This window comes from Nicotiana tabacum, chromosome 3, assembly GCF_000715075.1.
Source record: "Nicotiana tabacum cultivar K326 chromosome 3, ASM71507v2, whole genome shotgun sequence".
In the NCBI taxonomy this organism is placed as follows: domain Eukaryota; kingdom Viridiplantae; phylum Streptophyta; class Magnoliopsida; order Solanales; family Solanaceae; genus Nicotiana; species Nicotiana tabacum.
In genome coordinates this window covers 102,286,650-102,430,828 of record NC_134082.1, presented here as the reverse complement: position 1 = coordinate 102,430,828, position 144,179 = coordinate 102,286,650, and the positions used below count along the sequence as shown (strand labels likewise).

At 38.0% G+C, this 144,179-nt stretch overlaps 6 protein-coding genes, 1 long non-coding RNA gene and 1 other non-coding gene across 43 annotated transcripts; 3 read left to right on the top strand and 5 right to left on the bottom strand.

The window, feature by feature from the left end:
- Positions 1 to 11,685: 11,685 nt before the first annotated feature.
- Positions 11,686 to 13,341, bottom strand: LOC142176779 (uncharacterized). The gene is made up of 4 exons (XM_075245115.1): positions 12,942 to 13,341; positions 12,635 to 12,777; positions 12,242 to 12,577; positions 11,686 to 12,033 (listed from the first exon to the last, which is right to left on the bottom strand). Exons 1-4 carry the CDS (start codon positions 13,339 to 13,341, stop codon positions 11,686 to 11,688), a joined length of 1,227 nt encoding a protein of 408 aa, XP_075101216.1.
- A 38,055-nt stretch (positions 13,342 to 51,396) lies between these two features.
- Positions 51,397 to 57,143, top strand: LOC107792070 (serine/threonine-protein kinase SRK2I-like). Its single transcript, XM_016614247.2, has 9 exons — positions 51,397 to 51,977; positions 53,555 to 53,629; positions 53,709 to 53,810; positions 53,891 to 53,944; positions 54,050 to 54,142; positions 54,273 to 54,365; positions 55,679 to 55,783; positions 55,870 to 55,968; positions 56,456 to 57,143. The coding sequence occupies exons 1-9, from the start codon at positions 51,804 to 51,806 to the stop codon at positions 56,723 to 56,725; spliced, it is 1,065 nt and encodes a 354-aa protein (XP_016469733.1). The 5' UTR covers positions 51,397 to 51,803; the 3' UTR covers positions 56,726 to 57,143.
- A 720-nt stretch (positions 57,144 to 57,863) lies between these two features.
- Positions 57,864 to 62,588, bottom strand: LOC107792069 (putative disease resistance protein At5g66900). Its single transcript, XM_016614246.2, has 5 exons — positions 61,677 to 62,588; positions 60,603 to 60,994; positions 59,964 to 60,346; positions 59,296 to 59,507; positions 57,864 to 59,181 (listed from the first exon to the last, which is right to left on the bottom strand). Exons 1-5 carry the CDS (start codon positions 62,398 to 62,400, stop codon positions 58,340 to 58,342), a joined length of 2,553 nt encoding a protein of 850 aa, XP_016469732.1. The 5' UTR covers positions 62,401 to 62,588; the 3' UTR covers positions 57,864 to 58,339.
- Positions 62,589 to 62,972: 384 nt separating this feature from the next.
- On the bottom strand, positions 62,973 to 63,044 carry TRNAW-CCA (transfer RNA tryptophan (anticodon CCA)). The gene has a single exon. It is a non-coding gene; the product is annotated as a tRNA-Trp (tRNA).
- An 84-nt stretch (positions 63,045 to 63,128) lies between these two features.
- On the bottom strand, positions 63,129 to 64,547 carry LOC107792068 (reticulon-like protein B13). Its single transcript, XM_075241333.1, has 5 exons — positions 64,351 to 64,547; positions 64,189 to 64,263; positions 63,893 to 64,079; positions 63,590 to 63,801; positions 63,129 to 63,467 (listed from the first exon to the last, which is right to left on the bottom strand). Exons 1-5 carry the CDS (start codon positions 64,409 to 64,411, stop codon positions 63,274 to 63,276), a joined length of 729 nt encoding a protein of 242 aa, XP_075097434.1. The 5' UTR covers positions 64,412 to 64,547; the 3' UTR covers positions 63,129 to 63,273.
- A 15,154-nt stretch (positions 64,548 to 79,701) lies between these two features.
- Positions 79,702 to 96,017, top strand: LOC107792071 (ATP-dependent DNA helicase PIF1). Of its 36 annotated transcripts, none has more exons than XR_012707680.1 (19): positions 79,708 to 79,875; positions 81,115 to 81,418; positions 81,577 to 81,662; positions 81,746 to 81,805; positions 86,178 to 86,310; positions 86,413 to 86,524; positions 87,651 to 87,704; positions 88,644 to 88,735; positions 89,588 to 89,687; positions 90,211 to 90,354; positions 92,113 to 92,274; positions 92,364 to 92,638; positions 92,754 to 92,844; positions 93,133 to 93,211; positions 93,306 to 93,434; positions 93,994 to 94,033; positions 94,738 to 94,857; positions 94,953 to 95,263; positions 95,741 to 96,017. XR_012707680.1 is itself a non-coding variant. In XM_016614250.2 (6 exons), the coding sequence occupies exon 6, from the start codon at positions 84,371 to 84,373 to the stop codon at positions 85,685 to 85,687; it is 1,317 nt and encodes a 438-aa protein (XP_016469736.1). In that variant the 5' UTR covers positions 79,702 to 79,875; positions 79,993 to 80,035; positions 81,115 to 81,418; positions 81,577 to 81,662; positions 81,746 to 81,805; positions 84,144 to 84,370; the 3' UTR covers positions 85,688 to 86,102. The 36 variants fall into 36 exon arrangements, 12 of the variants coding, with proteins under 12 accessions (XP_016469736.1, XP_016469735.1, XP_016469734.1 ...); XR_012707678.1 differs by having other exon boundaries at positions 90,207 to 90,354; XR_001649439.2 differs by having other exon boundaries at positions 90,207 to 90,354; positions 94,702 to 94,857.
- Positions 96,018 to 137,404: 41,387 nt separating this feature from the next.
- On the bottom strand, positions 137,405 to 139,203 carry LOC107808749 (uncharacterized). The gene is made up of 3 exons (XR_001653242.2): positions 139,067 to 139,203; positions 138,893 to 138,972; positions 137,405 to 137,863 (listed from the first exon to the last, which is right to left on the bottom strand). It is a non-coding gene; the product is annotated as an uncharacterized LOC107808749 (long non-coding RNA).
- A 580-nt stretch (positions 139,204 to 139,783) lies between these two features.
- Positions 139,784 to 143,709, top strand: LOC107808750 (L-ascorbate oxidase homolog). The gene is made up of 9 exons (XM_075249699.1): positions 139,784 to 140,030; positions 140,119 to 140,304; positions 140,396 to 140,505; positions 141,261 to 141,531; positions 141,639 to 141,735; positions 141,837 to 142,182; positions 142,469 to 142,834; positions 142,924 to 143,002; positions 143,343 to 143,709. Exons 2-9 carry the CDS (start codon positions 140,161 to 140,163, stop codon positions 143,544 to 143,546), a joined length of 1,617 nt encoding a protein of 538 aa, XP_075105800.1. The 5' UTR covers positions 139,784 to 140,030; positions 140,119 to 140,160; the 3' UTR covers positions 143,547 to 143,709.
- The last annotated feature ends 470 nt before the right edge of the window (positions 143,710 to 144,179 follow it).

Sequence of the window (144,179 nt, the reverse complement as noted above, 5' to 3'; positions counted from 1 at the left end):
GGTAGATGATTTCTAACTATTTACGGATGGCGGACCTTGCTGAATCTTCTTCAAAATTTTGAGAATCCTTCTTAAAATTGTGCCCCAGTTCTTGACTGATGACTGACTTCCTAGCATGTGATGGCACTGGCTGGACTTGCTCCGGAATTTTGAGGACCCTCCTCAAAATTCTGCCCTAGTTTCTGATTTTGGGGGAAATGAAAATTTTATTATGATATGACCGAACCCATAAGGATGCCTACATATCCCCTCTTAAACGGGAATCAGGTCAAGCGTAATTCAATTACATCAGAAAAAGAAATGTGAAATAATCTAGGCATAGTATCTCTTGACTGCGTCTGAATTGATTGGTTTTGGCCAGATCTCTCCATCCATATCTTCAAGTATGAGTGCTCCTCCTGTTAGTACTCTATGAACCATATACGGACCTTGCCAGTTGGGAGAGAATTTCCCTTTGCCTTCATCTTGGTGTGGGAAAATCTTCTTCAATACCAGCTGCCCTGGTGCGAACTATCTTGGTTTGACCCTTTTGTTTAAGGCTCTGGTCATTCTGTTATGATAAAGTTGGTCGTGACATACTGCGTCCATTCTCTTTCCATCGATAAGATCCAGTTGTTCATAGCGGCTCCTTATCCATTCTGTATCGCTGAGTTCAGCTTCCTATATGATTCTTAGAGAAGGAATCTCTACCTCAGCTGGGATGACAGCCTTAGTACCATAAACCAACATGTAGGGGGTTGCCCCGGTTGACGTGCAACTATGGTGTGGTACCCTAACAGAGCAAAGGGTAACTTCTCATGCCACTATTTGTGATTCTCTACCATTTTCTTTAGTATCTTCTTAATGTTCTTCAACTTCCACGGCTCCATTCATCTGAGGTCTGTAGGCGGTGGAATTCTTGTGCTTGATTTTGAAGATTTCACATATAGCTTTCATCAGATCACTATTGAGGGTGGCAGTGTTGTCAGTAATAATGGACTCAGGAACTCTGAATCGACAGACAATACGATCCTTAACAAAACCTGCGACGACTCTCTTGGTTATAGCTTTGCAAAAGGCAGCTTCTACCTATTTTGTTAAGTAATCAATAGCTACCAGAATAAATCGGTGTCCGTTTGAAGCTGTGGGCTCAATCGGATCAATAACATCCATTCCCCAGCCGGCGAATGACCAAGGTAAGCTTGTTGCATTGAGCTCATTTGGTGGCACTTTTATGATGTCGGCATGTACTTGACATTGAAAGCACTTGCGGACATACTGAATACAATCAGTCTCCATGGTCATCCATAAGTAACCTGCCCTGAGTAATTTCTTGGCCAGAGCGAAGCCATTCGTGTGTGGCTTGCAGGTCCCAGCATGCACGTCCTCAAGTAGCTTAGAAGCTTCCTTTACATCGACACACCTTAGTAAGCCCAAATCCGGAGTTCTCCTATACAAGTTCCCTCCGCTATGGAAGAAATGATTTGACAATCTCCGGAGCGTGCGTTTCTGAGTGTGATTTGCATGCTTGTGGTATTCTCCTTTTGATAAGTACTCCTTAATGTCATGTAACCAAGGCTTTCCATCTGCTCTTCCTCGACATGAACACAATATGCCGTCTGATTATGGATCCTCACCTGAATGGGAATAATATAGTTCTTATCTGGATGTTGTATCATTGATGACAAAGTGGCTAATGCGTCGGCGAACTCATTCTGAATTCTGGGCACATGTCGGAATTCTATCTTCGTGAACCTCTTTTTCAATTCCTACACATGGTGCAAATATGGCAATATCTTGGAATTCTTGGTAGCCCATTCTCCTTGCACCTGGTGCACAAACAAATCTGAATCGCTGATCACCACCAACTCCTAAATGTTCATGTAGACTGCTATGTTGAGCCCTAGTATGCAGGCTTCATATTCTGCCATGTTATTGGTGCAGGGAAATCTGAGTTTAGCAGATACTGGATAATGCTGACCCATTTCTGATACCAAAACTGCTCCAATGCCTACTCCTTTGAAATTTGCGGCTCCGTTAAAGAACATCCTCCAACCGTCATATGATTCTGTAATGTCTTCTCCCACAAATGATACTTCTTCATCAGGAAAATACGTTTTCAAGGGTTCGTATTCTCCTCCCACCGGATTTTCAGCGAGGTGATATGCAAATGCTTGTCCCTTGACTGCCTTTTGAGTAACATAGACGATGTCGAACTCACTCAGCAGTATCTGCCATTTAGCTAACTTCCTCATAGGCATGGGTTTCTAAAATATGTACTTTAGAGTATCCATCCTAGATATGAGGTATGTATTGTAGGCATAAAAACAATGCCTCAATTTCTGGGCTGTCCAGGTCAAAGCACAGCAAGTGCGTTCGAGCAGAGAATACCGTGCTTCATAAGGTGTGAATTTCTTACTCAGGTAGTATAGGGCTTGCTCCTTTCTTCTTGTCTCAACATGTTGTCCCAAAACACATCCGAAGGCTCCATCTAACATGGATAGATAAAGTAGCAAAGGTCGTCCTGGTTCTGGCGGGACCAAAACTGGCGGTGTGCACAAGTATTCCTTGATCTTGTCTAAAGCTTTCTGACAATCCTCGGTCTAACTTGTCTTGGCATCTTTCCTCGGCATCTTGAAGATGGGTTCACATATTAATGTGGACTGTGCTATGAATCGGCTAATGTAGTTGAGCCGCCCCAGGAAGCTCATCACGTCCTTTTTGCTTTTAGGTGGCGGTAACTTCTGAATAGCTTTGACTTTAGTCAGATCTAGTTCGATCCCTTGGCAACTGACAATGAATCCCAGTAACTTTCCTGCGGGGACCCCGAACGCACACTTTGCAATGTTTAACTTCAAATTGTACCTCCTGAGCCTATCGAAGAATTTCCTCAAGTCTGATATGTGATCTACGACCCTCTTGGATTTGATAATGATGTCGTCCACATACACCTTTATTTCCTTTTGTATCATATAATGGAAGATGGTTGGCATAGCCCTCATGTAAGTGGCTCCAGCATTCTTTAGTCCGAACGGTATCATCTTGTAACAGTATACACCCCAAGGCGTAATAAAAGTTGTCTTCTCTGCATCTTCTTCATCCATCCAAATCTGGTGATAACCCGCAAAGCAATCCATGCTTGGCGTAGTTATCAATCAGGATATGTATATTTGGCAGTGAAAAATTGTCTTTGGGACTTGCTCTGTTCAAATCCCGATAGTCAACACATACTCTGACCTTCCTGTCTTTCTTCGAAACTAGCACAATGTTAGCTAACCAGGTTGGATATTCAACCACCCTAAGAACCTTGACTTTGATCTGCTTGATAACTTCCTCTTGATTTTCAGACTCATGTCTGGTTTGAATTTTCTAAGTTTCTACTTGACTGGCGGGAACATGGGATTGGTAGGAAACTTATGAGCTACTATAGATTTGCTCAAACCGGTCATATCGTCATACGACCATGCGAAGATGTCCTCGTATTTCTTTAGAAAAAGGATGTACTCTTCCTTTTCTATTGGTGACAAGTGAATACTGATGCAGGTCTCTTTGACGGTCTCGGCGTCTTCTAAATTTACTACTTCTGTTTCGTCCAAGTTGGATTTAGGCTTGTTCTCAAAATTCTCAACTTCTCTGATAATTTTCTTGGGTATCTCATCTTCTTCTTCTGAGTCACTATTCTCATGTTGCGTTGCCTCATTACATGTCACAGTCACTGGTTCATCAGGAAAAGTAAATACTGTAGAAGGGAAAAAGTATAAAAATAGTTATGAATACTGATAAAGTATAAATGCATTTGATTAAAACTGAGAAAATTGTTCAAATAAAGCTTGGCTCGGTGGATCGAGCATTTATTTTAAAAAGAAATTGCTGAAAAATTTAAATGCCTAGAACAGCTATAAATTCTGCCAAGCTACCTAGGGACTCGGCGGGCTCGGGATGGTGTGGCAGTCCAATTTCTAAGAACAGCTCCCTTTGCTACAGTCTGAATGGAGAGACCTTCTTCCTCCTCCTCCTAAATTATGGCACTGCAGTCCATATCCTCATCTTCTAAGAATGGGTCCTTCAGCCCAGCTAGTGCTTCTTCTTCAACAGTTCCTCATATTATGTCCGCCTGATGGAAAGCTTGTTCCAAATGGAGTACCGGTTGCTCAAGAGGATAATACGGTCCACGCCATGGAGGTTCTGCATTCTCAATGTTTTCCTTTCGGATTCCACTTAAGTCGTCCATCTTTGATTTCCCTTTGCTTTTTGTGTTGCTTGGAGGAGGTAGAGGGCCTCTGGATTTGGTATGATATGTTGATGAGGCCGGTATGGATGAACCAACCTATGGTGATAGGAATAATAATAAAAAATAAACAAAATAAAAGGTAACAAGTTAGTGGGGATTCTGAAATGTTTGCAGTAATTAAACACATATTGCGAAATGTAAACTCGTATCCTAATTTGGGAGCCTTGTTGTGCCCGAGGTAGGCCTAGCGACAAATAAATTTGGAGAACTTCAAATGCCAATAAATGCTTCATTTCACAATATAAAAGTAGTCGAATCCCAAAACAACACTAAGACAATAAAAAAATAAGTCATTACTGGCAATTGGCCTTATTACATTTGAAAAGCGAGTAAACCTATTCTATTTAGTCTCAAAAGGGCCTTCCTCAGGTTGAATGCTCTCATTGATCAAATCCTCTAGTTCGCGTAGGTTCACCAGTAAAAATGCCTTTGCCAAATGTTCTCCTTCATTTCCCCAACGTTCTGGCAATTGGTGACTCTCTTGCTCACTTTTCCTTCCAATTCCAACATGTTGTATTCCAGATATTCTAGCTTCTCGTTGGATTTGGCGGCCCTCTCTTTCCATTCATTGATTTGGTCATTTGATGGAAGATTCATCCACCAGTCCAGCAAGAGTGAGGGTGTCCTAACCATACCGAAGCCGGGGACCTCGTTCCTCATTTCTACAAAACAAAAGGGTTAGACTTTACCCCTACTAGACTCGACTATTAATACATTTATAATCAACGTATCGGCATTTAGTTATCCAAATTAATGCACAAACGTGGTTGCGTCCGTTGGGATTATGGAAAGCCCGATGGACTTTGGATTAGGCTGATCTTAAAGGATCATTATGTGGACAACATAACTGATCCAACTAGGTTTGACCATGATGCATGCACAATTTTAACCAGAGTAAGGTTTCTATGTGGTTTTAGACAGGTATCCTCTAGCGGACAACTTGAGGGGGAAGGCACGAAACCGTCGACTGCACCACTGATCGACTGACCGCAAATAAGCATTTCCGAATTTAAAGGTAATAAATAGGAAGAGTACAACCACTCATTAAAGCGTTGCTATAGGATTTGAGACGCACGAGTGGAATATGATGTGGAGCATGATTTATGCAGCAGTTAATAACATGTAGGCAAGTATTTTCATGTAGGAAAAATAAATACAACATTTAAATAATTGAAAAGACAGTTACAGAAAAAGGAAAACAAGGAGACAATTCAGTTTTCAGAGTAATAAAGGAATCATAAATGCTTAAAAATAGATAGTTAAATTTAGATAAGGGAGCAGGGAACGGGATAATCATGCTTGGACTAATTTGTAAAAGACAAGTTTGTTATGGTAAGAGCCTAAAAATATCCCCAGCAGAGTCGCCATGTTGTCGCGCCCCCTTTTTCCCTCCCTTTTTTATGGGGAAAGAGGTCCGGGTTTCGACATTCATAGGGTGTAATGACTCATTTCCTTTTGAGAATTGGGTATTTGAAAAGTCGCCACCTAACGGGTTATGGTGCGTTAGGGCACCTAGAGCGATGAACTCTGAGTTGGTTTGCATTACCAGAGATTAGGGTAAGGGCTCGAAGTGACCTCGAGGGAAAGGTGTTACGCACCCTCTTGGTCCACAACTGTGGGTCCCAGCCGAACTTATATTTACAAATTAGTCCATATAAACAGTTGAATCAAATAAGTTGCAAGTAAAGCACGTTAGATAACTCAAGAGGCAAGATAAAGGTTTGAACAAGTTTAATTAAAGAAAAGATTTAGTAAATAGGGGTCATAGGTTGGTTATCCTATAGGATCACCCCACGCAATGTCCGGTAAACACTCCTCAATGAGGGGCTACACGTGACATTAACGCGTAGTCATCATATCCCATGTCTACCCTTCCCATCCCCTTATTGGTCATGCAAAGCGAGTGTTTCGTCATTGATTCCTATTGCGTGCTGCTACTCGTCCCTTCTTAATAGTCCCGGAGGGAGTTGGGACCTCTACCTATATGTAGTTCTGGACATACCCCTAAGGTTTAAAAAGGCGAAAACTCTAAAGTGAAAGTCAAAACATTTAAGACTTTCACACATAATGGGAGCCAATAAGAGGCTCACAGTTTCCTCCTCAAGTAAACATACAAGCAGCATGACTCAAACACAATTAAGGTCTTTATTAATTAATGTCCTAATGCAGGATATCTAAGTGAATATGCAGAAACAAACAAAAACTTTTATACCCGAAAGTTATAGCCTAGCAGTTGCCTAAGGACTCCCTTTTAAAAGCCTGTTTGAATCAGAAACGCTAAGCGACAGAGACAGCTTCAGGAAAATGCAATTTTGAAAATGCCCTAAGGCTTGCCTATATGCAGTTTACTGGCATCTATGTTAATGTAGAAACAAATAGGTTTTTCGAAATAGACTCCTTTAATACCTATAGGCATGATATCTAATGAGATTAAAGCAATTTAGAAAGAACTTGTTTCAGGAAATGTTTGACACTTAATAAGATCAGTTTTGAAAATGAACTAGGCGTAATGAAGTTGATTTATTAGGCTAATTAAATTATCAAACAGAATTGCGAGTAGAGATCCCTATAGGCATGATATCTAGATGTATTACTAATTTTAGTCGATTTGCAGCAACCTACATAAAGACTTATTAGAAACGAATCAGAGTTGAGCCCTATAGGCATGGCATCTACTGATTTAAGACATAATGGTTTGGAACCTATAAACATGGTTTCTAATATGACAGAATGCAGAACCTTATGAATATGATTATCGTGAAAATAAAATTAGAAGTGAGATCCTATAAACATGATTTTTATTAGGCAAATCAAACATATTAAGAAAAAAAGCAAACCTATGAGCATGTTTTCTACTTATGCAAGCAGTGAGACTTTTAAAACTAATGTCCTAAGTGCAGGATTTCTACCCTTATTACCCTTTAAAGTATGCATCTACCCACCATTTTACTAAATACCCCAAATATCTGTTTAAAACTTATTACAGGCCAATGAATGAATTACATAAGTAGAAATAGAAAATCAAGAAGCTATTCTATAGGGAGCCTGCAATTAGGCTCAAGTTTCCCAAAGTCTCCAATGGTCTCACAAGCCTCAATTCCATAGACAAATCAGAGTCTAGGTGCATCAAAGTTCCCTAAGGGTCTCAAGGACCCTGGGCAAGGCTTAAACCTAGACTTAGCAAACAAGCATTGAATCAGTGCAGTGTGGAAAGGCCAACCTCAATATGCTAGAGTTCAGAGGGCTCTCAAGAGGATCCCAAGGCAGTACACATACTAGAGGGGACAGAACTTATTGACTAAGAGTGAAGTGAAAGTGCAGGACACAAGTTGAATGAGGTTTATTAAAGACTGGATTAGAAAGTCTGTTTTGAAAGTACTTAGTAAAGCAATAGAGATTGTTTGAAAAAGAGGCTGCAGTAGTAAACAAAGCTTAAACACCTTAAGATAGGATCACACACAACTAGTTTACAGAATCCAAATGAATTCAGTAGTTACACATGGGTCAAGGGGTTTGGGATACACAGACATTTGACTGCAAACACATAACCCAATAAGGGTCTTAAGACTGGTTTGGACATGCTCAGAAATAGTTGACACTGGCATAATCACAAATCAGTCAGGAAGGACACACACACATAGAGGGGGATAGGGATTTGGGATTCATAAGATGGTAAGTACATAGTAAGTAAAAGACAATTGACAAGGCATGCTTTGAAACACACATAAGGGAATACATTAAACTAAAGGGAAGGGGAGACATAATAACATGTTGATAATGTAACTTAACTACAAGTTTCACAATAAAACCACAAGTAAAAGCAGACTAGAAATAAGAGAAACTGAAACAATAAGAGAAACATGTTGTTGTTGAGGCTTTAAATTAAAACTAGGACATACCAGTGAAGAGAGAAGTAAGCAGAATGAAAGAACAAGAGAGCACAGATGATTAGCATTGGCTTGCAGCCGGCTAATAGCAGCAAATAGCACAAGAGAGAGGGGAGAGCAGAGATTTTTAGTAAGAGAGGTAGTTTTTGACAACCAAAATGTTCGTGTTTGTTAATGAAAAACTTAGGGTATTTATAGTTTTTAAAATATGCAGAAAATAAGGTAACAAGTAAAGGTTTAGCACAATTATAGAGGTAATCATAATTATAATCCAATTAATAGAAGTACTCCCCTTTAATCAAGGAATCACAGCTTAAACGGATACCAACAGGGATAATCAAGGAAAGAAAATCAGTTGAGAAAGACTGATTTTTATCATATAAGGGATAGTAAAAGTATAGAGCATATGATTGAGTCTAAGTACATAATGTACCAATTAAGGAAAGGATTCAGTAAGAATGAAGTATCACATCAAATAAGGAAATGAAATCAGTCAATTTAAACAGACGAGTAGAACTTTAGCGTTTTGAAAGAAAATCTTGCAATCAAACCATCAATTAAGGAAATCAGAATCAAATCATGAGAGGGTCATGATTCTATATTGCAACATATAAATAGAGAAGAATGAACAGACGTAGCAAACAGGCAAAGTCAGCCATATCGACAGAAGAAAGCAAGAGATAAACAAATCAAGATGAATAACAATCACACGGATGTGATACAAATAAGCTAAAAACTCAGTAGAAAAACACATTCAAAGCATAGTAGCCAGCAGAAACTTTAACAAGATCAAGTAATCATGCTAACACGCAGAACAAAACAAAGAAGGTTTTAAAAAATTAGGGTTTTTTAACAGAGTCGAGTTAAAAATCAGTAGGAACATAAGATCAGTCAAAACTAGCAAGGAAAGAGGTTTAATCATAAAGAAAATTGGTTAAAACAAGTGTAGAAGAAACTCTGAGGAACCCTAATTTTTTTAAAGAAAGTAAAATGGTTTGAAATTGAGGATCTTCCAGAAGACGTTCGAGAATAGTGCAAAACATTGGAAGAAACATAATTAGAGCATAAAAATAGCACAGATCTGAGAGATTCAGATGAGAGTTAGGGTTTCATAGGAAACCCAAATAGAAATCAAAAGAACCTGTTGTAAACTTCACCGATCGTAACATATAAAGTGTGACTTTGCCCAAAATCACATCGGATAAGCCATGAGTAACAGAAACAGAAACCCTAGATCCAAATCGGCATGGCCCAGTACCCTTGAAGGCCTTAGAGATGATGAGCAAGGTGATGGAGTGACCATTGGAGGCTTGGGATTGAAAGGTAGTCACCAGAGATCACCAGAGAAGAAAGCGGTGGCTGAAGAACGATTAGGGATAGGTTGAGAGAGAAGAGAGACGAGAGCATCTGAAGGCGGCGAGAGTTTAGAAATTAGTAGGGGTAGGGGGCGTTTAGGAATTAAAAAGGAAAGGGTGTATGCAGACCGTTGATATGGGAGATCAACGGTCAAGATTCAACCGGGTAGGTGGGTTTCGGGTTTGGATAAGGTTTTATAGGGTCTGGGTCGGGTTATTTAATAGGAAATTGTGCTGGGGAGGGGTCCGATTTGGGCTACAATTGAAAGCCAAATCTGGCTATTATTTAAATAGTCAATTTTCCCTATTTTAATTTTAATAAATAATAAGTAACCTTTGGAAAAATTTAAAGTTCTAAAATTATTTAAAATACATAATTAATATTTTTAAAAATATAGGGACCGATTTTATGCATATAAAATATAATTATATCTTAAAATGGGCTAACATTGCAATTATATGCAATTTAGCTTAAAAAATACAAAATGTAATTATAAAAATGCATGAAAATTATATTAGCCATATTTTGGCATAAATATAAAAATAAAATAAATAAATTATCATAACAATAATTTTGGAAATAATTATTCGGGATTTTATGAATAAAAGGGGAGAAAATAAATCAACTTAAACCCTTAAAATTATGGGGAAAATGATAAAAACCTTGTGCATGTTTATATATGCATATATATGCTATTTTGAAGGTATTTATGCATATTTAAAATACATAGGGAAAAAATGGGTATCAACAAGGCATACATTGAGAAAGTTGTTACCGACCCTCTTAACATTCAGTGGATCGTCGGAGAGATACCACAGCAAAAAGAAGGATCACTGTAACAAAAATCTTCTTTCTTTCTATACATTTAACCCTTTTTTCTAATCGTTTGGTAAATATTGATATTATTTTATCTTTGCAGCGATTGTGGTGTATTTGTTGCTGCCTTTGCAGAGTATGTTAGTCTTGGAGAGTTATCAATTCCGGTAGAAGACCTTTCTGATATTGAACAACATCGTAGACGCTATGGAGCGCTACTTTAGGACTATGCTAGAAAGAAGCAGGATCATGGGGCAATTAGTGAAAGTGAGGTGACAGGCAAATTGGCAAGGAGAAAAGGTGCACCAGCTTTAAATGAGAAAACACGAGTCTAGAGGAAGAAGAAGTAGTTGTAATTTTTTGTATGGAATATGTAGTACAATTGTTTAGTTGATGATAGTTTAGAAGAAAGATGGTAGACAAGTTTTTGAACAACATTATTGTGTTTTAATTGTAGCAGACTTGCGCTACAATTATAGTAGCCTTTGTTTTTTTTTCTTATCCAGTATAGTAGTTCAAATGGAAATATTCTGTTGGTTTTATATTCACGTATTGAATGTTTACAGTACTTGATCTTCATTATTTTAGCATATAAATCCTTTCCAACTGAATTTTTATACAGTTATTCTGTCAACGCAAAAATATGTAGTTATTTTATTGTTTTTCTATAGATAAAGCGTAAAAATCAGTAACTAAATATTTTGTTGCTTTTACATTCAATTTGTTGAATATAAACAGTACCTGATCTACATTATTTTTAGCATATAGCTTCTTTCTAGCTGAATTATAATCTAGTTATTATGTTAGCTCCAGCAATTGTAGTTTTTTTGTAGTTGAATTTGTAGATAATTTGTAGAAAATATTTAACAATGTGTTTTGTTAATTTTATATTCATTTGTTGAATGTTAACAGTACTTGATATACAATATTTTAGTATATAACTCCTTTCCTACTGATTTATAATGTAGTTATTTTGTCAATTCCAGTTAATGTAATTTTTTTGTAGTTTTATTGTAGATAAATTGAAAAAAAAATATTAACAACTATGTAAAGGATGCTAGAGATAGTAAAAAAGTGGTAGATTATATATATATAAACCATTCTTAAATAAATCACTATATGAAAGTATTATCTTAATACAAAAAAATCATAACTAACTACATTATGATCTTAAAAAACCACAACAATTACACATCAAATTCTGTTATCCTGAACTCACCAACAATTTTTATGAAATATTTTGTTACCTACATAAAATTTTATTTCTTTTTGGGTGCATTCTTGCAAGATCTTTTGTGATGCTCTTCTCTTCCGCATTTTCCACATGAAACCTTGTACTTCTTTGAATTTATTTTATCATATGTTTTGTATCTTTATTTTTGAGGTCTTCATGGCTGCCTTTTTTCCTCCTGTAGGTAGATTTACTACTTCTTCAGATATATGTTGTGGCACATTCCATTTGCTTTCATCAGGCAGGGGATTTATTGGTATTTCATAAGTACACAATAGGCTCTCCCTTGTGTAAAATGGTGAGCAATAGTTTTCATAAGACTCACTCATGTGCCTTAAAGCAGCCAAAGCATGCGCACAAGGAAGTTCATCAAGCTGGAATTGCCCAAAGCTACATCTCTTGTTTTCAAGACACGCAATGTACCGCTTCACACCATCTATCACAATATGGGTATGATCTGTTGAAGCCCTCACCTACAATTACATTACAAACAGAAAATAAAATATATACAATCAGAATACAATACAAATTATCTACAAAATATCTACAAACTAGGTACATTGAATTTTAATATTTTATTTTTATGGACCAAATAAACAGATCTTATCCTAAGCTTCTACGACAATGTTCTGTTGTTCTCCAATTCTTTGTTGTATTTTGACCCAAGGTATGTGAAGGTACCTTTGCTTTCAATAACTTTTCATTAGTCCACCGTTCAAGAAGAGTCCTCATATACTCTAATAGTTCTACTATCGGTAGCTCTCTTGCATCTTTTGTTACAACATTCAACGACTCTGCAATGTTTGATATCATAGTCCAAGTTCTGTTCATCGTTGCATGTACTCGTGACCATCTGTGATAGCCAATATCATATAAGTGGGATTTAACACACAGATCTATCTCTTCAATCTTTGACATCCTTTCATTAAATTCATCAAGAGTGTATGATCGTGCCGTTGCAAAGTACAATTCGCTTAACTTTAGATGACCCTTCTTGAACTTTGCCCTTATATTTGTCTAAATATGCCACATGCAAGAATAATGTGGCATGCCGGGATAAATAATAGATGTTGCCTTCAAGATACTCTCATTGCGATCTGAAACAACACACATATTTGTTTTTTGACCATATGCATGTTTGAATTGCTCAAAAAACCACTTCCACGATGCGTCATTTTCTGAATCAACAACAACATATGCCAATGGTAATATTGTACCTACATTAGGTTTCAAAAAATAATTAACTTGCAGTCTTGAAAATACAGAGTGAGACATATACATACAAATTACAATATATCTACAAAATAGCTACAACTTATCTACATAATATAAATAATCTACAAAAATCTACAATATATCTACAAAATATCTACATTTTTACCTGCTGCATCCAGTGTACTAGCTGTTAGCATTATTCCTCTGTATGCTGACTTTAAGAAGGTCCCATCAACTACTACTACTGGACTACAATGTTCCCAACCATTGATTGACGTACAAATCGCAAGAAATACATATAAAAAGCATTCATCTGCGGTCTTCTTCAATTTAACTATAGATCCCGGATGAGTCTTCTCAAGAATATAAAAATAACTTGGTAATTTGTTGTAGGAGTCAGCAGGATGACCTCTCAAAAAATATATAGCCTTTTCCATTGCTCTACAAGCTTGCATGTAGGTTAGATTCACGTCATGTTCAGACAACATGTCAGTTTGTATGTCTTTTGGAGTGCAAATTATCTTAGGATCAGAATATTTTGGAATAACCATGCTACCAACTACCATGTCAGTAGGTTTGTGTTGTATGAATGTATTGTCCATTAAAGAGCATGTGTGCTGGCTGTTGAAATTTCTGACCTTGAACATTGCAGAATCATTTAAGCTAGTTGCCTTGAAGTGCAATGTACAGTTTTCACCAACACATAACAGTCAGTAGCTACAAAATAAATACAATTTAAACACTGGTTTCAAATGTAGTTTTAAAAAAAGATTTTTTTAGCTTAAACGATCATATTATACAATTTATATACAACATAACTACAATTCATCTACAATACTGATAAACATTATCACAAGAAAAAACTAAAGAAGTAAAAAATTACAAATAAACTACAAAATTAAAAAAAAAATAAGGATCTTTGACCATTTATATGTTCATACCTTCTAGCACTAGATCTTTTAACCCTGAATTGGAACTTCTGCATGACAGAATAGGGGTTCATTGCAGTTGTAATTATTTGCTTGTTTTGGTATACTTGTCCTACTTCAATAAAACTTGGTGTACTATCTGTTATTATTATACTTTCATATTCCTCTATAACGGGAGATGTTGGCATATCAAGTAACTTTAGTATTCCAGACGAACCTGCATGAAAATAAAGATAAATACTGTTATGAATAGTTTGTAGATAATTTGTAGAAATATTGAAATTCGGCATTTCATATTAATTTTTCAAATGATACGTAGTTTTATTGTAGAATAAATGTAGAAATTTTATAGATATTGTGAAAATTCATACTGATATATATATATTTACTCTAACATGTAGTTTATTTGTAGATAAAACATAGATGAAGTGTAGAACATTGATATACAACCAGAATTTGATAGAAAATGTAACAGCACAAACCTGCAACTGTGTTCTCATTGGTGATATTCAATTCCATATTGAAATCGCGAACAGTTATACATAGCAGATATGATCCTAAGTTTTTCTTTTTCTTTTTCGTCTCCATGTATACACGAACACTCATATCGTTCCTAATTTTCATTGGAGGACAATGCTCGTTGACAATGTATTTGATTTCTATACTTTTTCGGATGTATCGATCATTAATCGTTGTGCTATTATAAAATAAATAGACTATAACTCGCATCCTCATCGACTACAATGCCATCGACCTAAAATTTTCTAAATCTCCCATAGCTATCCTAATTCTCATTCAGTTGTAGCATAATTGGGATTTTGGATATAATTGCGTTTGTTGTAGAAGAATTGAAGAAGATCTAGGCGTTTTTGAGTTGTGAAATCAGAAAAAATATTGAAACATAATGTATCACAAAAACAGAGTCGCTAAATTTTGAATCGAAACAACCGATAATTATTAATGCGTGATTTGCGTTGTAAAATATCCGGAAGAATATTTAATTCTCCAATATTAACGCGCCTAAATAAGGAAGCCTACAACTACAATGATTCCTTATTTAATGAATTATCTATATTTTATAGAAATACTATTAGTATGGCGGATAATATGCAAACTATAAATATATTTGGTAATATAGTTTCCTATATGGCATAGGAAAGAAAATTTCCCTATTGGATATTTATAAAGGTCCAACTCACTTGACCTTGCAGTATAAGGCCTGCATTAATTATCTTTAACAAAATTCTTTCTTTTTGGTAGAACTTTAGAAGGAAACAATGAGATGGACTAAATGTTGACCAGATATTTTGTTGATTCATTTCACTACTTATGTCGGTTACAATTGATCATTGCAACTAAGTTGTTTTTAAAAGTTCAAATACATTTTATTTATTTTTTGATTGAACAAGAGTACAAGACTTTTTATTTATTTTTTGATGGAACAGACTTTAAATTTTCCTTGTCATGAAACTAGAAGGAAATTCTAATATAGGTCTAGCTACAATTGCCTAAGTATGAATATTGAAGAGATGGATGTTTAGCGTGGTTACAACACTTCAACACATAGGGGAGGGAGGGTGAGTAAAAAGAAAAAGATACAACAAACAATGAATGATTGTGGATAGTTTTGCAAAGTTAGCCGTCCAAGAAGAAATATTAATAAGTAATTTATTAATGGAGTGATGTTAAGTAATTTATTAATGGAGTGATGTTGGCTACCAACATAATATAAAGGCGAAATACATAAATCTTCCTTTTAAGTTGTTCTCAACGATCAGATAAGTATCTCAACGGACCCTTTTATCATTTTAACACTTATAGTCCATAAAAAATAAGCCTCATGAGCACCCGAGTTCAACAGACCATATGCGTGAGTTATACTCGCCAATGACTTGTCAAATTAACCAATCAGAAAATGACACCTATAAATTGTAATAAAAATCTGATAAATGTAATTAACAAAATATAAACACATTTAAAGCAAAAAAGAAAAAAGAAAAAATTTCCTATTAACCTAACATGAGACTGCCCCTCCATTCATCTTCTTCCCCCCCCCCCCCCCGCCATATTACACTACTTCCAATTTCTGACTTCCCCTTTCTTTCATCCCAATTTTTTCTTATTGTACAACTAACCAATTAAAGACCCCAATTACCTCTCGTCCCAACATGACCTCTTCTCACACCTCGTCGGAAAAGGTCATTTTTGGCAACCTCCTTTTTCTCTTTTCATCTCCTTGTTCTACATTTGAGAGCTCATCCACGTCAATATTGACGAAGCTTGGCAGCTCTGGCGACCTCTATCTCTCTATTTCTCTATCTTTTCGTCTTCAGTCTTCTCTCTTATTTCATTGATTCAGAACTTGGGTTTTCAATAATTATTCTTTGTAAAGTATTCTAAATTTGGATAATTTTTTCATGAATTGGTGTCTAGTTGATTTTTTGATTCAAGAAATCGGGTTTCAATTGTTTCTAAAATGGATGGATGAAGTAATTCTGCTGAGATTTCATTCATGAATTATGAGTTTAATAATATTTTGGTTAATGATTGGTTTTAATCTGATGAAAATTTTTGTTTTGCTAATGCGGGTTTGACAGCCACGGCGGTGGTGAAGGCGGCGATAATGGCCAACTGATTCTGTAATGGTTGGAAGAAGATGTTGGAATTTTGGGGCCCACTTCAAATTAATTCTAAAAACAAAAAAATTACTTGGTAGGCAACGTGCGTTTCAGACTGTGTGTCACATGCGAGATGGGCTGACTAGGTCGGGTATTGTCACGACCCGAAATTCCCTCCTTCAAGATCGTGATGGAGCCTAACATTTCACTTGCTAGGCAAGCCAACGTTAGAGGATCCATTAAGCCAACTTTAGTCAATTTCAATAACAAAATTAATTAAGCCAAACAAAAACTAGAACTGAGTGCGGTACCTTTGATAACAACATCAGATGACTCAGCCTCGGGACTGGCTGGAAAAGCATAGCATCGAGGTTGGGGCTCACCACTCTAAATTACATCTCTAGGACGACCCCTAGCTGGCTGGCCTCTACCTCTAGCGGTCTGGCCTCCGCCTCTAATGGCCTGACCTCCACCTCTAGCTGTCTGACCCCAACCTCTAGCTGGCTGAGCGTACGGTGAAGCACCCGGTGTCGGGACCATGGCACGAGAACCATGATGCGATGAGCTGCTAGATGCCCGAGGGCAAAATCTAGCAATGTGCCTACGATCACCACAAGTATAACAAGATCTCGACTGCTGGAACTGGTGACTCTAAAACTAACCCTGTCAACCTGAGCAACCACCCTAAAAGATCTGGAGCAGAGGTGAACTAATTGGAGTTGGTGGTGCACTGTAGGCTAGCTGGTCGGAATAAGGCATATGAGGGCCACGACCACCTGAAGCACCATGGGATGCCTGGAGTGCTGAATGAAACAGCTTGGGAGGATGGCCTCTACCAAAAGTACCCCTGCCTCCAGACGAGGCACCACTAAACCCATCGGAATGACGAGGCCTCTTGTCAGACCCCTGACCTCCCCCTTGTGCAAGAACCATCTTGACTCACCTGACGACATTGGCAGTCGTATGAAAAAAATCTCACTCCCGCTCTCCTTGGCGATCTGCAACTTGATAGGCTGATCAAGTCCCTGAATAAGCCTCCTCACCCTCTCTCTTTCTTTCTCTCTCTCTCTCTCTCTCTCTCTCTCGCTCTCTCTCTCTCTCTCTCGGTAAGAAGCAGAAGAATAACATGATGGGTCAGATCCACAAAACAGGTCTCATACTGGGTGACTGACCTACTGCCCTGCTGGAGACGCTCAAACTGCCTGCGATAATCATCTCTCAGTGTGACAGGAAGGAACTTCTCAAGAAATATCTGAGATAACAAGTTCCAAGTAAGAGCAGGCAACCCAGCTGGTCTGGTCAATACAAAATCCTTCCACCATCTCCTGGTAAACCCATCATCGAAACACAACAAAATCAACCCAATTGGTCTTAACTATCTCCATGTTCCGTAGCACCTCATGGTAGCGGTCAAGATAATCCTATGGGTCCTCAGAAAGTGTACCACTGAAATGAACTGGAAAGAGCTTGGTAAACTTGTCCAATCTCAATAAGCTCTCAAAAGACATGGTCGGTCCATCACCGGCCTGTGCTGCAACAACCGGCTGAACTACCCTAACTGGATGGGCTGCTAGAGTCTGATATTGCGGAGCCATCTTCTCCGGGTTATGAGTAGCGGAGTCTATGCTCCTCTCCCAACCTGAGAGACGACTGGTGCCATAGGTAATGTACCGGCCTGGACCACACTCTCCATAAGGCCCACTAAATGGACCAAAGCATCCTGAAGCACTGGGGTGGCGATGAACCTCTCCGGGACCTAAGCTGGTCCAGCAGGCATAGTCTGGGTTGGAACCTCCTCATCAAACTCCACTTGAGGCTCCACTGATGGTGTTGTTGCTCGAGCTTTAGGCTGAGCTTTGCCCCTGCCTCGGCCTCTGGCACGACCTCAGCCCCGACCTCTACCTCTTGTAGGAGTTACCACTGGGGCTCTAGATGCTGCTCAGCTAAAGATGCAATACGTGTTCTCGCCATCTGCGAGAGAGAAAAAGTAGAAGAGTTCAATTAACAATGAGAGAACAAAATCACACGACAGAGAAGAATAGAAGTGAAATTTGTTCCTAAACTTCATAGCCTCTAGAAGATAAGTATAGACGTCTCTGTATTGATCCTCCAGACTCTACTAAGCTTGCTCGTGAATGAGACCTAGGCGGTAGTGCTTTAATACCAACTTGTCACGACCCAAAAATCCTACTTTCAGGACCGTGATGACGCCTAACATTTCACTTGCTAGGTAAGCCAACGTTAGAGGATTCATTAAGCCAACTTTAGACAATTTCAATAACAGAATCAACTAAGCTAAACAGAAAGTAAAACTGAGTGCGGAATAACATAAAGCCCATAATATCTAATACAATCTGGATCTGAAGTCACAACTCACGAGCTTCTAAGATTTTCTATAAACAAAATCTGAAAGAAATACAACTGTTTTGAATGAAAAGAAATAGTAAAATATGGAAAATAGATGGGGACTCTAAGGTCTGCGGATGCCAGCAGATCTACCTAGAGTCTCCAATAAGGAAGTCCAAGATGCTACGCCTCACGAACAACTAGCGCCGGTACCAAAATCTGTACAAGAAGTGCAGAGAGTAGTATGAGTACAATCGACCCCATGTACTTGTAAGTGTCGAGCCTAACCTCGACAAAGTAATGATTAGGCTATGACAAGATGCTACATAGCAAACCTGTGAAGATAACAGTATACATACAAAATAACAACAAATAAAAGCTAAACATGTGCTATTACGAGGGGGACATACTAAAGGGGATACAAGATACGAGAAATACAGCAGGAATAATAACCAGAACAACCAATATGCCTTTAACCAATATAAATAATTAAGCACAATGAAGAAAATTGCACGGCATCACCCTTCATGCTTTAACTCTCACTTTCAGCCATGAAACAATGACACTACACGATATCATCCTTCGTGTTTTTACTCTCACTCTCAGTATAAATCAATAGATACAGCACGACATCACCCTTTGTGCATTAACTCTCATAACATGGCACGACATCACCCTTCGTACATTAACACTCACAATATGGCATGACATCACCCTTCGTGTATTAATACTCTCCCTTACCACATAACAATGAACAAGTAACAACAGGGAAATAGGATCAACAAGAACAAGCCTTACTTCAACAATGGGTCCACAATACCAATCTCAACTTTGGAATCAATACTCAATTACGGAAGCCCATAAACACAATAGAGACGATCAGTTTAATAAATAACTAGTCTAAGCATGGATAACATGATCAAAGAAAGCAATAATTGTAAAGAACAAGTCTCACTTGCATGTTATAACCTGACAACAATGCATAAGTATTCGTCCCCTCACATATACGTTGTACCCAACATCTAAACATGTAGCAAGTAGACAAACAAGTCCTAATCCCTCAAGTCAAGGTTAACCACAATACTTACCTCGCTCCAAAGGTCCATTCAACGCTCAACCACAGCTTTGCATTCCAAACAAGCCTACGAGCCAATAGAATCTAGCAACTTACCAACCAAACGATTCAAGTTAAGCCTTAGGAACTACCCATGATTCCAAAGGATTCAATTTAGGTCATAATTGAAAAATTCAACAAAAATTAACCCCTGATCCCGCTTGGTCCAAACCCGAAATTCGGACCAAAACCCGATTACCCATTCACCCCCGAGCTCGTTATATAATTTGTTTTGGAATCCGACCTCAATTTGAGGTCTATATCCCCATTTTACAAAAATCTCTAATTCTACCCAAAACCCCCAATTTCCACCATTAAAATACAAGATTTTAGGTTGAAATCTTAGGAAATGTAGTGAATGATTGAAAAAAATGGATTAGAATCACTTAACAATGATTTGGGGAAGAAGAGTTCTTTGAGAAATAGCCTCTAGGGTTTTCTTGTTTTGAAAATTTGAAGAATGAACAAAATTCCTGTCTAACTCCCATTTTGATCAGTTGCAAATGTCGCATTTGCGACCTGGGTTTGCAAATGCGAACCCCGCAAATGCGAAGAAACAATGCAAATATGAAGTCCTCCCATCTCTGCTTTCATCGCATTTGCGATGACTTGTTCGCAAATGCGAACATTGATCATCCACATTTGCGACCAGATTGATCGCAAATACGAGCAAGCCTGCCCCAGCCCCACTTCGCAAATGCGAAGTATTGTTCGCCAATGCGAACTATGGCCTCTCCGTAATTGCGACGTCTTGATAGCAAATGCAATCTCATGCTGACCTAGGTACTCTTCGCAAATGAGGAGAATTTGCTCACAAATGTGAGCCTGTCAGGGTTGGGGAATGTTTGCAAATGCGAACATTGATCTTGCAATTGCGAGATCAGACACTGATTACCAGAAATTGCAGAACCAGCTGAGTTTTCTAAGTCCAAGCCACTTCGTAGCCTATCTGAAACTCATCCGAGCCCTCTGGGCTCTAAACCAAATATGCACACAAGTCCAAAAATATTACGAATTTGCTCGCGTGATCAAATCGCCAAAATAACACCTAGAACTATGAATCAGACACCAAAATCAAATGAAATTTTCAAGAAACTTTAGACTTGCTATATTTACAACCGGGCGTCCGAATCACATCAAACCAACTCCATTTCTTACCAAATTTGACAAACAAGTCACAAAATATAGTATTGGACCTATATCGGGTTCCGAAACCAAAAATACGGACTCGATATCCAAAAAGTCAAATATTGGTCAAACATTTCGAAGTCATTAAGCTTTTAACTTTCAAATTTCAACAAAGTGCGATAACTCGGGCTATGGACTTCCGAATTCGATTCCGGGCATACGCCTAAGTCCCAAATCATGATATAGACCCACCGGGATTTTCAAAACACAAATCCGGATCCATTTTCTCACAACGTTGATCGAAGTCAACTCAAATGTGTTTTAAGGCAAAATTTTCATATTTTCGCAGTTTTTATCATAAAAGCTTTCCAAAAAAATATCTGGACTGCACATGCAAATCGAGGAGGGCTAAGATGAGATATTTAAGGCTTTAAAGCACAAATTTAGGTTCTAAAACATAAGATGACCTATCAGGTCATAACAGGTATTTACTTGATACATTTGATAGCTACTTGAAGTGTTAAAATGATAAAAGAGTCAATTGAAGTACTTGTCTGATTGTTAAGGACAACTTAATGGGGGCGGTTTATGTATTTCGCCTAATATAAAAGTTCAACTTTCCATTTTTTGCTTTTTTCCCTCTTTCTCCTACTGCTAGTATATAAGCTAAGAGTGTTTGTTACATTTATAATGTTTCTTATTCGCACCCAGTGTTTTAAAAGATATGGGCGTAAGGCGAGGTATTTTACATATACCTCAGCAAGGCGTAAGCCCCCAGGCATAGGGCATAAGCCCCATAGGTATTAGGTAATTAATTTTTAATATTTTATAAAATAATATAATTACAATTACAGTAAATATTTATAAACATGTAAAATAATTTATTATACGCTACTTATAAGCACATGTAATTTGAGTCTAAAAGAATAAAGTTTTCTACATGGAGGAACAAAAAAGATGACTAACTTGCAATTTGAACTTTGAACTTGCTACTATGAAGGAGAATGGAGTTCTCTTTGTATTTGTAAAAAAATTAAATATTCGTTGCTTTTGGGAGATATTAGAAGACTGGCGACAAGAAAAGAATTGGGAAAGACTATGAATTAGGGCTTCAATCAATAAAAAAGGTATTGACTTTTAAATTTAATACAATTCAGGTCCTTTTTAAAACTTTGAGTAATTACCAAGTTGACTTTTGAGAATTTGGGTATTATATGAAAGACTTATTCAACAAATTTTATTTTAATTTGAAAAAATATTTGGGGCTTACTGTGATGACCCGCCACATCATCATGCCATATAGGCACATTTGGCATATATTAATGCCGTGTGGAAACTTACATAAGAAGAAGGCTAGAATTTGTGAGAAAATTCTAGAGAAATATGGACATTTCCTTAGGAAGAACCTAGATCCTTATGGATTTGCTAAGAAAGTCCTTGAAATCTTCTACGATTGTAGAGAATTCTAGAGAAAGCCCTTATCTTGTAAATATCAAGGACTTATGTAATAATTAATATTTATACACTAGCCCCAAGGTGACTAGTATATAAAGGGGGCTATTCATTTGTAATTCACCAAGCAAACAATTCAAGTTCTCTCTAATACAAAGCTTCCTTTAGCAATTCTTTTATGTTCTTTCTAGCATTTCCTTAGCGATCTTGAGTGTAGTAAGGCTGACTTGGTATAGCAAGAACGTGAGCAAGTTGTACAAGATCGTGAGCAAGTTGTCGAGTGCCACGCATGTACTTAGTTAATTACTAAGGACGTGACAACGTGGTATCAGAGCGAAGGTTTCAACTAAGGGAATGGCAACGACGGAGAAATTAATGCTGCCAACACCCAAGCCAACGTCATCCAGAATGCTGCTGGCTAGAGCGGCCGTAGCAAAAAAGGAATGCCACCAACAAGAGCAGGAGGTGCCACCTGAGGTTGTGTCAAACGAAGAGCTTACATCCCAAGAACCATCTGCCACTGAGGCGATCGAGGATGAAGTGGAGGTCCTTCCAGAGGACGTCTCGCTCGGTAAAGAGTGGGTGATAAAGATGAACGCGGGGATGGATGCCGTGGAGATCTTTGGCCAATGCTTGGGGAAGGTGAAAGTCACCCTTAGTGTTCTTAAGGGGCACACTCTTGAAAAGATTGAGAGTATCCAAAATGACTTGGAGGGACGACGAGGCCAAGAATAACACTGCGGTATTGTACCTCTCAGAGACTGCCATGCTATGGTGGAGAAGGAAGATGGTCTATGTGGATAAAGTTTTATGGACTATTAGCACATGGGATCAGTTCAAAGCGGAGTTCAAGCGATAGTTCTTTCCAAACAATGTCTTGTATGAGGCAAGGCGCAAGATTAGGGAATTGAAGGAAACAAGGAGCATACGTAACTATGTCACGGAGTTCACTACCCTTATGCTTCAAATCCCCAACCTGACCAATAATGACTTGTTGTTCCACTTCATGGACGAGATGCAAAATTGGGCTAAGCAGGAGTTGCAATGCAGACAAGTCACTGATATATACCAAGCCATAGTGGAGGCCGAATCATTGATGGATTTTAGGCATGACAAGCACGACAAAGGCAATGGCAAGGAGTCAAAGTTAACAATGTCAAAGGTGGGGGAGACCGTGGAAAAGGCAAGGAGATACAACATCAATACTCCAAGACTCAAGATTCTAAAAGTTGAGTGGCCATCAAGGCTACGCCGAGAAGAAGGCGCAGGCCGAGAAGAAGGGATGCTACATATGCGGAGGGCTGTATAACTTCAGGAATTGTCCCAACCTAAAGAGCCTCAGTGCCATGGTCCGTGAACGAAAGGAGCAATCGCAAGGAGAAAGTTTGGGAATCGCATTGTTGGATATGATCGGATTATGTGGTGCTGTCACGAAGCAAGCTATCCAACCTACTGAGAATGGCAATCAATACATGGATCTCACCATCAATAACAAGCTCGCTCGTGCAATGGTGGATACTGGAGCAACTCATAATTTCGTGACTGAGGCTGCCGCAAAGAGACTAGAATTGAAGCTTGCTCCAAACAACTCTCGCGTCAAGACCGTGAATACCGAGGTACAAAATGCTCATGGGGTAGCTAATGGAGTTGGTGTCAAATTGGGAACTTGGAAAGCTTTGACAAACTTTACCGTAACCGCTATAGATATCTTTGACATCATACTGGGGCAAGAGTTCTTTAGACATTATCATACTTTGATCGACCACTACCTCCAACGTCTCTTGGTTATGGAGAGAGAAGGAGCTTACATGGTACCAATAGTGACTATGCCACATGGACAGATCCAAGCACAACTCTCAGCTATGTAGGTTGTCAAGGGGATCAAGAAGGGGGAGCCGACGTTTGTGGCAACCATTGCAAGTCTAGAGGAAAATAAGAATTTTCAAGAGATAGTGCCGCCTTGCATAGAGAATTTGCTTGAGGAAAACAAAGATGGCATGCCCAAGGAGTTGCCTAAGCACTTGCCGCCTAGGCGAGAGGTGGATCACAAGATTGAGTTGGATCCAGGGGATAAGCCACCCGTATTTGCCCCATATCATTTGGCACCGCCCGAGCTAGAGGAGCTCAGGAAACAATTGAAAGAGAAATTAGATGTTGGTCACATTCTCCCATCAAAAGCACCTTTTGGCGTACCAGTATTGTTCCAGAAGAAGAAGGATGGATCGTTGCGTTTGTGCATAGACTACCGAGCACTTAATAAGGTCACAATGAAGAATAAGTACCCGATCCTGCTCATTGCCGACTTGTTCGATAAACTTGGGCAAGCCAAGTACTTTAGCAAGGTAGATCTTCGAAAGGGCTACTACCAGGTTCGCATTGCGAAAGGGGATGAGCCAAAAACAGCATGTGTGATGAGATATGGAGCCTTTGAGTGGTTGGTGATGCCCTTCGGCTTAACCAATGCACCAGCCACATTTTGCACCCTTATGAACAAGATTTTCCATCCCTACCTTGATCAATTTGTGGTAGTCTACCTAGACGACATAGTCATCTATAGCAACACCTTGGAGGAGCACGTGGAGCACTTAAGGAAGGTTTTCCAAATCTTGTGGGAGAATGAGCTATACATCAAGAGGGAGAAATGTGAGTTTGCACAATCAAAGGTGCACTTCTTGGGCTATGTCATTAGCAATGGAAAGCTACGCATGGACGAGGCTAAGGTATGTGCTATCCAGGAGTGAGAGGCACCTACAAAGGTAACTGAGTTAAGATCCTTCCTTGGCCTTGTTAACTACTATTGTCGGTTCATTAGTGGCTACTCAGCCAAGGACGAACCATTGACTGAGTTGCTAAAGAAGAACAAGCCATGGGGTTGGACGGAGCATTATCAAAACGTATTTGAAGGACTTAAGGCAACTGTAATAGAGGAGCCAGTCTTGGCATTACCTGACTTTGCCAAGACATTTGAGGTGCACACAGATGCCTCAACTTTGCCATTGGAGGTGTCCTGATGCAGGATAAGCATCTCATAGCATTTGAGAGCCGCCAGTTAAATGAGACGAAGCGGCGTTACACTATGCAAAAGAAGGAAATGACTGCTATTGTGCACTGCCTTCGTACATGGCGACATTATCTGCTCGGGTCGAGGTTCGTGGTCAAGACCGACAATGTGGCTACTAGCTACTTTCAGACGCAAAAAAAGATCGCACCAAAAACAGGCTAGGTGGCAAGATTTCTTAGCCGAGTTTGATTATGTGTTGGAGTACAAGTCGAGCAAAGGTAACGTTGTAGCAGATGCCCTGAGGTGGAAAACCGAGCTTGTTGCAATCACTTCAACAAGATGGGACATTCGTTAGGCTATAAAAGAATGCATGCAGCATGATCCAGCAGTCAAACAGCTTATCGAGTTAGCCAACCAGGGAAATACGAGACGTTTTTGGGTCGAAGACGGCCTATTGCTTACCATAGGTTGGCGGGTCTACGTGCCTAAGTTTGGAGACATTAGATGGCGGATCATAAGGGAGAGTCATGACACAATGTGGGTTGGTCATCCAGGCCAACGTCGCACTAGGGCCTTGGTTGAATTAGTCTAATATTGGCCACGTATGCGAGATGACATAGAGTGATATGTGCAGACTTGTCTTGCCTGTCAACAGGACAAGGTTGAGCAACAACAACTCGGAGGACTTTTGGAGCCACTACCAGTTGCAGAGCGTCCATGGGGGAGCGTGACTATGAACTTTATCACTTGCCTACCAAAGTTCGACGGTTATGGTACTATTATGGTGGTCGTGGATAGATTTTCCAAATATGTCACCTTCATGCCCGCCTCACCAGGTTGCACTACCAAGGAATCTGCCAAGCTATTCTTTAAGAACGTGGTGAAGTATTGGGGCTACCAAGGCATACTATTGTCACACCTCCTTTTTCCGTACCCCGCGAGGGGACAAGGGAGTTTTTTCCAATTAAAGGACAATCGAAGCGGGATTTATTTATTTATTTCAGAGTCGCCACTTGGGAGATTTAGGGTGTCCCAAGTCACCAATTTTAATCCCGAATCGAGGAAAAGAATGACTCTATATTATAGTCTGCGTACCAGAAATCCGGATAAGGAATTCTGTTAACCCGGGAGAAGGTGGTAGGCATTCCCGAGTTCCGTGGTTCTAGCACGGTCTCTCAACTGTCATATTTGGCTTATTTATCTGATTTTGTACAAATGTGAACTTATGTGCAAATTTTATCTTTTAACCGCTTTCATAATTATTATTATTAAGAATGTGAACATCGCTTAAAAACATGTCTTTGGACTGCGTCACATGAAATGCAACCACAATCCGGAACATATTTTATTCGACGTTTTGGGATTTTGGATTTGGGTCGCATGAAATCCACACCTGAGTTTAAGAAGATAGATTATTAAAGGCGCGCCTAAAACAACTAGCGTCTTGTTATTTTGGGGAAGGCCGTAAAATTTGCTAAACGGCACGTCCCGAATTCTAAATATTTTAATATATACATACATTTAGAGGGCCCCGCAGCTTTGTACATTTTTGTTTGTCGAGGCTCGTCTCATTCTTATTTTTAAAAGGAATTTGCAACGTCATGGACACGCATCTCGAACCACGTCACAATCAATGTACCCGTGAATAGAAACACATTTCGATTCCGTTGAGATTTGGATTTGGGTCACATAAATATGCACCCGAGTTTAAGAAGGTAAGATTATTAAATACGCGTTTAAAGAGACTATCGCGTTATTATTCCGGGAGGGTCGTGAGATTTGCTAAACGACCCGCCATGGAAACTGAATGCTTCGATATATACATTCAACGAGGGCCCCGCAGCTTGTGCATTTTTATCTGTCGAGGCTCATCTCGTCCTTATTTTAAAAGGATATCCTATAACAACTACGTTTCTTATCGCATTTGTCTCTACTAATTGAAAACAGAGATAGTCCTAGTTAATTACATGCTTGCAGATTATTTATAGCAGGATTCAAAATGCTTTTACACGATCAGAATCACGGCCGCCTACACAGGCTGCATCCCGAATATTATGGGCCCAAACCCAGCCCATACAGTATCGGCTGGGCCTGGGCCACTGCCTTTCTGATGAAAGCCTGCCGAGTTCGTTCGATTCGGGCTCGACCCTCGTGAGGTCGAGAAGTGCAGGCTTGCACTGTTTGCTTTTAAAGCAATGGTTTGCCAATCATAAGGAGGCAATTTATCAAAAGGAGCTGAAATCAACTAACATAGATAGTTTGATGCAGTTAAGGATATGCTGAACATAATTAGATGAAGTCTAAGCTACAACCTACTGCATTGGGAATACTTTTATTTATCAGCCTACTTATACAAACAAACATTCAACTACTCTACATTGATATTTACTAGGCATGCAAGCTACTTCCAGTATCCAAACAGGGAAGAAAACTATTAGACATTACATGATATCCAATATAACAGTCTATGTATATAAAAAAAACATCTTCAGATCTTCTCTTTTGTATTCATGCTCAACTTTCAAATTACATTGACAGTGTATTAGTCATGTACCTGGTATAGAAAAGCAAAAGAAGAAAGAGAGTGATCAGCTGAGTAGTATGCAACAAACAACAGCAACAACAGACAAACAGCAACAACACAGCACCAACACAGCAACAATGCAGTAATAGTCCACAGGCAAACAACAGCAGTTTCCACCACAAGGAAAAACCCAATAGTTGGTCGAGCAACAGTCAAACAATCCCAGAAAAACAGAATGGTGACCCCGCAGAAACACAGAGTATTTAATGTAACAACACCAGCAGTTCACCAATCACAAGCAGCTCAACAGATAACCAACAGCAATTGGCAAAGACAGCTTGACCAGTTTAAATTCTTAGACAGTTTTCAGACAATAGTTGGTTCAATATCCTGAAATTTCTTCTGTTATTCTTCTTTCAGTTTTTTCTCACTCACAGAATCTCTCTGAAGACTAAAAAATGTCCAGCCCCTTTTTAAGTTCTAAAACAACTCTATTTATAAGCTGAATGCAAGACCTTAGGGGCTGCCTAAAACTTCACAGCCTCAGTGACTGCCCATCCCCTTCATTTCCCATGCCTAAACATCTTCTTGATGCAAGCCATTTTGTTCCCCACGCCTGGCTTATTCCTCTTGTTCAAGAGTCATGGGTTCATTTAAGTATTCATTTTAATTCTCATGCTCTTATGTCTTGTTCCCCATTGGCATTAATTTAATCCTAATTAAGTACCCTATTTGTCAGCTCACTTAAACTAAGCTTTTCTGTTCTTTTCAAACCCCAGACTACCCCTGTTAATCCTTGGTTATTACTGTACTAACCCTCTGCAACAACGGGGCATTTTGAACTTCTGAAAGTTTAAAATCGAAGCTGCCCTAGACTGAATCTTTCAGTTGTTTTGAAATGCAGTTATAGGCTAAATTCAGGCAATGTCGAGCATCCAATTAACAATCAACAGGTTCGTTCACTTACGTGAAGTTGTATGAATTAGAAAATTTGAACATTCAGTCGTAGGAAACTAATCGACGATGTTTATCGAGTCGACTATACTAAATATGACAGGTAATAATCAGTCGTTCATATAAACAACACGTACAGGGTCCCGAATGGCTTTAGACAACTTTTGTTTAATTACTGGGAACCTATATGAATTAACTATTTGACGACTAATCTAATTGACGAGCATGTATATCACCAGATGTATTCACATATACAGAAGAACAAACGACCAAATAAAAGGTCTTTGACAGAGATAGAAGAAATTAGAATGAAAATCCCAGAAATACCAAATAATCACAACAGAACATGCTAACAAACTCAATCAGTATTCAAATAAAACAGAAAGAAAAAAAAAGAAAACTTACTGAAAATGTTCAAACAAAGCCGACCAAGTCCAACTTAGCTTTGACCATTTGAGGCCGAACAAACTTTAATCGGGGTATTCTCAAACGAGAACACCTCGATTAAGGTCTATTAGACCTCAAACCCCTATTAAGACTGGCCGGATTCCCCAGGTTCCGGTGTTCTAAGGTTTGGATTCTCAGATTTGAGATTCTAGGAGTTATGGGTAGATTCGGACCAAACCAAGCTTGGTCTGGTCACGAGGGAGGTCAGGGGAGTGTTTGGTACGAATATGGTGTGGTTTGGTGTATATCGAGTTTTGTCTCGAATCTTCAAATCAAGATTCGAGATGATTGAAGGTGATTCGAGGCTAGGGGTAACAGATTTGGGTTTGGGGTGGTGAGGTGCATCAGGGGTGTTAAAGGGGTGGTCACCGGCGTCCTTGCCGCCAGGTTCTGGTGAAAGGGAAGCCATGGCGGCTGCTAGGGTTTCGTGGGTTTGGGATCCCTTCTGAGAGAGACGAAGGAACGGGGGTGGGTGTTTGGATAGGGGGCGGGGTAAAAGGGTTAGGTTTATATATGCCTTGGAGGTTTAGATCCTGGCCGTTGGATCAAATGAGATCTATGGCCAGGATCTATTCACTTAGGAAAGACTGTGTCGTTTGAGTGTGATGGTGGGTGAGACCGGGTAAGGCTGGATCGGGTCAAAATTTGACGGGTTTAGGGGAAGGCCTGGGTCCGTTGGATCAAAGGGGTTGGACGGCTCAGATCATCTTGCCTGAAATGGCGTCGTTGAGATGAAATGAGCAACCTGATCAGGACCGTTCGTTTGAATCAGATCAACGGCTCCAATAGGGATGCTGATACGGCGTCGTTTGAGTCCGTGCTTGGGCAGGCCCAACTTGGACTGGATCTGTGCTTTGGTCATGGGCCTCGTTTCGGGGCCCAATCAGATTTTCCCCACTTTTTTCTTTTTGATTAACAAAATTTAAAAATAAAATTCCTAAATAAATTGTAAAAAATTAAAATTAAATTAAAAACAAAATTACACACATATTGGTTAACACTTATAACAACTAACACACATTTTAACATTAAATACAAATCACTTAATGAAAAGACATATATTTTTTGTTGATTTTCTTTTCTTTTTGGAGTAACTTTCGTGAAGCAAAAATCACGTGCTTACAGCTGCCCCTCTTTGCCCAAAGACACGAAGGGTTTTCGCGCAAAGATAAAGCGGGTGATTTTTGCTCGTCCGAGTTCTCCGTGTAAAGCATTTTTTGAAAAAGATTTGACTGAACCTTTGCTTCAGAGGTTTCCTACATATCCTGGGCTGAACAGGAATCAGGCCAATGTAGTTCGGGAAGTTTTGGTAGCTGGGACTACCGTATGACTGTAGTGTTCGCTGCTGTTGTGTGCTGTTGCATGCTGCTGTGGGATGCTACCGCTCACCGATCTCCTTGTTACATTGTTCTAAAAGGAAAAACAAGAAGCTAAGCTAGACTATGAATCATGAGATCTCATCTATATTCAATTTGTTCTTGTCGCCTTGCTTTTTGTCGGCTTGCACTTTTCCTCCGATGCTTTTATTTTGTGAACTTGGGGGATGACACTGGTCTTTTGCCCCCTTTTTTTTTGAATGCCAGTTTTCATCACTTTGTTTGATCTGCTGGGAACATGACCCTCTTCTTTAAGCCTTTCAATAGTTTCTTCAGTGGTGTGGCTTTCTTCATCAAAATTGTTATGTTGGGCATGCTATAACGTTCCCAGGCTGCTTCATTCAAGACGCGTCCCTTCTTCCTTTTGAATCGCGCGCTTGCCTTTGCAGCCTTCTACTTCTTGGTGCTGGGGATTTTATTGTTTCCTTCCTGGGGATCTCTGTTGTAACCTTTCGCCTTCTGGTGGGGTTGCTGATTCCAGAATCTGTAATATAAGACCAAAAAGTTGTTTAAATGCAAAATTATGAAATGTATTCCCGCATTTTACTGGTGGGTGACCTAGAACAGAGAATTATTCCCGCATTTTACTGGTAGGCGACCTAGAACTGAAAAGTATTCCCGCATTATACAGGTGGGCGACCTAGAACAGAAAAGTATTCCCGCATTTTACTGGTGGGCGACCTAGAGCTGAAAAGTATTCCCGCATTTTACTGGTGGGCGACCTAGAGCTGAAAAGTATTCCTGCATTTTACTGGTGGGCGACCTAGAGCTGAAAAGTATTCCCGCATTTTACTGGTGGGTGACCTAGAATAGAGAATTATTCCCGCATTTTACTGGTGGGCGACCTAGAGCTGAAAAGTATTCCCGCATTTTACTGGTGGACGACCTAGAGCTGAAAAGTATTCCTGCATTTTACTGGTGGGTGACCTAGAACAGAGAATTATTCCCGCATTTTACTGGTGGGCAACCTAGAGCTGAAAAGTATTCCCGCATTATACTGGTGGGAGACCTAGAACAGAAAAGTATTCCCGCATTTTACTGGTGGGCGACCTAGAGCTGAAAAATATTAAATTTGTTTCCTCGTTCTTCCGAGAAAATTTGACAACGGCAGAAAATTTTCTGCCCTAGTTTTGGCGACTTCCCTAACATCGCGTCTTGCTGCCATCATCGATGTTTATTTTCCTGCAGCAGACAAAAAGTTTTAGTTAGTTTCACTCATGGTGGGAAGAGGTGTCTTTCCGGTGGATGATTTTCCCTCTATTTCCCTTTTCTTGCTCTGTGCCCCCACAACTGGTTAGTGGACAAAGCTGCTTGCTGGGGGTTTCCGACCTGCTGGGGATTGGTTTTCAATTTATCCTCTTTTCTGCTTTCTCTTTACAGTACATGCTATGGGAGTGTGCTTTTACTCCCGAAACCACTCCCTTTAGGAGTTTACTTCCTCCAAAACTGCAGGGCACAACATTGCATTGCCTGGGGCTAGTCTTTAGGACGGTTGGGGTTATCTCGCATCGGATGAACTCCCTTTGGTCTCTGGTAGCAAACTTTGAAAAATCCTTTTCAAAACAAATATTTAGAAAGAAAAATAAAAAAGATGAAAAAGGAGAAAAATCTTTCTGAACCAATACTTGGTGGAAAAAGGAATTCAGAAGAGTTTATCTGGATGACCTGACTGGTCCCTGTGATCATGACGTGCACCATAGATTCCCGACCCAGTCTATTTGTATCAATCGACTTTCCCGATGGTTTTACTTGCTGGGGATAAATGAGTGTCCATTTCTTTGCGAGCGCGGACCCTTTTGCTGATCTGCCTTGTCGCCTCATAGTGCCCTTCGAGGGGTTTTCACTAATGAGACTCTCTCTTTTCTCTCAGCTCCGGGCGCCTTATGGTGCATGTGAAGGTTTTCACCGATAAGATTATCTCATTTTATATCTCTCATCTTACGTCGCCTTTCGGTGCCTGTGAAGGTTTTCACCGATAAGACTCTCTCATTTTATATCTCTCATCTTACGTCGCCTTTCGGTGCCTGTGAAGGTTTTCACCGATAAGACTCTCTCATTTTATTTCTTCATCGAGGAATCGGGGTGTTGTCGATACGACCCTCTCTTCTGGAGATTCCTTTTGACCATCAATTCATTCCCAGTCTTATGATCCTCTTCTTTGCTGGGGATCGGTGTATTATTCTCGGCTTTATTTGCCTGACTTGGCATCTCTTGGATATTGATCGGGAGGTCTTTTGGACGTCGATGTTGGTTTTGGTGTGGGGCTAGAAGAAAGGCCATCAAAAAATGAAATAACTTTGATGGGTGATCCGCTACAACTTTTGGAATCAAACCTTGGTTGGAATTTTAAAACATAACCTCAGCCCCAATTTTCTTGCTTGGGGGATTTTATTTTTTACTCTATGTTGATCCGTGTGCGTTACGCACACTGTGCCTATTATGTACACTGTGCACACTATGACCGAGCCGTGAGGCGCCTACGTATCCTCTTTGAGGAATCAGGTCAAACGTAGTTCCCACCGGTTTGTGATTTTTATCTTCTTCTTCTTTCTTTCTCTTTTTTTTCTTTTTTTTTCATTTTCTCTTAAAAAATTTCTCTTCTTCTTCTTTCTCTTTTCGTATCTTTTCCGTTAGTGATTCCAAAAGAGGGGTATGAAAGAATAACTTAAGGCTCAAAAGGGGAAACAAGGGTAAAAAGTGTTTGGATAGAAGAAAGAATTGCCTCCGTCATTTCATTATCCAATAAATACCAAATACAAACAAACGAACCAATAATTGCCATAATTAAAGAAATTATGCATAATATCTCTTGACTACATCAGAATTGATAGCCATGTCGACACATCTCCCCTCGACATCTGTCAAACAAAAAGCACCGTTGGACAACACTCTGGTCACAATATAAGGCCCTTGCCAATTTGGGGCGAACTTGCCTTTTGCCTCGACCTGATGTGGGAGGATCTTCTTTAATACTTGCTGCCCCACTTCAAACTTCCTGGGGCGTACCTTCTTATTATATGTTCTCGCCATTCTCTTCTGATACAGCTGACCATGACATACTGCTGCCAATCTTTTCTCGTCTATCAAGCTCAACTGTTCCAATCGAGCTTTGACCCATTCATCATCATCAATCTCGGCTTCAGCGACAATCCGGAGGGACAGGATTTCAACCTCCGCGGGTATTACGGCCTCAGTTCCGTACACCAACGAATAAGGAGTTGCACCTATGGAAGTCCGGACGGTAGTGCGATAACCCAACAAAGCAAAGGGTAGTCTCTCGTGCCATTGTCTGGACCCTTCTACCATCTTTCACAGTATCTTCTTGATGTTCTTATTGGCTGCTTCAACCGCTCCATTCTCCTTGGGACGGTATGGGGTGGAATTGCGGTGTGTAATCTTGAATTGTTGGCATACCTCTCTCATCAGGATATTGTTAAGATTCGCACCGTTATCCATGATGATCACTTTTGGGATCCCAAATCTGCAGATGATATGGGAGTGCACAAAATCCACCACTGCCTTTTTAGTTACCGACTTGAAGGTTTTAGCCTCAACCCATTTGGTAAAGTAGTCAATGGTTACTAGAATGAACCTATGACCGTTGGATGCTGCTGGCTCGATAGGTCCAATGACGTCCATGCCCCATGCCACAAACGGCCAGGGTGCTGACATCGTATGTAACTCTGTTGGTAGAGAATGAATCAGATCTCCATGTATCTGACACTGATGGCATTTCCTCACGAAAGTGATACAGTCATGTTCCATGGTGAGCCAATAATACCCTGCCCGAAGGATCTTCCTTGCCAATACATATCCACTCATATGTGACCTGCAAACTCCAGCATGTACCTCTGCCATAACCGTCATGGCTTGACCAGCATCTATACATCTCAACAATCCCAAATCCGGGGTTCTTTTGTATAGCACTCCTGCGCTGAGGAAAAAACCATTTGACAAACGCCGAAGGGCTCTTTTTTGGTCTCCAGTGGCCTGTTCCGGATATATCCCCATTCTGAGGTATTCTTTGATATCATAAAACCAGGGCTCGCCATCTCCTTCCTCTTCTACGGCGTTGCAATAAGCGTGCTGATCACGGACCTGGATGTGCAGAGGATCAACATACATTTTGTCAGGGTGGTGCAACATTGATGCTAAGGTGGCCAATGCATCCGCAACCTCGTTATGAACTCTCGAGATATGTTTGAACTTTACTGATCGAAATCGTTTGCTCAGGTCGTGCAAGCATTGTCGATATGGTATGAGTTTTAGATCCCGTATTTCCCATTCACCCTGAATCTGATGTACCAAGAGGTCCGAGTCTCCCAAGACCAAGACGTCTTGGACATCCATGTCTGCGGCCAATCGCAGACCTAAAATGCAAGCTTCATACTCGGCCATATTGTTGGTGCAATAGAAGCGTAGTTGAGCCGTAACAGGGCTATGGCGTCCTATTTCAGAAATGAGTACTGCTCCTATTCCAACCCCTTTTGCGTTTGCAGCTCCATCGAAGAAAAGCTTCCAACCTGGTTCCTCGGGTAACTCCAGCTCATTTCTATGCATTACCTCTTCGTCGGGAAAATACGTTCTTAAAGGCTCGTATTTTTCATCAACTGGATTCTCTGCCAAATGGTCGGCCAGCGCCTGGGCTTTCATGGCTGTCCTCGTCACATAGACGATATCGAACTCTGTGAGCAGAATTTGCCATTTTGCCAACCTCCCTGTGGGCATAGGTTTCTGACAGATATACTTCAATGGGTCCAAATGGGATATGAGATAAGTAGTATACGAGGACAGGTAGTGTTTCAACTTCTGAGCTACCCAAGTTAGGGCGCAACATGTTTTCTCGAGTTGAGTGTACTTGACTTCATATACTGTGAATTTCTTGCTAAGATAGTAGATGGCCTGCTCCTTCCTTCCTGTGTCATCATGTTGCCCCAGTACACAACCAAATGAATTTTCCAGGACCGTCAGATAAAGAATTAAGGGCTTTCCTGGCTTAGGCGGAACCAATACGGGTGGATTAGACAGATACCCTTTGATTTGGTCGAAAGCCTCTTGACACTCTGCCGTCCAACTTACCGCAGCATCCTTTCTCAGCAGCCGAAATATGGGCTCACAAGTTGCTGTGAGTTGAGCGATGAACCTGCTGATGTAATTGAGTCTACCCAGCAAACTCATTACCTCTGTTTTGTTCTTTGGCGGTGGCAAATCTCGGATGGATTCAATTTTGGATGGGTCTAACTCAATCCCCCGTCGACTGACGATGAATCCTAGCAGCTTTCCTGATGGAACCCCGAATGCGCATTTGGCCAGGTTAAGCTTGATATCGTACCTTCAGAGTCTTTGGAAGAATCTCCTTAGGTCTGCTACATGGTTTTCCTGACGCCAAGACTTTATGATCACATCATCTACGTACACCTCAATTTCTTTGTGTATCATGTCGTGAAACACAGCAGTCATTGCTCGCATGTACGTTGCCCCGGCATTCTTTAGTCCGAACGGCATTACCCGATAGCAGTAAGTTCCCCATGGCATAATGAAAGCTGTCTTTTCCGCATCTTCCTCATCCATTAGGACCTGATGATATCCCGCATAGCAATCCACAAAGGATCTGATCTCGCGTCCAGCGCAATTATCGATCAGGATATGGATGTTGGGTAATGAAAAATTGTCTGGGACTTGCTTTGTTGAGATTGCGGTAGTCGACGCACACCCTGATTTTTCCATCCTTCTTTGGAACTGGTGCCACATTGGCTAACCACTCGGGATATCGAGTGACCCGAATGACCTTCGCCTGCAATTGTTTAATCACTTCTTCTTTGATCTTTACACTCATTTCTGTTTTAAATTTCCTTAGCTTTTGCTTGACCGGAGGGTATGCCGGGTCGGTGGGCAATTTGTGAACCACTAAATTGGTGCTTAATCCCGGAATATCATCATATGACCAAGCAAAAACATCTTTGAATTCCACGAGGGTTTTGATCAATTCTTCCCTGACATTCGGCTCAATATGGATGCTGATTTTGGTTTCTCGGACATTATCAGCGTCTCCTAGATTCACAGCCTCAGTGTCATTTAGGTTAGGTTTGGGTTTTTCTTCAAATTGGCACAGTTCTCGGTTTATCTCTTCGAAGGCTTTATCTTCGTCATATTCATATTCATCGTCACAAACGACCTCTTGCATCATTGAGTCGGATTCAGATTGATTTATTAGACTAGGTCGAAGATCCACTGTGCATGCCATGTCATTAGAACCAGTAAAAAGAGAATTGTTCAGAAAGAAAAAGAACAAAACAAAATTAAAATGGGACAAAAGAAGAGAACTTTATTAAATTTGCGGGATAAAAGGGTTCACACTTTTACAAAACAAAAGTAAAATTTGGATTACACCCTGGAATAATCCGAACAAAACAAAACAAACAAAACATAAATCAAAGCCTACTACCAAGACTCCCCTCGGACAGGAAGAGGAGTAACCGTCCAATTGTTGGTTTTGGCCTCAGGCCCCACAAACTGTATCTCTGCTCTGCTGGAACCTTCTCCAGCTTCTACCATACTGACATCAGCGAATAGCCTCTCGAAACTCTGATTCAGGTCCCCATCCATACCAATCAATGGTCCTAGGATCTTCGGGACTGGCGACCCCTTGGCACTGGCTCTGACAAAGGACCTTGAGAGACGTGGCACCGGTTTGGGCAGAAACCAGACCCTCTTCTTCATTTTTCGCGCTTGCTTCCTATCTGCTGCGATCGGTTTGAACCCCAATCCGAAAGTTTCCAGATTTTTAGGCAGGGTGACAGGTTGGACAATCCCCTGAAGTTCGACTCCCAGGCCCTTTCCCGGTACAAATCCATTACCCAGCATTTCCGAGACCATCATGACTGTTGCGGCAGCTACCCTAGGGTGCGGGATGATTTCTCCTTCAGAAATTTTGTTTGCCGACACTGTATCGAAAATCTGGTAGACCCAAGGACCTTTGTCATCATCGGTCTCTATGAAAGGTACAATGGTGCCGCCCATGGTGCACGCCGTGTCCTCGCCGTGTAGCACGACCTCTTGTCTTTCCCACTCGAACTTCACCATCTGATGTAGGGTGGAGGGCACTGCTTTGGCTGCATGAATCCATGGTCGTCCTAATAGAAGGTTATAAGATACTGTGGCATCTAACACCTGGAACTCCATGGTGAACAGGACTAGACCGATGGTCAATTCAAGTACAACATCCCCTACAGTGGCTGTTCCATTTCCGTCAAATCCTCGGACACAGATGCTATTCTTGTGGATTCTTCCGTGGTCGATCTTTAACTGGTCCAGAGTGGATAATGGGCAGATATTGGCACTTGAACCATTATCCATCAATACCCGAGTAACTACCGAGTTTTCATATTTGACAGTTAGGTAGAGAGCTTTATTATGCTCTGTACCTTCCATCGGCAGGTCATCATCTGAGAATGTTACCCTGTTCACCTCGAAAATCTTGTTGGCAATGGTTTCCAAGTGGTTTACAGAAATCTCGTTGGGCACATGAGCTTCGTTCAATATCTTCATCACGGCCCGGCGATGCTCCTCAGAATGGATCAGTAATGACAGCAGCGAGATCTGGGCCGGTATTTTCCTCAGCTGTTCGACCACAGCGTAGTCCTGCACTTTCATCTTTCTCAGGAACTCCTCAGCCTCTTCTTCGGACACAGGTTTCTTGGTTGCAGCCGGGTTGGTTCTTCTTAGCTCCACCGGAGCAAAATACCGACCTGATCGAGTCAGCCCTTGCGCTTCATAACTAACTTCCTCCACATGTTTTCCTTTGTACATCACCACTGCCTTCTCGTATTTCCAAGGCACGGCCTTGCTATCAATCATCGCCAGCTAGACTACAGGCTTTATAGTGACCAGTTCCATGTACACCCCTTTCAACACAACTGCAGGCGTGGGTGGGGTCCCTGATATTACCAACTTATTTGGCTCGAGTTTGCTTGTTATGGCGGACGGGCTCTTTCCCAATATCACTATTGGCTTGACGCCTTCTTTATGCGACTGTACCCCGGTTCCTCCACTGGTCGATCCTTCTTTCGGAGCGGCCTGGATCATCATAACTGTCTGTGAAGGTTTTCTCAACTCTCCTCCTTCATACACCAACTCAATCATGTGAGCCTCGTGATGCGCTGGCAGCGGGTTCTGGTTGGTGTTAGGAGCCTCCGGTGTCTGGACCTCGATCTTATTGGTGTTAATAAGATCCTGTATGGCATGCCTCAATTTCCAACACTTTTTGGTATCATGCCCCAGCATCCCTGAGCAGTATTCACAACTTATTGATCGATCCAAATTCTGGGATGGGGGATTTGGTTCTCGAGTCTGGACAGGACTAACCAAACCCAACTGCCTCAATTTGTGGAACAAAGCGGTGTAGGTTTCTCCCAACTCCGTGAAAGTTCTGTGTTTCCGCAGCCTGTCATTCCTAGCATCTGGATTTCCCCGAAAGCCTGCCCCTGGCGGGTTTCTATACGCCCTCGGTGGAGGATAGGTGTTTGGTGGTGGTGCATATATGTTCTGGGGAGCCGGCGCGCGCCATTGCGGGCGAACCGGAGGCTGAGTGTATGCCTGGGCCTGGTGTACGGAGCAATGTGGTTCTCGAGGCGGATAGAAATGTTGTGGTGGGTTGTACGAGTAGTTTGGCCTGTGAGGTCTGGGTTGGTTGTAGTGTGGCTTGCCAGCCCTGGACCAACTGCCTGCCTCGATCGTGGTAATTTCTTCTTTCTTTCTTCTTCCCAACGCACCTCCGGTGCCGCTCTGAATAGCTTGGGTCGTGGCCTTGAGTTCCGAATAATTCAAGATTTTGTCAGACCTCAGACCTTCTTCTATCATGACCCCTATCTTGACCACCTCGTTGAAGGATTTTCCAACCGTTGTCACCAAGTGACCAAAGTAGGTTGGATGCAATGTTTGTAAGAAATAGTCCACCATCTCTCCCTCTCTCATGGGAGGATCGACTCTGGCCGCTTGCTCTCTCCAGCGGAAGTCGAATTCGCGAAAACTTTCCCCGGGTTTCTTCCCAGTTCTCAATAATGTGAGACGATCAGGGACTATCTCGAGATTGTACTGGAAATGACCTGTGAAAGCCTGCGCCAGATCATCCCAAGTGTACCACCTACTGGAATCCTGCCTGGTATACCATTCCAGTGCCGATCCGCTCAGACTTTGGCCGAAATAAGCTATCAGCAGCTCATCTTTGCCGCCTGCCCCTCTCATTTTGCTACAGAATCCCCGCAAATGTGCCATGGGATCGCCGTGCCCTTCATATAAATCAAACTTAGGCATCTTAAACCCAGCCGGGAGTTGGACGTCCGGGAAAGGGCATAGATCTTTGTAAGCTACGCTAACTTGGTTGCCCAAACCGTGCAGGTTCCTGAAGGACTGCTCCAGGCTTTTGAACTTTCTCAATACCTCATCCTGTTCAGGGGCTTTAACCGGCTTTTCAATCTCTGTCGGTACCTCCAAGTGCGGATTGTAGGCCTGTGGTTCGGGGGCATGGAATGTAGGCTCAGGGGGATAGTATTGCGTATCCTGAGCCTGAAACAATGTCTCACTAGTCGTTCTTTGCAGGGTGGCTGATGTGGGTCCCACAAAAGTGGGAATATTTGGTGTTGGGAGAGGTTGGTGTGGTGGTGGAGCTTGGGAATCATGTGGGCTTCTTTCCTGATGATAACGGGGATTCGGAAGGCTTGTTGAAGGGCCGGAATGAGGGTATTCCGGCATGTGCCCCAGTGGCTCAGGGCTCTTTTGTGCTTTGGCTAGAGCTAGCTGCATTGCATTCATCTCTAGTCCCATCCTTTCAATCTTTTCCATCGCTTCTTTTAACAACTGGCTCATCGGCCTTTCTTCCTCATTACTATTCTCTGAAGTAGTCATGCTTGTTGCTACCGGTCCTTTGGATCTGGTTTGGTAAGAATGTGTTGCTAGAATTCTTTAACAACTAACTGTCTGGATTCATACAACAACAAACTTTGTTACCGTTAGAGCTTAACAGATTTGATCATAACACATAGAGGATGCAGTGCTCCTAGGCAGTTAACCGTTTCTACATGCTTTGCTTCAAACAACATGCGTCATCTCGGCTTGCTCATTTGTCCTTTTTTAAAGTACTTTGGGAAACCCTGTGTTTTATTTTATTGTATTTTATTTTCTTTCTTTATTAAAAGCGGTCGAATCTTATGGGGATTGCCTACGTATCACGTCCCCGCGCGAATCAGACCAGGCGTAGTTCTGCCTTAAAGTAAAAACACATAAAAATTCTTCTGGAGTCACTTAATTTCATTATCAAAATTTTGCTATTACACAGTACTTCAAACAAGGAACAGTAATAGTACAGACTCCACAGGTCTTAACCTATTTTGACTAAAAGAAAAGAAAACAACATATGGGAAAGCAACAAAGCCACATAAACAGGACTCGACCAAAGATTAATTCTCCAACTTAGGGGCCCGCGAAGCATCATTCGGCCTTTCCGCGGCCCTTGGCGTGAGGTCCCTCTGCAAGCTCTTCAGCTCATTCATAATCTTGTGGACGCAGCCCATGATAGAAACAAGGAGGGTCTTTCAAGGTATTCGCTCACATGCTAGGCATTTCATGTAGATGTAATGCCCAATCTCGTCAATCCTTCCTCGAACGTTGTCCCTTTCAATGAACAATTGCCTGATTTGTCGGTTCTTCAATCCCAATGCCTGAGCATTGTCGGCAAGTTGATCCTGGAACAACTCCATTTGTCTTTCCATGCAGGCCATCGCGTCGTAGCAATGTCTTCTGTCGGCCTGGGCGTCTCGTGCTTGTTTGATGATCCGATCATGTAAAGTGGAGTTCGTTTCCCTTAATATCCCGATGCTCATTTCACAATCTCTCATGACTTGTTGCAGATGCTGCCTATTGTGAATCTTGCCCATCTGACCTTCATCCTTGCTACGCGAGCTTCTGATTGTTCTAATTCTTCTTGCCTTTGGACGACCTGATTTTTCAAACTTGCAATCAACCTTTCATCGGAGCGATGTTTCTATCGGTCAATGTTGCTTTTGCTGGCTTGGCGTAAGCGGGCCTTTAGTGTCTGGTTCTCTTGGGCTAGCTTGTTCTTTTCGCCCTGCTCCGAGGCGACTTGCACGTTGTTCTCAAATATAAGCCTCTCGACTTGTTGCTTTAACTTTCCGATTTCAGCTCGGTAGCCTTCTTCTCTTTTTAACCAGCCCCACTCTGCCTGTGAGGATTCGTCAAAGCCTTGGATGTAAGCTCTATTAGTTGGTCTCTGATGTTCAAGCTCTCTTCTGTACCACGGGAGGTATTTCGGAGACACTTCGCCCTTAGCCCGATCTCGTACACATGTATTTACCTTCAAAGTTTGGCATTCATTCCAGATCCTCCGAACGAATGCTTCAGGGAACTGCCCACCAGGTCCGATTTCAATCACCTGGCTACTGAGATCTTCTTCCTTCGGGATTATTTGGTATCGTCCCAACTGCCTCAACACCCTACATGGTGCGTAGGGCTGGATACTTTGGAGACCCATCAACAACAAATAAGATTCGGTGGCTGACATGTGTATAACCTCATCTAGGGGTAGCCACTCGAATGCCCACTCTATCTGGTTTGCTGAAACAGAGCGCAATAGTATGACCCATTCGGCGACCCCTTCCGGCAATCTGAACCCGCTGATCCTGGCGGGGAACTCTTCTATACAAGTTTTTTGCGATGACCCATATTTCAGAATTTGAGGGCAACGGCATAGATGATCTATCACCCACATTTGCAGTAGTACATTGCATCCCTCAAAGAAACTTCCTCCGGCCTTGCAGATGGTGAGTGCGCGGAAAATTTCTGCATTTATCATTGGTGCCAGAGTGCTTTTTTCTTGTCTGATCAGCGTATTGACTACCCCAGCGATTTGTATGTTAATTTTTCCATCTTTTCTAGGGAACACCAAAAAACCCAGGAAAGCTATCATAAAAGCAATACATCTATGTTTTTCCCATTCTAACCGGCTCTCCCCACTGCAGATCTTACTCTCGGGATTGTTGAACCCTCCCAGGTGACCGTATCTGTCGTACAGAAATGCCAAACTACAAAACCCTTTTGATAACTCCGGATTATGTACCGTTCTGCGGATCTTTACGATATCCAGGAACCTGTGTATAGTTACGGTCCTTGGTGCAATGAGGTACTGTTCTTTCATAGGGACATTAGGTCGTCCAATATACCCTGCCAATTCCTCCAGTGTTGGGGTGAGCTCGAAGTCTGAGAGGTGAAACACATTGTGTGCCGGGTCCCAGAACGAAATTAGAGCCCTGATAACGTCTCATCGTGGCTCGATGTCCAGTAATCCAACCAAGTTTCCCAAGTATACTTTGACCGTATCTTGCCGTGATCCTCCCAAGTTGTTCCACCATGTGCGCAAGCCCAGAGGAACTTTGTTTATAATGGCCTCAGACGAACTCCTACTTGTGCTCATTCTGCACATTTATTAAGGTGATTTATTAAGGTGAAAGAAATAACATATGTATATACATACATGGGCGTATATATATAATATTTTGGTAAAACAAAATCGGGGAGTTGGACCCGATAAGGGTTGCCTATGTATCCCACATCCGGTGGGAATCAAACCGACGTAGTTCGGGTAATTTAAATGAACAAGCATCTCTTTTTTCATTTTTTATTGCAAGAGGAACCATTTTTGGAAACAAGGTAAAATAACTCTTTATTTTTCAAAAAGATAAAATAACCTATTTTTAAAAAGACTCATTTTTTCATTTTCTTTTCCACAAACGATTTTCCAAAATAAATATAAAATAACCTATTTTTCAAACTAAAATAAAATAACTCATTTTTTCCTTTTTTTCTATTTTTCCTTTTCTAAAAATAATCAATTAGCACCTTAACTGTTATGTCTCTTTTTGTTTCCTTTTTCCCTCTTTTTCTCAACATTCCCAAGGTTCAGAAACTAGTCAACATGCAGGTTTGAAACAAATATGTGTACGCAGCAAGTAAGATGCATCAGGATGGTCTTTTCTGTTTCAGGTTACTATTCCTAGACGGACCCAACCCTTGTGTTGAGTCCCCTAAGTTAAAATGCACATGATGCAGACAAGCGTTCCTACTAGGGATCCGGCATGAAGTCTCGTTATTCTATGTTCAAAACCTGGGTCAGTGTTCTAGACAGTGTACCCGAGCAGACAACTCGAGTCAAGGAGGGGGCTACGTACCGGGGACCCGCGGGGTCGTCCGACTTTGTAACTTGTCCGGCCTCTTTCTTATTTCAAGGTATGACACTAACAGAATAGGGAGTCTCGGCCAGCGAGCTTCTCCCCGGAGGTAAGAAGAGAAGGGTTTTGGCACAGTTTATATACAGTTCAAATAATATCAAAGCGGTAAAAGCATCATTTAGCACATTGAGTTAAAACATGTAATAAAATCAGATAATAAATAAAGCCAAACAATAACAATTATTCTGAGCTCGAATTCTTAACCCTGAACCAGTGGTTCTGGGTAAGTAAATAGTCCCCAGCGGAGTTGCCAGAGCTGTCACACCTCCTTTTTCCGTACCCCACGAGAGGACAAGGGAGTTTTTTCCAATTAAAGGACAATCGAAGCGGGATTTATTTATTTATTTCAGAGTCGCCACTTGGGAGATTTAGGGTGTCCCAAGTCACCAATTTTAATCCCAAATCGAGGAAAAGAATGACTCTATATTATAGTCTGCGTACCAGAAATCCGGATAAGGAATTCTGTTAACCCGGGAGAAGGTGTTAGGCATTCCCGAGTTCCGTGGTTCTAGCATGGTCGCTCAACTATCATATTTGGCTTATTTATCTGATTTTGTACAAATGTGAACTTATGTGCAAATTTTATCTTTTAACCGCTTTCATAATTATTATTATTAAGAATGTGAACATCGCTTAAAAACATGTCTTTGGACTGCGTCACATGAAATGCACCCACAATCCGAAACATATTTTATTCGACGTTTTGGGATTTTGGATTTGGGTCGCATGATATGCACACCTGAGTTTAAGAAGATAGATTATTAAAGGCGCGCCTAAAACAACTAGCGTCTTGTTATTTTGGGGAAGGCCGTAAAATTCGCTAAACGGCACGTCCCGAATTCTAAATATTTTAATATATATATACATTTAGAGGGCCCCACAGCTTTGTACATTTTTGTTTGTCGAGGCTCGTCTCATTCTTATTTTTAAAAGGAATTTGCAACGTCATGGACACGCATCTCGAACCACGTCACAATCAATGTACCCGTGATTAGAAATACATTTCGACTCCGTTGAGATTTGGATTTGGGTCACATAAATGTGCACCCGTGTTTAAGAAGGTAAGATTATTAAATACGCGTTTAAAGAGACTATCGCGTTATTATTCCGGGAGGGTCATGAGATTTGCTAAACGACCCGCCTTGGAAACTGAATGCTTCGATATATACATTCAACGAGGGCCCCGCAGCTTGTGCGTTTTTATCTGTCGAGGCTCATCCCGTCCTTATTTTAAAAGGATATCCTATAGCAACTACGTTTCTTGTCGTGTTTGTCTCTACTAATTGAAAACAGAGATAGTCCTAGTTAATTACATGCTTGCAGATTATTTATAGCAGGATTCAAAATGCTTTTACACGATCAAAATCACGGCCGCCTACACAGGCTGCATCCAGAATATTATGGGCCCAAACCCAGCCCACACAGTATCGGCTGGGCCTGGGCCACTGCCTTTCTGATGAAAGCCTGCCGAGTTCGTTCGATTCGGGCTCGACCCTCGTGAGGTCGAGAAGTGCAGGCTTGCACTGTTTGCTTTTAAAGCAATGGTTTGCCAATCATAAGGAGGCAATTTATCAAAAGGAGCTGAAATCAACTAACATAGATAGTTTGATGCAGTTAAGGATATGCTGAACATAATTAGATGAAGTCTAAGCTACAACCTACTGCATTGGGAATACTTTTATTTATCAGCCTACTTATACAAACTAACATTCAACTACTCTACATTGATATTTACTAGGCATGCAAGCTACTTCCAGTATCCAAACAGGGATGAAAACTATTAGACATTACATGATATCCAATATAACAGTCTATGTATATAAAAAAACATCTTCAGATCTTCTCTTTTGTATTCATGCTCAACTTTCAAATTACATTGACAGTGTATTAGTCGTGTACCTGGTATAGAAAAGCAAAAGAAGAAAGAGAGTGATCAGCTGAGTAGTATGCAACAAACAACAGCAACAACAGACAAACAGCAACAACATAGCACCAACACAGCAACAATGCAGTAATAGTCCACAGGCAAACAACAGCAGTTTCCACCATAAGGAAAAACCCAATAGTTGGTCGAGCAACAGTCAAACAATCCCAGAAAAACAGAATGGTGACCCCGCAGAAACACAGAGTATTTAATGTAACAACACCAGCAGTTCACCAATCACAAGCAGCTCAACAGATAACCAACAACAATTGGCAAAGACAGCTTGACCAGTTTAAATTCTTAGACAGTTTTCAGACAATAGTTGGTTCAATATCCTGAAATTTCTTCTGTTATTCTTCTTTTAGTTTTTTCTCACTCACAGAATCTCTCTGAAGACTAAAAAATGTCCAGCCCCTTTTTAAGTTCTAAAACAACTCTATTTATAAGCTGAATGCAAGACCCTAGGGGCTGCCTAAAACTTCACAGCCTCAGTGACTGCCCATCCCCTTCATTTCCCATGCCTAAACATCTTCTTGATGCAAGCCATTTTGTTCCCCACGCCTGGCTTATTCCTCTTGTTCAAGAGTCATGGGTTCATTTAAGTATTCATTTTAATTCCCATGCTCTTATGTCTTGTTCCCCATTGGCATTAATTTAATCCTAATTCAGTACCCTATTTGTTAGCTCACTTAAACTAAGCTTTTTTGTTATTTTCAAACCCCAGACTACCCCTGTTAATCCTTGGTTATTACTGTACTAACCCTCTGCAACAACGGGGCATTTTGAACTTCTGAAAGTTTAAAATCGAAGCTGCCCTAGACTGAATCTTTTAGTTGTTTTGTAATGCAGTTATAGGCTAAATTCAGGCAATGTCGAGCATCCAATTAACAATCAACAGGTTCGTAAACTTACGTGAAGTTGTATGAATTAGAAAATTTGAACATTCAGTCGTAGGAAACTAATCGACGACGTTTATCGAGTCGACTATACTAAATATAACAGGTAATAATCAGTCGTTCATATAAACAACACGTACAGGGTCCCGAATGGCTTTAGACAACTTTTGTTTAATTACTGGGAACCTATATGAATTAACTATTTGACGACTAATCTAATTGACGAGCATGTATATCACCAGATGTATTCACATATACAGAAGAACAAACGACCAAATAAAAGGTCTTTGACAGAGATGGAAGAAATTAGAATGAAAATCCCAGAAATACCAAATAATCACAACAGAACATGCTAACAAACTCAATCAGTATTCAAATAAAACGGAAAGGAAAAAAAAGAAAACTTACTGAAAATGTTCAAACAAAGCCGACCCAAGTCCGACTTAGCTTTGACCATTTGAGGTCGAACAAACTTTAATCGGGGTATTCTCAAACGAGAACACCTCGATTAAGGTCTATTAGACCTCAAACCCCTATTAAGACTGGCCGGATTCCCCAGGTTCCGGTGTTCTAAGGTTTGGATTCTCAGATTTGAGATTCTAGGAGTTATGGGTAGATTCGGACCAAACCAAGCTTGGTCTGGTCACGAGGGAGGTCAGGGGAGTGTCTGGTACGAATATGGTGTGGTTTGGTGTAGATCGAGTTTTGTCTCGAATCTTCAAATCAAGATTCGAGATGATGGAAGGTGATTCGAGGCTAGGGGGTAACAGATTTGGGTTTGGGGTGGTGAGGTGCATCAGGGGTGTTAAGGGGGTGGTCACCGGCGTCCTTGCCGCCGGGTTCTGGTGAAAGGGAAGCCATGGCGGCTGCTAGGGTTTCGGGGGTTTGGGATCCCTTCCGAGAGAGACGAAGGAATGGGGGTGGGTGTTTGGATAGGGGGCGGGGTAAAAGGGTTAGGTTTATATATGCCTTGGAGGTTTAGATCCTGGCCGTTGGATCAAATGAGATCTATGGCCAGGATCTATTCACTTAGGAAAGACGGTGTCGTTTGAGCGTGATGGTGGGTGAGACCGGGTAAGGATGGATCGGGTCAAAATTTGACGGGTTTAGGGGAAGGCCTGGGTCCGTTGGATCAAAGGGGTTGGACGGCTCAGATCATCTTGCTTGAAACGGCGTCGTTGAGATGAAATGAGCAACCTGATCAGGACTGTTCGTTTGAGTCAGATCAACGGCTCCAATAGGGACGCTGATACGGCGTCGTTTGAGTCCGTGCTTGGGCAGGCCCAACTTGGACTGGATCTATGCTTTGGTCATGGGCCTCGTTTCGGGGCCCAATCAGATATTCCCCACTTTTTTCTTTTTGATTAACAAAATTTTAAAATAAAATTCCTAAATAAATTGTAAAAAATTAAAATTAAATTAAAAACAAAATTACACACATATTGGTTAACACTTATAACAACTAACACACATTTTAACATTAAATACAAATCACTTAATGACAAGACATATATTTTTTGTTGATTTTCTTTTCTTTTTGGAGTAACTTTCGTGAAGCAAAAATCACGTGCTTACAACTATCAGTGATCGAGACCCCCGTTTTACAGGAAACTTTTGGAGAGAGTTATTCGACCTACTTGGCAAGAACTGCATTTTTTCACTAGTTTTCACCCACAGACAGATGGACAAATGGAACGGGTCAATGCCTTACTAGAATGCTACTTGAGGCATTATGTAAGCGCGCATCAGAAAGATTGGGCAAAGCTCCTAGACATCGCCCAATTCTCTTATAACTTGCAGCGGAGTGAGTCTACGGGGCGGACACCATTTGAGCTAGCCACAGGCCAACAACCACAAACTCCACATTCATTACCAGCCGAATTCGAGGGAAAGAGTTTGGGGGCTTATCATATGGCCAAAGGATGGGAGGAGCAGCTTGACACTACTAAGTCCTACTTGGATAAGGCAGCTAAGAAGATTGTTAGTTTGTATGAGTCCACCAAATATTAGAGTACCTGGTCCTCTATGAGGTTGTACTTAGAATGCTAATAAAACAGTAAGTAAATAAGACACAGGATTTTTACGTGAAAAAATCCCAACTCAAGGGGACAAAAACCACGACCTACACCTGTAGACTTTCAACTTCACTAACTTGTAAACACCTATCACAAGCCACTTTGTAATGACTCCATTACAAAGAATTCAACTCAACTAACTTGTGATATTCTTACCACAAGCCACTTTGTCACTCTCTAGTTATAAAGACTTTAACTTATGACTAAACTTAGTCACAACATAAACTCAGAGAGTTTATGGATTTTACAAGAGGGTTCCTAATCAATGCTTCTTGCTAAGCAACTTAGGAGATACAATAAGAACAATCACAAAGCTACAACACAACTAAGGACAACAAAATACTAACTTTAGGAACTGGTCCGTAGTAGCGTTTAACTTTGTTCTTCAAGCTCGTGAGAATTAATTTCTCTGTTTTGCAAAAGGCTTGAATGAGAAACTGAAGTGTTCAAGTGATGTTTTAATATAATTCATTGTTGATACACCTTGATGACATCACTTAAAATGATGTAAGCACTTTAGTGGGTCAAGGAATAAGTGGCCACTAGAAATAGTGTAGTGCAGGCAAAAATAGTGCAGGCGGTCACGTCGCTTCCAGCTGTGTCCAATTGACTTTGTACTGCTATAAGGGAACCACAAGGGTATCGGGTCCTTGTTTTGTTCTCTATCCCCTGAAGCTATAGCAGTTCACATTTAGTTGGAATCCATTGACTTGCAGTGTAGCCCAAGTGTGTCAGGTTCCTTATCTGGTTCTTGATAATTTGTTAGCTCATCAAAACATAAGTTCAAAGACATTGAAAACCTATCAATTTCCCCCTTTTTGATGATGACAAACTTAAACATTCCTACTTGGATAGGGCAGCTAAGAAGATGAAGAAGTTTATGGGCCGTAAGCAGCGTCCCACGGACTATAGAGTTGGGGACATGGTCATGGTGAAGTTTAACCCAAGACAGTTCAAGGCACTACGGGGCATGCATCAGAATCTGATTCGCAAGTATGAGGGGCCATTTAAGATCGTCGCCAAGGTAGGCAAGATCTCATACAAGCTTGACATGCCATCGTATCTTAAGATCTACCATGTCTTCCATGCCAGCATGCTTAAGCCATATCATGAAGATAAGGATGATCCGAGTAGGGGCCAATCAAGTCGAGCAACTATGACTATCACCGCCTCGCACGATCGGGAGATTGAGGCTATTGTGAATTACCAGGCTAGGCGAAAACAAAGGCAATAAGCCACCGCTATGTTCCTCATCCATTGGAAGGGGCAATCACATGAAGAGGCCACATGGGAACGATATGAAGACTTATGGCAATTCAAAGGTAAGATCCGAGAGTTTATGCAGCAGCATTGCGCCGCGGTCGTCGCAATATTAGATGGGGGAGGGTGTGATGACCCGCCTCATCATCATGCCACATAGGCGCTATTTGGCATATATTAATGCCATGTGAAAGCTTACATAAGAATAAGGCTAGCATTTGTGAGAAGATTCTAGAAAAGTATGGACATTTGCTTAGGAAGAACCTAGATCCTTATGGATTTGCTAGGAAAGTTCTTGAAATCTTCTAGGCTTGTAAAGAATTCTAGAGAAAACCCTTATCTTGTAAATATCAAGGACTTGTGTAATAATTAATATTTATACACTAGCCCCTAGGAGACTAGTATATAAAGGGGGCCATTCATTTGTAATTTACCAAGCAAACAATTTAAGTTCTCTCTAATACAAAGCTTCCTTTAGCAATTCTCTTTTATTCTTTCTAGCAATCCCTTAGCGATCTTGAGTGTAGTAAGGTTGACTTGGCATAGCAAGAACTTGAGCAAGTTGTGCAAGATCGTGAGCGAGCTGTCAAGTGCCACACGTGTACTTAATTAATTACTAAGGACGTGACATTACGCCTCACTAAAAAACGCATCTCAAACGCCCCAAGCGTATGCGCCGAATTGTTGGGCGTACGCCTCTTGAGACTCACCCCGCACCATCACCTCAGGACATTTTTGGTATGCCTCGCCCCGAAAAAACCTTTTAAAACACTATTCGCACCTTATTACCACCAAGTGACGAAGATTTTAAAAAAAGAACTCCTTCTATTAAGCTATTATGATTGTATAAGTTAATAAAGAGTTCAGATAATTAAGTAATTTAACCTTCACATAGTCAGACATAAGTTCATCATATAATATAATGTCATTAGTCACTGAAGATTTTCGGAAAAGAAATGCAATTTATTAGGAATCTCATCTTTTTTTCCAAAGAAAGAAACTGGGAAACAAACATCAACCAAATATGAACGCTTTCAATAGGACCGACCAGTGTCATATATGCCTTTACCTCAAAACGTGGGTCACGCCAAAATGCACCATATCCATTTGGTGGATAATTCTGTTGCATAAAACCATAAAGCATAGTGCCATCACAAAATTGACCAACAAAAAAAGAAAATTAAATAACTAAAAAAGAAAAAGCAAAGAAAATGACAAAAATAAGGACAAAGGTGGATAAATACAAGGAACATCTAATCAGTTGCTGTCGCAACTTGCAAAAGACGCAGTCGTTTTTAACGTCCAGCTTATTAAAACGATGCCGTTTATATCTTCTCTTCCCAACTTATCGTCTCTTCCTTCTTCCTCAATCCATTTCAACTGTTGCAGAGAGAGAAAGATAAGAAAGAGACTTTTAATAAAAAAATAAAGATATTTTCATTACCTTGCCGACCATACATAAAAATATCTACTCCAATAAGTTCATGACCGGAAAAAGGTCAAAAGTACGAAAAAGCCACCGCCTTTCTCCTCGATTTTCTCTTTTTCTTCACAGACAGCTTCTTATCTGAGGGTAAAAGCGACTTACCACTTCGATCACCAGCTCCGGTAACTTGTGCCACTGGGATGTAAATCGGAGCTTCGGTTTTCTTTAAGAGTGCAGCTGAATCTGAGTTAACAAACGAAATGGATCGAGGTCTGATTCCGGGTCCGGGTATGGATATGCCGATCATGCACGACAGTGACCGGTACGATCTTGTTAAAGATATCGGGTCGGGTAATTTTGGGGTTGCGAGGTTGATGAGAGATAAGCAGACTAAAGAGTTAGTTGCTGTCAAGTATATCGAAAGAGGCGATAAGGTTAGTTTCCTATGCAAATTTGGATTCATGGAATTAGTAACTCTGCTTGTGTTTATCTGCTTTAAATTTGGGTTATTTCTTTCTTCGCTACCATTGCCTGAATAATCAGCTGAATGCCAGTTTTTCTGGTTCGTTTATACCCACTGATTTCGGCTTAATCTATAAGAGTTTTTTTTTCAAATATATTATTCTGCTAAGGTACTCTGCACCTACTTATACTCTTAGATCTGCCTTTGTTAAATTGCGAGTGTTAAATGAGGTCATTTTCATTGGTGTGAGTTCCGTGAACTACTTTTTTAGCAGATTTATTTATCGCAGGATAATTGTGATAAGTTCTTTGAATTCTTTAACAGGTTAAATGCAATAATATTATTTATTACTTTTTTGGGAAACTTTCAAAATGGTTATCTGAAAGGGGCTGATTTTGCTTCAACTTTGTTTTCTGGTTGGTTGAGTAACATGCACCACTTGGTAATTTTTATACTAGGTACTAATCAATTTTGCTGCTCAAACTGGCTGGGAAGGGTTCTGTTTTGAGTAATCTTCTGGCTGGTTTGTCAAGAAAAGTGAACATGGACTTAACTTGATCCAAGAAGCTAGCTTGAGAGGTCAAAATAAAGATACTACAACTCGTACCCTCAAACAAAAATGGGACTTTATAACACATTTTCACGTTTAGGACTAGATATTTGCAGTGCAGATAATGTAAAATGTCAGTCCAACATTGAATAATCCAGCATCATGGATGAATCTGGCTCTAGTACCCTGATAAAAATATGGACTTTACTCAACCTCAAAAAGTTAGTTCAAGAGTCGGATAGAACAAAACCATATAAAGAGACTACAACCCTTACCCTCAATGGTTTGAGCATATTTAGACAATAAGTGGGTATGAAACCCTCATACTCATTTCTGTGACCATATCAGACGTTCCCATTTATATTAAAATTAGGAACAGAGAGTATTTTCTTTTTAGCAGGCTGAGCAACGGAGAGTATTAGAGTAAAATAAGTTATTCAGTGGATTTTTAGTTGCAAAATGCATTAACTGTATTCCTGGCTATGGGTTTCCAGGCTGTATGCAAGCATGTGTATATTTAGGTATTACTAGTTCATCTTTTTAAGCACTTGCTGCAGACTTTATCATGTGCTTTACAGCTATGTTGTGCAGTAAGTTATTTGTGCTTTAACATGTTATTCTTTTCTTGACCTGCAGTTTGCTAATAATATGTGTTTCAGTAGATCTAAAAGATCTATCTGATATTTCTGATCATAAGCTGTGCTCTTTATCCAAAATAATACTACTATAATAACCATAATAAAATAAATAAATAAAATCATAAGCTGTGGTCAATCTTGATGAAGCTTTGTATTGGATTGTACTCCAATGCCTAATGTGACCTAGTCTAAGCTCTAGCGCTTGTAATTATAAACCTTTTAACTGAGCCACCCTAGTCCCTCTCTTCCACACATTAGATGAAAGGACCAATTCAATATTATGATGAAAAGTTTGTAGTGTGAATTATATCGGCTGCATATGACACTGCTCATTTCTTCTCCCATCTTCTGGCCTTGCAGATAGATGAAAATGTTCAGCGGGAGATAATCAATCACAGGTCCCTGAGGCATCCTAACATAATTAGATTCAGAGAGGTTCGCCACTGACTGCCCCTTTAGATTCAAGATAGGATGTTATATATTTATGACTGGTCTGCTTAAAATTTTACTCTAGGTGATTTTGACACCAACTCATCTCGCTATTGTGATGGAATATGCATCGGGTGGGGAGCTTTTTGAGAGAATTTCTAATGCAGGGCGTTTCAATGAGGATGAGGTATTTAACCTGTTAGTTGTAGAACTCTTTGCTTATAGCAGTGCGAAATTTGTAGGGTTACATAATCTCTTCTTGCACAGGCTCGCTTCTTTTTCCAGCAGCTTATATCTGGCGTCAGCTACTGTCACTCCATGGTAATGACTTGCCCTGAATATTTACTCAATTTCTTTTAGTTTATTAAATATGGAGATCATATTGGAACTTTATTCAGCCTGGTTCTGTTGTATTTCTTATTGAAGCAAGTATGTCATCGTGACTTGAAGCTGGAAAATACATTGCTTGATGGAAGCCCTGCTCCTCGGCTAAAAATTTGTGATTTTGGGTATTCCAAGGTACTAGGGCTCCCCATCATTAGCCACTCACAGAGCTGTCTAGGTCTTCTTAATTTCATACAAGACACATATACAGCTTGTATGCATATGTGCTCCCTGATTTCTTAATCTTGAGTTGCACTTTTTGCAGTCTTCTCTGCTGCATTCACAACCAAAATCAACAGTGGGAACTCCTGCTTATATTGCTCCAGAAGTTTTGTTGAGGCAAGAATATGATGGCAAGGTAAATTGGTTTAATGTGCTATGTAATAGCAGCACTGATACTTTATGTAAAAAAGTAATAACAGCAAGTACCAATATTTTTTGTTTTCGAAGTTCCTTTTGTGATGCATATGAATGCTTCATGCACATCCGAAGTGAGCTTTTCTTTGGCCGACATTTACTTATTGTCATCTGGAATGTCCAGCTGAGCATCCTTCTTATCCCCACTCCCCATAAGAGGGGAAAGAGAGCAGATGGTGTTCTTGATGAGCAGAGGCATAAGTGGATTCATATATTACTTAACTTGCTTCCCCACCACCAAAAAAAAAAAGTAGATTATGAAAATTAGGGCATCTTAAAGGTGTCTAAGTGACCTTATAGAACTCCATATCTGGGAAACTGAAATATAAAGAAATGTGAAAATTATTGAAGGAGCATTTCTGGGCCATTTCGCTTGAGGCCATGATATGTTGGGTAAGCAATCTTGTATGGCCAGCTGTCTAGGTTCATATCCTTTTTGGGATTTTGACTTCTTTGTCTCCACACAATAGCTAGTCTAGTCCTGTTATTTCTAGTTATGTTGAATGCTTCAATAGTGAGGTGCTAACAACAACAACAACAACAACAAACCCAGTGTAATAGAAGCTTGGGAAATTTTGTTTAGAATGAAGTATCATTGGTATAGAAGCTTGCTGTTTCTAAACTTTAGTTTCTAAGGACTGGATTCTGTTAGTGCTGCCCATTGAACAACGTCTAATATTAAATTGTTAATATATTGTTAACCAACCTAGTCAAAATATAGCGTGAGAATTACACCTTGTGTGTGTTTATATAGTGAAAGGGATGCTAGGTTGTTGATGAAGGAGAAGTGGAAAGGAAGAATACTTTTATTATGCAGAAGTCAAAAAACAAAATTTTGTTTCTAGAATATACCCCAACTTTCTCTGTAACTTGCCAGTGTAGGTTTCTGGTGGGTTTTATATAGGAAAGTATATTTCTATTGCTGGATTTAGGGGGGTTACTTTGAGCAAGTTAGACCAGAAGTTGAGGTATATTTTAGTGACAAAATTTTGTTTTGTGACTATTGGACTGTAAAAGATTAGCTCGGTTAGCATCCATGAAATTTCACTCAACCTTGGCCTTGTAACATCTGTTGCAGTCTTTTCTCTTAAGAGGATGAATAGCGATTAGCTTCTCAGGTGTTCATTCTAACTATAGCTTCTCAATGTGTTGAGTACTTACTATGTATTCTATCATGATGGCTTACTTTTGTACTGTGTGATTTTGACATGAACTTCAATCAACAAGAGAATGTCACAGATGTTATTATTTCAGGTTGCAGATGTGTGGTCATGTGGGGTGACATTGTATGTAATGTTAGTGGGTGCTTACCCTTTTGAGGATCCTGATGAACCAAAAGATTTCCGGAAGACGATAAACGTACATCTTAATCATTATCATGACTTCATTCCAATTTCTTTTGGATTTCTTATTACAAAATGTTAACCCCTGGCTTTGCTGCACAGAGAATTCTGAGCGTGCAGTATTCTATTCCAGATAACATTCAGATATCTGAGGAATGTCGCCACTTAATCTCAAGGATCTTTGTTGGAGATCCGGCACAGGTTAGTGTGGTTTTAAAAGTAATCAGTATGCGAACGTGGGTAGATAGAGTTTTGGCATGTCCCTGTTGTGATTGCATTAGAACTTTGACTACAATCTGATCCAAGCTTGCCTATAGTAGTAATTGCTGACCACCATCCAACTACATTGTAGTTAGGCACCTCTTTGAAAATGTTGTCTAGCCCCATCTTGTACAGTCCTGATTGACTGGCATGAAGTTAAAAAATATAATTTGACTTATGTGTTGTACCTGTAATAGTAGGAAACAAATACATTACTTGTACATTCTCCAAATAAAAAGAACTACACTGCTTATAGGAATGTATAAACTGGGATGAAGAGAAAAATAACCAGAATTTTCTAATTTCTTTAAGGTGTGTCAAACATTTTGAGATATTGCCAAAAAGGGTGTCACTGAGTAGTCTTGAAGATAATACAGATTGTAGTTATCACTTATGCTTATGTCATCTTCCTTTGCACATGGCACAGAGGATCACAATGCCTGAAATAAAAAATCATGTATGGTTTCTGAAGAATCTTCCGGCAGATTTAATGGACGATAAGATGATAAGTGACCAGTTTGAAGAGCCTGATCAGCCAATGCAGAGCATAGATACGATCATGCAAATAATCTCAGAGGCAACAGTACCACCAGTTGGCTTGTATAACTTGGAAATGATGGATGATGACATGGATGACTTGGATTCAGATCCTGATCTTGATATTGATAGCAGCGGGGAGATCATATATGCAATGTGAGTGCACCTCATTGCCATGCTTGTGAAAGAAGTCGTACTGCAATCTTACAAGAACATTTCTGGACTTCTTGGTGTTCAAGGCATAGAGATTATTGAATACTCAGCAGCAAGAACATGGACTGACAATGCTTGTAATTAATCAAGTTCTTATCCTGGAAAGGGGCTTTTAGTGTACCCATGAATTATTTCTCCTATCACCATAGGAGGAATTGGCTGAAAAAGTAATGGAGTTTTCATACTTGAGTTCAAAATCTCTTCTCTTATAGTGTTATACCGTTAAGTTCGTTTGTAACTCTTGTACTTGCTTATTTGCTTTTGTGTCGAACCATGTGTCTTTGTGGTTTTTGTAAGTTGAGATGCTTATAGTCTTAGGGCTTGTGTATAACAATATTGTTAGCAAAGATTTTCCTTTATGTATAGTTTAACTAGCCCTTCTGGTTGATGTTAGATTTTCCATAATAGCAGAGTGCATTTTTCCTATTATGGTCAAGTGACATCCAGAGGCCTCTGACAATGTGGCAAGGTTGTACCATGAGGTGTATCGCTAAATTTTTGAAGAAATTACTAAGGCAATGATCCTTGAGGAACGCAAAAGCAAAATGCCTCAATTCCAAGCTAAGTTAGGGTCAGTTATATGAATCCTCATTGTCTACATTACGTTATTTAAGTTTGTTTCAGTCCAATATTATATAAAAATTTCCAGAGTTCTCTTGGCAAACAATCCACAGCCTCGCAACCAAATATAGCAAGAAATCATAGTTGCCGGAGGTTAAGAATCAGCCTTGGAAATTCTGAATAAGAGCAATGCCTCGGCACATGGTCTCCAAAAAGTGGGTTAGAATCTCCCCCAAATAAACCTCCAGTCATAATTGATGGCAGCACTCACAGGGAATGTTTGGGAAGTAATTGGCGATTAATCCCAACTTTTTTTGCAACTCTACTGCTTAAATCTTATATCATCTAGTTCTTGTTGTTTTAAGTTGAAACTTTTGTACGATAGCCTGCTTATTAAAGATTGATGTCAAACTTGAACTAACATTTCAGCATCTAAGTAATAGATGGCAGGATCATTTAAACTTAATCTGCTAGAATTGCCACTGTTCCGTGCGGCTCTTCGTCAACAGCAACGAAATGGTTCCTTGCTAATCAAATCTATCTTCCTTTTTAACAAAATAAAAAAAAGCATCTATACTACTATGGATTGCAGACAGTAGTATTACATGCATATATAATAATATATCAGGGCCAAATCCCTATCCAAATTTAAGGAAACAAAGAAGTGGCCCTTCCATAAAATCAATATACTAAGTTCCTCTTGAGCTTCTCGAAGTTCAAACTTACATCAGCTTGATGTGTTACTAGCTTTCTGCATTCCAACTTCAATGACAGCTCCTAATAAGATGTCAATTCTTGACACTGGTATGAATCTCATGAAGTAATATGATCAATCTTGAGCTGTGTCTTTCAAAATTCACTGAAAATAAAGTTGGAGAAAGTTCAAATTTTGTGTTGGGATATTTAGAACAGATGCAACTAATACTGCCTTCACCCCCGGCTACCAGTTCTGCTCAGTTTGTTCGAGTCCCAAAGTTGCCTCAAGAAACTTCTCTTAAAATCAGATAAATAATGATTTATGCAGCAAATTCAAATTGATATCCTCTTTTATCACAGTGATTCTCAGATTCCTCAGACGTTCCTTATAATGTTCCCACAATGAGGCTGTTTCTTCATCACATACAACATCTTCCAATTTCACAAGTCTTAGCACAGAATTGGGAAGCTCAGTAAACCCCAAGCGGCTACCCATGCAGATAGTCCGTAAAGAACAGAGTTGATCCATTTCTGTTGGCAGGAAATCCAGTTCCACACAATCATATACATCAAGAAATCCCAATCTATTAAGTTTTACTACTGACATTGGCAACTCGGACAATTTTGTACAAGAATGAAGCCTCAGTACTTCCAAATTTGTCAACTTTCCAAGCTCTTCGGGAAGGGAAACTAATTCGTGACAATAACAAATGCTGAGCTTTTTAAGATCAACAAGATCACATATTTCAGTTGGTACTTCCACTAAATCATTGCAGTACTCTATATTCATCTCTACAAGTTTTGGCCATATGTAAAACATATTGGCAGCAGAGTTTTCAAATGCCTCACCAATTTCACACATGATGAAGGAGATTTTCCGCAAATTTGGCAGCTGCAAGTTGGCTGTAAAAATGGACGTAACAGAGAGGCGTTCCAGGCTGATTCTCTTAAGATTGAGCAGAGAACAAAGCTGAAAGTTATTTAATTTGGCTGGGAAGAAACAATTGTTTGTCACAATCAAAGTTTTCAATTGGCTCATTTGCTCTACAAAAGGTGGTAAGTTGTAGGTCTTTGTTTCAAAGTTCAACACAAGTACTTCAACTTTAGGAAATTGCATGTCATACCAGTCAGACACGAAGTCTTCATCTGCAATTCAGATTCATGAAGTTGTAACTAACTAGCTGAGGCAAGATTTAGCAAGTTTGCAAAAGACATTTCTATTCTTGCCCTAAAAAGGAGCACAAGGGATGGATAACAAACCTGTGAATATAGACAAAACTTCCGCCTGAAGTGGTTGAAGTCTTTGTTGAGACCACCACTTAGGAAAGTCATTCCCCTTGATGTTGATATATAGTCTCTTTCTCTCTTCTACTGTCTCCTTATCACACTGGTGGATAACCAGTTCTCTCAGCAGATCATGCTGCTGTATGTAATGCAAGTTATGTAATCCAAGAACTGCTGGTGCATCCTTTCTGGAAATCAGCACGACCTAAACAATTAGATATTGGATAAATAATCCATTCAAGGATATCTGCTAACGTAAGGTCAATCAGTGGATGCAGAGAAGAAGTTGAGTATACACCAAAAAGATGGAACCAGGATAAAATGAAGCCAGCCGCTGCACTATTCTACAAGCTGAACTGTATGAGTTCAACTCAGTTCCAATTCTTCTTTATCTCATGAAATTTAGTAATTTTGTCCAAAACAATTTAGAAAGTGGAAAAGAATTTTTGATGACTTCAGCACATTAAACATTGAGGCACACAAACAGATAGTCAGCGAGTGTGTACATGTGACCATCTAACACTACAGCTTTGTAGTTTCTCTTGACCTTTTCCCCTATAACTAAAAATCTTCTAGTTCAGTTCCATGCAGTAATTACACGTAGAAGTAGCAAATACGGTAGAGTTTCAAGACAAAAGTGATACCTTGCAAGGGCGAGATTAACCAGATTTTGTGAAGAGAGTTGAAAGAAGATTGCCATTGCCTTCATGCCATCTTCATCTAAATTGTATCGTTCCACCCACATATCCAGAAGTGCAGCAGCATGAATTCTGTGGTCTTCAGGAAATGACCCTAGATCCAGGTAAAAGTCTCTTAATGTAGTTGCTTCACTGCTATATAGATCTATTTCATTCAATGCATCAATGCTAGTTCGCAGAGTGCGAAGCAGATCATTCTCGGTAGGAAAGAGAATGTGTCTTTTAGACTGCAACATCACTCTGTTAAACCATATCAACTCAGGCTGTCCACACAATGATCGGCCAACAACTTTAAGAGCAAGTGGAAAACCACAACAGCTTCTCACCACCTGCCATTGTATACCATCAGTTAGCACCATGTAAAAGTACTTTGATATTACTACACAAAGTAGACAACTTTATAAGTAACTATGAATTTGGGCAGATTTTGTTTAGAACATCACACCTCTATTATTTAGCTAAGACGCATTTTCTACTCTTTAATATTTCAAGCACATGAACAATAGCAATTTATATATATTTCACATGTTTTGATAACCAAATAATTATTTGAAAAGACCTTTTTAAACATAGATAGTGTTTTACCTTATGAACAAGATCAAGTCGCACATTAGGGATGCTATCTTTAAATGCTGAACTATAGAAAAGAGCCTTTGCATCCTTCTCGCTCAAAAGCTTTAATTTATATGTATCAAATTTTGGGAACACAAATCTTGAGGTGACCAAAATCTTAAATCCATGTATCTGAAACATAAAACTCTCAATGACAAACTCTGATTCAGACCAAACATCGTCCAGCACCAGCAGTACAGGTTGAGATGTATTTCTCCTTAGGAGGTTTTCAAGTTGGCCGATGGCACCATGTTCAGAAGCAAAGTCTGTCACCTTGTAACCTTTCGTCTCAAAGATTTCCCCTACAATGCGTCTGATGCTTGCTTTTTCAGAAACAGTGACAAAAAGGATGTCCCTGTATTTGGCTGTTAAGAGACAATTAGATCAAATTATGCTGAAAGCCTGAAAGTTCAGCAACAGGAATTTTTTTTAGAAGGCAAGAAGCTTAATATAACACAAGTACATGATGCAACATTACTTGTCAACTACTCTTGCCATAAGTAGAGCAATCTGTATAGACAATAACTTGATTCAAGCGGTTGCTACTCAATCATAAAAATAAAATATATACGTCGAAATTCAACTGATAAACAGACAGATTAGTATTGATTACAAAATCGATGCAGGTAGCATTTAAATTCATGCGCTTTGGTAAGAGAATTAGCTAACTGAACTTACAAAGGAAAGCAAGAAGTCCTTCTAAAGGATATAATGGAATTATTGTATAAGAAAAAAAACCAAATTCACAACTACATGGAATCACAATGTAAGATTAACATTTTACATGATAAAATGCAAATAAACTAATAATCAAGAGTCCACTTGAACTAATTGACATCAGACATATTATGAAACGAGTTTAATTTCTACTATGCACTAACAGTGTAAGGTCACTTAAAAAGGTAACTAGAATTAACAAATCAAAAGAAGTGAGATTAATAACCTGGAAAATAAGGCAGGTAACCAGCTCCAACAGATTAAAATACACTAATAATGTAAAATTGTCTTACACTGTCAGTGCATATATGCTAAATCATTATCCAATACCTTTGATATCATGCTCTCGACAAACCATTGCCGCCAAAGTAGTCTTTCCACAGCCAGCAGGAGCAGAAAGAACCACCACCTGCTCTTTCTCCTCAAGCAGCTTTACTTTCAATTCTTGAAGTGGCAAATCAAATCCAACCACAGCATCTGAAACTTGTGGCTCGTCAGACCAACCTGAAAATCCATTCCCATTTGTGCTACCAAAACTATTACCATTCATCCACCCTGAAGACCCATTAGAGTTTGTAAATCCAATACTACTCCCATTTCTCAACGAAATAGCTCTCAACATGGAGCTAATCTGATCCAATTTCTTACCATGTTCAATCACATTGACAAGAATAATTTTACTATCTCTACACACCTGAATAAAACCATGAACCTGGCAAAACCTAACCAGTGAATTTTCTAACTTGGTCAATTTCCTCGAGTAGTTCCATTTTTTCAAAGCGTCGTAGCATTTAGTCTTGGAACACTTACGGACTAGTTCTTCACCTGCCAATAGCTGCTTCTTGAACATTTCTATTTCGTAATCTCGGCCGTCTAGTGCTTTGTTTAGCCTCTCGATATCATCGAATACTGGTTTGATCTCATTTAGTGTGTTGTTTAAGCTTTGGAATTTGGAACGGAAAGTGGCAATTTTTATGCCAACATCAATAACGGCTTTGAGTAGCATGTCGAAGACTGGACCCAAAGCAGCTCCTCCCAACAGAGTTGCGGCCATTGCTACATCCCCAAACTGGCCTAATTTAGGAAAGTTGTGCTCTCCACGAAAGTGTGAGCCTAAGAGTTAAGCACTGGGATGCTGAGAAGATACTATGCCCAGAGCTCGCAATTGGCTGGAAATTTCGTCCTCAATTTGTTTGTTGACTTTTGCGAAGTTACCGTCTCTATCCCACTCCCACTCGTATAGTGAAGTTACCGAGTAAGCTGTGAGTTTGATTTAACGCAAATTTCAGGACTTTTTCTTTCGGACAAGTGTACATAGTAATAGCACCTGTAATTAGAGTACAATAATTTTCATCAAACTAGTTTCATTTGGCAGGATGTGACACTCTTTTTTTTTTTTTTAATTTATTCCAAAAAGAGTTATTTTTTTTATATTTAAAAAAATTATTTGTTTTAAACTTAAATAACGTCACATGTTCAACAATTGTGTTAGAGTTGAAACCGAGTGTTAATTTACAACGTCTTTATCGATACGGAGAACTTAGTTTACATAATCCGGAAAATAAAAATTGAATAGGAGCTGGTTTTAGAGATCTTCAGCGTTAATAGAAGCAAAACTAACGCGATTGAACCCGACGTGAATCGAACACGCAACCTTCTGATCTGGAGTCAGACGCGCTACCATTGCGCCACGGATCCACCATGTAACATTTTCCTATTAAGTTTATTATATTTACTCTCTACATCATCAACATTACTTCCGGAACCCAACATACTCATCCAGAAGATAATTTATATCATTTGTATATATATATATACCTAATTACAACATATGTAAACTGAAAGATTCAAATTCATACAAAAATCACATTCACTTTATTACTACCGAACACAGTTTTTTTAAAAAAAAAAAAATTGGAACCAGTGACTACTCCATTTTCTTCCTTTTCTTCTCCTGCATCCTGTTCTTCATTTCCTGCAGCTTGTTCTTCATTTCCTGCAGCTTCAGCACCACCGTGGCATAACATCTTTGATACCTCACTCTTACTTTCTGCCCCCACTCCTTAATCTTGTGCTCATATTTCACATATACAAATGGTCCAGTCAGTCCCCCCATGACGCCTGTTCCCAAAGCCAAGAAATTAAACACATAACTAAATCCTTTCACTAAAAATGAATATACAATGTGTGTGTGTGTGTGTGGGTGGGGGGGGGGGGGGGGTAAGCATAAGAGATTGTACTACCAAAGTAGAGAAGCGTAAGTAAATCAAAGTAGCTAGCAACCACCGAGATCAACCCCAAAGAAGCTACAGTTCCGGCAAAAACGAACCACTCTTTCTCGGCACTCACGCTAAATATTAATCGCATGCATTTTTCCACACATTCCCGGATTTTTGTCCCCATTGCCTTAGCTGATTCTTCGCTTATATACATCGCTGACATGTCCACTTGCTCTCTGCAGAAACAATAGCCACAATAATATAGCTACGCGTGTTCAAAGCTAAGACAGAGAACACAGGCAAATAACGATAGATATGATTGCTTACTTCCCCAAGAGCCTATGTATGTTACCCCAGAAAAAGAGAAACGCGATCGCTAACATGGACATCCAGGAAAAGAGAGTCACGAATTTCAATTCATAGACTTCAAGCGCTAGCCATATCGCTGTAGCTGCTAAAAGTGTTAGAACACTCAAATTCTTTCTCCTCCATAAAATTACATCGCTGACTAAATCTGAAAAGTATAGTAAAATACATGTATCAGTAACTTTGCCCAAAGAGCCAAGGTGAAGAAGGACAAATCTATTAAGGCGAGTGGGTTGTGAAGGAGAAATGAGACTAACCTGTATTGTTGCCAACATCACGAGTTGGTGGTGAAGGGGTTGGAGACTCTGTTGAAGTAGTGTGCACATTGGATGCTGCAAATAAAGCAAAAATTATAGATAGAAATGGAGATAAGAAGGGAATCTTTCACTGGAGGCTGTGAATGAGATGGAGAAATTAACCTGATTTGTTGCGAATTTCACGAGTTGGTGAAGGTGGTGGAGAATCTGTTGAACTCTGCATATTGAAGGCTGCAAACAAAGCAAGAAAATATAGACAAAAGAAAAGGGACTCAAAAGTTTCGAGTACTTTGTAAGAGCAATTTGAGATAGGTATTGTGTTCAGCTGAGAAATGTGAAGGACAACAAAGAGTGTAGAACAACTGAGCAGGTCATTCGAGATAAACACATGGCGCTCAATTAGACGAAACGTGGATCGAAACCACGCAGGGTCGCGCCACGATGTAATATAATGATCGTCATCTAAATGGGCTGCTTGTAATTAAAAGGATTAGAACCCGTTTGAATTAGCTGACAAGCATTAGGTGCTGAAAAGTAGTTGAAACTGATTTAATAAATAAGCAGTTATGCGTTTGGGTATAAGTGCTGAAATTGATAATAAGTTGCTTAAGTATTTGATAAAAAAAATACTGATAAGCTCTTTTTCTGTTAAAATGACTTAAATAACCTTAGAACTGTTTACACTTATAAGAGCGTAATTTCTTCAAAATTTTAGATTCTAGATCGATTTAAATACAAAATATTCTATTTGTCATTTTATTTTAAATATAACTGTGCTTAGATAAGATAATTTTACTGATAAATATAATTTATTTTATGATAAGCATATAATCATAAGTTATAATAATTAATAAATTAACAAACGTTTCTCAGTAAAAATAAATCTAAATAGGATAAAATATTTGAAGAGAAACAAAGATCGTCTTCATCACCACAACACTTAGAAAGCAATATGCCAAAAATTTGATATGTCGTCATTTATTACATATAGTTCAAAGATTAATACACAATCACATAGATATAAATATGCAAAGGAATAGAGAATTTGCTTATCTTAGATAGTCAATGAGAATTGCAGACTTGAAGAGGCGGGGGGAGGGGATTTAGATTGAATACTTGAGGCAGTGAGTATCAGTGCAAGAGTTTTGTTCTAAAAAGGAATATTTTAAGGATAAAATAGTAAAAATGTTGGTCAAACTTAAAGTGCTTATAAGCTAAAAATTCATAAGCTGAGTGTGACCAACTTATGGCTTTTGGCTTATTTTTGACTCATAAGCACTTGGCTTATAAGCACTTTTAACTTTACCAAACGCGTAGATAGCCGAAAAGTGCTTATAAGCTAGTTTGACCAGCTTATAAACTTAACCAAACACCCTCTTAGTTACCTCCTATTGCAAAGGTTAGGTTGATACCTTATTTATTTTAAATAAATATCCTTTTAAAAAATTATATTCCATAACTACCTTTTGTTTTTTTATAGCCAAATATGTATTTATGGTAACCTCCTACCCTTAAGTCATAAAATAAGCTTTGTATTATTTTTCTCTCTTATATCCCCTCAAATTTCTCCTATCCCCTATCCCATATCTATTTTCCCTCTCTCTCTCTCCTTCCCGATCTCATATCTTATTTTCTTCTTCTTGTACAATTTCAACAATTGGCAGTGCCTCTATCGAAGCCTTTCCAAAGATTTATTATCAAAAGGGGAAACAAATCCAGCGACGTCTTGCTTCCCAAATCTTTCGGGTGGCAGTTATAGCAAAATATATTCGAGATTGGAGCACCTGTGTATGAACTTCCAACATATTATGATGGACCAGTGTATTATACTGGAACTCCAAAATATTATACTGAAAGTCTAGTATATTATACTAGAACTCCAGTATAATATATTGAAATACCTGTATAATTATACTAAAGCTACAATATATTATACTGGAACTTCAGTATATTATACTGGAACTCCAGTATATTATTGTATACGGTCGTAATCAAGTAGGCTCGATTTCGTGGACTCGAGGGTTACTTAGAGAGCAAGATCAAAATATACCAGACGCGAGTCCGGTGGCAAAATAGAAGCTTCGAAGGTCGAAGTGCTCGATGTGCACCGAGGCCGATTATGCCTAACCACGAGATGATGTCGTCATGGTTTTGTAATAGAAAGTGCAAGATTCTCGCAACGTCCCTAAGATCACGACATGAATTCCGGAATAGATTTGTACGGGTTTGTACAAAATTGTACTAGGCGGTTAGACATGTGTCCCAATAAGATTCCCTACTAAAAATGAAAATGTACCTAGCTAAAGACTCCCTATTATATAAAGGGGAGCCCATTCATTTGTAAGATCATCAATCATTGGCAAAAGAATATACATTCTTACTTTCTTGCTCATTACTCATCACAATTATCTTTTTATTTTATTGTTCTTACTGGCCTACCTCGAGGTCACCTTAGCTCGAGGTCGAGACTTGCTTGCACACTGGTTTGATTCAACTTGCTTCCTTAATCTATATGCTTGATTTCTTGATTATCAATTAGTATTGGACTAAATCACGTATCTTAAAGACCTCAATACAAATTTAATTGTTACTCGAATTTAGGGATAAGAAATGGGCGGATAACTTATTATAATCTTTTGGATAACCTTGAAAATATGGCAGCAAAATGTTGCAATTAATATGACTCTTACAAGTCTTGCAAGATGTTATATTTTGGTCAAGTAAAGTGGCTTAGTCACCACTTGAAGTAGGCCCACACCCATTCAAACACACTTAAGAGATGTGTGACCAATTTACTTCATTTGGTCTCTTAGATTTTCAAGAGATTCAAGTAAATAGTTCTTTCCATTAAGAACTCGCGTTAGACCTCATGAATGAAATTATAACATTTTCCTACTCCAATACTAAATAACACATGATGAATCACTTAGTAGGCATTGGATTTGTGTTACTGTTGTGAGATTTTGCAATTATAAGGGAATATGGTGAAATCTTTCTCAAGAAAATCGGTTCAGGTATGTTAAGGCTATCCCTTCTTTCTTTTGGCATGATCCATACGGCACAAACGAAACATGCAAATGCACAACTTCCACAAATGACTCTATTCATAGAAGTATTAGAAATGCCTGCATTCTTGAATTCCCATGTGTCCTATTATTTTATCCTCTGTTCATGAGTCTCAGAAAAATACGTAAGTTGAAAAAGTTTACTTCATGATATTACTCAAAGAATAATTGTCTTATGACATTCCGAAAGATTTTATTAACGTACTTCACATGCATTGCATTCATGTACATTGACTCATGACCAGATGGCGTTATATACGCATATATATGTATATTATATGTATATGAGATATGGAAAAAGGCTACGGCGTTATATACGCACAACCACCTGATCAACTGGTATATGTTGATGATTTTGCCCATAGTGGCCGAGATGATATGATGGGATGCCCTCAGAGGCTGATGATGTTATGAAACATGTACCTATGCACGACATGATATTCATACGCATATGCATGACACTATAAGTATTTCATAATTTACAAAGTTTTCCAGACTTACAGGTTGAGTTATTTACTCTATATTTCTTCCATGTCTGTTATGTACTTATTTATATGCCTTACATACTCGGTACACTATTCATAATGACGTCCCTTTTGCCTGGGGATGCTGCGTTTCATGCCCGCAGGTCCCGATAGACAGGTCGAGAGCCCTCCAAATAGGCTATCAGCTCAGCGGAAGATGTTGGTGCGCTCCATTTGCTTGGAAGTTACTTGTTTAGTTAGTATGATTTAGGTGTGTATTGTTTAGTATGGCGGAGCCCTGTCCCGTCCTTTATGTTAAGTATGTACTCTTCGAGGCTTGTAGACAGATGTCATATATACAAATGTTTTATGGCCTTGCCTTCCTATATTTTGAGTTTACAAATAATCATGTTGGCTCTATAGGCCCGTATATTACATGTATAACCTTTTATATCAGGTCAGTTCGTCCTATATTGGATAATCCCCTATGTTTATTCTTGTCAATGAAAGTACAATAAGAAAGATACGTTATGTTGGTACTCAGTTGTGTAAGGTATCGGGTGCCCGTCGCAGCCCATCGATATTGTTGATACCCAATTTTTCATATATTATTTTTCAAAATGCATATATATATTCAAAACTATGCATTAGCATCAAATGATATTTTTTCCATAATTTCTACATTTTAAAATTAATTTATCCCAGTATTTTATTTATGTAAACAATTACAAAATTGCATCACAAATGACTTCACAACATTTCTTGATTTAATTTTACTATTTATAGTCATATTAAGTTTAAATTATTTCACAAATGGCCAAATTTATACTTTTTGGTTATAATTGCAACAACTTTGCAATTATAGCCCAAGCATATATTATTGCATTATTTTACCAGAAAATGGTCCATTGTATTTTTAAAATATCGAATAATTATTTCTATGCATGAAAATTATTTTTATAATTTGTTATTTATTTTATAAATTAATTTTACTCAATTATCTGAGTATTTAATAAATAGCCCCTTTTGTTTTCAGACTTAACCCAAAAAACCTAGACCTTAAGTGGTCATCCCTGCCTTATTTGATTGCCCGTATAATTGTGGATTCTTACTGATTCCTTTACATGGTATGATTGGGATTCTTTCCTTAATTAGACCCCTGTTATTATTGTTTGATCAATTACCCCTAATTAAGGGGTCTATTCTGAACTCCTTTATGTGATTGGATTTTGTGATCCTATGATTTCCTTAATTGACTGAATGTTGATTCCTTTACCTTATTTTGTTTTACTCTTAAACTGCTATATATACACTCTTGTTTTACCTCTCAACACACAAACACTTAGTTCAGAATACACATATACACACACACACACACACTTAAACTCTCTCTTTTTTCTCTGCTACTTGTGCTAACTATTGGTCTACCCAGCTGAAAGCCAAGGCTAGACAGTGGCATTATACTTGCTTTACATTCTGCACTTTGCCTCTTTAAACTGGTATGTCCCTAGTTCAATTCTGAAACTCAAACTCTGTGTGTTCCATGTCTATAAATCTATTCTTGCACTAGTTCGATTGGCAATGTATTCAATTTATCTTCTTGTTTACTGCTTTATTCAGCATGTCTAAATTCTATCTTCTCTTGTTCAAACGTGTAATCAACATGTCTAGGTCTCACTTTCTTGTTGGATACTTGGCTAGCATGTTTATTAGTCTTTGTTTACTCCTTTCAATTGGTGTGATTATGTCAGTAACTTAGTCTCTTAATGTACTTGATTGACCCTAATTATATGGCTAATCCTATCCAATGCACCCATGTCTTCACCATGACTATTCTTACACTTTGCCTCTATGTCTTAATTGCCTATTATCATGACGTACCTGTTAGGTCTCTGAATCCGTAGACTCCTAATTATTCTGTGCATTTGTCGTCTATATGCTTCCCCCTTATACCTTGATCATGTGTCCCTGATGTGAGCTCTATATGTTCCCATACCCTTGACCCTTTTTTGTAAATCTGCCTATTAAATGGCTGTAATTCTAGGCATTCAAAGTCTATGTGATTGTATGTTGAATATTTGTTCTTCTCAGAGTTGATTTCAAAAATTGTTTTCCACTCTTAGTAGTTTCTCAAAACTGTTTCTATTCCTGAAAATCTTTTCACTCCTGAAAGTTATCTCTACACTATTTTTACTAAGAGTTTTCTAAACTATGTCAAGAAATCTCACTTTACTCTTAGACTATTAAGTTCTGCCTCTCTAGTGTGTGTACTGCCTAGAAATCCATGAGATTCCTCTGAACTCTGGCACACTGGGGATGGCCCTTCCACACTGCACATAACTAGTTCTCTATTTTAAGAAAGGGTCTTAGAGTGAGCATTGCCCAGGATCTCTGTGGTCCTTGGGGAACTTTGACACACCAGGACACACCATTGGCTATGAGACTTTTGGCATTTGAGACTGTTCTGAAGGCCTAGCATCCCTAGGTTTACTTTGGGCCTAATTCAGGATCTTTATAGATAGTTTATATTTATTTATGTAATTCATTCACTATTGGTCTGTAATAATGATATTTGTAAACATATGTTGGGGAAATTAGTAAAAGGGAAGGGGATTCTTATATGATTTTTTGTGACGAAAATCGGGTAGAAATCATGCCCTTAGGATCACTATGCTTACTTGCATTAGAAATCATGCCTTAGGTTTATTATGTTTACTTGCTTTAGAAACCATGCTTTTAAGATTGTTTGGCATACTAGAAAATATGTTATGGGCTCATCACCTTATTTGTTACGAAATTCTGCTTCTACATGATCATGATCACCTAGAAATTCTGTTATTAGATCACTACTATAATCTTGCTTAACAAAGCGTCAATTGCATTCGCTTTAAAACCATGTCTACATTGCATATTGCATTCGCTTTAAAACCATGTCAACATCGCATAAATTAGTAACTATCCTGTTTAAGAAAGCAATCTCAACACCTAGATATCACGTTCTAGGATTTAATATATGTAAACCAGCTCTGTAATGTTCAGCACCTAGACCAGCATGCCTATAGGACTTAATAAGTTCCAAAACTGTTTGTTTTAAATTAATTCGATTTGTATTTAGACAGTATATTTATAGGTATCTCCGCCTACGCAAACTTGTAGGTAATTAAAATCTTATAAAAACTGGAAACTATGCTGTTTTTATTTGTGAATTGCCCAGATTCAAAAGATCCTAAAATCAGTAGGCAAACTGATTAGGTCTTTAACACTTTTGCCTTAACTCAGCATTGCATATTCTCTGCTTGTCATGTTCACCTAGATATCCTGTCATTAGGATTCCTTTCAAATGTCTAAAACACTACTGTCTGAGACGTGCATTTGCTTGTTCTATTTGTGGAGGTAAAATGTGAGCCCCCTTAATTGTTCTTTACTTGGCAGTCCTAATTGTTTTAGTTGTCGCCTAGATTTTTTTCCTTTAAGTACCTTAGGATAATCTAGAACTGCCTAAATTAGTAGTGCTAAATACCTCCAGGGCTACAAGAAAGGGATAGGTAATGAACGCATAGGATACATCTCAAGGTTGCTAGAACGCTTTAGGCTATGACCAAGAGGAGGGTAATTGGGTAGTAAAGGATATGATGACCTATGCGCTAATGCCACGTGTAACACCTCTATTTGAGGAAAGCTTACCGGGTACTGTACATATGTGATCCTATAGGTTAACAAACCTAGGACCTCCCTCACCTTATTTACATATGCGTGCTTAGACTTCCTATCTGTTAAACTTCCTTTATTTGCATATTTGTGCTTAGATTACCTATCTGTTAAACTTTCTTTATTTGCATATATGTGCTTAGACTGCCTATCTGTTAAATGACTAATTCACATAATTAAGTTCGGTCGGGACCCACAATTGTGGACCGCGAGGGGTGCCTAACACCTTCCCCTCAAGGTTATTTTGAGCCCTTACCCAATCTCTGGTAATACAAACTAGTTATATGAGTTAATTTCTCTAGGTGCCATAATGCACCTTAATCTGTTGGGTGGCGACTCTTCAAATACCCAATTCCAAAAAGAAACGAGTTGTTCCCAATGAATGTCAAAACCCGGACTCCGCAAGGAAAAGGGGGCGCGATAGGTATGGGTCATGACAAAAGTGGTATCAGAGCAGTTCTGTCCTAGGAGTCTACAAGCCATGTCTAGTAGAGTCTTGTTTATGGGTGTGTCATGCACCATACTTATAAGCAGGAGGCTACAGGGCATTTAGGACTGTGACTCTTTCTTCCTACTCTAGATCGTGTGGTAGAGTTTAGTTGTAAGAACTCAATTTCCTAAATTCTATCTTACTTATAGTACGATGATACCTACATCTAGAAAGACGGTTGGTAAGAGATATGACTATGGAAGAGTTGAGTCAGAGGAACTCGACTTTGCATCATGCTTATGATAAGTAAATGTGAGGTCTTCAGCAGATCATGTGTATACTAAGATGTTTAAGCTTCTTGATAAGAATCCCTAATGCAAGAATCCTATCCACTCTTATGGTAAAAAGGAATAAGGATGGAGGCACAAGTTTCAGCAAGTAAAAGAAGCAAGGTGAAGAAGGGTACGAAGCACCCAATTAATAAAGATTATCATTATTACAGTTCCGACAGAAAAATATAAGCATTGTGAGTTACCCTCAATAGTAACAGAGGTATGTATAATAGAACACACCCATCTCAGTTATACCATATTGGGGGCTAACAAGTGTAGGTTAAGAAGAGGACGGGTTATCACGATCCCGATGGGGTTAGAATGGCCCAAAATAGTGAATGGATTGTTTTCTTTAGTTGACATTTCCGAAGAATATTGCAAAAGCACTAATAGATCTCCTCACGAGACACCTAGATGGTGCACCCTAAAATAGTAAAGCTAGATATGAGAACTGGAAGCCTTGAAGGAATAAATATTACCTTAGTGTGGCTCCCGTCCCTAGTAAAGAAAGAGCGTTAGGCAATTCGAAGAGCCAAGGGATGGATCAAGGGGAGCCAAAAGAAAAAGAATGTTTTGTTCGAGTTTTCAGAGTAAAGCAGTAGACATAGATAATTAGCAGGAGATAAAAAGAGAGTTAATGAAGCATTATGAGTAAGATGTGATACATGGATGACAACGGTAGGTCAAAAAAATGATGACAGTATTACAGAGTCTATAGTCAAGTGAAGGAAAAGATGAAAAATGACAGGCCTTGAGACAATAAAAGAATATAGGCCATAAAGTCATATCCTCATTTCAAGAAATAAGTTTGCAACTCTAACGTGATTAACAGAAGGAAAAGTTAGACCCCAGATTAATAGAAATCAATATGGACTGGTGAACAAGATAAACTAAATATGAATTAAGGACTGAATGATTTGATAATAGTCAGCATCATAAGAATTTTAGATCGCGTTCCGGCGATAATAGAATGGACAACAGAAAAAGATTCATGAGAAATTCAAAGAATGGTCATTCAGGAAGACACTTCCCTAAAGCAAGCAATGGGAGCAAAGTTAAGCTTAAGGGAATGTATGTGCCAGTTATACTAAGTGTCACCATTGTGAGTAAGGAATTTTGTTATCTTTAGTATTGAAGGATTACCGCAAGGCGAGTAAGGGTCATCGATGATGTAAAAGGACGCCGAAGATGAAGAGGTAAAACATCTATAGGTAGGTCGTCCTAGATGCAATTCTTAGTACTCCCCTAAAGGGGGGGGGGGGAATATGGAATGATGTGGCATTAAGCCAGAATTAAGTGGTTCTAGTAACTATGGAATGATAAAGGAAGAATGCGATAAAAATGAGAAAGGGATGAGATGATCAAATTTTACAGATATGCTATGCTTCCAAAACATTATGTAAGCACGACATCAAGAAAAGGAAGTAAGGGTTCCCGTCCGGGATGTTGTTGATAGATAAGGAGCCAGTGCGTGAGGTAAGTTACGACAAAAGAAATAACCCAAGAAAGATTACGCGGAATATGGATATCAGAATGGGCCAACGAGTAGTTAGTAGTTGATTCAGAAAGAGTCTGGTCATGACTAGAGAAGAAGTTACAGACAAATTAGCAGATCATGCAAGATAAATGTAGTAAACCCTAACATGGAGAATTCAGCCTCGCAGTAATGTCACTATAATACTTGAGATATATTCAAATAGGAGTCGGGATAGTTAAAGGTACCATATGAGTGTTACGGGGATAAAAGAGAGTGCCACTAGGAAGACAATCAAAATGTCAGTTCATAAGTAACCCCACAAGCACAAAGGCATAGAGATATGTCACTACAGATAAGTATAGGCAATGAAGGACATCAGAAGGTCCATCGAATATACAATGTATTAAGCTCACAGCTTTACAAGAGTCAGAGGATCCTCCCTAAGTACTACAATGTAAGACTAAGCTAAGGAAAATAATGAAGAAGGCTTCAACCTAAACTCAGTGACCTAAAGAGGAAATGGTCTTATAACAACAGTCTCACAACAATATTGTAAGCACTCCAAAAGAAAGTGGAACCTACTCTGGCTAATGAATGGGAAGTAAAATTAAAAGTAATATTCGAGATCATATGAGTTACACGAAAACTCTGGCATATGTGGGCACTAAGAGAAGCTAAGTATGGATGCAACAAGGGGGCAGAAAGACAAGGAAAAGTAATAGCTTAAGTTAAAGAAAGCTAAGAAGGAACGAAAGGAATTATTCGATCAATGATCCGAAGTTAGTTACGTTATGAATGCACTTAAAATTTGGAGTATTACCCATGCAACATATATGTTGACAATCATACAGTCATGGAAGACTCCGGTATAAGTTAAAAGAAGGAATTGAGTACAGGTCATAGATAAAGGGTTGAAATTTTTATCATGGATATTCCATAACGCCCATGAAAGGCCAAAGTAATAACTAATACCAAAAGCCGCATATCGGAATATAACTTAAGCCTACATAAAGACTGATCAAAAGGAGGAGCAAACTAAAGAGCTACATCAACGAAGTAAATCAGGAATCTGACTATTGGACCCAGAAAATTATAGATCTCGTGATTGAGAACATTGCAAGATTACCTTTTAGATATCAGAGGTATACGAGAGATAGTACAGTAGCCATATTCTATAATAGCTCTACGATAAAGCCAGTTAAAAAAGTAACAGCCTCATAAGAAGTCGTTTCGAAGCTCCCACCGAATTATAGTATTGTAATAGAGCTTCAAGTTGTGGTGTGAATCATACCTATGGGGAGGGGAGGTTATAAAAAATAAATAAGATATGATGCAAGATTTTAAGTAAGGTAAAGGTGAACAACGTACGAGATACTCAAATGTAGAAGGTTGTGAATAGTCCACATTTCGGATAGAAGGCTAGAAGCACGAGGATTCAATAACCGGGAATGATAGCGGCATCGTCAGCGGCATGTCTTCCAGTCTATGATTTCTAAGTACCGAGAGGTCTAGTTAAAAGAGTAGAGAAGAGTTAGAGGCGATGTGATGTCTCGCTTGACGTTCCAGAATAACATAAAGAAATCTATGGTGCAAGCTAGTTGAAGGAAGGTTGCGAGTAGTATAAATGGATATGTATAGGTCGCAAGCTAAAGTATGGTAGAGTGACAAAGTTTTAAGAAGACATAAGTAAGGATAAGGAAAGGCAAATGAAAAGGTGACGAGAATAGATAAGTCCTCGGGATTATGTCCATGAAAACAAGAGAGCTAATAGTTTATCTAAGTTATAGAAAGTTCAATATAGCCTAAATGAAACAAGGAGTCTAAGACTAATATCATTTAGAAGAAATGGAATGTTGCTCTGTTAATGGAATGAGGGTGTAATTGTGATAAGTAAAGGATGACATTTAGGCTTTCGATTGAGTAATGATTTGAAAACAAAAAAGAAAAAAAAGAAGAGGGGGATTTCATGAGTTGCACAAGATTAAAATACCCACGTATGGTGAATCACATTGGGATGCTATGAAATACGATTATGAAAATCACTTCAAATATTTGTCGATGCAATGTAAGCCCTAGTGGCAAGGTATTACGTAAGAAGTTTCAAGTTATCAATGGTATATTATAGATCAATATTGAGGCGAATCATAATGGATGGACAAAAGTCACAAAGTATGAGTTGAGATTAGGTCGTCATTCTTAATATGAACAATAATGCGGAAGCATTAAAGGACTTAGCCTTATACATATAGGATAAGCAAAGAAAGTAACCTGGAGTTTAGTCGTAGACCTCAGTAACGACAAATCGAAGTAAAAGAGATGGTATACTAACCTACTTAGATGCAGTAAAGTCATACGAATTGATAATCGAGTCTATGTAATAAGATATAGCAATATTCGTATATTCGACAAAGTATCGAACAAAGAACTTCAGTATACTTATAGATGCCTAGAGGGACATCTCACCAAGCTCTGTATATATTCACAAAGTGAGGCATAAAGATTGGCTAAAAGCTGGAGAAAAAAGTAGAGAGGATCGCATGGGAGCACTTACAAGATTAGAGTAGTACAGGCTGCATGAAAGAATGTAACAATAGTTACGAGATTGGAAGGATTCAGGCCACAAGTCGTGGCGTAAAGAGAGGCCTAAAGGGGGGAATGCCCTGGTCTTTGGATTTATTCATAGAACAATTGCCTAAATGGCAAGGAGAGCATTAAGGTATTCACAAGAGCTATAAATTATGAAAATGATAAGAGCATCAGTCAACATTCAAGGACGAATGTTCCAAAGGGGGAATGATGTTATGCCCCGCAATATTACGTCCCGCAGTATTATATTACGATAATATTACATCCTGCAGTATTATATTACAATGATGTTACATCCTGCAGTATTATATTACGATGATGTTATATCCTGCAGTATTATATTACGATGATGTTACGCCTTGCAGTATTACACTACGATGATGTTACGCTTTGCAGTATTAAATTACGACAATGTTGCACCCTGTAGTATTGTATATTGAATTTGTCGTAAGGTAATTGATATCAGTCCAAGGAAAAGATTATTCGAAGATTATAAGAATTATGTTATTTCACAAGTGATGAGTAAATTCGTAAAGATGAGAGGGGAAGCAAGTCAAAGAAAATGAATTTTCGTCCAAGTTTGGCATGTTAGGATAATATACGGGCCGAGCGTTAATATCCGATATTTATGGACGAGTGTCATACAAAGTACTACTACATGACCATGATAGTAAAGTGTATAAGGTGTGTTAAAAGTAAGTAATATTTTAAGTAAGTTGAGATAATTCTTAATTATGTGGGGTATTGGTTAATTGGGAAATTAACAAGTTATTAAGAAATGGCCGGATAACTTATTATAATCTTTTGGATAACCTTGAAAACATGGCAGCAAAATGTTGCAATTAATATGACTCTTATAAGTCTTGCAAGATGTCATATTTTGGTCAATTAAAGTGGCTTAGTTACCACTTGAAGTAAGTCCACACCCATTCAAATACACTTAAGAGATGTGTGACCAATTTACTTCATTTGGTCTCTTAGATTTTCAAGAGATTCAAGTAAATAGTTCTTTTCATTAAGAACTCACCTTAGACCTCATGAAGGAAATTATAACATTTTCCTACTCCAATACTAAATAACACATGATGAATCACTTAGTAGGCATTGGATTTGTGTTACCGTTGTGAGATTTTGCAATTATAAGGGAATACGGTGCAATCTTTCTCAAGAAAATTGGTTCAGGTATGTTAAGGCTATCCCTTCTTTCTTTTGGCATGATCCATACGGCACAAACGGAACGTGTAAATGCACAACTTTCACAAATGACTCTATTCATAGAAGTATTAGAAATGCCTACATTCTTGAATTCCCATGTGTCCTATTATTTTATCCTCTGTTCATGAATCTCAGAAAAATACGTAAGTTGAAAAGGTTTACTTCATGATATTACTCAAAGACATAATTGTCTTATGACATTCCGAAAGATTTTATTAACGTACTTCACATGCATTGCATTCATGTACATTGATCCATGACCATATCGCATTATATACGTGTATATATGTATATTATATGTATATGGGATATGGGAAAAGGTTATGGCGTTATATACGCACCACCACCTGATCAGTTGGTATACATTGATGATTTTGCCCATAGTGGTCGAAATGATATGATGGGATGCCCTAAGAGGCTGATGATGTTATGAAATATGTACATATACACGATATGACATTCATATTCATATGCATGATACTATAAGTATTTCATGATTTACAAAGTTTTTCAGACTTACAGGTTGAGTTATTTACTCTATATTTTTTCCATGTCTGTTATGTACTTATTTATGTGCCTTACATACTCGGTACATTATTCATACTAATGTCCCTTTTGCCTGGGAACGCTGCGTTTCATGCCCGTAGGTCTCGATAGATAGGCCAAGAGCCCTCCAAGTAGGCTATAAACTCAGTGGAAGATGTTGGTGCACTCCATTTGCTTCGGAGTTGCTTGTTTGGTTAGAATGATTTAGACGTGTACTGTTTGATATGGCGAGACTTTGTCCCGACCTTTATGAAAATTATGTATTCTTAGAGGCTTATAGACAGATGTCATGTATGTAAAAGATTGTATGGCCTTGTTGGCCTATGTTCAATATACGAGTGTTATTTTGGCTTTATAGGCCCATATGTCTTATGTATAAATTGGTATCACATGTTGTATTCTACTTAACTCATGGCAGCCTTTCGGCTCAGTTATCTATGATAGTATGACATGAAAAGATACGTTATGTTAGTACTCGGTTGGGTAAGATATGGGGTGCCCGTCGCGACGCATCAGTTTGGGTCGTGACATCGCCGTTACCTTTACCTCCGGTTGCCAACGATCCAGCGCCGCCTTTTATTCCAACTGGTGTTGTATCGGAGATCGTGCGTGATCGAAGTTTCTATGAATTCCAGAAGTAGTAGGGAATCAATCACGAGTAGTACAGTTCAGAATCGATATATTTCCAAAGATTTTCTAGAAAAAAAAAACTCTAAAGAATTGGCCACTTTTCCGTGTTGCAGCAAAATAGTGGCTATTTTTCAATGACTTTGCAAACGCTGGCATTTTTTAATTACCAGTCCGAAAACTAGCTAGCACATGCTATTTTTATAGCTGCATCGAAATATTGGGTCGCACCAGAATGTAGGTAAAAGAATGAAAAAATGACACTGTATAGCCACTCTCAAAATAATAGCCAGAACAATGTATATTTTTTGTAAAAGTTTTATACACTTTTTTGGCTACCAAATATAAATAGTTTCTGTCATGGGCTAGAAGTGAAAAAAGCCTTAAAAGCATCCTAACGCTTAACAATTCCAATAAAAGGGGAGAAAAAGTAGCATGAAATAGTAATAATCAGGGAGCAACAGTTTTCAGTAGCAATTTTACAAAACACTAGGCGTGATTGCTAAGTACCAAATATAATAACAAACTAGAAGGAAGTATCTTTCGACCAACACCAACTCCTTTCTAAGTTCGATCTTAAAAAAAAATTCTCCTAGAAAACTCAAAAGGATTCTCATGTCACAATCCAAAAGTAATTATTTCCGAACCAAATCAAACCATTCATACACAAAAATAAAAATAATTATAGAAAACCCTACACAAACAGGGTAAAGAAAAAGCAAAAAGAGAGTAGTAGTGAAAACAAAAAAAGAAATGAAAAGAAATGAAAAATAAAAATAAAAGGTGCCTAAATCCTCTCTTTTTTACCATGAAATTTTGTTTTACTCCTTGATTTCCTACTCTTTTTTTCGCACTTCATTTCTACCTCTTCCTTACTTTAAATTAACATAAATAGTCCTTCGTCCAACTCGCTCAAATTAAAAATAGCTGATATATATATATTCCTACTTATTAGAAGAGGGAACACATGCACCTCTCCGTCAACGTGTGTGTTCCCTTGAATTTTCTAAATTGTCTGGGGTATTCCTGTAATTTCATTAATTTACGGCTCACCCTTATAATTGCTGACTCTTTCTGCGGTCGCCGAATGCGTGGACTCCCAATTCCCGTAACTTGTTACAAGCATCCACTTCCAAGTTGAGCATCCATGGCCCCAAAATCCAGCAGACCTCACTTGCTAATTCAACGAATTCAGAGAAGTTAGCCCTTTTCGATTCACATATACCATAAAGAGCAGGTTTATTCCAATCACTCTAGCATTTCATTTTATTTATGCTTTTTGTTCTACTTTTTCTTCTTCTGCAAAAAGATCAGATCTTTGTGGTTTTCGCTTGATTAACAATCTTTTCTTCAGTTTGGTCTTAAGATCTGTTTCAGAAAGCTGAAAACAAACTGAGGTTGGGTTCTGATTTGTTCTTTATTTTTATTAATTTGTTTTTGATTTCTTATGTGAATTCTAAGTTGTCTTCATTTTTTCCCTGATGTTCTACTTTCTTTAAATCTTTAAAAGATTTTGGGACCATGGCAGTAAAATTAAAAATGGGACCCAAATAACCAAAAAGGGGAAGAAGTGAAGTAGAAGAAGAGTAGCGGAAGTTGCCATTGCCATATCCTCGATCCCCACAGACCCCTTTTCTCAAATCACATATAAGTACTATTTTTATAATTCTGCAGATTCAGATTCAGGAAAATAAATAAAGAAAATAAATAAACAAACGAATACAAAAGCAAACTCAAAGCGTCATTCAGATTCAGATGGTATGATTTGAAGAACCATTCAATAGTTCTCTTTCTTCAATCTTAGGTAATGAAAATCCTACAGTGTTTTTATAAAATAATTTTCTTAGTTTCTTTTATTTTACATTGTCGTTCTTTATTTATTGTATTTAGATTTTACAGGTTTTTGGATTAGTGAAATTGAGTATAATGTTATGTAGATTTTGGTTATGTTAATTAGTATAACTATCATTCTCAAATACTTATCTGATCAAGTTTAAGCTATTTGGTGAGATTCATAGTTAATGTTTCTATGTAACTGTGGGCTAATTAGTGACACCATTGTTTAGGTTATACATTTAGATGAATCTTTTATTGTATTTAGATTTTATAGGTTTTTGGATTAGTGAAATTGAATATAATGTTATGTAGATTTTGGTTATGTTGATTAGTATGACTGTCATTGTCAAATACTTAGTTGACCAAGTTTAAGCTATTTGGTGAGATTCATAGTTAATGTTTCTGTATAACTGTGGGCTAATTAGTGACACCATTGTTTAGGTTTAGATTTAGATGAATTGGTAATTTAGGAAGAGAAGGGTGGTGCAGTAATTCTTTTTTTATTTATAAAAAGGCTGATCTTTAAAAGATTTAACCCGGCGGGTTATTACATTTCTATTATTTACCAGTAGAATGAACAATAAAATTTGTTACTTAGGGTCTGCTGACGCCTTTTTTGGTTTGAATGTTCTAAATGCAGTTATCTTGCGGTACCAAGCTTGTGAAAAAAATGTATCCCGAGCGAAGAAACAAATGGCCATATGCAGAACATCCAAACTCTGACAAGAATGTCAGAAGACATGATATTTATGGGCAAATATCGCCCGATAAAAAAGAGACAATGTTACTACAACGCCGCACCAAAGAACTTGAGCGGCAAAAATGGAATAGTTCCATAAAATCGACAGTTGATCCAGATGAAAGAGTAATGTATCAATGTCACCCTATGATTCGAAAAGATAGTGCTCTTACCATAACAGAGGCTTCGTCTGCTGACGATGAAGGTTAGACTGAATTATTGCGTTTTATTTACGTTATGTTAGTGTAGCAGCAGACATATAAATATTCATAATTTATTAAGTAATTATTTTATACGCAGAGCAGGATATCACATGTTTACTTGAATATATTAAATGTACAATGCGTTTCAAATTTGTCGCAGTTGGCAGCAAGCATGATGTTATACTTCCTCAAGTTCTTTGGATAAAGGAAAAAATGTCGGTCATGCGTCTTCTGTATTTGAAAGAGGTAAAGCTAGAACATCTATGAACATCTTTGTTAGTATGTCACAACTTAGGTGTACATCTAAATTGTGACAATTTGTACCCCAGGATCAACATCGCGTATATATAAGGGACAACATAATGTCTTCCCTATTGCCACACGCAAAGGTTAGTATTTCTTTGACGCTAGAGTAACACTATTCATTAGTAGAATATTTTCCATCTCTTTATTTTTAACAATACTTATAACATATAGGTTGTACCTTGACCAAAGTAATCCATAAGAAAAATAATGACACAGATACGGATTATGCACGATTAAAACCCATTCCAAACTGTAAATTTTGCAACGCAGAAAGGTTTCAATATGAACCTCCTGGATTTTGTTGTGGCAGCGGGTCAGTTAAGTTAGTTTCATATGAGCTGCCTAATGAATTATCAAATTTGTATAAAGGAAACACCGAAGAAGCTTAGCACTTTCGAACCTACATTAGAACATACAACAATATGTTTGCCTTTACGTCACTTGGTGTAACCAAGGATAAAGATTTGGCGAGGAGATATCATGGTATATATACCTTTCAAGTTCAGGGACAAATGTATCATTTTATACCTGATTTACTTCCTTTTGATAAAAAAGGAAAGAATATGCAGTTATACTTTTATGATAATGAAAATGAACTGGCTAACAGAATGGCTTGTTCAAGAAATATCAACGAATCAATTGTAAGGAAACTTATGCATGTACTATCAATTAATCCATATTCTATTTTTTTAAAATCCTTGACAAATGTTCCAAAACTGTCCGACTGCTATATCGCGCTTAAATGTGAACCAAAGTCAGATCAACGTGTATATAATCTACCAACTACAACAGAAGTGGCTGGAATATGGGTACATAATAATGCTGCTGATACTGTTTCTACGCCTCATATTCGTATATACACACATAGTAACAAGATTCAGTCAGTAAAGTATTATTATGGATGTTATGACCCATTACAATACCCGTTGTTATTTCCATACGGTCAAAATGGATGGTATTGTGGTATTAAAAAAATCACGCAAAGAGATCAACGTTATTGTAAACATGAAGAATTACCGAGTGTAAAAAACATGTGTTCCATTGATGGATTTCTTGATATGAAAGCTCAAACTATGGAAAAAGGAAAATGGAAAAGAGAGACAGTTTCTTGCCGTGAGTATTATTGTTACAAATTTCAGATAAGAGAGGATGACAAAAATGAAGTTCTACATTGTGCAAGATTATTTCAACAATTCATAGTAGATGTGTTCATAAAGCTAGAAACACAAAGATTAGATTTTTATTTTTTTAATCAAGATTTGTTTCGAATAGATATGCTATAAGGACTTATTGATTTTTTAAGACTTGGGGAAACAAAATCTTCCAAGATTGGGAAGAAAACATTCCTTCCTGTTACTTTTATAGGAGGGACAAGAGATATGCGCCGATGGTATATGGATGCTATTGCATTAGTGCAACGTTTTGGAAAACCTGATATTTTTTTAACAATGACATGTAATCCGTCTTGGCCGGAAATAAAACAACACTTGTTATCAACGGATGAAACTCAAAATAGACCTGATTTAGTATCACGAGTATTCAGAGCAAAAATAGAAGAATTAAAGGCAGATATCTTGAAAAGAAAAATCTTTGGAAAAGTTGCTGCTTTTATGTATACTATAGAATTTCAAAAACGTGGTCTTCCACATGCTCATTTTCTTATCATACTTAGTGATGAATACAAATTATTAACCCCTGAGTCTTATGATAAGTTTGTTTGCGCTGAGTTGCCTGATCATAATACCAAAGAGCACCTTTACTCACGCGTGCTTCAGCATATGATGCACGGACCGTGCGGTGATTTAAATCCTACAAATTCATGTATGGGAAAAAGAGGACTTTGTAAATTTGATTATCCAAAAGATTTTGCTTAGCAAACATCAAAAGGAAAGAATTCGTATCCAATTTACAGAAGACGAAACACAGGCGAATTTGTACATATAAGAGAACAATATCTGGACAATTCATGGGTTGTCCCATACAACCCTTACTTACTTTGTAAGTTTGACTGTCATATGAATATTGAAGTTTGTTCTGATATTAAAGTTGTAAAATATATTTACAAATACATTTGCAAAGGACATGATAAAATTGTCTTTTCTATACATAACAATGAAGAAATAGATGAAATAAAAGAATATCGATCTGCTAGATGAGTAACACCCCCTGAAGCGGCATGGCATTTATTTGGTTTTCCTATTAATGAAATGACTCCGAGTGTTTATCATCTTCAACTACATTTAGAAGGACAATAATTTGTTTCCTTTAAAAGCAATGAAACTATTAATAGAATTCTAAATAATCCGATGATTAGAAAAACAATGTTGACAGAATTTTTTGCTATGAATGCAACCGATGAACATGCTATAGCTATGCAATTATTGTATAAGGAATTCCCAGAATATTTTGTATGGTCTCCAGGATATAGAACGTGGACACGTCGCCAAAAACGTAACGTAATCGGACGTGTTGTAACATGTCACCCAACAGAAGGAGAGAGGTATTATCTCAGGTTATTATTGATGAACGTGAGAGGACCTAAATCATATGAAGATCTTCGCACCGTTAACGAGGTACGTTGTAGTACATTTAGAGAATCAACAGAAAAAAGAGGATTATTATATTGTAACAACAGTTTAATTGAATGAATGTCGGAGGCTGTAAACTATCAAATGTCGTATAGCTTGAGACGTTTATTTGCGACATTGTTAGTATATTGCAATCCTGCTAATCCAAAAATATTATGGGAAATGTTTGAAGATTCAATGTCCGAAGACTTTAAACATTTCTCTGAATTTCAAGGAAAAACCATTCGGCACAAGGTTTTAAGCCATATCAATGATATTTTGTACTCTATGGGACACGACATAAATGAGTATAAGCTTATTCCAGAGAATATTAGACCTTCTGAAATTTCAAAGGATGCAAAGGATGTTCATTTTGAAAGAAATATTATTGTTAGTGAAAAAGACTTGATCTTACCGAAGAGATTGAATGTTCAACAATTACATGCCTATAATACAATAATTAATAGAGTATTTTCTGGAAAACAAGGAGCTTTCTTCATCGATGGTCCTGGAGGAACATGTAAAACTTTTTTGTACTGTGCATTATTGGCAACTGTCCGGTCCCAAGAATTTATAGCTTTAGCAACTGCAACTTCTGGTGTGGCAGCTTCTATCCGTCCAGGAGGACGGTCTGCTCACTCCCGGTTCAAAATGCTTATTGATATAGATGATAATTTTTGCTGCAACATTAGTAAACAAAGTTCAGTCGCACGTTTAATTAGCGATGCAAAATTAATTGTATGGGATGAGGCATCAATGGCAAAAAAGAATATGATTGAAGCTCTTGATGCACTTCTGAGAGATATTATGAATGTCGATACAATGTTCGGTGGTAAAGTTATTGTATTTGGAGGTGACTTTAGACAAACTCTACCAGTTGTTCGAAATGGGAAAAAAGAAGATTTTATTCACGAAAGCTTATTGTATTCTAAAATTTGGAATAAACTTGAAAAATTGTACCTATCTGAAAATATGCACGCAAGAACAGATCCTTCTTTTTGTGAATATTTACTCCAAATTGGAAATGGAACAGAAACAACTAATTGTGGAAAAAAAATAGCGATTCCTGATTCCTTTATTATTCCTTTTACGACCGAAGAAGAATCCTTAGATGCATTGTTTAGTGTAACATATCCTGATTTGCATGCATTTTCTCCTGATTCATCTATGATAACATCTCGTGTTATTTTAACAACGAAGAATGACTTTGTCAACGAACTACATAATATGTTAATCACTAAATTCCCAGAAATATCTAAAACATTTGTTGCAGTAGATGAAACTATTGAACCAAATGATCAAAGTCAGTTTGAAGATTTTCTAAATAGTTTAGATCCTCCTGGTTTACTGCCTTATAAGTTAACTTTAAAGGAAAATTGTCCAGTTATATTATTATGAAATCTGAATCCTTGCGAAGGTTTATGCAATGGCACACGGTTGACATGCTGTCACTTTAAAACACATGTTATAAGTGCTAAAATTGAAAGTGGTGATTTCAAAAATACACATGTATTTATTCTGAGAATACGATTGTTAACATCACAAGATGAAAAAATACTTGTTCAATTTAAGCGAACACAATTTCCCCTACGACTGTGCTTTGCTATGACCATAAACAAAGCTCAAGGTCAAACATTAGATTTTGTTGGAATTTACTTACGTGAACCTGTTTTTTCTCATGGTCAACTTTACGTTGCTTTATAAAGAGCCAAAAGTTCAAACTGTGTTAAAATACTGATTCGACCATCAACAACAGACAATAATGATGATCATTCAACATATAATGTCGTTTACGACGAAATTATTCAGAAAGCTTTCTCGTAGGAAACCTAATGATCTTTAGCTCAACAATAAAAAAACCAAGTTTTTAACTCCGCCTGTGTTTCAGTGACACTACTGCACCACAGCCGGTCCCAAGCCCGGAAAAAGGAGGAGGGTTTATTGTGTATTTATGCTTTGCAATTCTAAAAGGTGGGATGATTAGTGAAGCAACATACGTTGGATCTTCCAAAACCAATAAGGTATATCTGTTTCAAGGTTCTTCTGGCTTACTTTATTACAATTCTTTTCCCCATTCTATGCGCCTTTAGTCACAGTTATTTCTTTTATGCTCCTATGTTTAGCCAACCAAAATTTTGAGTTGGACCAAGTAGGTTGTACGTGAGGCATCATCTCGCCAGCAAATCAATTATTTGGGCATGCCGCATACATAACAACCACCAAACATGTTACAAGGTCGCTAGGTTCAACTATTATTTCCTGTTTCATATCTTGCATCACAAATATTTAATATGGATTATCTAGAGCTCAAACGCGATATTGGTTATTTTGAGTATTATGAATCGTTCATGTTTCTCTTCAAAATTCAATCTTTGAATTTAAATCTACTAGATATGAAGATATCAATTTCATGTTAAAACTTGCTCTATACTTCTAATCATTTCCTTTCTGTTTTTATAAATTAACTAGCTTTTATTTTGCGCTAATATTTGTTTTTTCACCAAGTTTATTTTTTGACATTTGAGGAATAATAATATAGTGAAAGTGAAGAGTAATTAAGCGCTTACCCTTTGTCATCGACTCTTTCCCTTTCTATTCCTGGTTACCACCTTTTTTTTCCGGAATTCATATTTATTTTCCTCTTTTTTCCAATCTACACTATAAAAAGCAGTTGTATTTTTCACATCTCTACGGAGTCAATGTTTGAAACCTGCAAGTGAAATCACTGGTCAATGTGAGGTGGCAAATAAATGTTCTCTGGATGGGTTGCCATGGAAGAGGCACAATTCTGCCCAAATAGGAAAAACTTTTACGCATTTGCAAAAAGTTCTTTTTGAATGAAGGATTGTAATTTTCCACTTTGATAATAACATCCTTTTACTAATTGGTTTCTTTCCTTTTCAAAGGATCCAATTTCCTGTGAAAGATGGTTATTTGTTTCTACCTAGGTCGTAGGAATATTCAAAATATTAAATAACAACTTACACTTACAGCTTTTCTGGATTTATCTTTGGGATGCTAGAGTGCATGCTTTATGAAATGTTTGCCATGTAGATGTTGGAAGCATAAGTAAAAGCAAACCTGCTGAAGTGGTACTTTCTGTTTGCATTTTGTGTGTGTTAGCCTTATTTAGCCCTCAATCTTATCTGTACGCATGATTGAGTGACCATTTTTGATTTATTCCTTGCAAATATATAACCTCTAACTAACTTCTGAGCTGTTCAACTATGAGGTCGCATACTAACTCTTGCTAATTGACACTTGTACTATCCAGATAAATTGCGCTTTAAGGTTATTTGTACATCTTTATTCATTTAAGTTAGCTCTTCTAAATTTTATTGCTTGCATTGTATCCGTACAGTTACCTCCTCATGAACCTTTGTTGGTACAGAGACCTGTCAACTATTTTCTACAGGTTTAGTACTTCATCTACCAAGTTGTGATTCCTTATATTTGTTATTTTCTGCCATTCTCCACAACTCTTAATTTTGACCTTGACTGATCTTTCTGTTATGTTTCCTTTGGGAAGTTTGTTCCCATATTTTTTTTTGGGCGGGGGGATATTTTCTTCGTTCTATGTGCAAATGGAGGCGGCTCTTCTAACTTAAAATCTTTAAATTGCCTTCTTTCTATACAATGAATCAACAGATCTCTTCAAGTTTTTTCAGTAATTTGATCTTTAATGGACATCTATAAATGTTGGACAATTTTGCTCCGCTAAAGTGTATTTCTGATAATACTTATCAAATTACATAGTTTTTAAAAAAGAAAAGGTGCACTGGCTATAACATTCACTTTAAGATTCAAAAGTTGGTTGCACTTTCTGTATAACTGCACAACTTATCACATCAACCACGCCATCATGTAAAGGTCACTTTTCAAGTCATACTTGGCTCATTTTGGTTCAGATGAATAATGAGTCATTCTATACAATGAATCAACAGATCTCTTCAAGTCTTTTCAGTAATTTGATCTTTAATGGACATCTATAAATGTTGGACAATTTTGCTCCGCTAAAGTGTATTTCTGATAATACTTATCAAATTACATAGTTTTTAAAAAAGAAAAGGTGCACTGGCTATAACATTCACTTTAAGATTCAAAAGTTGGTTGCACTTTCTGTATAACTGCACAACTTATCACATCAACCACGCCATCATGTAAAGGTCACTTTTCAAGTCATACTTGGCTCATTTTGGTTCAGATGAATAATGAGTCATACGTGGTTACAGAAAAATGATTTACGTGTGAAAAATGGAGAGAGTCTGATAAAAATATGATTTTCTTCTTTTTGGTACTGATTTTAACAATATGTTTTATCTGAATTTGCCTACACCAAACTTAAAATTTGTAGGGATTATTGGAGAAGATCATTTGAAGCCTTACAGGAGCAAAAGGATGATCATCTTCGCTCAATTGCCCTTGGATTACCTCCTTCAATAAATGGTAATGTCCTCCTCCTGCGTAAAAGGAAAAGAAGCAACAACCCATTTATGTGACTAACAAGGTTAAGGCAGACTACACTTTAGGGTTAAAACTAGAATTGTATTTCTGACACAGTCACGGGAGATTTACTTGGGTTCGATTACAGTAAGGCAAATATCCTTGCGCCTTTTATAATGGGCATGAAGTTAAGTCCACTCCTTATTTGTCGACCCTTAAAACAAAGTAAAATTGTTGTTCTTCAAAGTCCAAGCTTCGTTAGGTCCCTACAGGAAGATAAGACATACGAGGGAACGGCAAAAGGCAGAGTAACAACGTTACTTCTTTTGTTACTTTATTCTATGTTTGGTTGGGCAGAAATAGTAGCTTCAAGAATGAGGCAAGGTCAGCCCTAAGTCTAAGTTGAACTGACATGGCTGGGAGGTGTTGTTTGCCACATTTCGAGAGGCAACTGAGAGAGAAGCCGAAGTAAAAGAGGAAGGGATGGCAACTCCTGCATGCCTACTTACTCATTCGTTCGAGTCGACTAGAAGTAAATTATGGATACTTCAGCTATGAAAAACAATCATTTCTCTCTCGTTTTACTGTTACCTTTCATTTCCTGCAACAAAATATAATATTAATCAAATTGGCATTAAATCTGTTAAATTACATTAGACTGAAACCCGGATTCACATGTTTTAATGGTACTGTAATGAATTGTCATAATACCAAAGCCTTACATGTCCTAATGTTTTGTCTGGAATAAGCCAGTTTTTTTGGTTCACTGCAACGTATGGATAACGTAGATGACCGAAAGATAATACAACTGATCTGTATTTTCTCATTTGATATGTGTAGTGGTTATTTATGAAGGTTCTTTTCACATACAACTATTTCCCATTCAATTGGGAACTACCAGTGATCCCTGCCAACGACAATTCTGCTATATCTTCAGCTAATGACAGCCAAAAATGTAAGTGCCCAAGGCAAAACTTGAGTGTTGCCTACTTTGTCCGCAACTTCAATTGTAAACTGCAGTGTTCGTCTTCACAGATACAATCATGATTCCTCACAATATATAACATTATCCGCCTGTTATGCTATACATTGCGCGGATACGCATGATTTTGATACCATTACATATATATAGCACTAATACAATTCTTCAGGTTACCGTCGGAATAGCTAGGTAATACTCCGTATAACCAAACGATATAAAAATTTTAACGGTGTGCCCAGACAGACCAATTCATGTTATTTTGTACTTCTAACATTTCCTCTACAGTCACTTACATTAACTTCCCTATAAGGAAACAATTTTATCAGCCGAATGAAACTCTTACAGTAGTTCATATTTCACTGCTTTTACTAAACCTTTCTGTCTTACAGTAGTTCCTTCATAAATATTTCCCTGCTTTCACTGTACACTTCTATTTTCCACTCTGCTTTGTAACCAGCTAATTCTGATTTGTATCAACCTCTGTCTTAAAAGGCAGAATTAGGACTCGGTCGGGCCTCGCACCGGGGCGGAACACTCGTAAAACGCCCCTGGACTTATGTGTGGGACTTAGTGCCGTCAGACTTACACCTCGGCCGTCGGAACTTACACCCCGAATACGGCCAATGCCCAGCGTACTAAGGTTTGCCTAATACTCCCTCCGTTCCAGTTTATGTGAACCTGTTTGACTGGACACAGAGTTTAAGAAAAAAATGAAGACTTTTGGAATTTGTGGTCCTAAACAAATCCAAATGGGGACCAGAGTATTTGTGTGGTTATAAAAGCTTTTTATTAAGGGTAGAATTGTAACTTTAAGCTAAATTGTTACCAAATTTAGAAAGGGTTCATTCTTTTTGGAACGTATAACTAACCTTGTAAATACTCAAATTTTCTTAATAAATCATTGACTATCCAAAATAACTTTTTCCTTGATCATAAATCATTAAGTTGAGAGTATTTTATGTCATAAGCAAACGTTATCTACTAAAATTACTATGATAGTTAATTTTAAAAGAATCTTTCATTTAAAAAGTATTTATTTATTAACTTTTGTTATGTCTTTACTATATAATAATCCATAATTTTTTTTAAAATTATTTTTTAAAATATTCTTTTTTCCACTTGTACAAGATACAATACTTATTAATTTAATAGAATCATATTTAAATTGTGAATTATGTTTTTATATAAATTCTCTTTCAAATAGAAAGCATATTAAATAAAAGGCGAATTTTAAGACAAAATCAAATTATAATATTGAAATTCTTTCAAGATTCATTACTCCTTAAGAAATACATATAAGATTTTGTATCGAATACATTTCATATTTTTCGTATTATTCATAGTTGAATTATAATTTATAAATATTTTAAATAGATTATTTGTTATAATTTTGTGATTTTAATGTAATTTTTATAAATATTTTTTATTTTATTCTATCTTAAAATTCTTGAAATTAATAAAATTTAAAGATACGTGTGACTTACACCCCACGTCTCAAGGCTTACGCCTTGCTTCATCAAATATAAAACGCCTCGCATCACGCCCCCGCCTTTTAAAACATACTATCAACAATCACCTATCTATATTAAATATGATGTAGTGCCACCATCAGATAATTTAATTGCTGACAATGATTTCTTAATGCACTAACTACAGTGACACGTAAGTCATTCCAAGATTAATTTTAGCTTACACCTATAATTCAAGACCAACACCTGTAAATTTTGTTGACACTTGTGCACAACATTGTCGTAATTTTCTTTAACACTCACTACTCAAACCAATCCCACAAAATCGTCTCTAAATAATCTTCTGCTTCCCTTCTTCCTTCACTGTGTTTAACTTTTCAGCTACACTGCAAGTTTTAACCAAAAAATCAAGGTAGTCCATTCATCTTATACTTTTTAATGTTGTTAAACCTAAGTTTAATTCAAGTTACATTTTAAAATTTCTATAGATTTTAATAGAATGCAACAGATGGCATCCATGTTTATTCATGGTCTTTCCTTCTACAAGGTTGAACTTCATTTCACCCTCAATTTTACAACTTGAAATTACAGGATATAACTAAGAACATGCGGGAATCACAATTACCATAGTAACATAAAAAGGGAAAAACTAACTCCTTTTTAGCTTCCAAGAAGGAACCCGGGAGAAATGAAGAAACATTTGTTGCACCATCAAATTCATACCTGATAAACTGCAACACAAACAATCAATTACATTTACGCGCAAACATCAGATTACCCAATATAACTTTGCGAGAGAATAAACCATCCAAACTAAATTGACAAGCTATGATCTCAACGGAGCACATAACTATCCCCAGCGTTATGGCTAACATTCAATTGTTTTCTTTATATAATTCTTCACGCTCAACTACTTTGTTCTACAACAGGTTGCAAGCTACTCAAAAGATGGAGCAGCGATATACCATCCAGGAACTCACGCCATTTACTAGAGATTGGACTTGTAAAATACAAGTTGTTGACAAAATCCGCCCCAAAATTAGCAGAGATAACCGGGTGCCTTCCAAACAACCATTGTCGAAGATGAAAAAGTAAGTTCACAATCATCTCAACTACATAGTAATAAGCTTCTATCATATCTGTAAGCACTTTCTCCATGTTACATGTTAACAAATTGCAGGAAGACCAAATCTGCATCATAACATATGGTCCTGAAGTGGCACATTATGACAACCTGTTCAAACATTTCCACACGTACCTCATCTCAGCAGCTAAAGTTAGGGAACCGTCACGTTTTGCAATTCCCATGCACAGATTCGAATAGGTCGTCGATACCTTCAGTATTTTTTATTGTTACAGAGAACAATGAAGAAGAATCAATGTTACCGTTGCCTACAAAATTAAACATGGTGTGCTTTGCCGATATCGAGAAACAAATTCCAGGAGATGAATTCGGTAAACAAACATGACTTTATACTATTTTATTTTTGCTGTAAAAAAACATGTTTCTTCATTATCAAATTTAAATAGCGACATTCTACTTTTATACCCACATGCTTTTCCAAAGCAGACTTGGTGGCAGTTGTGGCAAATTGCGGTACCATGATATATCAGGGCAGCGAAAACAGAAGATTTCAAGAGGCCATTCTCATAGACGACAAGTAAGTAATGTTTACTTTAACTACCTCTAACAACAAAATATGTATTTAATAGTGCATCCTTAATATCATAGGAAAAAACCTTTTCTGTTTACTATATGGGGAGAATTGGCTGACAACGATGGAACTGAACTACTACAGCAGCTACATAGATATTCTGTCATTGTTGCAAAACGAATAGCTGTTTCTAATTTTAAACAAAATATTCACAAGTTACTTTACATCACACATGTACATCAATGTTTAGATTTGTTAACTTATTCATTAACAAGTACACTATATGATATGCAGAGGTTCGCCTGACAACAAGGTTCAATTCATCAATCTTAAGCGACCCTTTGTACCCGCAGGCAACAACTTTAATAAATTGGTATGAAATGTATTTTATTTGCCCGCCAATACATTCCATTTTTTAATACCATATGATTCCAAAAAAACCCATAATATCTCCTATTACATTGCAGGGCAAAGGAGAACAAGCATATGCTAATTGAATACACTCTAAAAGTACATCAGAATCGCCTTCGACACTAAATGTTGCACCTTTTGAAGACCAAATAGTTCCCATTTCAACCATTCCTTCACAGTCCACTGTAAGTATATTAAAACATATGACTTGGGCTTACCATCGATCGTTCTTTTGCTTCTACATCGTATTAAAAATAGCCTTCTGACAATTATTGTTTTCTACCAGAAATCAACAAAGAAACTACGTAAACAAAGAGAAATATTTTTCACCAGCAAACAAAGGAGTACCCCAAGACAAATAAAGCTCAAGAAAATTAGCCGAATATTTGTATACCTATAGAGATTTAACTCCAATAAGTCATAAAACAAATGCAATAACCCATATATTAACATGAATAGAGAAACTAAACCTCTGTCGACATTTTATAACACAATTTTTAGCTAAATGAACTTCACATAACTTCACATAGCTGATACGCTTAAAACATTTTCTCAGTATATTCTATTTCTGCTATAACATTACCAGTAACTTAACTCTTAAGACAAATAATATGGTCGCAAGAAATAAGAACAGAATAATACACCGGTAACTGAATAACACCAATATTGGGATCGCCATTTTATCTTGTGAGTTATTCTATGTTGTGATTACTAAGTAGTATCTTTCTATTATTTTCTCAACAGGCACAAAGTTTTTATGTTGAAGGAGAAATATCATTACCAAGTGAGTTCCAATTTTTCTTCGTACTTCTATGCTCTGAGTGTCAACATTAGGGCTGTTCATTCGGATCGGACATCCGAAATTCGAATCGATCCATTCAATTTTGAATTTCGGATTGGATCGGATTTCGGATTATGTTTATTAAAATTTCGAATTTCGGATCGGATTTCGGATTTGTATATTTTAATCCAATCCAATCCGAAATCTGAAATTATTAGGACATGTATAAATACTACATTTTAATTTACATCAACCTCCAAGTTATTACCTTTACAATTGCTAGATTTAGCTATATTGGCACCATAGTACTCTCATAATTGCATAAACATGAATTTTTCTTAATGTATTGCCTCTTTTACAAAGAAAATATACATATTAGTTTAACTTTGAGGCATAATAATACGATCTGATATCCGATCCGATCCAAATTTTAAAATCCGATCTGATCCGATATAATTCGGATCGGATTCGGATTGCATTTTCTAGAATCCGAAATCCGAAATATGCTAAATCCGATCTGATCTGATCCGGGCACAACCCTAGTCAACATCTAGCACGAATCAAGCGCAAAAAGAAAGTTCTTTGTATCAACTGCAAGCTAGAGAGAATTATTATTCCAAGTTAATAATAGCTCTTACCATTGACACACTTTCAATAATGACATCTGACAGCTAAAACCTTATCATCGCATAAACACAATATTGTAGATGTGAATTTGAAGTTGAAATCACAGACGAGAGCGGAACAATAACAACAATGGTGTCGAACAAAGTAGCTGAAACCTTTCAATGACAGCAGAGCAAGTATATGAAACTACCATTGCCCAGGTATATATACTGCCAACTCTAGAATTATTTTGCGTGACTCCAAATTAGTTTAAAGTCTTCACTTAACTCAATCTGTAGCAAACTTATTCCCACAGAAACAGCTGTTACCTGTTGAGCATATCAGAGAGCACTTGCTAAACAAGCTGTTCAAAATTCATTTACAAAAAAGACTACTTCGAACACCAGATAGATCACCTGGCACCTCTGCTATCATATCTTACATGCAAAAACAGACTGTGTTCGACTCGGCACAGTCTTCAACATCAACTACTATTGGTGAGGGAAATAAAAGAAAGGTACAATCCATCGCTTCTGCAGAAGCAAATCGCACTCCATCGGCACAAGACGGAAACCCAACCAAGAAACCACTCATAGACTCAGCAAGTCGCCGGCAAAAATAGTCAAGGTTAGAAACTGATACTTCATAGACCCTATTTTTTTAAGACCTTTTAACTAAGTTACTTTATATGTAAGCACCAAATCAAAAAAACTGCATCTGCTAAACAACTGCAAACACAAACAGTAATTTCATATATAATAAAAAATTTGTCGGGTAACAATACTGTTTATCCATCCATTCATGCATTCTAATTCTTTGTTAAATTATTTAGCTGGATGACATTTGCAATTCTCAATAGAATTTCTGTTGTCTGCTTTTAGACTACTAATTAATGAACACTTACATTTACTTCTCTCAATTTCTGTCCATTACAATGCTTATTTTATGTCAAAAAGTAACCTTATGGATTTTGCTTATACTGTAAAGCCTACAGTTCTCACAGTCCAGCAGAATTTTGGAATTTTTTAACAATTCAAAATAAAATTTATGTACATATTCTCAACTACTATTTTACATTTAACTCTCACTTTGTTGTTCATACAGGTGCCTCATCAGATTTGAAATGCAACAAAGGTCGCTCCAATATTTTTTTGCTAGCCCACCGCTGTTGTAATACTTACATTGAAGGCAGATTTTGGTGGTGTTGTTTACTGCAGTACATTCTTCCACATTTTGTGTAAATAGTAGATTTTTATGAACTGTTTACTGCAGTACAATATTTCACATTTTGTATAAATAGCTTGGCAAACTGACTCTTACCAGGCAGATTTTGGTGATGTTGTTTACTACACTACAATCCTTCCACATTTTGTGTGATTAACTATGCAGGTTTTTATCAACTATTTACTATTAGCTATACAAACTAACTCTTTTCATCATAACTCTAATCCAACAGTAAAACCATAGCCACATACCTATACAAAATAATATGCAAGCTTAGCTTAGTACTAACAAATTTACTTCCAAAAAAAAATTTACTATCAACACCTTTATGTTGACAAAGTAACATAACATATAACTAAAAGTATAACATTGTTAGTGTTGGCCCGGGCGAAGCCTGGGCTTATCCTACTAGTATATATATAGTGGCGAAGTCAAAAATTTCTTCAAGGGTGTTCAAACTTGAAATAAGTGGAAAAAATTTCTGACAAAGTGTTCAATATATGTTATTTATTTCTAAAATCTAATATTTTACCTATATACACAGTGTAATTTTCCGACAAAGAGTGAAGATACATGCCTTCGTCCCTATATATATATATATATGTTAGACAAAGTAAATAATAAATATGTGCGACTGTGTCAATATCCCCCTTTTCGTTTCTTGGGTAGAAAAGGAATTTGAAGTGCCTCCTAAACTGGAAGCATGGCGGTGGATAATGGGGAAAAACCTTTCCGTGTGGTACCCCACTCCACCCCATATTTCCCGATCAATCAAACACAACACATGGGTGCCCATCATTCATTAGCAAATATTCCTTATTTCCCTATTGACTATTGAAATATATATTAAGTATTATGTTAACTAGTAAAATTAAGATTTTGGCCAACTAATACTATATTTATTTAAGTTCTTTATCTTCCTTGTTATACAATATTCCATGAACTCATTAGGTGTTTAGGCCCACCTTATAATTGCAAATGATTCGCCACTTGCCACTAATTAAATTTGCGTTAAACGCAATCAAAAGCATAAGGAAAAAAACTCAATTCAGGCCTTTAATTTTCCGTCTCCAAAGGGATTATTGATTAGTACCACTATGGAAACTTCTCGATTTCTAGAATGACATTAACTTTAAATTCTTTCAAAAGCTAAAAACAAGGTCAACTGTTATTTCCGCTATGTGATATAAATAATTTATTTCGCAGTTCCTGTTGACTAAAATATTTGTCTATTTCTAAACATTAGTTTTCCAATTTTTACTTTTCTCATCATTTATTCTATCAAATTCGAACTCACTATGGCAAGGTAAATGAGTCCGGAATCTAAATGTGGTTCTTTTGGACTCAAAATATTTTTTTAAATGTACACATGTTTGCTTGTATAAATAATCATTTGTAAACCGTATTTTGCCGGTATATAAAACGCGATTATAAACCGCGCTTTGCCTGTATAAATAATCATTCCCCTTCCATTTTCCCCACGTTTCTGGACAAAACCAAATTCCCCATTTTTAAACACGGCAACAACGGTCCTCCCCCCCTCCCCCTCCCTCATTAAAAAGATAAAAATTCGAGTGGACTCCACCCATCACACAAAAACTAATCAAAGTTGGTCCCACATCCTAGCCAAGCCTTCTATTATTATGGGTTGCTTGTTTCGGATTTAAATTTTCAAATCTTCAACTTTCCGAAAAACATTGTATTTTTTTTTTGCGATTAAATTGGTATGTTATTTTTATCCGAACTAAGATATTAATGTGTAAAAAAATTGTAAAAATTGTTAAATCGTTATTATTTGTTAATAAAAATATTAATAAATTACTATTGTTTTATATGTATTTTTGTGATTACAATATATTTGTTGTGTTTTATCTGATTTAAATTATTTATTTGCTTAAAGACTAGTAATATAGTGCCTTTTAGGGTAGTAAAATGTAATGCCTTTTAGCGTAGTAAAATGTAGTGCCTTTTAGCATAGTATAATGTAGTCCTTTTAGCGTAGTAAAATGTAGTGCCTTTTAGCGTAGTTTCCCTATAGTTTAAGTATCTCTTATACTAAAAAATACGTCAAAATAACTGATAGATCAAATACAAACTCTGTCCAATTATAGTCAACATATATTTGGTGCTACTGGACCGTACATATCCAACCTGGAGCCTCTATATGAATATTTAATAATTAAATATTGTATAATTATAAAAATTAATTATTTAATTTACAAACAAACATATAAAATTATAAAACTAACATGTAAAATAATAAAACTAAAATATAGAAGAATTCAGGATAAATTGGTGCTATTGGGATTCAAATCGAGCCTGGAACCCATATATGAATATTTAATAATTAAATATTGTATAATTATAAAAATTAATTATTTAATTTACAAACAAACATATAAAATTATAAAACTAACATGTAAAATAATAAAACTAACACATAGAAGAATTTAGGATAAATTGGGCTACTTGGCTTCAAATATCGAGTCTGGAACCCATATGTAAATGTTTATTTATAAAAATTAATTATTTAATTTACAAACTATCACATAAAATTATAATAAAACTAACACATAGAAGAATTTAGGATATCTTGGTGCTACTGGGCCTCAAATATCGAGCCTGGAACCCTTATGTGAATATTTATTTGTCAAAATTAATTATTTAATTTACAAACTAACAAATAAAATTATAATAAAACTAACACATAGAAGAATTTAGGATATCTTGGTGCTTCTGGGCCTCAAATATCGAGCCTGGAACCCTTATGTGAATATTTATTTATAAAAATTAATTATTTAATTTACAAACTAACATATAAAATTATAATAAAACTAACACATAGAAGAATTTAGGATATCTTGGTGCTACTGGACCTCAAATATCAAGCATGGAACCCTTATGTGGATACATCATAATTAAATTATAAAAATTAATTATTTAATTTACAAACAAACATATAAAATTATAAAACTAACATGTAATTAATGTTGTTTAATTTACAGTAGACGACATGGAGGTGCCGCTTATTCATCCCGGACCTTCGAGCGATGCGATACTCTCGTTACAGGGCAATCATAGGTCCGCCCACATATGGGAGGGTGAGTTACTGACCCAGACTCTCTACGCCAAGAGAGTGGATGACATGTGGGACTTTCTGCATAACGGAGTTCTCCATGCCCTGTAGTCGCGCGCTTGCGAGACATAGGTTTCTACCGGATGATTAAGATCGGGTGACTGCAGCTCGATTGGTCTTTGATCACGGCCCTGATAGAGCGGTGGCGACCGGAGACGCACACATTCCACCTGCCCATTAACGAGGCTACCGTCACACTGCAGGACATGGAGGTTTTATATGGGCTGCCCGTTGCTCTGCCACTTGGCATGAGAGAGATGACATGTGTGCAGTACCTGGACATGCTGCAGCGGCTCACTGCTTTCCGGCCAGAGGATGCGATTGTACTGCATGGGACTAGTCATTTTCCGTTGACGACTATTCAACTGTGGTTGGAGGCATTGCATCCTCAGATCGATGGCTCTACACCGGATGATCATGTTGACCGGCATACGAGGTTGCTTCTACTCTTGTTGTTTGGAAGGGTCTTGTTCCCGAACACTTCAGGGAACCTAGTCAGCTTGAGATTTCATCATCACATTGAGTTGCTAGATGATTTACCCCAGTACAACTGGGGCTCTACTGTTCTCGCCTACTTGTACAGATGCATGTGCCGGGCGAGCATGGGAACCCATCGTGAGGTTGCTGGAATCTTGCCGCTACTATAGGTGACAACATATTCGAATACTCTATTCATTTTAACATACCTAGTAAAAATATATCTTACAACTTTTTATGTTAGGTTTTGGCCTGGGAGCGGTTCCTGCAGTTGCAGCCACCTCTACCACCATTAGATCCGGATGTACCACCGGAGTTGCTCCCTCTAGCTAGGAGGTGGGTACTCTAACGGAGACATATACGCGAGTACGAGGCTCGGCATAATCTTTCATTGTGCAGGGATATATTGGATTTGCAGGATGACACATAGGTAAATGTATATCTAAGTTTACTTGTTATTGCTTCAAACACAAGTTGTGTATAATGGCATTTTCTGTTCTTCCTTAATAGTTCATCTGGACGCCATATAGCGACGCGTTGATAGCTGGCTTGCCCGATTGTTGCTCGGCCGACCGTGATATGTGGGGATCTTCTGTCCTGTTGTTTTGCCTTGATATTGTGGAGCATCATACCACCGAGCGGGTACTTCACCAGTTTAGCAAGCCGCAGTTTGTTTCGACAGTGCCCACCTGGGAGACCACACATTACTAGCGGGATAATCGTTCCAAGGTGGACGACGCATATTTGGCATGGTCAGAGGATTAGATATTTACTTGGAACCAGCGATTAGAGCTGATTCCGCCCCCCTTCACTGAGTCGGCAGGATACTGAGCATGATTATATGCCCTGGTACCGTGGAATTACTCGACTTTTCGTCGGGAACCCCATTCATAGAGCTGGCGGTCGGTACGTTCCATACGCCGGGAGGCACGAGGCACTGGTATGTTATTTGGTATTCTTATTATAACTGTGATATAGTGTTTTGTAACTTATATTTTACATGTTGTGCAGGCTATTGGTCTACATTTAGTCCACCAGTTGTGACTGCAGATGCAACAGCATGCCGGTGATCCTGCAGTCGCTTTGCAGGAGTATAGTCAGCAGGTTACAGAGCTGGTTGCCCCGACACTACACCAAGATAGAGAGGACAAGCGCTTAGAGCACGTCCCTGCTTATTTGGCACTAGAGCAATACCATCGGGGTAGGCCTGTCCCACTACAGAGGGGACAATGAGGCAGAGCTGTCCCACGAGGCAGGGGTGCCCCATAGGGTCGTGGGGGCCGACGAGGAGGTGGTCCCCAGCAAGGGGGCATTGAGACACCTGTTGAGCCACCTGATGAGGATGTTGGAGCTGATCTGCCGGGTTACCTCAGCCAAACGAGCATCCCAGTAGCATACCGTCGTATAGCCTTCAGCTGGCGCTGACTCCGGCAGTATCGCAGGTGACCCTGTCAGATCCATTCTTGATCACGAGCACAAGCATTACCATAGATTGGGAGCAGTTCTTTTCAGGACCATCGACTATTACTGAGGATTGGCTGACGCGAGATGTGGATGGTGGGCGCCGGCTGAGTTATGGCTCATCGTCGACGGGTGCTGTGGATCTTTCACAAGCGCATGTATGTTTGTATTAATATTAAATTTAAATTGTTTTTATCTCATTGATTCACCATAAATAACTTTATAATTTTCTCATTAAGGCTTCATTACAGCCGGTCACGGAGGCCACTTTGTAAGATGCTGAGCAGGATCCCATGGATGCTTATATTCAGGAGCCCAACGAGACCATGGTAAGAAATTTCTTTTTGACTTAACACGTACATTACTAATATATATTTTCATATATTGAGCTGAATTATTATTTTATAGGTTGCTGATGGACCGACGACCCTACCGATCCTGCCAGCATTACTGACGATCATGCTGCAGCGCACCCTCATATAAAGAGGCGACATGATGAGGATGATCCTGATAGCATATCCGGGCGGGATGGGATGCGCCTTAGGCCAGCGGCTGCATTGAAGCACACAGGCTGTGGGATACATTGATTTTTTTTTGTATTTTATGTAAGCTATGTAAATATTATTTTATGTAAATAATAACAACAATTTTTTATGGTTACATAATATGCGCATTATGTTTTTATTTCCCCATTTCTTCTTTATTTTAACACTACAACACAAACACAAACATAGAAACTTAACATAATTTAAATGCAGTACAACTAATGAAAACACATAACATGGAAAACATAAAGATAAAGTACTACATGTTGTGCCCCTTTTTTCTTTGCGGGGTCCAGGTTTCGACATTTCGGGGCAACTCCTTTCCTTTTAGGAATTGGGTATGATATTTGAAGAGTCGCCACCTAACGGATTAAGGTGCGTTAGGGCACCTAGAATAATTAACTTGCGAACTAGTTTACATTACCAAAGATTGGGTAAGGGCTCGAAATTACCTTGAGGGGAAGGTGTTAGGCACCGCTCGAGGTCCACAATGGTGGGTCCCGACCAAACTCAATTTAAGTGAATTCGTCATAAAGCGATTTAAACAAATAGAGATTATTTTAAAATGGGAATAAAGTGGGTCCTAGGTTTATTAGCCTATAGGATCACTTCTATATAATACTCGGTAACCTTCCTCAAATAGAGGTGTTACTCGTAGCATTAGCGCACAGGTCATCATATCCTTTACTACCCGATTACCCTCCCCTTAATTATTACCTAAGCATTCTAACAGTATCGTATCCTATGCGTGCACTACCTATCTCTTTAGTTGTGGCCCTGGAGGTGTTTAGGAACTCTATTTAAGGTGGTTCTAGACTCACCTATGATGCTTAAAAGGAGAAAACTAAGCGACAAACAAAACAAATAGGACTGTCACATAAAATATCACTTAAGGGGGCTCATATTTACTTCCACAAATGGACAAAAAAATGCACGATATTCAAACAAGCAGTTTTAAAATGATTAGGGTCCTATAGGCTGGGTATCTAAATGAGCACAGAATATGCAGCAGATTTATTAAGGCGAGACAGTGAATACTTATCAGTTTGCCTACTGATTTTTGTTAATACTCTGAATTAGGGCATACGTCAAACAAGCATTCTTAGTTTTTTAGACCCAGAATTTAATTAACCTACAAGCTTGCCTAAGTGATAGTCGAATAAAACTCTATAGACATGATATCTAAGCTGTAAACTAGTTACTGATTTTAGCAGGCTGATTTTATCTTAAATCCTATAGGCATGCTTTCTAAATGCAAAAGCTGATTCCTTTATTTCCTATATGCATGATTTCTAAGTGCAGAAACTGATTTTGAACACTTATTTCCTATAGGCATGATGTCTAAGTGTCAATACTGATTTTAAAACCTTATAGGCAGGATTTCTAAGTGCAGAAACTGATTTTGAAATCTTATAGGCATGGTATCTACAATTGTAAACCTATAGGCATGATTTCTGTTAAACACATGTGGGAAGAATTCTAAAACATATCGCCAAAAAATTTATTAATCAAGTAGACAGAACCCTATGGACATGGTCACTAGTGCACAATGAGTTGAAATTACATGTAGATCCTATAAGTAGGATTTCTAATGCGCAGAATTAACCATAAAGTCCTATAGCAGGATTTGTAACATACAAATGTGCAGCACAGAGTCAAACGATCATAAAATCCTATAGGCATGATCTCTAAAAATAATACAGTATCCATATAGTGCAATCGACATAGTCAAGTACTATAGGCAGGATCTTCCAATTTCAACAGAGATGTAAGAGTAACCCCACCCCCTAGCTTTTACTAATAACCCCAATAATTGTTTTCACAAAGATTATTATGACAGACCATTATTAAAAAATTACATAATGAAAGAACCATTATACTATAAGGAGCCTTGGTAGGTCCAACATCAATCTTGGAAACCAGGCCTTCAAACATAGTACCTCTGAGCATAGTGGTAGCCCATTCATAACAAATAAAACTTGTTCCTAGTATGTCAAAGTTCCCAAGGGCATCAGAGACCCCAGGCAATGCTCACACCAAATCAGATGTTTAACAAAATTTATAGAGGATTGGAAACCATCCCTAATGCGTCAGGGTTTAGAGGAGTCTCATGGACTCTAAGCAGTGCTCACACTGGGGGTGGTAGGACCCTAGACAGCTAAGAGTAAGAGTTTGAAAATAGTATACAATGGTAGGAGATAGTTTTATGAAAAACAGTTTGTTTTCAGAAGTGGATAGGAACAAGTTGCAATAGAGTTGTACAAACAGAACCCATACTCAACACATGGTTCAGGTAGGTTATTTATTTAGACTAGATACCCATATTAGTGATCGCAAAAACAAAGGCACTTGAATCAACAGATAGAATTAGCCACATATTAATTACATGCTTGCAGTATCTAGCCATGTTCAGTACAGGGAACATATAATAGATTTAGACAAGGTTTTACATTTTTGGAGATAACTTAGTTTATTAATTATCACTAGATGCCCATATATATATATATAGGCATATATGGGACAAAAGCACTTTGAAGTTAAAATGACCAATCAAACAGCCATACAGAATAGGGTGGGGCAGTGGTAATTATACATGCTAGTTTCAGAATGAATAAACCAGTATCATGGGCAAAACAGGGACATGCTATCATATAGAACAGGACAGGACTTAAGTCATGCTGGTTAAGAGAAACATAGGGCAGAACAGAAGCATGTTGGAACACTAACCACACAGCCACATGGGACAAAGAGGTAACAAGACTAAAGCATACTGGTTAAAATAAACAAGAAGCATATAATAAACATACACATGTTGAGTTTAGAGTGAACTAATCATGTAAGTCATAGAGAATAGGAACTGAAGCATAGTAGTTGAGAAGGAGATGGCTAGGAGACAAGTATCAAAGCAGAAGTATACTGAGACACATAGCACATAGAAGAGATTATGATAATAGAAATAGGGGCATACCAGTTAAGAGATAGCAAACAGGAAGGTGAAAGCAAGTTGAATCCAATATTCTAGCCTTGGCTTTCAGCCGGCTAGACAGTGCAGCAAACACAAGTAACAGAAAAAATTACAATGGAGAGTGTGTGTAAATAAGAGAGTGTGTGTATGTGTTTCTATATCTTTCTAAGTGTGTTCGTGTGTTTGAAAGAAATCACAATAGGGTATATATATCACTTAGCAGAGTAAAGCAAATAAGACAAAGAATAATAGAGTTCACAAATAAGATATACAAATAAAATCTGCCAGTTGATTGAGGCTGCTAAACTCAATCAATTGACACAGAAGAATCCGGGAAAGACCCCATAAAAATAGGGAGAATCAATTAACAACCTAGATTGGGGTTAAACAAGGCAATAAAATTAATCAAAGATCATCTAGGAGTCGGTTAAAGAAATCAAATCCCATAAATCCTATTAATAAACTAATTAAGGCAAGTAGTACCAATTAGGAGTCACAAATAAGGAAAATAGGTAAAAATCATAGAGAAGTATCAATCTCGGCAGAAAAATATAATTTGAACCCTAATAAAATCAGTCAATCTCTTCTAATTGACAGAGATGAAAATAACGGGCAAATATTGAAATAATCAGCGAAACAAGCAGAAACCCTGGGGTTTAGAACATAAACAGTCAAGCAAACATAGAGTAACATAATCAAACACTCAAACTTCTTTAGAAAAGTTTTGTAGAAACGCAAAGAAGTGAAACCCTAGTTTTAGAGAAGCATTAAAATCAATTAGTAATAAGGAAAAATAGAAGGGGTTTTAAAGAAAATACCAGATAAACTTATAATCATTTCAGATCTACAAGGATCTGAACAGACTCAAGTAGAAAGAGATGAGGGTTTTGAAGAAAGGAATGAGGTGAGAAAATCCAGTTAAGAACCAGAGTTTCAAGCCATAAACATAAAGATAACAATACTCACAAACATAGTGATGAACACGAGGCAGGTTCATCGGAAAAAAATGAAGAGTCTAGGTTGACTCTGAGTTGAACCTCTTTAAGATTCCTTCAAACCACGAAGAAATTGAACAACCAGTGAAGGTAAGAGGCCGACTGGGGCCTAAAATCAAAGGAAAACCCCATGGAACAGAGGATTTTTTGGTGATGGTGGCTAGGGTTAGGAGAGAGTCCGAGAGAGATAAAAGGATTCACAGGAGGCATAATTGGAAAAATGAGTAGGGTTTGGGGGGGGGGTTATGGGTAATTAAAAAAGAAAAGCGATCCTGGACCGTTGATATTTCGAGATCAACGGCCAGGATTTGATCTGAGGGGTTGGGCGGGTTTTAAAATTGGGTCAGGGTATTTGCGCTGTGGATAATAAATTTGGGCAAAGGTCCGAAATTAAAATAAAATTAAAAGAGGCTATTTGTTAAATACTCAATCAATTTGATAAATAATTTATAAAATAGCTAATAAATGATAAACAAATGCTACTTATGCATAAAAATAATTTAAAATCATTATTTAATATTATAAAAATACAAAATGTCATTTTCTTGTGGAATAAAGTAATTATGCCCACATGGGCTATTATTGTGAAGTTATTGCAATTATAACCCTAAAAATGTTAGTGTGGCTATTCATGAAATAATTAAGGCTTAGTATAAATATAAGTGATAAAATTAAGAAATAAAAATGATTATAAACCCTTTGTGATGCAATTAGTAATTATTTACATAATAAAAGTATTGGGATAAATTAATAAAAATCCTTAGTAAAATACATAAATTATGAAAAAAAATATCAATTGATGCTCATGCCTTGTTTTTAAGACATATATGCATTTTGAAAATAATATAGGAAAAAATTGGGTATCAACACTACACTCAACACATACATGTCATACATTAGTCACCACTGCCTAGTATTCTCTGCTCCAACCACTTAAATTTCTTTTCCAACTTATTTTTTTCTTCTTCTACCTCTTTGAAATTCTACTTCAACTCCGCAATTTTGCGTTTATATTCTCGTTCATATTCCCACTGTTTTTTGGTCAAATCATGAAGATACTGCAAAGATTTTTTGTAACATTCCTGCTCACAGGCTTCAACAAGCCATACCTCAAAGTTGCAAAATTTTTGTTGTTGCCTCCAAACCTGTTCATACACATCCAGTAGCTACGCCCAACTTGACCATCATCCCAATAGTCCGCAATCATACAACACTTCCCACATTGGAACATACATGCGGTCAGGCATTTGTTAAAGCTAAAAAAACCTGCTTTTATGGAAAATTTTGCTATTTGTTATGGTTAAGCACAGAAAACAACTAGAATGCGCCCGTTATTTATAGGCAAGGCAACACACAAAACGTAGTATTTAACTGCGCTATATATATTCAGACAAAATGTAGTATTTAACCGCGCTATGCTTGGCATGTTAAAGATTCTTTCTCATACAAAACAGCTTTTTCGCTGTCTGGCAGCTTTGCAGACCGACAAGACAACACACAAAACGTAGTATTTAACCGCGCTATATATATTCACACAAAACGTAGTATTTAACCGCGCTATGCTTGGAGTGTTAAAGATACTTTCTGATACAATACAGTTTTTTGCAGTCGGGCAACTTTTTAGATCGACAAGATAACACACAAAATATAGTATTTAACCGCACTATATATATTCAGTTATTTATCAAACATCTTCCTCCTATGATAGTGTAATTTTCTAATAATTTTAGAATGAAACTCGAAAGTGAACGTAAAAATTTTCCATTTTTTTATCCAATACTATTTTTGATTACAAGAACGGGAGGAAAAAATTCATAATTTACTCAACTGAAAAATGTTAAATATCAATAACATGTAACAAGGCTGTGGAAACATAATTTTATTTGATATATCTTGCAACATAAACAAGTACATACACTTATTACACTACGTGTATCCTTGATAGTTGGGCACATTAGATGAACTTGCACCAGGAGTTGGATTATCACCGCTACCCAAACCAGCTGAAGGACATTTACGATGGTCGTGTCCTGTTTGCGAGCATATGTCACATTTACGCGCATAAACGGTATCACCAACATCCATTTGGTTCTGTATACGTGTTCTCTTTTGCACTTGTAGCTTGCACAAATAGTCCTTGTTACACAACATTTTAAATGGTTCTGGCAGTCAATAGTACTCAGCACCCACTGGCTGCAACTGCCCACTATATGTGTTTAAGTATGCAGCAATACTGTATTGCCTATCAACATAGTTGGTTGGCCCTAAACCTGTTTGTTGAAAGCACTTCATGGCATGTGAGCACGACATGTGGTAGATGGTCCATTTTCCACATGAACACAACCTGCTGGCTCAATTTATGGTGTGCATATTATTCCCGTGGTGTTGATAGATAGTGGTGCGAACTTCAAAAACACCTCGATCGTGATCATACTGTAAATATGAATGCCAATGTGCTCACCTCCTGAATGCCAATGGACCATGGCAGTGACAGGCAATCTACGTGCAGACTTCAATAACCCGTTGAAAGACTCCGATACATTTGTAGTCAGGGTTCCCATCGTCTGCCACCATCCGCATGCGATGTCCACTTGTGAAGATCATGTCGCATCAACCAATGATAAGCTCTTTCATCTAACTGCCGGATCAATTCAATGTGTCTCCTAAATTTGCACTACTTGTGATCAGTTGCAGCCATTCACATTAAATCTTGCAAGTCTTTGTTGGGATATTTCTTCTGAAAATTGGTTTTCAGGTACCTCGCACAGTAATAGTGGTATGCATAGGGTTCCTGTCATTTAGGCAAATGCTCTACAGAACTTAATATACCACCATGCCGATCAGATACTAGACAAATACCTGAACGTTGTTTGACAACGTGCTGCTTCAAGTGGTTCAAAAATAGCGTCCACGTCTCTTCACTTTCATTTGCACAGATGGCAAAGGCTAGTGGAAATATTTGTCCATTGGCATCTACTGCAATGACGATCAACAACTTAATATCATACTTTCCATAGACATGTGTACCGTCTATGGAAATTACCGGACGGAAATGCACAAAACTATCAATTGCTGGGTTAAATGCCCAGAACACATATCTGAATATATATTCCGGTCTTCCTGCACTCTGCTCAAGCTTTCATTCAATAACAGTCCCAGGGTTGAAGTGTTTTAATGCGGCCATGTACCTAGATAGAGATGCAAATGACTTATCCCAGTCACCATAAATAATTTCAAATGCACGTTTGCGCCCGATATATGCTTTTCTTTTGGTAATAGTACACCCATATTTCTGGTTTATGGATGTAATACACTCTTTGATCTCGTACCTAATGGACGCTTCAATGTGTGGAATCAGTTAAAGAGAAATCAAGTCAACATCTAAGTTGAAGTGATTCCCATTGAATGTGTCCATTTCACAATTGTGGGTGCCAATATATTTACCCACTTTCCACAACCCCGTTTTCTTCTGCTCGCACGCAGCATCCAATGATAACCTGTAAACCATCTACGGCAAACAGCCTTGTATACATCCGGACTTGACTCCCATACCGTCATCTCACGGCACTCTCTTACGCTGTACATTTTTACAGCCCTGGTTAGGCGAGCTTTATCGGGAGAAAACATGCCCTTTGCCAACATTGTTGGTCTAGACTCATCTCACATTGTTGTCTGAATTTCGTCAAGATCCCTTATGAGGGCATCCACATCCGGCATACTTGGCAAATTATCAAGGTAGTGAATATGCCTTGAATGAAACAACACATGGTACTCGTACACTCTTGGTCTAATGGGACGTGGAGCATCCCCCTCGTCAGCTCAGCTTCGGCATCCTCTTCCTACTCATCATCACCCTAGTTAGAGAAGGGTGTGTCATCTCCAGAGTCATTGGCATTGTTGTCATAATCACTATTATCTTCCTGACTCTGCGCATCAATCAAATCTCGAGTTAATATGTCATCTACGGGCAACTGAGTGAGGTCGGGACCATCAAGTTGCTTATTTTCACTGCACAAACAACAAAATGATAAGCTACTCAAATTGATAAATAATTTACATATAGATATATCACTTTACTTACAAGTTGTAATGTGTTGACATTCCATGATGGACATTATCCTGTTGGTGATGACTTCCAGAGGGACCACTGTGATCCAACACACGAAAACTACGCATATTCCAACCGGGCATGGGGTCATAACTTGTAAAATTCATATCTAGACGGTACCCCTTGTGGAATATATGAATGTTAATATAAATTCAATACAACAAAAAATAAAAATCGTAACACAAAGGAAAATTAAAGTTTACCAGTCGTCTTGTGGATTATGTAAAGTAGGAGAGAAATTATTTTCTCTCTCCTCGTTTGCCAATAGAGATAAGTTTAGATCCGGCCAAACTCTTTCAGCCGAAATCTGTTGGCTAAAATTGCTCCAGAATAACCACCTGATGATTGAGGGTTATCACTGATCTGCACAACATTATTATTGCAAACGTCTTCATGCTTCATGTACATTTCCCACATTTTTATCAAAATAAGTTCCCGAAATTCATCCGGAGTCCCCAAAAAATCTCTTAGAGTTTCATCATCCTCGGTTAAATTCAGTGTAACAAGCAACCCCTTGTGGAGTCACAGAATACAGATATCTTCTGGTTATTTTAAGATTCACCGAACGTTTGCTCAACCTCATTTTATTGCATAACAACGATACCTGTCTATCGTACTCCATTGTAAGTGGCAACTTAACATGACTCTGTGGAGATAAACTATAGCTCACTGAGTTATTCTCCACCACAACCTCACCCCCACCCCTAATATAATGAAACTCTTATTTTTCGCTCTTCAAACATTATGAAAAAAGCTTAAGAATTTAACAACAAGAAAAATTTATTACGAAGTTGGAGTATTTCTAAATGATTTTTCTCAAAACCCTTAACGCCTTTAAATAAGGCAATGCCCAATTCGGGGAAGTCAAATTTTTGGAAGTAAAACGCGGTTTAAAAGGGCGTTTTACATATTTGAATTATTGTTATGTTAGTTAAGTGTAGAAGAGTTATTGGTGGGCCCACAAAATATGTAAAACGCGGCTAATTACAACATTATATATAAAAAAACAGTAATAAACCGCGCTTTATATAGTTGTCTTATCACCTAAAGGTTGAACGTTGTATCGAAAAGCGTTTTATATAAAATGCGGTTCATAACCGTATTTTATATAAAAATGTAACTTTTTTTACAACTAAAAAAGTGTTTTGAGTCCAAAAGAACCACATTTCGGTTTCGGACTCCAAGGTAAATATACCTAATGGCCTATTGTTAGAACACAACCGACAGAGTACTTGCTAAGTCTCAATGTCATATGTAGCCTTTCGGCTACGAGTTCATCTAAATCCATAATTTTGAACGCGGAGTATGGATTTATATGTAAAAACTTACTAAAATTCAAACAAGTACTCCCTCTGTTTACTTTTACTTGTCCACTTTGGACTTTTAACATCCCTTAAAAAATAACAATTACAGTATGGATTTTACTATATAACCCCTAATAATGATAGTATTTCAAAAAAGTTTTGAAAATAATTTGGGGAATAAATGGTTAATGATAAGGGTAAACCAAGAAAAAAGATTGTCTTTCTCTTTATTTGCTAAAATAACAAGTAAAAGTGAAAATATATTTTTAGCATAATGGACAAGTAAAAGTGAACGAAGGAAGTATTAGATTTGAACCCACAATTTTAAAAGTACAATGAGTCCAATACCAAAAATATTAAAAACTGAACCCGTTAAAGTTAAATTCTAAGTTCGCCTCTGCTCATTCTGTTCAAATTGTTAACGATTCATCGTTGTTTAACCAGAAAATAGGAATTTCGGTCAAAGCTTAATTTTAGAAGAACTCGGGTTACTGATAATCAAATAAAGAAATAATTATGTAATGAAAAACAATTGAATTGAGAAGTAGCCGAGTAAGCAAAATAAAGCAATGTAAATTAGTATATTCCAATAATAATTTGTGTCTGCATACAAAATGTTATTTCTCTCCTTTTATAGTTATTTCTAAGTACTACGTTTCTTTCTTCTCATAATAAAGCCATTATGAGCAATTAATGGCATTAATGAAATGTTATAATTGACAATCGTAACTGTTTCGTGAAGATTCTATAACGTTTCCCATCATTTATGCTCATTAATTGCAGATAATACGTATCTGTACTTTTTTTCTATCTTGGTTCATTTCACCGATGTCTCTTCAAATTATCAAGAGGTCTGAGTAACCGTTCCTTCTTGTTTTCTTGAACCTTTGCCTGTACCTATTCAGGCTCGCGTCTCTTTGTGTACTCTTTGCCAGCTGTCACTTTTTTATTGATCCACGTGTCTTGACATGTCAGCCACATAATTAATTCCAAATGTTAACTCGATTTTTCCCAATACAGTCCCCCACTTGCCATTTATTCAGCAATTGAATATTTGGGAAGTGGATCTTATTAAAGCGGAAATTTTTACTGTCATTCCCTTATATCATTATACCTTTTCCAGAACTGACGCTTCACATGTCACTTCTATTTAATGCATGTAACACATGGTGGCTTTTGATTGGTTCTACAATCCTTCAACGTCTTTTAGGGTTTTTTTACGGCAACATCAATCACGAAGTGACAGTTTTCATTATGACATTCCCATCATTACCTTTTTGTTTGACGATTGCTTCTGAGTATAAATATATCATTTGTCTTTTCTTTCATAGAAAAGTTTTCCATCTTTGACTATTCAATCTTGTATTCTTCTTCGTACAACTATGTCTTCTTCAAACCCTGATCCTCAAAAAGTTCTTATCATAGATGAACTTCCCCTTGCTCCTACTAGAAGCAGGAGAGGGGGTAGGCTGCGTAATTTAGGGTCAGTTTCCATTCAAGGTTCTTCTTCTTCTCAACCTAGTTCCACTCCTCCTTCATCTTCTAGAACTAGGGCTTCTCTTCCACATAGGTCTTCTGCCAGAAGTAGAGATTCCAATGAGCCAGTCCGTGAACCTACAGTAGACTAAATTATCCCGTTCGAACTTTCTTTTTATACTGATAGAGAATCGATTAGAAACCAGGTTTCTTCTATGTCCTTTCATGATCATGCCGATGTTTACCCTTCATAGATTACTGAAGGTTTGATCTCTGTTGTTCGTAGAGATTGTCGTTGGAAGTTCGATTTCCCAATTCTGATCCCTAATGCAAATCAAAGGATCACTTCTTTCAAAGCTAGATTTTCTTTTGTGTATACGTACCCTTTACATTGGACTTTAGACCCCCTATTGATCCAGTCATTATTGAATTCTGCCGCTTTTTCAATATGTGTTTAGGACAAATTGGCCCTATTGTATGGAAGGTTATTGCATGTTAGGTATTTGTCTAATTTGGCTCAATTGCCTTTCATATTTTTCATCTAATTCATCTCTACTCCCCTAAGTTATTCCGTTATGGGATTTTTACTTTGGTGGTGAGGAGTAAGAGAGTTTTAGTCAGCCCTGAGGATGATAAAGATCATGGCTGGTACACCCGATTTGTTGCTGCTCCTGCGATAGGGTTAGTAGGTGAAGAAAATATGTCATTCCCTGAAAAGTGGAATTTTGCATGTAAGTTTTCTTCACAACTTTTTCTCTTCTCTCTTTTTTTAAAGAGTTTGTACTTCCCGTGACTGTTTCACTTTTCTTTTTTCAGCAACCATGGAAACCGTTGAAGAGATTCCCAATTTTCGTGGTTGGGTAAAGAAATTGTTGATCATTGCTCCGATGAAAGTTAGATCTTGGAAGTACCTCTCAAATAGGTTTGGTTGGAAGGTTAAGACTCACGGTAAAAATTTTATTCTTTCCCTTCTATTTGTATTCATTCTTTCATTAGAAGTTATTTAACCCTTCTTTTTGTCAAGGTTTCCTATTTGTGGTGTAAACGTTGAGTCAATCACATCTTCTAGACTTTCTTTGGCAAGAGCTCAGGAGATAATCTTGAGTTCTTCATCGAAAAGGAAAGCTGACAGACCCCAGGATTCTGAAGATGAATAGGAGTGGGATGGAAGTTCTTTGGTTAGAAAGTCACGGGCTAGAAAATGCGCCATTTCGGATGACGAAGTAACTCATCCTCGTTCTATTTCTGTGATCGAGCTTGTTGAAGCCACTTTAGTGAGTTCTGACGAAGAGACTCCTATGGCAGCTCGTGACTCTACTGAACACCTCTTTTCGCGTGGGTTTGATAATGAAGGCTTTGACTTGGTGTTTGAGGAAGTACCTCTTTCCTGCTTCCTAGTATCTGTCCTAATGGAACGCCATTTGCATGTTCTTAATACTGTTGTTTCTGCTCCGCCTCAAGCCATTATGACTTCGTCTACTGTCCCTGCTACTAATATTTCTCGTACTAAAATTGGTTCTTCAAGTGGAAGTAGGGTAATGAAGCAAATTACCATTGAAGTTCCTGCCGATGCTAATCTGTCAAGACCCGAATTTTCCACCCTCGAGAGTCGTGATGGCGCCAACTGGTGAAAGCTAGGCAAGCCAAATTATTATAATTACTTAACCTTTTCCAATTTTAAACCATTATCAGTGATGAGTAGATATCATAAAATAGTGAAAATAATTAAGCGGAAGACAAAATCTGATAATTAATCTTAGTACAAACTGCAGAAATCTAAATACAACTCTACCCAGAATTTGGTGTCACTGTTTTTGATATGAGTAAAAGAAACAAGATAAAGGAAAGATAGGAGGTGACGCCAAGGACCGCGGACGCCTGCAGGACTACCTCAGGTCGCCTGTTGGACTGAAGGCAACAACCTCACTTCTGTCCGAAGTCTACAACACTGGGATCTGCATAAAGAGTGCAAAGTGTAGTATCTGCACAACCGACCCCATGTGCTGGTAAGTGTCTAGCCTAACCTCGGTGAAGTAGTGACGAGGCTAGAACCAGACTACCAAATAAACATGTGCAGTTATATCATAAACAACAAAAATAGAAGTAGATAATTGTAATTAAAATTGGGCGGGGGAAATATGCTGCGGGGAGTAACAGATAACAACAGAATATCAAGAGGAATATAAAGAAATCGAAATCCAATTACTAACAAGGATAGGGAAAACAAATGTAGAGTTCACTTTCATTTCACATCTTGTTGCAGGCGTGCAACCCGATCCCATTTCATGTATCTTGTTGTAGGTGTGCAACCCGATCCCATTTCATATATCTCGTTGCGGGCGTATAACCCAATCCATTTCACATATCTCGTTGCAGGCGTGCAACCCGCTCCCATTTCACATATCCCATTGCAGGCGTGCAACCCGCTCCCATTTCACATATCTCGTTGCAGGCGTGCAACCCGCTCCTATTTCACAATCTCGTTGCAGGCGTGCAACCCGCTCCCATTTCATATATCTTGTTGCAGACGTGTAACCCACTCCCATTTCATAAATCAACAACAATCATAAAATAATCCCAGCAAGGGAACAATTACATTCCAGCAACATCCCAGCAAGGGAACAATAATATCAAGACAACATCCGGCAAGGGAACAATAATGATAATAACATCCTGACAAGGGAACAATAATGATAATAACATGTGAAGTGCAATAAACCACAACGGAGTCATAACAACTACAATACAAGACTCATGGGCATGCTTGACACCAACGTATAGATACTTGTCACTATCCCTATACGTCGTACTCCACAATTAATACGTAGCAAATAAGACACAACTCTTAATCCCTCAAGCTAAGGTTAGACCAAACACTTACCTCGATGCCATGAACGCAATTCAAGCCTCTACTATCGCTTTACCTTTTGATTCCACCACCAATTCGATCGTATCTAGCCACAAGTTATTTAATTACATCAATAAATGCTAAATTAATCAATTCTAATGCATGAAAATGAGTTTTCTAAAGTTTTACCCAAAAAGTCAAAAATCGCCTCCGGGCCCACATGGTCAAAACTCGAGGTTCGAACCAAAACCCGATTACCCATTCCCCCACGACCCCAAATATATAATTTGTTTTGAAATTGGACCTCAAATCAAGGTCCAAATCCCCAATTTTTGAAAATTCTAGGTTTTATCCAAAACACCCAATTCCCCCATGAAAATCATTGATTTTGAGTTGAAATCATGTGAAATGATGTTAATGATAGAAGGAAACGAGTTAAAATTGACTTACAATTGATTTGGAAGAATAGTTGTCTTTAAAAAATCGCCGAAGAGTGTTTTGGTTTTGAAACAATGTGAAAAATGAAAGATTTTCGGCTAAGTTATAAAATTGCAGGTTGCAGATATGGGAATTGCGACCAGTGTGAACCCAAACTTCTGCTAAGTTTGCCTTTGCGAAAATGGGCTCTCATTTGCGATCTGGGAAATACGACCAACATGTCGCATTTGCGATGATAGGCCACAAGCTGGGGTATCACATTTGCGATTAAAACACTCGCAATTGCGAGATAGGCTAGCCTGGGCTACTTTCACAATTGCGACATAGCCCTCACATTTGCGATATTGCATTTGCGAGCCAGGCTTCGTAAATGCTAAGCCTGAAGGCCTACACAGAAACAGCTGAAGCCTGCAATTCCTTAAGTCCACAATCCACCCCGTGGCCTATCCAAAACTCACCCGAGCCCTCGGGGTTCCAACCCAAACATGCACTCCAACATAAAAACATCATACGCACCCGCTCGTGCATTCAAATCACTAAAATAACTTCAACAACTATGAATTTAACATCAAAATCATGAAATTTCTCAAGAACTTCAAATTCTCCAATTTTCTCAAATACGATCTGATTCATGTCGTTTCAAGTTCGTTTCTTACCAAAATTACATAGGTTCGACTCAAATCATATATAAGACCTATATCGGGCTCTAGAACCAAAATTTGGGGCCGATACCAATGGTTTCAAATACATTTCACTTTCAAAAACTCATAATTATTTCAACAAAATAATTTCTTTCAAAATTAATTTCTCGGGCTTGGGACCTCGGAATTCGATTTCGGGCATACGCCCAAGTCTCATATTTTCCTACGGACCCTCCGGGACCGTCAAATCATGGGTCCGGGTCCATTTACCCAAAATATTGACCGAAATCAAATTAATTCATTTTAAAATCAAAATTCATCATTTTTCACAGATTTTCACATATTGGCTTTTCGGCTACGTGCCCGGACTGCGCACGCAAATTGAGGTGAGACAGAAAGAGGTTTTAAGGCCTTGAAATGCAGAATTTACTTCTAAACAAGTGATGACCCAAAGGGTCATCACATTCTCCACCTTTAAAGCAACTGTTCGTCCTCGAACGGACAAAAGAAGGAAGTACTTGAGTCGGGGAAAAGATGGGGATAATGGCTCCGCATATCGGACTCGGACTCCCAGGTCGATGCCTCGGCGGGCTGACCTCTCCACTGAACACGAATAGAAGGAAAACTCTTAGATCTCAACTGACGAACCTGCCGGTCTAGAATAGCTACCGGCTCCTCTTCATAAGACAAGTCCTTGTCCAACAGGACAGTGCTGAAATCTAACACGTGGGATGGATCGTCGTGATATTTTCAAAGCATAGACACATGAAATACTGGATGCATGGCTGATAAGCTCGCGACAGCGCAAGTCTGTAAGCCACCTCTCAGAATCTCAAACGGGCCAATGAACCTAGGGCTAAGCTTGCCCTTCTTCCCAAATCTCATCACACCCTTCATATGCGACACTCGAAGCAATACCCGCTCACCGACCAGGAATGCCAAATCTCGAACCTTACGGTCGGCGTAACTCTTTTGCCTGGATTGAGCTGTACGAAGCCTATCCTGAATAATGCTGACCTTTTCCAAGGCATTGTGTACCAGATCCGTACCCAACAACCGAGCCTCCCCCGACTCAAACCATCCAACCGGCGACCGACACCGCCTACCATACAAAGCCTCATACGGAGCCATCTGGATACTCAACTGATAGCTGTTGTTGTAGGCAAACTCCATTAAAGGCAAAAATTGATCCCACGAGCCTCCAAAGTCAATGACACAAGCTTAAAGCATATCCTCCAAAATCTGAATGGTCTGCTTGGACTGTCTGTACGTCTGAGGATGAAACACTATGCTCAACTCAACCCGTGTGCCCAAATCTCGCTGAACTGCTCTCCAGAAATGGGAGGTAAACTACGCACCTCAATCCAAAATGATAGACTCGGGCACACCATGAAGACGAACAATCTCCCAAATATAGATCTCAACTAACCTCTCGGAAGAGTACGATACTGCCACAGGAATGAAATGTGCTGACTTGGTCAGCCTATCAACAATAACCCACACTGCGTCGAACTTCCTCTGAGTCCATGGGAGTCCAAAAATGAAGTCCATAGTGATCCGCTCCCACTTCCACTCAGGAAGCTCAATCCTCTAAAACAAACCACCGGGTCTCTGATGCTCGTACTTAACCTGCTAACAATTCAAACATCGAGCCACATATGCAATGATATCCTTCTTTATTCTTCTCCACCAATAATGCTGCCGCAAATCTTGATACATCTTCGCGGCGTCTGGATGAATAGAGTACCGGGAACTATGGGCCTCCTCTAAAATCAACTCTCGAAGCCCATCCACATTAGGCACAAAAATTTGACCCTGCAATCTCAAAACGCCATCATCACCTAAAGTAACCTGCTTGGCACCTCCGTGTTGCACCATGTCTCTAAGGACACACAAATGGGGATCATCATACTGCCGATCACGGATACACTCCAATAAAGAGTAATGAGCGACCGTGCAAGCTAACACACGACTGGGCTCAGAAACATCGAACCTCACGAGCTGATTGGCCAAAGCCTGACATCCAAAGCAAGCGGTCTTTTACCGACTGAAATATAAGCAAAACTGTCCATACTGGCTGACTTCCTACTCAAAGCATTGGCCACCACATTGGCCTTTCCCAGATGATATAAGATGATGATATCATAGTCCTTTAATAGCTCCAACCACCTTCTCTACCTCAAATTTATCTCCTTCTGCTTAAACAAATACTGCAAACTCTTGTGATCCATGAACACCTCACATGCCACGCCATACAGATAATGCCTCCGAATCTTCAACGCGTGAACAATGGCGGCTAACTCCAAATCATGAATCGGATAGTTCTTCTCATGAATCTTCAACTGCCGCGAAGCATAGGCAATGACCTTGCCATCCTGCATCAACACTGGACCAAGTCCAATACGAGATGCATTATAATAAACTATATAAGGCACATAACCTGTGGGCAAAACCAACATCGGTGTCGTATTTAGAGCTATCTTGAGCTTCTGAAAGCTCACCTCACATTCATCCGACCATCTGAACTAGGCACCCTTTTGGGTCAACCTGGTCATCGAGGCTGCGATAGATGAAAACCCCTCCATAAACCGACGATAGTAGCCTGCCAATCCCAAGAAACTCCAGATCTCTATAGTTGATGCTGGTCTAGGACAGTTCTTGACTGCCTCAATCTTCTTTGGATCAACCTGAATACCCTTTGCTGACACAACATGACTCAGGAATGCAACTGAACTCAAACAGAACTCACACTTTGAAAACTTAGCATACAACTGACTATCCCTCAAAGTCTGAAGAACCACTCTAAGATGTTGCTCGTGTTCCTCCCAGCTACGGGAATAAATCAAAATATCATCAATGAAGACTATCACGAATGAATCCAAGTATGACCTAAACACTTGGTTCATCAAATCCATAAAAGCTGCTGGGGCATTTGTCAACCCTAATGACATCACCAAGAACTCATAATGCCCGTACCGAGTGCGAAAAGCTGTGTTAAGAACATCGGATGCCCTAATCATCAACTGATGGTAGCCAAATCTCAAGTCAATCTTCGAAAATACCTTGGCACCCTGAAGCTGATCAAACAAATCATCAATCCTCGGCAACAGATACTTATTCTTGATTGTAACCTTGTTCAACTGCCGGTAATCAAAACATATTCTCATCGATCCGTCCTTCTTCTTAACAAACAACACCGACGCACCCCAAGGCAAAACACTAGGTCTAATGAAACCTTTTTCAAGCAAGTTTTGCAACTGCTCCTTCAACTCTTTCAACTCATGCGGGGCCATATGATACGGCGTGATAGAAATGGGCTGAGTGCCGGAGCCAAATCAATGCAAAAGTCAATATCCCTGTCAGTTGCATACCCGGTAGGTCTGAAGGGAATACCTCAGGAAACTCACGAATAACAAGCAAATAATCAATAGAAGGAACCTCAACACTAAAATCACAAACATAGGCCAAATAGGCCAAACACCCCTTCTCGGCCATATGCCGAGCCTTTATATGAGAGATAACGCTGCGGGTAGAATGACCAGGAGTCCCTCTCCACTCTAAACGAGGTAAACCCGGCAAGGCTAAGGTCACAGTCTTGGCATGACAGTCCAAGATAGCGTGATAAGGTGATAACCAGTCCATCCCTAATATGGCATCGAAATCAACCATGTCCAGAAGAAGCAAATCTACCCGAGTCGCAAGACCCCTAATTGCAACTACACATGAATGATGGACTCGGTCTACCACAATAGAATCACTCATCAGTGTAGACACATAAATATGAGCACTCAAAGAATCACTAGGCATGACCAGATACGGTACAAAATAAGATGACACATAGGAGTACATAGATCCCGAATCAAATAAAACTGAAACATCTCTGCTACAAACCAGAACAGTACCTATGATAACTGCATCGGAAGCCTCAGCCTCAGGCCTGGCTAGAAGAGCATAACATTGGGGATGGGCCCCACCACCCTAAACTACATCTCTAGAACGGCCTACTACTGGTTGGACTCTACCTCTAGTGGCCTAAGGTCCACCTCTAATACCTCTACCTCCACCTCTAGCACCTAGACCCCTACCTCTAGCTGGCTGGGTGAGCTGTGGAACACCTGGTGCCTGAACCATAGCACGGGAACCCTGTTGCTAAGAACTACCGGGTTCTCGAGGACAATATCTAGCAATGTGCCTCGTGTCGCCACAAGTAAAACAAGCTCTCGGTTGCTGGGGCTGACGACCCTGGAAACTCTGAAGCGGCGGTGCACAAATAGGAGATGGTGGTGCACTGTAGGACTGCTGATCAGAATACTGTATCTGAGGACCACGCCACCTGAAGCACCGTGAGAAACCTGAAGTGCTGACTGAAAAGGCCTAGGAGGATGGCCTCTACCATACTAATCCCTACCTCCAGACAAGGTACCACTAAATCGGCCTGAATGACAAGGCCTCTTATAAGACCCCTGACCACCTCCCTGCGATAGAACCATCTCAACTCTTCTAGCCACATTGGCCGCCTCTTTGAAAGAAATCTCACTCCCTGTCTCCTTGGTCATATGAAGCCGAATAGGCTGGATAAGTCCCTCAATGAACCTCCTAACCCTCTCTCTTGGTGGGAAGTATGATAAGAACATGACGAGCCAAGTCAATGAATCTGGTCTCATACTGAGTAACAGTCATAGAACCCTGCTGGAGACGCTCAAACTGCCTCCGGTAGATCTCTCTCTGAGTGATGGGGAGAAACTTCTCCAGAAATAACTGAGTAAACTGCTCCCATGTCAAGGCTGGTGATCCGGCTGGTCTAGCCAAGCAATAATCTCTCCACCAAGTCATGGCGGATCCAGACAAAGGAAAAGTAGCAAAATCGACCCCATTGGTCTCCACTATGCCCATGTTCCTGAGAACCTCATGACAACTGTCTAGATAATCCTGGGGGTCCTCAGAAGATGCACAGCTGAAAGTAGTAGAGAAGAGCTTGGTGAACCTGTCCAACCTACACAAAGCATCGACAAACATAGTTGCTCCATTACCGGTCTGAGCTACCACACCCGGCTGAACTGCTCCAACTGGCTGAACTGTTGGAGTTTGGAACTGGGACGTTACCTGCTCCGGAGTGCGAGTAGCAAGAGTCTAGGCTCCTCCTCCAGCCTGAGAGATGGCTGGTGCTACAGGAAGCAAGCCTGCCCGGGTGACACTCTCCATAAGACCCACTAGACGAACCAGAGCATCCTAGAGTACGGGGGTAACAATAAACCCCTTTGGGACCTGAGCTGGGCCTAGCAAAACTGTTGGGGCCGGAACCTCATCATCAAAGTCAACCTGAGGCTCCACCGTTGGTGCTGCTCTAGGCTGAGCTCTGCCCCTACCTCGGCCTCTTGCACGGCCTCGGCCTCGCCCTCTGCCCCTCGTGGGAGATGCTGTTGGGGGCTCGGGCTACTGGTCAGTGGATGAGGAAGTGCGTGTTCTTTCCATCTGCGAAAGAACAGAGTAGAAATTCAATTAGCATTGAGAAACCAAACCGCACGATAGGAAGGAATAAATGTGAAGTTTTTCCTAACTCTGTAGCCTCTGGAGGATAAATACAGACGTCTCCGTACCGATCCCTCAGACTCTACTAAGCTTGTCTGTGAAATGTAAGACCCATGTTCTAGGTAGAGCTATATTTAGACTTCTGTAGTTTGTACTAAGATTAATTATCAGATTTTGCCTTCCGCTTAATTATTTTTGCTATTTGCATGATATCTACTCATCACTGATAATGGTTTAAAACTAGAAAAGGTTAAGTAATTAGAATAATTTGGCTTGCCTAGCTTTCACCAGTAGGCGCCATCATGGCTCTCGAGGGTGGGAAATCCAGGTCGTGACAAGTTGGAGTACGACGTATAGGCATGGTGACGAATATCTATACGTCGGTGTCAAACATGTCCATGAGTTTGTATTTTAGTTGTTATGACTCCGTTGCAGTTTATTGTACTTCACATGTTATTATTATTATTGTTCCCTTGCCGAGATGTTATTATCATTATTGTTCCCTTGTCGGGATGTTGTCTTAATATTATTGTTCCCTTGCCGGGATGTTGCTGGAATATAAATGTTCCCTTGCGGGGATTTTTTTGTGATTATTGTTGATTTATGAAATGGGAGCGGGTTGCACGCCTGCAACAAGATATATGAAATGGGAGCGGGTTGTACGCCTGCAACGAGATATGTGAAATAGGAGTGGTTGAACTCCTGCAACGAGATATGTGAAATGGGAGCGGGTTGCACGCCTACAACGAGATATGTGAAATGGGAGCGGGTTGCACGCCTACACCGAGATATGTGAAATGGGATCGGGTTTCACACCTGCAATGAGATATCTGAAATGGGATCAGGTTGCATGCCTGCAACGAGATATATGAAATGGGATCGGGTTGCACGCCTGCAACGAGATACATGAAATAGGATCGAGTTGCAAGACTGTAACGAGATGTGAAATAAAAGTGAACTCTGCATTTGTTCTCCCTATCCTTGTTAGTAATTGGATTTTGGTTTCTTTATATTCTTCTTGATATTCTGTTGTTATCTGTTACTCCCCGCAACATGTTTCCTCCACCTAATTTTAATTGCAATTATCTGCTTCTATTTTCGTTGTTTATGATATAACTGCACAGGTTTATTTGGTAGTCTGGTCCTAGCCTCGTCACTACTTCACCGAGGTTAGGCTAGACACTTACCAGCATATGGGGTCGGTTGTGCTGATACTACACTCTGCACTATTTTGTGCAGATCCTAGTATTGTAGACTTCGGACCGCAGTGAGGTTGCTGCCTTTAGTCCAACAGGAGACCCGAGGTAATCCTGCAGGTGTCTACGAGCCTTGGCGTCTCCTCCTATCTTTCCTTTATCCTGTTTCTTTTACTCATCTCAGAAATAGTGCATATTTTATCTTTTAGACTTTGTATGTAGTATTCTTAGACCGTCTGTGAAACTGTGACACCAAATTCTAGGTAGAGTTGTATTTAGACTTTTGCAGTTTGTACTAAGATTAATTATCAAATTTTGTTTTTCGCTTAATTATTTTTGTTATTTGCATGATATGTACTCATCACTGATAATTGTTTAAAACTGGAGAAAGGTTAAGTAATTAGAATAATTTGGCTTGCCTAACTTTCACCAGTAGGCGCCATCACGGCTCTCGAGGGTGGAAAATCTGGGTCGTGACATAATCTTCTGAAGAAGTCAGTCCAAGCTGATGTATGGTTAAAACCCTTGATATGTTCAGTTGAAAAGTCCAAGCTAGAAAGTCATAGTTCTTTGGCTTGGATGAATGACATCGTGCAATCATCATTGAAGGTATAGACTTCTTTTCGTATCTTATACCATTTTCCTCCTACTAGGATTCTTATCCCTTTTTTATGTAGATCAATCTCATCGACACAGAGATAATGAAAAGGGTTTCCCATACAGAGCAATTAATGCATGATTACCATATTGAGGCAGATAATTAGAAAGAGCAGTATGAAAGCCTCCAACTTGAGATAGAAGTTTTAGAAGAGAACAAATATACCTTAGAGCAGCAACTAAGAGTCATGGCATCGGAGCTAGCAGTTGAGAAAGCTTCTTCCAACCAGGCGGGCAAGGATAAGAACCTTCTCAAGTCGTCTTTTGCTGAACAACTCTCCAAAGCTATAGAAGAGATCAGAGGTCTACAGGCCTTGTTGAATGAGAAAGAGGTTTATGCTGGTGAGCTTGTTCAAAAACTCACCCAGACCTAAGAAGATCTCCGAGTGTCTTCTGATAAGGTCAAGTTCTTGGAGAGTTCACTTGCCCTTTTACAGTCTTCTTACGATGCTACTTTAGCTGAGAGGGAGGAGCTCAAGAGTGAAATTGATCATTGGGAAAGAGATTACGAGGCTCGTGAGGACAAGGAAGCTGTTGAAGTATGTTGGGGCATTTTGAACACGCGCCATGATACTCTTATGGAGGTAAGCCATGAAGGTTTTAATTTGGATGTTGAGTTAGCAAAGATCAAGGAGAAAATTAAAAAAACTCAGCAAAGCCAAAGTTTTTCTTCACCCATGGCTGATACTCCCAAAAATATTGAAGCTAATCCTGGTGCGGTGGATGTCCTAGCTCATTCTGACCACATCGAGTCTTCTGCTGCTGATGATGCCATCTTGAATTCTTCTTTAGAACCTGCTCCATAGTGAAAGTTTGTTTGTGAAGTTTAACTTTTTTTGTTTTTGTTTTGTTGGTGGAACATTTGGTGGTTTTACCCCTGGTCCCATTTAGGGGTAATATTTTTTGGTGACAATATATCCCCAGGTATTTTCGGGGATTTCTATAATCAAGTTAGGACTAAGTTCATACTTAGTTTTAACTAAATATTTTAGAATATTATAAAGTTTTTGCTTCAACTTTTTATGATGCCTTTGACATGATGTCAGACTCTTTTAATGATTTGCCCTTACCTTGTTTCTTTATAAGTTTAGGGTCTTGCTTCCACTTTAATTTTAATATGTGGGTTTTTGTTTACCCTTTTAACTTTTGCATTTAAAAATGCTTAGTTAATTTCATGGATTTTTGAATCAAGCATGAATTATTAAAGAGGGCCCTTTTATATACGATACTTAATAATGAAGACGTCTCAACTTCATAATGGTGTAAACATATGAAAAGAGAAATAGGATGTCACGCCCCAACTAGGGGAGGCACGACTGACACTCGATACTGTATTCGATCGAGTTAGCCACTAAACATACTAGCTAACTATACTGGGGGACCAACAGATCGGGCAACACAACATCTGAACTACTAAGCCTGGATCATTAAGGCCATGACCTGAATAACAATAAGCCATATAAACAAAGGTAGACGAGCCAAAATAATAAAGTACTAGCTGGCCGACGAGGCCACGATTGGAGACATACATGCCTACATACATATATATATACATGCCAAGCCTATGGGCTGGAGATTGAAAGCTGTAAAAAGAAACCCAGAATATTGTGTCCACAATAGCCTCTAAGAGTGTCATAAGCACTGTCGGGACAAGGCCCCGACTATACCCAAACTGTACGACAAAAGTAACCATCCTAGGAAAGCTCCAGGAAGAGGTGGATCTTACCAACTCACAGCTGAACCCCGAAATCCTAGCGGAGGGGTCGATCAGAGTCCCCACCTGGACCTGCACACACAAAACAAAAAGACGGTGTCCCCAGGCAACGGGACATCAGTATGAATAAAAATGTAATGGTATGTAAGGTAGAAAGTAGAATCATACATAGCTGATGTAAAAAAAAAGTAATAAAGATACCACCTGACACTGAAACTCTGATAGCCTCCATGGCCGACATCCAACCTCATAGTAATCAAATATGCATGGTATGCTCGTATAATCGTATGTCGTGAATACATATATATTGATACAAATGCATGGCATAGACAACCAAATGCTAGCAATGGCGGTCTCTCCCGGTAGCTATCCGGTATCATATTGCTAACCTGTGGCCATCTGTACAATATATATATAGTTTTTAGAGCAAATAGGTCTCTTACCTCCGATTATAGCTTGAAGTCCATGCATAATATGCCATGTATAATATGAACTTTGAATGCACATAATAGGCCATAATAAGAACTTAGCCAATCTTGGTTCATAGGTACTCTTATTCTCATAATCACCTTCGTATCACATACAATTGTCTCGTGGAACCTTATATGTTTTTTTTTGAATAAGCTTGAAAACTTAACTCGACTTTTAGAAAGATAACTTATCTCTGAAGATGTTCATAAAAAGCTTAAGGTGCTTCACTTAGTCCTTATACTTGATTTCTTGATATTTAGTAAAAGAAAGTATTTCAAAAATCAAATGTTTTAGTAGTTTAAACATAAAAATTATATTTGAGATTTTTTGAAAATCGACGTGTCACTTTAGAGATTTTAAAATACACTTTAACAAGGAAGAAGGACTGATCGCAAATACTAAATGCCTTTATTTTTTTAGTCACACAACCCAAAGATGAATAAGAATTCATATATATAGACATATAGTTAAGAAAGCCGACAAAATGACATATATAGATGTCGAATATCCTATTTAACCGAATGAGTGGAATATCAACCTAATAGCATCATGAAAATACTTCAGCTATGATCCCAATGCCTTTCACAGAAGGTCTTTCTAGCAATAGAATAGTAAAAGATCACATTTGACGTCTTAGGAATTTCCCAGAATTCGTGCTAAAAGGAAAGACAGAGCTTAGCCTTAACATACCTTTCCAACGAACGTCCGAATGCCTGTAGTTCCTTCATGAAAGTTGTTCCTTACGTCCTAATCTTCGCAAACACTATATATATGCAGCTTATAAGCACCTATAAATAGTTCATAATTGAGTTTAAATCGGCAGATTTGCCATATGACCCTAACTTGACGAAACGTCCATAGAACTTTGTAAAAACGATCATAAAAGAGTCCTAAGATGATTACCTTGGCAAACCAAGTATAAAGCCTGAAGAACCAGCAAGAACAATAAATTCCTATCTTCCAAGAATAGCTCCAAACACAACTAATAAAAGGGGGAAACGATTGCAAAGCATAGAGATTGCGTTTCTAGGTACGGGGGCAAACTTTAACGATATAAATCGTTAAAAATGCACCTTAATTACTCAAGAACACCATGGAACCTTCTCTTCAGCTAGCTCACTATTTTGGGACTAAAATGAAATGTTTTGAGGTCTTAAAATTTGAATTTGCCGACTTATACCACTTGTTTGACCCGACCCAGTTCGCGACCCGGTTTCAGCCTGGACAGTCCGTGGTAAGACAGTCATAACTTTTTACTCCAATGTCAGTTTGATGTGATGTTTTTTCGTTTGCAAACTAGACTCGTAGACCTTCGATTCAATAGGTTGTGGGTCCCATATATCGTTATATATTGGGAGAAATGATCTGATACATTTGGCCCAAAGTTTAGAAAATTTATTAGAGAAATTTACGATAACTTTTGCCGACATTTATTTCGCAACTTGCTTGATTCCAAAACTTAACATGTGACCAGTGTGATATTATAATATCTCATAACACATTATTCTTAGCATATTAGATACTCTTAGTCTTATCACATAGGTGCAAGTTAACTTAAACCTTCCGAATGCGCGGGGGGCTACCTGAGCCATTTCTTTAACCACGAACCTTTGTTTAAGTGATTCCTTTGACCTAAAGCTTTAGTTTAGTTCCTTGACAGTACCACACATTTTCAGTCTTATTCTCCCAATGTGATATACCCAATTATATATACCTAATATAACCATGTCACGTTACGTATATTACGTAAGAAAAGAGAGAAAAAAACACATGGGGTCTCACATAGGAACACACATGTTCTTAGAATAACTTTGATAAAAGTTTTCATTCAAACTTGTCGAACGTAAATAACAACTTACATGTATTTAAATATCTTCTATAACTCTTCAGTAACTGTTTTCTTTACAATAAATTTGTAAAAAAAAAGAATCCAAGGGTTTCTTTATGACCAATGGCTAAATACTGCCTTTAACCTAAACATTTGTAAGATTTTGAAATTTGTATCCATGAGTCTATTCTTCACAGGTTTTTGGATCAGGCTTCCATTTTTGGCTCGTGACTTTGCTCTGAACTTGATATTTGTTGAGTAGACTTTAGGCTTAACTTGAAATTTAATTGTTTCAGCCTTCTTTGCCTTCCTTATACATATATTATATGTATATTATATAGTCCCCCAAGTGTTTGAGCTTTGAAGTATGAAATCTCGAGCACTTGATTATTCCTTCCATGCGGTCCTTTTTCTGAAAAGGAAAAACATACGGGATTCGAAGATATAATTTTTAGATGAAGACTGCTTAACCCATTATATTTCCATCAGAATAGTTGCAACCCTAGACCAGGAATTATGTTTCTTCCGCGTGTCTTTCAGATCTAAATTCATCATTTAGTGTGGGCTAGCTTTTTGCCTATCATCTAAAATTGTTAGTACAACTTTAACAATTCAAAAATAAAATCGTAAGTGGGGGTACCTGACCATTGGTATTTCCTTTCCTTAGAAATAGTACTTCTTCAGATGAACATCATTCCAACTCGAAGGTAGAATCTTGCCATCTAGGGTTTCAAGCTCATATGCACCTTTTCCTGCGATACCATGAATCTTGTAAGGCCCTTCCCAATTTGGACTTAACTTTCCTGCATTTGTTGCCCTCGTGGATTGTAAAACTTTCTTGAGTACGTATTCCCCAATATTGAAGTATTTGAGACGAGCATTCCGATTGTAATACTGCTCAATAACTTGTTTTTGCACTGCCATCCTTATTAAGGTAGTTTCCCTCCTTTCTTCAAGTAAATCCAGATTTACCTGCATCTCTTCTTCATTCTACTCTTCAGTAGCTTGAGTATATCTCGTACTTGGCTCCCCTATTTCGACTGGAATTATGGCTTCAGCTCCATATACAAGTGAGAACGGTGTTTCTCCCGTACTTGTTTTTATTATTGTTCGGTAAGCCCACAAGACTCCAGGTAGCCTCTGGCCACTTGCCCTTTGATTCTTCTAGTCTTTTCTTCAAGTTGTTGATTCAGCATTTCATCTTGTCCATTGGCCACTGAATGATAAGGTGTTGATGTAATCCTTCTAATTTGCCTTCTGTGATTTGTGCACCTATGAATTGCTGGCCATTATCGTACACGATCTCTTTTGGAACCCCAAACCGGCATATGATATTTCACCAGATGAAGTCTCTGACCTCTTTTTCTCGTACATGTTTGAAGGCTCCTGCTTCTACCCACTTAGTAAAATAATCGATGAATACTAACAGAAATCTTACCTTGCCTTTGGCTTGTGGTAGTGGACCTACGATATCCATTCTCCACTTCATAAAAGGCCATGGTGCAACAATTGGATGTAATAATTCAGCTGGTCGATGCATGTTGTTGCCATATCTTTGGCACTTGTCATATTTAGCCACAAAACTTTCCGCCTCTTCTTCCATTTTTGGCCAGTAATAGCCAGCTCTAATTATAGTTTTCACCAAAAATCTTCCTCCAGCGTGATTTTCACAATGTCCCTCGTGTATTTCTTTCATCACATATTCCATTTGAGAAGGACTGAGACATCTTGCTAGAGGGTCACCGAACATTTTTCTATATAAATTGCCCTGATTTAAACAGTAACGAGCAGCCTTTTGGCGAAGTGCCTGAGCTTTTTTCTTATCTTCAGGTAGTATTCCATACTGCAAAAAATTGACAATCTCATTTCTCCAATCCCAAGTTAGATTATTGTAATTTACCTCATTTTTTTCTTGATCAAGCACTGAATGAAACAAATGTATTACGGAAGTGTTTTCTTCATTTGTCACTTCTGCAGTGGATGCAAGATTAGCTAAAGCTTCTGCCTCGACATTCTCTTCCCTTGGTATCTGCGTGACTTTCCAAGTTTGGAATTGTTTGACTAAGTCTCGTGCCCTTTCCAGGTATTGTTGCATCCTTGCCCCTCTAGCTATATAAGTCCCCTGCATTTGGTTAACTACGAGCTGTGAATCACTTTTGATTTATGACCTGCTCTATTCCGATCTCTCATGTCGATTCTAAACCTGCGATCACAGCTTCATATTCTGCCACAAAATCTGCTAAAACTTGTGACTTTATTGTAGTTCTAGGTTGATATGCAATATCATATTCGCTTAGCTCTATAGCCTACTTGGCTAATCTACCCGATAACTCTTGTTTATGCAATATATTACGTAAGGGGTAGGCAGTTACTACATAGATAGGATGACATTGGAAATAAGGCCTTAATTTCCTAAATGCCATAATTAATGCTAGTGCAAGTTTTTCTAAATAAGGATATCGAGTCTCAACATCTAATAAAGACTTGCTAACATAATAAATCGGAGATTGTTTACCTTGGTCCTCTCGAACTAATATGGCACTTACCGCTACTTCTGAAACAGCAAGGTAGATAAGCAGTTTTTTCCATCTTTTGGTTTGGCTAGCAATGGTGGATTTGACAAGTACACTTTTAAATTTTTCAGCGCTTGTTGACATTCTTTAGACCATTCAAATTGATTTTTCTTTTTTAGGGCTGAAAAGAACTTGAAGCACTTTTCCGATGACTTGGAAATAAACTTTCCCAAAGTTGTTATTCTTCCTGTCAGCCTCTGTTCTTTTTTGCTCGTAATATATCCGGAATTTTGTCAATAACTTTAATCTGTGCGGGATTTACTTCAATGTCACGGTTAGAAACAAAGAATCCCAAGAATTTACCTAATGACATGCCAAATGCACATTTCTCAGGATTTAGCTTCATGTTGAATTTGCGAAGAATCTAAAATGTATTTGACAAGTGTTGAATATGGTCCCTTACTTGTTGTGATTTGACCAGTATATCATCTATATATACCTCCATGGTTTTTCCTAGGTGTTCTTGAAACATTTTGTCACTAGCTTTTGGTATGTGGCCCCAACATTCTTTAAGCCGAACGACATAACTTTGTAACAGTAAGTCCCCCTGTCTGTGATAAAGGAAGTTTTTTCTTCATCTAGAGGATCCATTTTAATCTGATTATATCCTGAATAGGCATCTAAAAAACATAATAATTCATGTCCCATGCAGTAGCATCAATTAGTTGATCTATATACGGTAATGAAAAAGAATCTTTAGGGAAAGCTTTAGTTAGATCAGTATAATCTACACAAACTTGCCACTTACCATTTTTTTGGGCACCACTATAGTATTAACCAACCAATCTGGATACTTTACCTCGTGGATGGACCCAATTTTTAAAAGCTTTTGCACCTCATCTTGAATCACCTGATTCTTGAAAGATCCTTGATTCCTTTTCTTTTGTTTGACAGGTGGGTATGATGGATCTTCATTTAATATGTGGGTCATTACCTTCGGTGGTATACCTGTCATATCTGAATGGACCAAGTAAAACAATTTGCGTTAGCCTTTAAAAATTCAATCAACTTACGTTTCATCTCTGGGCCGAAGTTGGTCCCAATGTAGACTTTTCTGTTCGGCCAATGTACAAATAATACCACAGCTTCCAGTCCTCGATTGTTGTTTTGATATTTTTATTTTTCTTCTAGTTCTTGAATAGTATCAGGCCTCAAGTCTACATCTGTTTGCCTGTCTTCAGTTGAGGCTTGTGTTGCTGCATCCTCAGCTAAATTCTGTGATTGCTATTTTTTGTCTCTTTTTGCCCTTGAATCTGCCATGGTGTTAATGCTTCGAGAAGTTTGTTGGTCACCACGGATTTGCGGTATTCCCCATAGGGAAGGAAACTTGATAACTTGATGTAAAATAGATGGAACATCATCCATTTCGTGAATCCATGGTCTGCCGAGAATTATGTTGTAAGCCCTATCCATTTCTAATACTTGAAATTTGGTGTCTTTGACTACTCCTTCTACGAATGTGGTGAGTATTATCTCCCTTTTTGTTACGACGCTCAAGTTGTCAAAACTAGACAAGGTGTGTGCCTTGGGTATCAGCTTATCATCAACTTGCATCTCGTTTACCACTCTCAACAGAATGATATTCATAGAACTACCTGGGTCAATCAAAACTCATTTTATATTAGTGTCATGTATAAGTAAAGATATTATTAGTGCATCATTATGCGGGCTCATCACGCCATCTGCATCTGCATCATCAAATGTTATACTATCTTCTTTCAAAACCCGTCGAACTCGCTTCCCATGGGTAACTGTAATTTTTGACACTTTCTTTGCTGCCGTATATGTTACGCCATTGATCTCTTCCCCTCCACTTATGACATTAACCATCCTTTTTGGTGAAGGAGGTTTTGGCGGTTCCTGCTTATTCTTCATATATGCTTGTTTTCCCTTTTTACTAAACAATTCAGTTAAGTACCCTTGTTTTAGTAAATGTTCTACTTCACCTTGTAACAATCTGCAATTCGCTATTTTGTGACTGTGATCGTTGTGAAACTCGCACCAAAAATTAGGATTTCGCATGTTTGGGTTTGATCTCATTTTCTTTGGCCACCATACCTTGTCTCCCACGCTTCTTAAAATAGCCACCAACTCGGATGTGCTAACATTAAAATTGTAGCCGCTGATTTTTTCTTTCGAGCTTCTGTCATCATCTCGTGTATCTCGCATGTTTTGTTCTTTTTCGAACCTTGATAATGAACCTGGCTCTCTATCTCTTGATCTAAGATCATACCTTGGGTTTTCCTGTTTTGAACAATCCCGTCCTGCTGGTCCATATAAGGCTCGTACCTATTTTTACCGGACCTTTTTTCAGTTTTAGCTTGTCTTGAACTCACTCTTTCATCTTTCCGAGACTGAATGATAGTATTTTCTTCTATCCGCGGCTTTGTGCTGTATCTATTATAAACATCATTCCAAGCTGTTGCTGGAAATTCTCGTAAGCTTTCTTTGAGTCTCCTCGTAGCTTCCGAGCTTTTTTCATTTAGATTACTGGCAAAGGCCATAGCCGCCCAGTTATCCGGTGCACGTGGCAACATCATCCTTTCACAATGGAATCTGTCTATGAATTCCCTAAGCGGCTCCGTATCTCTTTGTTTTATTTTGAAAATGTCCTCCATTCGCTTTTCAACTTTTTGAGCTCCCAAGTATGCTTTGATAAATGAATCTGCAAGCTTAGCAAAAGAATCAATAGAATTTTCACGTAAAAGAGAGTACAATGTCAATGCTCCCTTCGTGAGTGTTTCTTCGAATTTTTTGACCAACACTGATTCAATTTCTTACTTGGTCAAATCATTGCCCTTTACACCAGTTGTAAATTCAGTTACGTGATCCCGTGGATCAGTTGTTCCATCGTATTTCGGAATATCAGGCATCTTGAATTTTTTGGAATTGGTAAAGGAGCGGCACTTGGCTTCCAAGGTTGTTGAGAGTATTTGTCCGTATCTATTCCCTTGATTACGGGCGGCACTCCAGGTATCTGCTCTATGCGATCGCTCTGCTCCTTGAGATGCTTTTGCAAAGTTAGTACTAAACTTTATAAATCAGAATTAACTGGGTTACCTGATCCTCCATCATGAGATTCGTTGGGAGTTCCTCCACTGCCTGAGTTAACGAGTCCTGAGCGAGGATTTTCCATGGTGTTGTTGTTTGGAGTTGGTGTTGGTGGTATAACCGACAACTGGTTAGCAAAAGCCTGAAGAGAATTACTGACCTGTTGAGCAATTAATTTTTTCAAAGCTTCATCAATAGCTTGATCATTCTCAAACTGCTCGTCATATTTGATTCAGATCCGTCAGGAGTCCCTTCTCGGGATTGTCGAGGAGAGTTTCGTTGTGAAGGGACTGGAGTTCCATCGCCTTGTTGATTTTCCTGATGTTCCTGATTTTCTTGGTGCTGTAAATTTTGTTGGTTGTTGTCGTTGACATTCGACATGATTATTTTGACAAAAGAGTTGATTTAGAAAGTAAAAAATTATCAAATTCCCGGTAATAGAACCAATTTATTTAACCAGAAAATAGGAATTTCAGTCAAAGCTTAATTTTAGAAGAACCCGGGTTACTGATAATCAAATAAAGAAATAATTATGTAATGAAAAAGAAAAATTGAATTGAGAAGTAGCCGAGTAAGCAAAATAAAGCATTGTAAATCAATATATTCCAATAATAATCAGTGTCTACATACAAAATGTTATTTCTCTCCTTTTATAGCTATTTCTAAGTACTACGTTTCTTTTTTCTCATAGTAAAGCCATTGCGAGCAATTAATGACATTAATGAAATGTTATAATTGACAATCATAACTGTTTCGTAAAGATTCTATAATGTTCCCCATCATTTATGCTCATTAATTGCAGATAATATGTATCTGTACTTTTTTGTTATCTTGGTTCATTCCACTGATGTCTCTTCAGATTATCAAGAGGTCCGAGTAACCGTTCTTTCTTGTTTTCTTGAACCTTTGCCCGTACCTATTAAGGCTCGCGTCTCTTTGTGTACTCTTTGCCAGCTATTGCTCTTTTATTGATCCATATGTCTTGACATGTCAGCCACATAATTAATTCCAAATGTCAACTCGATTTTCCCCAATACAATCGTGAGCAATTGTTTACCGCATAATAATTTTTTCATCCCAAGTTAGGCTCGCAATTAAAATAATACTTGTTGTATTAAATAGAAACGGTTTCAAATAAATTTACTTTGTAAAGAAGTTGAGAATTGTTCAAATAATAATGGAACCTAAGCTTACTTAGTAGTAATACTTAAATAATGAAAGGATAGTGATTAGGGTAGAGAATTTCATACTTTTAAATAACAGTAGTCTTAGTGTACGCGCGTTGCGCGTGTAAATCATCACATAAATATTATATTAAAGTTATGTTTAAATGATAAAATATTATGTGTAAGCTCTGTAAATAATAACATTGGACCTAAATAGGTAACTCGAAAAAGGGAGAAACTTTATCACATAAAAGTTCTCAATCACCATTCAATGTAATCACCTTAAATTTTGTGTCAATTTTATAAGTTTGTTGCTTCAATTTCACAAGTTATCAAATTATTCAATTTTAGTTTAGCTAAGACACATAGCCCTCGAATATTTAAGAGTTTTTGTGCAAATATTTTTAAGAAGTTGTACTCAAGTTCATTCGAGAATACACAAATATGATCAAGTATACTTTTATTATGATGTAGTTATTGGAAGGGGTCTAATTAAACGACACATGGCAAGTGTAAAGTTAAAAAATAATGATTTATAATGTAAATACCAGGTGTGAGAACCGTTAATGAATAATGGCACAAATGAACCAATAGTGTAACAACAGTGGCATGAATACATCCCATTTTTAACGGGTGACGTAGATATGCCATTTTTTAAAGTTTGATAGCATATTTGAGCCTTTTCCGTAACTCTAAATTGACAATTGAATCTTTTGTTCTTTAAAATTTGTGAATAAGAGGTGGTGCTATAGCTCATAGAAGAAAATTGATAAAATAAAAATATGAAGCCTAAAAGTGACTAATATTGAGTTAATATTTTACAACAAGTTATTGTTTGTTAGGATGAATGCAAAAATAAAAAATAATTAATAACAACTCATTTAGGATATATTTTGTCTCTACTATTTCATCATTGTTACATCAAGTTAGGCACTTTTATCAATTTGGGTATTAATACTATATTAAGAATTTTTTTCAACTTAAAAAATAATTCTTTTTATATGATGAATTTAAAAAGAATTGAGTAAGTTTTTTTGTCTAATAAGTTGTTTCAAAAACTTAATAATTTGTTACTAAAGAAAATAATTTATATTTTATTATTTAAATATTAATATAAAATCCTCCCCAATTTTAAATATTTAACTGTAAATAACTTTATCTATTAAGAGTTATATTTCCAAAGGGTACAAATAAATATATTCCTCACATTTTACTTTTAAATCTTTGTTTTGTAGAATTATTTGTGTTATTGACTTTTATCAACCATGCCTTTTCTCTCTCTTTTATAAATTTTTAATTTTATTTATTTTTTTATTTATATTATTGAATGTAATTTTCTAATATCATACAAAAAATAGATGAACAAAAAAAATATTATTTAAGTAGGAGACTAAAAGTTATAAATGAATAAACGCCATGTTTGGTTTAGACTACTCTTTCCAAGTATTCAAATAGATGACTCTAAAATCTGTACTCAGAACTAATTATTGTGTTTCACCTAAATAAAATTTATTTATTTACCAAAATTGTGATGTTATTAAAATTAAAGAAGACCAGCTGAATGATATAGACATGATGTTTATTATTTTTGAGCCTAACCTAAGTCAATATAATACATCAAATAACTGTAGACGGAAGAAACTAAGCCTAAACAAATAACAAAGCAAATTAATTGTGAAGTAAAAAATAACTTGATTGTAAATTTTCTAAATATTAGTAGTTCTTATATAATTTAAATAAGGAAAGATTTAGTAATCCAAATTTTAGTATTTTAAAGTGTTAAATATTTGAAAAATAATAAATGACTATTCCTAAATATTAGGAAAATGATCAAATTACTATTTTATCTAATATGAACTCTATTTTAAAAGGGTAAAAAAAGCGAACGACATTTCGTTAAGGGCCTTCGTGCTTTTAATATAATAATATAGATAAGTAGAAAATTATAGGATGCTTAAGATTGTTATTTTACTTGCATCATAATCCTCAGCCAGTTCATTCGTACTGTGCAGAAGACATTAATTGCTTTGACTTTAATTTGCAATATCAAATTGATGGTACCATATGCTCCCACCCCTGCGTAGAGGGGGTGGCTTGAATTGCAAGAACCATTTTAAATTCGAAAATTCTTCTCTCAAATTGCAAAAACTGCAGTAATATACATGCAGATTTCAAAATTAAGTCTAAATACAGAGAAGAAGAAATTTATTGGAAGAAATTGAGAAAGAGAAATGAAAAAGAAAAAAGAGATTGAGCTCTTTGGATTCTGAATTCTGACCATGAAATATGCATGTGAAAGCTGACATCGTCGATTCTCAGCCATTAACTGACTGCGTCATTTAAATTGTACAGTGAATATTAAGCCGCACTAAAAGGGGGGAAAATCTAGCAAGAAAAAAAGGTTTTAAAAAAAAAAGGAGAAAAGAAAGTAGCAAGTGGTAATATCGCGGCTACTACCCCTGGTAATTAAAGGAAATAGCATGCTGTATTGTTTACTGCTCTTAAATTTTTTCAGATGGCTCACGTTCCTGTATTCAAATCTCTCAACACTCAACATTCAACATTCACAATCCCAATAAAACTACACATCCAACTCAACCTCTACTATCTTTATACTACACATACTACCTTTTTTGGTAAAAGTCATACTTCCTATATTAAAGGCAAGAAAAAGAAGTGTAAATACATTTAGTAAGAAAGAGTACAGATAAAGTCTAAGAATTTAAATTGTGATATTGTGATTCAAACTGCAATGTTACGACCCTAAAGTCTATGGTTTTCCTTATTAAATATGTTTTAGTAAGTTTAAATTTTGTGTATTAACATTGGAAAAAATATTTACACAATTGAGTTACTTATAAAATAATTACAATAAGTATTTATTAATAAAGTTATTACTAATTGCTACTTCCAATGGAGCCACCTTTGTCCAAGAGGCGTCCCTTCGCTGGAAATTATATATATATATATAGACATAAGTTTCTCTGCACGTGTGTTTTATATCATTTTTATAAACTATATATACTAAAGTTTGTAAATTCATACATATTCGAAAAACACTGTATTATTATAAATTACAATTTGAATATACCAAAAGCTAGCATTACCTTAACATAGATCTTTTATTAATAGAGTCAAAAAGAATACTCTTCGACAAACTCTATCTCCATTCTGGTAGCCAGCACACTATCAATTAGATTTTGGCATATCCTCCTTGAAGTTTGATTGCTCAAGCAGATAATGTTGAAAGAAGCATTCTTTGATCAACTATCTTCTCAACATTTTTCAGCCGTAACCATACCGATTGTGCTTTGGAATAATTTTCTTCTCAAGGTTGATTGCTCTTTTTTGAAATATTCAAGTCTCACTTTTTCTATTTCTAGGAACATGCCGTGCACAAAATCTCCAATTTCATCATATACACCTATAAATAATATTGAATTATAGACATTAGTAAGCATTATAGTTCAAATTTCATAAGTGATATGAAAGATTGAGTTCCATTAGTCATTTTTTGTCTAGTTAATGAAAATACGGTAATCAAGTAAAATAAAGTTAAGGGAAAAGATTTAATTTCTTATTTTTCAATAAAATATTAGAGCTTGATGTCCTCCTCGGATAACCATGGTCCTTTCCTTACATTAGCCTTATCAAGAAAGTTCTCCTTTCTCTCCCCCGTGTAGCTACTAAATTAGACTTAGATAAAAACAACATAAGTTCAACCAAGAAACATTTATCAGATGTGAAAATAAATTGATATAGGACTTAGATAAGAAAGCATTAAAGAAATTAATACATTTATCAAACTGATGATACTTAATTTAGTGTTGCTTTGTCCCTCTACTTTCCTGAAATGATTCAGATATAGTAAAAGTGTATTACTCCAATTTGTAAGAGGTATATTATCTATATTAATGTAATTTAAAGAATGCAAGAGACTGAAAGTGTAGGATGGTGACTCATAAAATTGTACGTGTAGATATATATGTGTGTGATTTCATCTTTCTCAAATATATATATTTAATCTTATCTGTAAGAGCAAGAAGTAGATAATAGCAAAGTTATAAGTCCTATGACAACATTATTCATCGGACCTCCATATTTAAAAACTACTTATGTTATGAAAGGTTTTACTACAAATTTTTTTGATACTTGGTTGAGTATAAATACTCATTTTTTAATTTAAAACAAGTAACATTCATAAAACTACATTAAAATTTATTAAACTATAATACTGAAACTATTTTGGAATAACTATTTTCAAGAAATTTATTATTTGACTCGCCAAAAAAATATACATGTATCAATATTTTTCTCTAAGTTATGATTAGAAGCATATAATCTTGGCGGTCAAAGGATTCAATTATTATGTGATGGTTTCAAGTGATGGTGATACGGAATTAACATCACGTTCGAATTCTCTTGAAAAGTTATATCAATAGAATGAACTTACAATCCGACTTCGGCGGAGATAGATATCGTTAAGGATTTAGCCGGAAAATAGATGGAGGGAATAGTAGCGACGACAAAGATCTGACCATCAAATTAAAATGGGGAAAACTGTGAGAAAAAGATAATTAATAAAAAATATGACAGTTTGGTAAATAAGATCGGCAAGGGGGTAAACCTGTTAGGTTAACAGAGAAGATCCAAGATTGAGGAAAAAGTGTCATCGGCTTCTGACTTTATAAACAAAGGAATAAAACGATGCAACAGTTCAGGATGGTGATTGTTAGAAGGAAGACTCTTCGAACAGGCGTATAGTATTTTAGACTCTTTTTTTGTTCAATTTAAGAGGATAAGGGTAAATTAGTAATTTGAAGGAGCTTCTCATGCTTTTATAATATATATATATATATATATATATATATATATATATATATATATATATATATATATATATAAAATATTTAATTTTCTTGCTTTTTGTGTATGCTTATTTCTTTAAATTTTGGTTTCTCCACTTTTTGTCACATAGTCAAACGCTGAAATATGTTATTCTCTTGTTCCAATATACGTGTTATACTTTTATATTTAAAAATAATTGGACTTTATACTCATTTAGTGAGATGATTTATAGTTACACAAATGTTTATGACTTAATTTAGATCACAAATTCAAACGTTTTTTTCTTCTAAACTCTGTCCGCCGCCACATAAACGGGGACGAAGGGAGTACTAGTTTAAACATTTTTACATTAAATCCTTAAAAACAAGTTTATATTGACAGGACGGACGGCGAGATTTATGGGGGTTTTAACTTTCAACTATTACTAACCTTGTCTTTCCACGCTTCTTTACAACTAGCAAAATGATATAAAAGTGATCCAAAAGTAAAAGAAACAAAGAGAAGAAAAAACATTTGGGGGGGTTAAAGTCTAATAATAATAACGCGGAATCGCGTGAAGTGCGCCGAATATGAGAGTTGGCATTATATAGGCCCTATCCAGCGAAGCTCTTTTCCGCAACTAAGTCAGTATTTATGTGCTGCTTTACACAAATCCTCCACTAGATCTATTAGACAGTGATACATTTGTTCATTCGTTCTATTTTTAGAAGAAGTATACTTCAGCTCATACCCACTCAAACCTGGTATATTTCCATTTTCTTCTCTGTTTCTGTTAGATACTCTGTGGATTGGACTTATATGTGTGTGTGTGCGCATTTGGTATATTTGCAGGTATAAGGAGTTTTGAGTGTTGATTCTTTAAGCATAGCTGCAATGGGGAAAGTTGCTCTTTTTTATTTGATTTGTGGAATCTTGGTTTTTGGGAGTGTTTCTGTGGTGAAAGCAGAGGATGCTTATAGATATTTTACATGGACTGCTACTTATGGAACTGCTTCTCCACTTGGTGTTCCTCAGCAGGTTGGTTACTGTTTTCTATTTTCTACTGCTAGCTGTATGGTTAATTAAGAACTTGAATTTTCTGGTGAAGTTTTCATGTTTGAACTTGTAGATAATCCTGATCAATGGTCAATTCCCTGGTCCAAAACTTGATCTTATCACTAATGAGAATGTAATCCTCAACCTCATTAATAAGTTGGACGAGCCTCTTCTACTGACATGGTGAGTTTCTTTTCCAAAAAAATTCCTTTTATTTATGCTTATATAATGTTGATCTTCGCTTGAATTTGGTCTAGACTTTTTTTCTCGTATAACTATCTTATTGGCAGTCAATTTTGTTAACTACACTGCTTCTGCCGAATGTATTTCCGTCATTGGGCTTTTTATATGCGAGTCATGTTATTCGAAGAAATATTGGGTAGAGGTGAGTAGGCAAGACATGAAGATGCTCCAGCTTACTGAGGACATGATCCTAAATAGGAATGTGTGGATGTTAAGAATTAAGGTAGAGGGTTAGGTAGCGGAGCGTTGTCCTTGCGCATTCCAGTAGCTTTAATGCATTACTCAGTGTTAGTCTTGCGTTTTCTTGTTCTTTAGATTTCTGTTATTACTAGTTGTTTCTTTCACTTCGGTTTCTGATTGCACCACTTAGTGTTAGTCTTGTATTTCCTCTTCGGTTTTCTGATTGGTTTGCTTCTTCCTTTTATTTTTCCTGAGCCGAGGGTCTACCGAAAATAGTCTCTTTACCTTCCTATAGGTAGAGCTTTGTCTTCCTATAGGTAGAGATAAGGTCTGCGTACACCCTATTCTCCGCAGACTCCACTTGTGGAATTACACTGGTTTTTGTTGTTGTTGTTTTCATGTTATTCAAAAAGTGTAGTATTTTGGTTTCTCTTGATTTTGCTGTTGCTTTTGTAGTCATAGAATTGTTGAGAACAAGTGTTAGACCTATAGCCTTACATGTATTTACTGTTTAGGAACGGAATCAAACAAAGGAAGAACTCATGGCAAGATGGAGTTTTGGGAACTAATTGTCCCATTCCTCCAAATTCAAATTACACTTACAAGTTTCAAATGAAAGATCAGATTGGAAGCTATACATACTTCCCTTCAACTCAATTGCACAGAGCTGTTGGTGGTTTCGGCGCACTTAACATATATGCAAGATCAGTAATCCCAGTTCCATATGCTAAACCTGCTGGAGATTTCAGTTTACTTATTGGTGATTGGTACAAAAGCAGCCATAAGGTAACTAAATTGCTTCTTTCTTGCTTTCTTTCTTACTGTATTAGATAATATAGTTGTCCAATTGTGTGCTGCAAATATCCCAGTATCTTAACCTTTGGTTTTTGCAGGTATTGCGGCAAATATTGGACTCAGGGAAGTCTCTTCCTTTTCCTAGCGGCCTCCTCATAAATGGACAGAAGCAGTCCAGCTTCACTGGAGATCAAGGTCATATTGCATTGTCATTAATCATTTAAAGTATCCTAGCCATTTAATCCTGTTGAAGAACAACTCATTAACGACATCTTTTTTTTTTTTTTCATTTACAGGAAAAACATACATGTTCAGGATCTCTAATGTAGGTTTAAAAAATACTTTTAACTTCAGAATTCACGGCCACAAGATGAGAGTCGTCGAGGTTGAAGGATCCCATGTGATTCAGAGCCTCTATGATTCTCTTGATGTCCATGTGGGTCAATCTATGTCTGTCCTTGTTACATTGGATCAACCTCCAAAGGACTACTACATTGTTGCTTCCACAAGGTTCACAAGGACTGTTCTTACTGCTACTGCAGTTCTCCACTACTCTAACTCTCAGACGTCCGTTTCTGGACCCATGCCATCTGCTCCAGCTGGCCAAATGCATTGGTCTATGTTGCAAGCCAGAACATTCAGGTACCTTTATCCACAAGAATTGCCATGTATATTCACATTATTTCAAGACTAGTGGACACTCTACAGCTAGGATTGTTTATAGTTCTCAAATGATAAGACCTATTGCTGGTGGGAGGTAGCCGGTATCTCATTAGTCGAGGTCTGCGCAAGCTGGCCCTGACACCACGATTATTAAAAAAAACATTACATATGATAAAGAAAGCATTTCAAGAATAGTTGACACTTGACAGCTAGATTGTTTATATTTCTCAAATGTCCTAATTCTCTTTTCCTTTATGAATTGAAGGTGGAATCTGACAGCAAATGCAGCTAGACCAAATCCTCAGGGTACATTCCACTATGGAAAAATTACAATATCAAGGAGTTTTGTGCTGGCTAACTCTGCACCTCTTATCAATGGGAAGCTGAGATATGCAGTGAATAGGGTCTCTTATGTTAATCCTGATACTCCACTAAAACTTGCTGATCACTTCAACATCCCCGGTGTGTTCAGCTTGAACTCCATTCAAACTTTTCCCTCAGATGGTTCTCCTTACCTAGCCACAGCTGTGTTTCCAGCTTCTCACCATGACTTCATTGAAATCGTTTTCCAAAACAATGAAGCTACTATGCAATCTTGGCATCTTGATGGCTATGATTTCTGGGTTGTCGGGTATGTCTTAGTACATCAAAGTTTTCCATTTCTCCAAATGGTATAAGAGTCTGACTTTTCTAATCCTTTCCTATTGCTAAAATCTGCAGTTTTGGATCTGGCACATGGACACAAGCAAGTAGAAATAAGTACAATCTTGTTGATGCTCCTACTAGGCATACTACACAGGTAAACGTCAAATTCAGCCACTTTAACGCAACAGTTCCATGAATGTGAAGTGTTAGTTTCAGTATGAGCACTTCTATCCCCACCATAATAGAAAAGTCGCAAATTATTTCTCTAAAGTAATTGAAATTTACCCGTTGTAACAGTAAAGTAAGAGAACTATCTTTTGTCACATTAAAGTAATAGAACTTTACTCACTATACCAGTAAAGTCAGCAAAATATTTTACCCATTATAATTGTAAAACCATCTTGATGGATAAATTTTGTTGTCAGTGACCATATGTGAAATTAACTCTATTTGAATATATAGTCCTAATCATGAACATGAAATGGTTTTTGCAGGTCTATCCAAAATCTTGGACTGCTATATTGGTATCATTGGACAACCAAGGAATGTGGAATTTGAGGTCAGCTATGTGGGATAGGCAATATCTTGGACAACAGGTGTACCTCAGGGTCTACAACCCAACCCAAAGTCTAGCTAATGAATATTACATACCTACTAATGCTCTTCTCTGTGGCAAAGCTGCTGGTCGACATCCTTAATTTGATGGGTCCTCTAGGCTAATGTTTTATTACCGGTCATGAGAGGTTGACTAGGAGAGATTGCGGCAAAGTATAATTACTTGGCTGCTTATGTTGTAATCAGATACCTTTTGTATTTTGTGGTTTTTGAAATGAAGCTAATACGAAGTTCATTGTTAGATAATTTCGTTGTTGATATTCATGTAGCTTAACAGCTAAACTCCAATGCGAGTTCTACCGAGCAAATTATGGTGGTCAAATTATTGCATATACGGCATATACCCATTATGTATAGGAATAAGTGTCCAGCTTAGAGAATATCTTTAATCTGCACTAAAAAAAAATAATACTATTTACCAGTTTCAGGATGCAAAAATAGAGCGAAATGAGTACGAAGTATTTACATACGCTATCTACACTAGTTTGAAATTAAGGAGTGATTAACTGCTTGATACATTAATTAATCGGTTCAATCAGACGCAAATAAGGTAGGATGATCGCATCAACGTCAATAAAATGTTATCCCCCAGTTTCAGGAACATAAATCCTCAATATGAAAATTAACGGCCACCATCATCAAGAAAAAGAGTTCTATTCAGATTCATTTAACCTAATATATATGCTGCCTTAATGGTGACAAATTGTTAAATTGAC

What these genes read in the sequence shown, in the direction of transcription:
- LOC142176779 (XM_075245115.1), bottom strand. Translation starts at nt 13,341, where the DNA reads ATGGTAGTTGGTAGCATGGTTATTCCAAAATATTCTGATCCTAAGATA. An exon ending in TAGTACACTGGATGCAGCAG is followed by an intron (nt 12,778 to 12,941) that starts GTAAAAATGTAG and finishes AACCTAATGTAG; the next exon opens with GTACAATATTACCATTGGCA. An exon ending in GCAATGAGAGTATCTTGAAG is followed by an intron (nt 12,578 to 12,634) that starts GCAACATCTATT and finishes TGGCATATTTAG; the next exon opens with ACAAATATAAGGGCAAAGTT.
- LOC107792070 (XM_016614247.2), top strand. Translation starts at nt 51,804, where the DNA reads ATGGATCGAGGTCTGATTCCGGGTCCGGGTATGGATATGCCGATCATG. An exon ending in ATATCGAAAGAGGCGATAAG is followed by an intron (nt 51,978 to 53,554) that starts GTTAGTTTCCTA and finishes CTGGCCTTGCAG; the next exon opens with ATAGATGAAAATGTTCAGCG. An exon ending in ATTTCCGGAAGACGATAAAC is followed by an intron (nt 55,784 to 55,869) that starts GTACATCTTAAT and finishes TTTGCTGCACAG; the next exon opens with AGAATTCTGAGCGTGCAGTA.
- LOC107792069 (XM_016614246.2), bottom strand. Translation starts at nt 62,400, where the DNA reads ATGGCCGCAACTCTGTTGGGAGGAGCTGCTTTGGGTCCAGTCTTCGAC. An exon ending in TCGAGAGCATGATATCAAAG is followed by an intron (nt 60,995 to 61,676) that starts GTATTGGATAAT and finishes GTCTCTTAACAG; the next exon opens with CCAAATACAGGGACATCCTT. An exon ending in GTTAATCTCGCCCTTGCAAG is followed by an intron (nt 59,508 to 59,963) that starts GTATCACTTTTG and finishes GCTGATTTCCAG; the next exon opens with AAAGGATGCACCAGCAGTTC.
- LOC107792068 (XM_075241333.1), bottom strand. Translation starts at nt 64,411, where the DNA reads ATGCAGAGTTCAACAGATTCTCCACCACCTTCACCAACTCGTGAAATT. An exon ending in ATACATAGGCTCTTGGGGAA is followed by an intron (nt 63,802 to 63,892) that starts GTAAGCAATCAT and finishes TTGTTTCTGCAG; the next exon opens with AGAGCAAGTGGACATGTCAG. An exon ending in ACTTACGCTTCTCTACTTTG is followed by an intron (nt 63,468 to 63,589) that starts GTAGTACAATCT and finishes CTTTGGGAACAG; the next exon opens with GCGTCATGGGGGGACTGACT.
- LOC107792071 (XM_016614250.2), top strand. Translation starts at nt 84,371, where the DNA reads ATGTCGGAGGCTGTAAACTATCAAATGTCGTATAGCTTGAGACGTTTA.
- LOC107808750 (XM_075249699.1), top strand. Translation starts at nt 140,161, where the DNA reads ATGGGGAAAGTTGCTCTTTTTTATTTGATTTGTGGAATCTTGGTTTTT. An exon ending in GAGCCTCTTCTACTGACATG is followed by an intron (nt 140,506 to 141,260) that starts GTGAGTTTCTTT and finishes TTTACTGTTTAG; the next exon opens with GAACGGAATCAAACAAAGGA. An exon ending in GGTACAAAAGCAGCCATAAG is followed by an intron (nt 141,532 to 141,638) that starts GTAACTAAATTG and finishes TGGTTTTTGCAG; the next exon opens with GTATTGCGGCAAATATTGGA.